This window comes from Candoia aspera, chromosome 3, assembly GCF_035149785.1.
Source record: "Candoia aspera isolate rCanAsp1 chromosome 3, rCanAsp1.hap2, whole genome shotgun sequence".
Classification (NCBI taxonomy): Eukaryota; Metazoa; Chordata; class Lepidosauria; order Squamata; family Boidae; genus Candoia; species Candoia aspera.
In genome coordinates, this window is record NC_086155.1 from 71,262,978 (window position 1) to 71,407,156 (window position 144,179).

General features: G+C 40.3%; 3 protein-coding genes and 1 pseudogene across 5 annotated transcripts; 2 read left to right on the forward strand and 2 right to left on the reverse strand.

The window, feature by feature from the left end:
• Positions 1-4,942: 4,942 nt before the first annotated feature.
• IL23R (interleukin 23 receptor) lies at positions 4,943-64,015 on the forward strand. The gene is made up of 18 exons (XM_063299859.1): positions 4,943-5,056; positions 8,696-8,864; positions 9,095-9,211; positions 11,504-11,592; positions 16,003-16,117; positions 17,441-17,725; positions 18,882-19,005; positions 30,395-30,558; positions 32,481-32,626; positions 33,863-34,022; positions 39,225-39,307; positions 42,006-42,222; positions 45,056-45,253; positions 46,036-46,119; positions 51,560-51,931; positions 59,918-60,023; positions 60,724-60,814; positions 63,377-64,015. The coding sequence occupies exons 1-18, from the start codon at positions 4,943-4,945 to the stop codon at positions 64,013-64,015; spliced, it is 3,273 nt and encodes a 1,090-aa protein (XP_063155929.1).
• On the reverse strand, positions 15,886-15,958 carry LOC134495073 (U2 spliceosomal RNA; annotated as a pseudogene).
• Positions 64,016-73,175: 9,160 nt separating the features above from the next.
• IL12RB2 (interleukin 12 receptor subunit beta 2) lies at positions 73,176-100,097 on the forward strand. Of its 2 annotated transcripts, XM_063298089.1 has the most exons (17): positions 73,176-73,281; positions 79,878-80,336; positions 81,416-81,455; positions 83,302-83,561; positions 84,654-84,768; positions 87,115-87,293; positions 88,231-88,373; positions 89,910-90,048; positions 91,958-92,037; positions 92,584-92,803; positions 93,269-93,466; positions 95,165-95,266; positions 95,343-95,501; positions 96,123-96,257; positions 97,748-97,850; positions 98,971-99,058; positions 99,441-100,097. In XM_063298089.1, the coding sequence occupies exons 2-17, from the start codon at positions 80,279-80,281 to the stop codon at positions 99,951-99,953; spliced, it is 2,532 nt and encodes an 843-aa protein (XP_063154159.1). In that variant the 5' UTR covers positions 73,176-73,281; positions 79,878-80,278; the 3' UTR covers positions 99,954-100,097. The 2 variants fall into 2 exon arrangements, with proteins under 2 accessions (XP_063154159.1, XP_063154160.1); XM_063298090.1 differs by lacking the exon at positions 81,416-81,455.
• An 11,962-nt stretch (positions 100,098-112,059) lies between these two features.
• Positions 112,060-132,897, reverse strand: SERBP1 (SERPINE1 mRNA binding protein 1). Of its 2 annotated transcripts, none has more exons than XM_063298104.1 (10): positions 132,378-132,897; positions 127,506-127,659; positions 127,100-127,246; positions 126,885-126,956; positions 126,361-126,435; positions 120,736-120,913; positions 119,403-119,450; positions 117,815-117,988; positions 117,398-117,436; positions 112,060-116,709 (listed from the first exon to the last, which is right to left on the reverse strand). In XM_063298104.1, exons 1-10 carry the CDS (start codon positions 132,772-132,774, stop codon positions 116,653-116,655), a joined length of 1,341 nt encoding a protein of 446 aa, XP_063154174.1. In that variant the 5' UTR covers positions 132,775-132,897; the 3' UTR covers positions 112,060-116,652. The 2 variants fall into 2 exon arrangements, with proteins under 2 accessions (XP_063154174.1, XP_063154173.1); XM_063298103.1 differs by having other exon boundaries at positions 126,885-126,980.
• Between the last annotated feature and the right edge of the window lie 11,282 nt (positions 132,898-144,179).

Sequence of the window (144,179 nt, forward strand, 5' to 3'; positions counted from 1 at the left end):
ATTTATGGCTTAGTGTGGGGGTTCTTAACCTGGGGTCCATGCAACTCCTGGGGGCCTATAGACAGATTTCAAGGGATCCATGTACTTAGATGGGGAAAAAATTGCAACTTTATTTTCACTAGTTTATTTTAAGCATTTAAATATGTTTTTCTGAGAAGGGGTCCGTAGGTTTTACCTGATTCTCAAAGGGTCCATGGCACAAAAAAGTTAAGAACCCTTGACTGAGTGGATTATGTGATCCCAGGCAACTGTGATTTATTGCATAAATCATGGTTAAGTAAACTATGGCTGAGAATGATTTGAAAAACCAACCATAGATTCCCAGTTGAAAACTTACTAAATAAATATAATTAATACATCTTTCAAATAATTTCTCTTACATTTAAGATAGTTTGAAGCACTAGATGGCCTCACATCAGATTTGCCAGAATAATTATTCCAAGTTAAGAGTGTTGATAACTCAGGCCTTGAAGTACTAGAAAGATCACAGCTGTAAAATACAAGATGGCCTAACATAAATGTTCTGCAGCAGTTCAAGAAAAGAACTTCAATAATTTGTGAACTTTTAGGACAGATTTATGCACACACATACGCACACGTGCATGGAATTACTTTCTGAAGTGCTTACATGTTTCTGTACATAAATATTTATTTATATTAGGAACTCAAGGCGCATAGATAGTGCTCCCTCCTCCTCTTTCCCCCCACAACTACAATCCTGTGAGGTAGGTTGGACAGAGAAAGTATGACTGGCCTAATGTCATCACGTGAGTTTCCATAGCTGAGGATAGACTGGAACTTGGATCTCTAACAGATTAACCAGTCTAACCTTTTAACCACTACATCACACTGTCAAATAAATTGTGCAGGAGATATAACTGTCTTATGTTAGGATTGGGCCTTCATTTGTAGGGGGTCAATTTTTCAGTGGCTATTCCTCTACCATACATAATAAGCCACTCTGCTGTGCAGCGAGCCTCTATGGTAAGAGAAACTCTGATATCAACTCTGCGAAGGGAAGAGCTGCACTCTTGGAAGCTACAGGTATTCCTCACTTAATGACCACAATTGGGACTGGCAACTCTGTTGCTAAGTGACATGGTTGTTAAGTGAGGCATCACATGACCACAACTTGTGATTTTACTACTGGCTTCTCCACTGACTCTGCTTGCTGGAAGCCAGCTGTGAAATGCGCAAATGGTGATCATGTGACTGCAGGACTCTGCAACAGTCATAAACCCCCGCCGGCTGTGAAGTGCCCAAATCTCGATCATATCACCACAGGATGCTGTGACAGTCGTAAACGCCTGCTGGTTGCGAAGCACCTGAATCTCAATCAAGTGACTGCAGGGTTGCTATGACAGTTGTAACTGTAAGGACTGGTTGTAGTTACTTTTTCAGTGCCATCATAACTTCACTAAACAGGGCAATCATTAGCGAGGACTACCTGTATTTCTTATTGGAAAGCATAGACAGGGTGCATTTGCTGAAAGACAAACAAGTGGAGGGAGCATAGAAAAAAGGGTCAGCTGAATTTTTCTCCTCGACATGTTAGTTTTGCAAAGAAGGGCGCTGGGGAGGAAGATACACAAACACTGGATTTTTCCTACAGCAGGAAACAATATTGCTCTTGGAAAAGTTATCACTAGCTCCTACTGCATGTATGAACTAACTTCCTATGCTCAGAGATCTATAGTATTCTGTTTTTCAAAGAAACTTGAGAAGGATGGGCAAGCCATGGTATGAAACAATCACTTTACATAACAGCATTCCTACATTGGCTCTGTTTTCATTCCCCAAACCCTCAGAAACAGTGTGAAGGCAATCCAAGTTTGTCTTCATTTCTCCTGAAATGCTGAGAATAAGGAACAAAACTGTTGCCCCACTGCAAGCTTTTCTAGGTCCTGCAGCAGCAGCAGTCATCACCACTTCACCTTAAAAGGAAAAAAAGTTTAAAAGAAAAAGAAAAGTTGAATAGTCTGGTGCTTTGAAAACCAGTCCATCCAGTGCTGAGGTGAAGGTGAAAACTCATAAACTTTTTTGTAGTGGTCCTTGCCTTTTCTGTCAGGAAGTTGGAAGTTGGTCCAGAGGTTGGTTTTGGGAGAATGCTGGTTAACACCAAGGTCTCTGACCTGTGGTGGTCCTCAGAGTTCTATCCTGTCTCCTGTACTGTTCAACATTTACATGAACTGCCTGAAGGAGGTCAGTCAGAGCTTTGGATTACAATGTCATCACAGCTGGGTGACATCCAGCTCTGATGCTCCTTAATTCTAAGGAAGCAACCAGTGTCCTTGAATGGAGCTTAACCTCAATAATGGAGTACGTGAAGTAAAACTAGCTGAAATTAAATCCCCACAAGGCAGGTGTGTTACTGGCAAGGAAAAAGTTGGGCTTTGGAATTATGGTGAGGCTTATTCAGTAGTTTTGCAGTTTGGGAGGGCTCCTTGACCTCAAGCTGTCACTAGATTTGCATGTTCATACAGTTATGGCCGGTGCACAAACTGCAATGCTTTCTGAGCTAGTCAGACTTAACAAGTTATCAGTGCTTTAGTTGCAATCCACCTTGACTATTGCAATGTGTTTTTTGTGGGGTTACCCTTGAGAAACACCTGGATACCACAGTTGGTGCGGTAGCTAGACTGCTGATTGATACAGGGCACAAGGTTCATAAGATGCCTGTAGTCTCTGAAACTCAGCGCTCTCACAGGAACACCAAACAATGTGAAGAAATAAGTAATGGTTGCAGATACAAGCAATAGTAATGGTGAAGAGTAGTTTCTCCAAAGGCTGAGAATCTGGTTCTGTATGGATGCATATCTCGAGGTTCTACTTTTGCAATGCACTGCTTGCATGCTTTTTACTATGTTAGTTGCTTGGTGAAACCTGGTCTGTCTTTACAAACACAACAAGCCTGTCAGCTTTCCTACCCTGCCAGCTCCAACCATCCCAAGTCCTGAAAGATCTGCACTGACTAGCAGTTAACTTCAGGGCACATTCAGAGTATTGATACTGTTTGAGACCTGGCTTACTACTATACAGAACCACCTCTCCCAACACTAGGAAATTGCCTGGCTACTTAGCTCAGTAGGGAAGGCTCTTCTGACTTCCTGGAAGACCAGAAGGGTCCTTTCATTGCTTAGCTCCCCAGCTGTGGGAATGCTCCTTGGGGAGATGTGCCTGGGGCCTTCTCCCAGAATTTAGGAAGATCATGAAAAACATCACTTCCTCCAAACTTTTAATTGCTAATTTACCTCTAACTGATTACAATTAAAATAATGTTATTTTGGTTTATATTTTGTATTTTTTTAATTACTGAAAGCTACCTTCATTGTTGAAGAAACAGGCAGGATTCAAATTTAATCAATTAATCAATCAATAACTTGTTGGTTTCACCCGGCTTTTGTTTGGGTTACTGAAGGAGAGCTGCCAAGCCATCAAGTTAGCATTTCCCTTACAAGAGCCAGGAAGAGGGCTAAAGCGTGAGTTCCCTCCAATGAGGAAACAGCCACAGAATGTTCTTTCCTCCACCAAAAAACTTCCTAGCTTCACAGATTGCAATTTTTTTTTTAATTTAGTAAATTTACATCCCACTTTTCTGCTCATGGAAGCACTGCATGAACAGTACATTGCAGCTGAGCCAAAAATATATCAGCTCAGCTCTCCAGTACTGCTGATATCCTGGAAATTTTGAACAGCAAATTGCTCTTTACAGCACTGTGGAATTCTTGTGTCATCTTTCCTCTCAGATCCCAGACTTTAGCATCTCTAGCAAGTCTCTCAAGGGGAAACAACTTTGCAGTTACCTTCATAAGAACCACTCAGATGTTGAGTTTTATTTGCATGTAACCAAAAACATGCACATAGTACGAGTGAATATGTGTATGGGATGTTTGTGTGCCTGCAGTTTAGTTTACATCACTTTTGCATGGAGTGGGAATGGAGGAATCTTTATTTCCCCAGGACCTTCAGCAGCTTTGAGTGAAGTGGTGATTGTTGGCCCCTTTTATTCAGCTTGGTGATGCTGATGGTAGTGAAGTTGACAGAATGGAAATAGTGGAGGTATGGAACTACCCTGAGTTGTGTATATATAGTATGTGTATAGGTTAGCAAAGTGGGTGCCTTGCAGAGGTTTAGGATGTCCCTTCCCCCCCCTTTAAACTCTGGAAAACTTTCCATAAAATGGGCTCCCCTACTTTTAAAATGTGGCTCTCGACAGAAGTTTGAAGTGGACAATACATGCCAAAACTGAAATACTTGTTCAGATCCGAGCAAAGTAGTCTCACCTTTTGGGTGGCAGAGCTGAACCCTGCTCTTTTTCTATAATGTGTTGGGTAGATGGAATTGCTGGAATATTTGTTTTCTTAGTTGTAGGTTCATAAAAGAATTTAAAATCAAATGTCAGTGGAGTTCTCCGATAGGGATTTAACTGTAGGTTCCCAAGACACCGATACTGGTTTTAAAAAAAAATCACACACAGATGGAATTCATTAGTATCTAGCTTTGTGAACTCTTCATTTTCTCTACTATGGAAAGCTCCAGGGTAGCATTTAAATTATTTACATTTATATAGATTGTGTGAGTAGTTAGCTATCATGTAAGTCCTTTTTTGACTAGCTCTATCAGGAAAGAGGCAGCCTGGTGTTCAAAAGGTTCATTGTGGGATGATATTTAAAGGCATAGACATATACAAATGAAGGTAACATTCCAGAGAACACACAGGTAAACAGCAAATTCAGACCATCCAGTGTTGAAATTGCATCCCAGTCAGAACAGGAAGGATTCCATCCTCTCTTGGGTGTTCCCCGATATTCCAGAAAAAGATTTTGTGGGGTGTATGAGGAATCACAAGGGATGAAGACAGGAGTGTCCACAGGGGGTGGTCAAAAAAGTCAAGATGGTGGCCAGGACAGTGTGACCAAAAGTCTGCCCATTTTTTGGTGCGATGCAATTTGGTGCTTCAGTTGCACAGTTGTGGCCACCATCTTGGCTTTTTCGACCTCACCCTGTGAACACCCCTGGAAGAGAAGAATCACTCTTTCCAATTCTGCTGATCGAGGTAATGCCATTGTTCAAATGGGAATCCACATATGGAACATCAGCTGTCTTCAGCAAAACTGAGAATTACTTTTATATTTCACTCCACATTTCATTTATACCCAGGGAGTGTGAATCAATCCTTAGAATCCTAATGAATCCAAGTTCCTGGGGTTTTCTTGAAGCTCAATGGAAAAAACATACATTCTAAAACTGAATCACAACCACTTCTACTGTATACTATCTCAAAAGTTACCTCAATCATATCATATTTTCTCAGTTTTTTCTTCTCATAATGCTTCAATACATCTAGTTTTACTACTATTCTTTGAGCCATATTTACTCTTCATTTTCTATAGAGAAGACTTTTTAATTCTGAAAGAAAAAAATCAGATGAAATTAAGAAAGAGTATTGCATAAGAATCTATCGTGCTAAGGAATAAAAAAACTTTCTCCTTTTAGGGATTATTTTATGAAGTTAAGTTGGTGTAGTTTATGTCCTATCCATGAAAAATAAATAATAAAGTTTAAGTTTCAATAACTGAAGATGCATATTTTGCCCCCATTCTCTTAACAGGCATCTCACTGAGACATTTTATCTATTTTAGCAGAAATTGCCCCACACATGGTATGGCTAGACCAATTCAAAACACAACTTCTTAAATCCTAAAATCTTCTGGCACTTAGAGAAGCCTAGAAGCAACTTGATCCAAAGGGATCCCAGGTTCTTTCTTTATAACAGACATCCTGGGAGTCCTTATTTTCAACATGTGATCCCAGGATCAACAGCTGTCTGTATCAGCTCTTGTTTACCTTTTCATTCTGTATACAGGTAGTCCTTGCCTAACTACCACAATTGGGACTGGAATTTCAGTTGTTAAGCGAAGCAGTCATTAAGTGAATCAACCCCATTTTATGTGGCGGTCATTAAGCAAAGCACTGAGGGGTTAAGCAAACCACATGATCGTTAAGCAAACCATGTGGTTCCCCATTGATTTTGCTTGCCAGAAGCTGGCTGGGAAGGTCGAAAATGGTGATCATGTGATCATGGGATGCTGTGATGGTCATAAATGTGAACTGGTTGCCAAGCATCCAAATTGTGATCACGTGACTGTGGAAATGCTGTGATGGTGGTAAGCATGACTACCAGTTGTAAGTCAGTTTTTTCAGCACTGTCCTAAGTCCAAACTGTCCCTAAACAAATGGTTGTTAAGTGAGAACTATCTGTATTTTCTTGCAATCTATCCATCATTTCATCAGCTCTGCTACAAGTGACAGGAGTTTCATCTGCATTCTAATGTATCTCTAAATTGAAAGCCTTCAGACTGTATGATATAAATAATAAATTTATTTTGGACTATAAGAAAATATCATGGAATGATACGTCAATGCTGTCTGAATTGTGAGATTCCAAATTTCAGAACTATATTCTCACAATATCAGAATAATAGCACTGTTGATATCCTGTGGGTCTGCCCATAAATTCTTAATCATGTGCTTACATCTTAATGATTGCAGAGATAATTTTGAAAAAAATGTGTAACTTTCTGTAACTGTTGCTAGGAACATCATGTACAATACATCCCAGATAATGATCTGGCACACTGCACACAGCATGTCACATATTTGCTTGATTATTGTGTGGTTTAGACAATTGCAGAATCCAGCATATATGAAGTTAGTATTGTACAGGAAAAACACAGTGTGCAGTTCATCAACACATTAATTATCACATTAGGCTAAGTAAAGATCACATTAGGATAAATAAAGAATGAATTTTTAATATTTGATTGTCTTAATTGTGAGAATATGGCAAAATGGCTCATTATAACAATAACACCGCCAACATTAATATTAAAGAAGCTAGAAATCAGGCTTCGTTTCAGTCCTGGTGGCAGCATTATTGCATGCCAATTTACCAACTGTAATAAACCAACGTTCTACACCATGAGTGGTCAATCTTCATCTTCCAGTGTTACACTGCATGTAATTGCTGTACCGTCTTACTCAAAGAGATTGGCAAGTACTGAATTTCAAGCCACAATAAGTAACATTGAGATTTCTTAATACTTACATCATTAAACAGTAGAAAGACTTCAAGCAAGATTTTTCTCCAGTCTGTTGTTCAGGGTTACAGGATTTGTAGTGCAGATAATCCACTGATTCCAGTTTTAGATATGCTTCTGAAAAGCAATGATTATTAAAATGTATTTGATCATACAATAAATGTGTGCCCTGTCAGGTGAAACAGCCCAGAAACAGCCTCCAGGAAACTCAAGCAGTGCTAATCTATGGGTTTAGGAAAGCTCAAATTTCAGGGACTTGCTCCTGAAAGCAAAGGATTGGAAAGAAAAGAGCTTTGAGCAAATTAGAGGACAAAGGTGTGACAGAATCACCAGAGAATCTTTAATCTGTAATTCCTCTGCTTCTGTGACATAACTCTAAGTGTTCTCTGAAGGTCACAGGCTGATAGAACCTCTTTACTTTTATTGTGTCATCATCATTGTCTAAAACTATGGTGACTAGCTTAAGTTGCTAGTCTTAAGACTCTCTTCCTAGACTCTTCCAACATTGTGAGGAAACCATGCATTAAGGGATCTTTGTGACATAGGCTGGGCATATGTCTGTGCAAGCGAGAGAGAGAAAAGGCGATGAGGTGAAATTTTAACTCCAATTTAATTTATTGAGGTATGGGCATACAATGTCAGGGAAGAAAAGGTTATTTAACATCAAGAGGTCACCATGTAGGGAAAGGTTGTGCTAAATCTCATTCCTATTTTATTCAATTCTCAGTGGAAAAAGAAATCAGCCTTAAGTTGCAATCCTGTACCAAGCAAGTTTGAGTATACATACGCACAGAATTATGCTAATATACCTCTTCAGAAGCAAATTTTGAAGAACACAGAAATATCTCTATATCTCATCACACACGACAAAAGTTCAAAGGCATATACTTCCAATCATACCACATTGGTACAATGTAGAAGTGCCCCTTGTTTTGTACCCCTTGTACTTTACATAAGCATTAAAGCTTCTGATAATCCAGCTTTTCTTATCTGCTCCCTACTTCACAATCACATGTATACCTTGTTAGCCCTTCAAGGTAGGCTAGATCAGGAAACTGATTCCACAGGTTTAGAGACTAGAACTATATTTAATTATATAAGCCAGAGTTCCTCAACCTTGGGAACTTTAAGATGTGTGGACTTCAACTCCCAGAATTCCTCAGCCAAAATGGCAGGCTGAGGAATTCTGGGAGTTGAAGTCCACGCATCTTAAAGTTGCCACGGTTGAGGAACACTGAATAAGCTATTGTAACAGAAAGTTGAAAGCCTGCCTGTGCTTCCCCTTCCCTCCCTCTTACAAACCAGGGAAGCCACTCTGACTTTCTTCCTAATGTTTTCTTTGTTTCCTGAGCTTAAAGCATGTTTTCGTACATGTTGCTGTAACTGTTTCTGCATAGTTTTCCAAGGTAATCTCTGAAACTCTGTAGAACATGGAATAGATTTTGTTGGACATGGAAAAACATTGGCCATATTTTCTAATAGGTCATATGCATTGCATAGAGATCAGGCCTACAGATGTGCACAACTGTTCCTGTGTGGATCAGCTAGTGCCAGTTGGTCCATGTCTAGACTGAAATGTGTGTGTTTGATTCCAGGCATGGACCACAACTTGCACGTTCCAAGCAGAACTGTTTCATGAAGGACCAGAAAAAATCCAAGGATGTTGGCAGTGGCAGTGGGTAAACAGAGACTGGGAAAGGAAAGTGCTAGGAAGATTTGAGAACAAGCTGGCAGACAGGCCATGCAGAGGAGAAGGGGAGAGAGGTAAGAAGTACACCAGCCTTGCCGACTCAACCAGTTAGCCCCCTCTAGATTTTTGTGGGCCAAAACCCAGAACAACCAAAATGTTCTAGAATTTGGTTCTGCTGAACTCTATCCCACCTGCATGGTAGAACTTCTAAAATGCAGTGTGTGTATTTTGGATTTGAAAGAAAATATATTTTCCATGTTGGGCACACCTTCTTCCTTCCATGTATATTCTGATTTTTCTCCAGGAGCTCAGGGCATTGGCCATAATACTTCCAAGTTTTCCCACAACAGCCCTGCAGGGAAGGTTGGGCTGAGAGAGCATGATTCACCCAAAGACATCCCACAAGTTTCAGTGGCTGAAGGTAATTTTAACCTGGGATTCCCAAGACTGAGTCCAACATTTTAAGAACGATACTTTGGTCTCATTTTTGTGCCACTGCAAATCCTCCCACCCCCCACCCCCAAACCTTAGAATCCCAAAAATGGGTTCATTAATTCCCTGGTGTGCTTAACAAACTTCTTTTAAGTAAAAGCAACCATCCAGCCTCAAAGAACAAATAAAACAAATAAAGTATGGACCCTCTATCACCAGGACACCCTATGATCTCTTGAGAAATTTGTACATAGCTCTGAAGTATATAAAACAGCTTCTTATATCCCTATAAAATGTTATACGGCCATGGCAATGCTTCCACACGAAACTTTTACTGTGAAATTGCTGCTCTTCATCTGTGTGCAAATTTGTCACATCTAGGATTTTTTCCTACCCTAATGTACCAACAGAACTGCACTGCAGTTAATGTTCCACACTCCATGGGATATACAGGGCTTTTTGTGTCTTTGCTGATCATCAAGATGCAGGAGAAATGTAATGAAATATCCTATGTAATGTAAAATGTGAATGTCAGTGTTGCTTATAGAGAAATATATACCTAGTTGTGCAAACAGCTGATCTTTCTTGTTGCTGTTGGAAATAGACTTGGCTAATGTAATTCTGGTCAAGCAAATTAACTAAGTCCTTGTTTTCAAGTCCTCAGAAATGAAGTTTTAAGTCAGCTCTGTAGTATAAATGGAGAACTAAATTTATTCAGATTGAATTGATAGTACAAAGGGCATGGGAAGGGTGGGGAGAAAGGCAGCAGAATTTTGAGAATTGTGGGTTTTCCCACACAATGACTCATAGAATAAACATTTCTTAAGCAAGAAGCACTGAACTCTTCACAGGTTCTTAGTCAAGTAGGTCATGACTAAGACACTGGTTTTTTTTCCCTCTCTTTCTGTTGGTGCCTCTAGCAATGCATTCTAAATGACATGCACTAAGAAATAAGATTTTCATTCTGCAGCTGTTAGTAGTGAAATCAAGTTCAAGCACAGAAATGAGACACGTGGCCTGATGAAGAAAAAGGTAAAAATCCACTGATATATTTAAACAATTGATACATTACAACCAAGAATTCTTCTTTTCCAGACAGGTTAAAATATACTGCCTTGATTAAACTATACATATTTGGGTCTGCATGCCTTCTACAGCAAATTATATGTGCTTATTATTTTTAAGATTTGAGAAAGAGCAGTAGAAAATGTGAAGGTTTAACTTACATTAGGGAAATTAGATAATTCCATAATTAATTCCATTTTCCCTATTTAACTGGTGTATTGCTTTTTAAAAATACAGGTTTGGTTTTGTTCCTTTGTTCTTTTGTGTTGAGAATGTCTTTATGAAGCATGTTGAGGAGATGCTGCCTGATTACAGCCTTTTCCTACCTAGTAAACTATGTCGCTTCTCTAGCCTTGATGTATGCAAATGTACATAGATAGATAGCCTGCTTTTCCAGACTGCAGATACTGCTGAATGTATTTGAATTGTGCCAGTTCTTAGACAATATAGTATGTTATTCTACTCAGTATAAATAAACTATATTTATTGTAAAATTGATTTTATATGTATACTAAGTACTATAAAAAATACAACCAGATCTAAACTGTTACGCTTATATATTCTATTAAAGCTTTATTTCAATAAAGGATATCTATTTGTTTCAGAAGAGAATTGTTATAATAGCATCATCTCTTCCTTTTATACTATTTTGCCCATTTATTATTTCTTGTTCCTCACTCCAGATGCTTTGTTAATGTAAGTTAATAGAATTGTGGTTTTTCGAGCTATGGTCCCTTAGTGAAGGTCTCTAGAAGTTAGATTTTCAAAAAAGTTCATATACAAGGATGATCCCAAGTGATATTTCTTCCCAGTAAACACAAGAACAATAAAGAAAAAATTAAATACACAGGCAATTAAAATACCTCTATATATTTAGCTATAGAAGAGAAGTCAATGTCTATAACAATCAATCCTTTTCTTTCTTTCTTTCTTTCTTCTTTCTTCTTCCTTCTTTCTTTCTTACCTTTGACTCCTGCTGACTGCCTGGACTAGTCCTTGCAGTTTTCCTGGCAAGGTTTTTCAGAAGTGGTTTGCCATTGCCTCCTTCCTAGGGCTGAGAGAGAGTGACTGGCCCAAGGTCACCCAGTGGGCTTTGTGCCTCAGGCAGAACTAGAACTCATGGTCTCCTGGTTTCTAGCCTGGCACCTTAATCACTACACCAAACTGGCTCTATCTTTTCTACCTATTGTTAGTATTTTGCTTAATTTCTTTTAAGGTGGACAAGCCCATTGCCATTACTATTACTACAACTGCTGTGATGAGGATGAGGATGATGATGATGATGATGATATGATTTTGCTGTTGGTACTATTGTAGTAATATAAAATGTTATGTCTTTGTCATAAAAAACAATCATGCCATAGAAAAATTTGCTAAGAAATCAACTAAAGAGAAGCGGCCCTTATCTAAACCCTAACTGCTATTCATCTTATAGCATGAAGTAAATGACACTGAGCCAGTTGCAAATAGTTATAAATGTGGAGGGGGGGCGGGTTGCATGTTATTTTTAACATGCAAAATTGCCAGTCATATTTGACTTCAAAAGAGGAAAGCTGGAAAAAAAAACCCTGAATACTGGTAAAAAGGAAGCTGCAAGGGGAAGTCAAAACATTTAGATCTTTCAAGAAATTATTAAACTAATAGATCTTCAGCAAGAGCCTAACCTACAGAAATAGAAAGGTATCAAGTTCAGGAATTCTTCAACATGATTTCCAAATCAAGTGAAGAAATGGATTAGAGAAATGGGTTCCTTCAGAAAATGGAAATCTTCTGAATCTTCAAAAGGGGAAAAAAAGAATTTAGAGCCTTTCCTCACTAGGAATTTACAATATAACTAGAGCAGCCTAGCAACTCCAAGTTTACTCCTTGTTCAAATGACATTGACCCTCTTATCTCTATTATTTAAATAATCTTGTCCCACTGTTTTGTGTATCCCAAAGCACCCAATCCTTCCTCCATAAATTGTAACAGTTCTACCATAACAGAACAAAAATTAAGTAATCTTCTCCTTTTGGGGGGAGCAGAAGTCATGTGATCAGCTCAGCTTTGTCTTTCATTAGAAAATTCCCCTTCCCAGATAAGTTAGCATGAAGGAGGTCCCTGTACTTTAGGATGCAGGGGATATCAAATACATGCTCTGTCCTGTATGGACAAAATGTGTAACACAGCAATGAGAGTCAAGACAATGTATGGCAGGGCATTATATTGTTATGGCAAGGATTGGGGTCCACAAAGATTGGCTAGCGAGCAAGTACACAAAATAAAAATGTTAAGAAGAAATGCAAAAACGATTTACTCAACCATGAAAGTTATTTAACCATCCAGCCATCAGCTGGAGAACAAGCTTATTAAACAAAAAAAGTATTAAAAGAGAATACGAACATTCCAAAGAAGCAGAATTCTCTGCATTGGTCTTCACTGCAGAAAATGTTGGGCAGTGTCTAAACTGACTGCCAAGAAGACAAGCTGATCATACTGACAGGAGATTAATTTCTAATCCTACATGATAAAGAGAAAAAAGAAACCAATCAGGTCCTGATGATATCAAGCCATAAACTCTTAATTAATTCAAATGTGGAAAGGCTAATTTTCTAATCAAAAGATGAAGCAGCTGCCAAACATTGGCTTCTGTACTAGCGGACTGTAAAGTAGCCATTGTAACAATACTTTTAAAAACTGATTATGTCAGTGGGGGGAGAGAATTCTGCAATTTACATTCTGATTAGCTTAATACCTTTTTAGAGTAAATTAAGAAAAAGCATAAAGAAAAAAATTATTGAGCATATATATATGGAGAAGCTTCGCTGAAGAGAAGCCCAGTGTCTGCTACTGCATCAGATTAGCACTGGGGACAACCCTCTAAACTTTGAAGCTTTGTGAGTAATTTTGGGCCAGTCACATTTTTTTTACCTAATGTACCTAAATATGTTACTGATACAAGATTAGAGGAGCAGAAGGAAAGCCGTGTTTTGCTTCTGGAGAGAAAAAGGTGAAGAAAAATGAAATACATAAGAAAAGAATCATCTTAGCTTCTATAAAATAAATGTCTCTCAGAAATCAGTAAACATGTCAGCAAGAGTAATTTGGTAAATTTGCTTTACTTGGACTATCAAAGAGATTCTGACAAAAATTCCTCACTAAGCAATCTTGAGTAAACTGTTATGGGGGGCATAGCCAGTTACCAGCTGGCTTGCAGTAGCTGTCCACTGAGCCCACAAATCTCTTATCCCACTAGGTCTCTGTCCCCCAGCCTCCTTTTCTCCACATACCTAAACTGCTTCTTCTAATTAGAGTGGAAGGAAACTATGAGCTGCTCACTGAAGGGATTATTAGATAAAAGTCCTAATGTTGATGAGCCCCTTCATGATCAAACAACAGATCATGACTAAGGATTTGCAATTGCATGAAATTTGATTGTATCTCCAAGCGTCATATGGATATAGAACTTCCATTTCAACACAGTTGCTCAAGAGCACCCATCCCCAAGCCAAGTAGTCTGTTGCTCTGTTAATAGCCAGTCTATTGCTAATGAACTTTGCTTCTCCTGGGAAGCTGCATAGGAGTTGCAAAGAAAAGAAGACAGAGAATAGAGCCACAGGCAAAACAAATGGAAATGATGAGAAATCGGGAGATAAAAGAGAGAGTTGTCTAGAAATGCACTAGGACTTCAGGGGAGGGTTGTTGTTGTTGTTTTTAATCTGTTGCAGGGTGGAGGCAATTTGGATGAGTTACTGCTGTGAATAGAAGGGCTATTGCCACCCATACCAAATGCTAGAACAGCCTCTCCAAAGAGTATCCTCCTTTCACAAGAAAGTTTTACATCTGTGTCCAGAATGTGGGAGAATGGGGTGAATGGAATATGATGCTGGTTTGCAGCTCCTGACCTGACACAGTTGTCTATAGCCAATTCGTTTTCACCTCATAATAGATCTCCCACTCCTGAGTTACTGGATAAAAGGAAGGATAAGTGGCGCTGCGGGTTAAACCACTGAGCTGTCGATCGGAAGGTCGGCGGTTCGAAACCACACGGCGGGGTGCGCGGCGGGGTGAGCTCCCATTGCTCGTCCCAGCTCCTGCTCACCTAGCAGTTCGAAAACATGCAAATGTGAGTAGATCAATAGGTACCGCTTCGGCGGGAAGGTAACGGCGTTCCGAGTCATCATGCTGGCCACATGACCCAGAAGTGTCTATGACAACGCCGGCTCCAAGGCTTAGAAACGGAGATGAGCACCGCCCCCTAGAGTCGGATTCGACTGGACTTTACGTCAAGGGAAACCTTTACCTTTACTAAGTAACTGATTAGAGAAGAGAAAGTGGAAAGTAGAGGGGAGGGAGTAATTCTCACAATGGGAAGATGTAAAAAGTGGAGTGCCCCAAGGATCTTCAGTGGGTCAGCCTTAAAATGACATGTGTGCTTCAGTGTCAGGAACTGTCAAGTGATATACATGGAACAATAACAACACACCCACATAGACACAAACCTAGGTTTGCATATATTCAAATCTGGGGGTTGGGGAGCAAAGGAAATTTTAAGGTGTCGTAAGATATCTCAGCAAAATGTTGCACTAGCGCATGGCTGCTGTGAAAAAAGCAAATTCTATTTTGGAGGGACTAAAACCATCTACAGATTATAATTGGAAACATGAGAAATGAAGTCCAGCACATTAGCCTGGTATCCTGCTAGGAATGGCTGTTATACTGTATGATATGCATAGTTTTCAGCTTAGCGTAATAGTGGGGAGAAGGAATTTGTGTGGTTACATGCTCAGATCAGCCATCTTTGTTTTGATGGTGGTCTTAGTAGTATCTAAATGTGGTGCTATTTTATGGACCAGGCCTTCCAGAACAAAACTGTGGCCATATTGGTTCAATATTGGTTCAAATAATCCAAATAATGAAAGCTGTCTGGGTGACTTTGGGCCAGTCACTCTCTCTCAGCCCAGCTCACCTGGGGAAAATAGGAAGAGAAAGGAGTATTAGGTACGTTCCCTGCCTTGAGTTATTTATAAAAATAATAAAGGTGGGATAAAAAAAATCTTTAAAAATTCAAATATTCTGATGCATGTAAGAGATTCTGATTCCGAAGAAATTTAACAGTTCACCTCTTAACTTTTTAAAGAATTTTGTTGCATCCTTTTATTTTTTTATCTTGATTTATTTTCTAATTTGTGTACATTCAAGAATGTCATTCTTCCATTTCTGTCTTTCTTTGGGTTGTTAGCATCTTAGTAAAATCTATAAATGAAGCTGGGAAATCGCACAATAATTGCAATTTCCTAGACATTGCCTAGAAACTCCTAATCTCAAAGCATCTTTGATATTTATCTTAAAAGAAAAATGTCAGCTTTTCTTAAAAGAGTAGCATCTTTCTACAGTCACTGATGAGCAGAATAAGATTATGCTTTACTGAACGATATTTGCTATATTTAAAAGTTGTTCAAAAATATCATAGCAGTTAACCAACACAGTGGTGTTGAGTTTTGTTATGGAAAAATATGGGAAACTAAATAGAGAGGTTAAACATGAATAAAAAAACTCATTTCCAAAGCCAAATTTGTCCTACAATTGTTTCATATTCCCCATTTAACATTCTGGTACATTGTGTTAGATGTTTTTTAAGAAATATTGATAGATACTACACTTGATCTTAGCCAAAAGGCCAAGAAGTGATAGAGAAAATCATGTTGTTTTTCTTTAGACAATGCCTTTTGACAGAGGTCCAACACTTTCCAGATCATGGCAATATCTAAAGTATTGTTGGTTTTATACTTGCTCTTCTGCAAGACCCTCCAAAGCCTTCTTTCTCATCACTGCTTAGCTAGAGGGCAAGGTAAGTATTATATCCTGTAAAAATTGGGAGAAACTGAATACTCTGATCAGGTTGCTGGGTGGGTGGGTGGGTGGGTAGGATTAGTAGGGAGTCCTAACACTCCATTTATACTCATGAGTATCATGTGGCTTGCAGACAGGTACAAGAGGATTTACCTTACAAGTAAATGAAATCAGCACCAAAGCAAATATAAATAAATATGAATATTGTACATTTAACTTTTAAATAATGATGCATTTGATTGAGTTCTGTAGCAAAATAGTAGATGGATAAGGATACGTTGGGGGTATACCCTTGTGTTATGCAAAGAAAAAATTATATCAAGGGGATGTGACTGAGCTAAAGATCCAATCCAGCCAGCAAGAATTCTTGATTGCAATCAACTTTCATTTTGGAAGTAGGCTTAATTTGACAATCAGAGGAATTCAAGTAGGCAGGGATTTAATTTTACAGAAACAATATGTCTTCTTGGCTAAATGTCAAGAGGCACCAATTTAGTAATATCAAAGCATCTTATTCTCACATGCTTTGACTAAGAGAAAATAAAAATTCCATATGAACTTGTTTGCCTAACCAGTTTTCAAAAAGTTGCTATTTATCAACTTGTATCTGAAACACACACACTCATACAACTCTCACACACAAACACACGCAGTGGAGAGATCAACTGGGAGAGTGTTCAGCCTTCTGAACAAATACACATTTATTCAGATAGAAGCAATCCAATATCCTTTAGATGTTTTGGCCTTCAATCCAAATCAGTATCTTCCATCATAGGCTGTGGAAGAACCCATAGTGATGTCAAACACATCAAGACATTATTGTGCAAATTATGTAATTTGCATCAGTCATGGCATGCAAATGATGTGCAGTATAATTGGTACTATGATATCATGCTGCGCATGACATTACTTGCCCTCCCTAGGTATAGCCATACCTCCCATGTTCCTAATCCCTGCCAATCAGTATTTTTACTAGCTAGCTTCTGCTACACTTGGATACTCAGCTTGGTCTCCAGGATGCAATGTAACCCACAAATCATTCCCTTCATGCTCACTGAGTTTCCTGTTCCATCTCATTCTTTGCATTTAAATACACATCATTTTTTAAAAAAATATTTGTTTGTTTGTTGAAAATGAAACCTGCCTTTTGTCAAGCAAAGGGCCAACCTCCACCATCATTTTAATCCCTAGAATGTCTCTGTGATTAGGTAAATACTACTGAAAGATTATGACACCAAAAACATGGGAGAATTTATCTCTAAAGAATTGCTAAGATATTCATAGTAATCCTCCCTCTTCCTCTTATTCTTCTTCTTTTCAGGTTCTATAAAGTGCTTGGGTACCGTATGGACAGAACCAGCCCCAGTCATTCAGATGGGCCAAAATTTTTCTATAAATTGTCACTGCAGGAAAAAAGACTGTCAAAATGGGAAACTATCTATGCGCTTAAATGACATTGATGTTGAGGACACTCTCTTGTCAGTTATAAACCAAACTACAGTTCAGCTCAACCTTCATGATTATAATGAGCCCTTTTCCAGAGTTTCATGCTTCCTTAAACGTTTCAAAGGCCTGCTGATATGTGGAACACAATTTTGCATGGGATGTAAGTATCATGGCTATGCAGCATTAATTTGGGATAGTCACTGATTTATAGGTAAGTTTTTAAGGTGGTACTTGATGTATATCTTTCATTTTTTAAAATACTCTCTTTTCAGGAGAGCTTGTAGCTTGGGCTGCAGTCTAAGCATTTTCTAAACTAAAGGAGTAAGCCGTGTGGAGGAAAATGAATGGGACTTAATTCTGAGTAAATATGCACATGTTGCACTCTTAATCACACTTACTTCGAAGTAAATGTCATTAAGATGTACATACCAATCCAAGGCATGCATATGTGCAATAGGACTTGCTCCCAGATAAACCAGCATTGCCAACAATAATTTTAGCCCATTCTGCTAATTATACAAAAGATACAAATGTTACAAACAGCAGTTTCACATTAATTGTGGCTAATCATATATCTCATCTAGATGTACTTTTGTTCTATATATAACCATTGGAGAAGTAGTGGAAAATCCTGGTCACTGATTAAAGAGAATTAAGATGAATAGTTAAGAGCTAGAAAAACAATTCTCAGCTTTTGTTTTAAACCAACCCCCCCACAAACTCCACAACTCAATGATGAAGCTTTTTGAAAGGTGAAAGACTGAGCTTATGGCCATTTCCTTGTGGATGATTTACAGCATCCTATTGCATCATCCAACTACCACTATCCCAATATTATAATAATGGGGACATACTTTATATTGTCAGAATGATAGTTGGGTGACACTTGATGCTGGAAACCAGTAATTAGGAAATGGTTTTTAGCATTCTTTTTGAAGAGACCTGTATTGATAAGATTTCAGAGACTAAATAAATGAAGAATGTTAGCCCCAAAGCAACTAAATGTTATTTTTAGGACAATGAATTGCCAGACAAGACAGGATTTTGTGACAAATACAAAGCACTGTAAAATTGTTTAACATGTCAACTATATTTACAGAGGAAAATTGCAAGTCTCTGAGTGAATCTTATTCAAATTGAAACAAATATGTTCATAGGCACATCTTAGGGGGAAAAGGGCCTTGTTGTTTTAAAAGTTAATTTTAAATGCTAAAGGAGACAGCGAAGAAATGTTTATTCAACAGAAAGCCATGATTACATATTTTTGCAGGTATGTGTTTAAATCAGCATAATCTTGTAAACTCTATGATTTGTAGATCTGCCTGACAAACCAGCCAATTTAACGTGTATTAAACCTGAGCAATCAGATAATATGGACTGCGCTTGGAACCCAGGAAGGGAAACACATTTAACCACTAAGTACATTCTATATGTGAAAAGGTAAGAAAAGTGTTTGAAGCTTTTATCCCAAGCCAGAAGTTTTATATCAGGTATCAGCAACCTTTAGAGGTGGCTGGCATGATCACACCATTTTGCACAATGTTGTGGGTGCCCCAAAATAAAAATAAAATGGCTGAAATCTCACTATAGCTCACATGTTCTTGCCTGAGATCTTATGAGATCTCAAGCACAGAACAGAGAACTTGCAAGATTTGGCAAACTTCAAGATTTTGGCCATGTTTAATTTCTTTTTAAAATATAGTTTAAAACTTTTTTACTTTTAAAGCAGACCCTTGATAAATCATAAAGACAACAAAGAATAAAATAATACCAGAAATTTGCTCAGACCCCTTCTTTCTGCTTTTAAGGGAAGAGTCAAGATCTTTTGCTTCAGTCATGTCTTTTTATTTTGAATTAGTTACTAGTGATTGTTAAAGTTCTTATCAAATCTTAAATGTTTTTATTTTCAATTGTCAGCTGCCTGAGTGTCCTTTGGATAAAAGGAATCAAATATATACAGTATATTTGAGTGAGATGGGTGGTGACTAAATTTGAAATATAACTAAATAATAAATAAAAAAATATCAAATACTAATAATAATTATCATCATTCTGAACACAATTTAGAATGCAAATCTAATTAAAAAATAAATAGTTGGGGGACTTTTCAAAGTGTGTGGTTTCATTTATCAATTCTTTTCACTCATTTATGGATGATTTGTTGAGACAGGTTTGAAAGGATTTTTTTTTTAAGCATTGGAGTTCAGTGGATATCATCCAGGGATACTCTGCACTTTGGAAATTAACATCAATAGCTGTTAAAGGAAGCAGCAGCAATACACAAATTTCATCAGTTCATTTCTCATTTACTGTGATCTAGGTTTTGAGCTGCTGCAATCTCTTTTGGACGTCTCACATTTCTCTTAATTAGGTGCCAAGCATTTTGAGCCAGTATTGTGACTTGAGAACCAGAAAATAACTTTACAGAGACAAATCCAAGGACATTTATTTTAATTATCCTTTTTAAAAAAAGATGTTTAGCAGCATCCCAGCTCAGTATTTTGTTTCCAAGAGCAGCTACTTAAAGGCCGCTGAGTAGCTTACAAAAACAGGAAGAAGGTACTAAAGTTCCTTTGAAGACTCTGGCATCCAGTCTTAAGAATTCTACTGTCTCTTCAAATGGAGGTAGCGTTTAGCTGTTCACAGTTGCTGAGGTGCTGTTTTAAGAGCTTGGTTGGAATGGAGCAGGAAAGAGAAGTGTTGAATTGTGGGAAGAGAGATTCCTAACCGTCCCATTCTGACTACAGTTACGCTTTAATGGATGATGACTGGAGCCCTCCTGGTTTGTAGTTCTCTCACTTTTTTGAGCCTCCAGTCAGCATTCATTTTAGGGCAACAATACTGAGGATGAGATGCTTAGTGACTTTTCTGAAAAGATAAACTCCAACATCTCCATAAGCTATCATTCGGACCAGCACAGCAACGGGAGGGAAGGGAGTTGCTTGATCATCAGCCATTTTACTAAAAACTCCCAGCCAGCTGGTTTCCTGGCGTAAACATATGTATAAACATAAATTTGTACCTGGAATCCTTGAGAAAAATGAATTGAGATTGAATTTTATGAGGAAACTCAATTGCAGAGATATCATTAAGTGTACTGTCACTCCTCTGCTGAAAACTGCAGCCACCAGAGTCCAGTTTTTATTAAAACAAGCAAACAGAACTCAACCAACAGCCTGGCTGGGACTTTGTGATATGCATTTGCCTGCCATGTCAAGTTTCCCCCTAAAACTAGGTTAGCTACAAATTCAACCAAACATTTAGATAAGATAGAATGGTAACTGTGGTTTGAGTGTATGGAACCACAAACCAAGCTCAAACATGCTAATGCCATACTTCTGATGAGTGAAAAAGAAAAAGGTGACCCACTTACATTTTCTGAAAAAAAGAGGTCACAAAGCTTGTCTTTATTCTAGTTTAAGGAAATAACAAGAGAAGTGCCTTTCACTTAATAAGTGCTTTTATGCAAGTCACAAGATACAGCACCTCCAAGTTTACGAGTTTGTTATTTATTTTATTTTATTTTCTATCCTGCCTTTATTACTTTTATAAATAACTCAAGGCAGGGAACAGACTTAATACTCCTTCCTCCTCCTCTTCTCCCCAAAACAACAACCCTGTGAGGTGAGTTGGGCTGAGAGAGAGGGACTGGCCCAAGGTCACCCAGCCGGCTTTCATGCCTAAGGTGGGACTAGAACTCTCAGACTCCTGGTTTCTAGCCCGTTGCCTTAACCACCAAACCAAACTGGCTCTTCCTGAGAACAAGGCAATATATAGCAGCAGCCTCTCCCAATCAGTTGTCTTCATATGTATTTGACTAGAGTTCCCATCATGGCTGCAATGTGGCCACTGCCCAGGGTAACTGGGGTAGTTGCTGTGTGCCATAGCCATGAGACTTGTTACAGGTTTTGGAGCTCTTCATGGACCTCCAACCACAGATCTAACCCCACTATTGGGCAGAGAAAGATAGCCACTGCAGAAACCTGATTTGGGGTGTCTTGAAAAAACAGCAACGCTGTGGAATTTTTCTCTCTCAGATGCCTAAATAATTTGACTGGGCTTGAATATAGTGTAAGTTGACCTTTTTTCTGCTTTTATTAACTGAATACAAAAAAGAATACCCAAAATTATAAAGAAAGAGGAAAAACTAAAAAAAAAAGGTATAGAGGAAATATATTCACAGACACACATACATGCATAAAAATTGTAAAATAAACATTTCAATGAATGGAAACCATCGTTCATTATAATCATCCATACCTAATCTATATGGATAAGTTATTGGTTCATATATTCCTAATGTCAGGCTCTGCCTGCTACCCAGTAAAAACGCAGACGCTAGTGTAGGCTTAGGTTCTGGTTTTATTTGAGTAACAGTATGCGTGCCCTTTAAGAAAAGCTGAGAGTGAGTGGAGCGCACCGGAACGGGATTTAAATAGCCTGCGCCGGTCAGCGCTCCACCCCTTCTTACTTCGGGTGCACCCTGAGCCCCGTCGGTTCCGTTGCTGGTAGGTGAGGGGTCGTGGAGCCCCTCCTGTGCTCCGGGCGTTTCCTTGACTGTTTTCCCGGCCGGTGATGGTTCATTGCCGGGCGATCAGGTTTGTAATCTCTTTGACAGCTCAGGCGCGCCTCGTGGTCTGGTCTTGTCAATTACCTTCTTTGCAACATTGTATCTCTCTCTTCCACGCCTCTGGCTAGAGTCAATACTTTGTTGCCAGCACCCGTTGCTCTCTTTTGTTAGCTAGTTGCCTTTTCCCTTAATCCGCCCGGTACCCATTTCCCTGCATTGTCATGCGAGCCGTTCCGATGTCACAAGCATCGCAACGGTGATCATGACATACTGCCCCCCTTTGAGAAGGTTAAGCCGTGGGTTTGGAGGGGTAGGTGGTATGGAAGGTGCGGATCAGGTCGGGGGCCTGGACGTCACGGGCAGCGACCCACTCAGGGTGTGGAAGGTGTTTCCACTTTACAAGGTATTGGAGGGAGCCCCGCCGCTTGTGGGAGTCAAGTACCTCCTTTACTTCGAAGTGTTGCTGCCCGTCTATCATCACTGGTGGAGGGGTGTGTGTGCGTGGGTGCCACCGGGAGGGATCGCTTGCCGGCTTGAGTAAGCTGCAGTGAAATACCGGGTGCAGTCTCTTTAAATTATGGGGCAGGTCCAAGCGCACCGTGACTGGGTTCACGATTTGTGTCACCTGGAATGGTCCAATGAACTTGGGGGCCAGCTTCTTCGACAGTTGCGGTGACTTTATGAATTTGGTGGATAGATAGACCATGTCCCCCACCTGAAATGTTGGTTGCTGGCGCCGGTGTTTGTCCGCTTGTAATTTGTATGCCATTTGTGCCTCTTTAAGCACGTCCTTGATGAACAGCCAGGAATCTGCGAGTTTCTCACCCCAATCACAGGCGGCCACTGTTAGGGATGGAGGCTGAGGTAGTTCAGGGATGGGGACGAACTCCCGACCCGACACTACCCCAAAGGGGGTTTTTCCCATGCTTTGGTGTATCATGTTGTTGTATGCGACCTCTGCAAACGGGAGGAGGTCCACCCAGTCATCTTGGTGATAGTTTATGTAGGAGCAGAGGAATTGCTCCAGTGTGGCATTAAGGATCTCTGTGGATCCATCCGTCTGGGGATGCCAGGAGGTTGACAGGGCTTGCTGGGTACCTATCAGTTTCAAAAAAGCCCGCCAAAACCTCGAGGTAAATTGTGTGCCCTTATCGGTCACCAAGCGGGAGGGGCAGCCGTGTAGGCGGTACACGTGGACTAGGAACAGTTTCACCAGCTGTTGGGCTGACGGGATCGAGGCGCAGGGGATAAAATGTGCTTGTTTTGAAAAGTAGTCTTTTACCACCCAAATGACCGTTTTCTTTTGGCTGGGCGGTAAGTCGACTATGAAGTCCATTGAGATCTCATCCCAAGGGTGGGAGGGTTCAGCCACGGGTTGCAGCAGCCCCTGGGGTTTGCCAGCCGGTCGCTTGGCCATAGCATACACTGGGCAGGACGCCACATATGTCTTGACATCCTTCCTCAGCGAGGGCCACCAAAACTGTCTCCGAGTCAGGTGTAGGGTTTTCAAGAACCCGAAGTGACCAGCCTGTTTGCTGTCATGCGATCTGTTGAGGATCGCCTGCCGTTGTGAGTCGGGTACATATAACCTTCCCTCCGCCCATGCTAGGTCCTGGTCCATAGTGACCTTGTTGGGGTTGGCAAGGAGCCAGGGGTCAGATTTTAATGCCATTATGAAATCTGCCTGTAGCCCACCTGGCATTTGAGGTTGCCTGCGTCTAGGGGCAGGTTGCGTCATAGTTGTTTGCAAGGGGGGGGCAGGCTGTCCCCGAGCATGACCCCGGGTGACCGCTGCCATACCCAGCTGGGAATCGGAAAGCACCGTCCCTACGATGTTGGAGATAGGCTCTGCATCCTGAGGCAGTCAGGAGAGTGCGTCTGCCAGGAAGTTCTTTTTGCCTGGTATGAACTTCAGCTGGAAGTTGAACCGGCTGAAGAACTGAGCCCAGCGTATTTGCTTGGGACTGAGGCGCCGGGGCGTACGGAGCGCCTCGAGGTTGCGGTGGTCTGTCCAGACCTCAAACGGGCAAGTCGTCCCTTCCAAAAGGTGACGCCAAGCCTCCAGCACTGCTTTAACTGCAAATGCTTCCTTTTCCCACACGTGCCAGTGCCTCTCTGTCTCCGAGAATTTCCTCGAGAGATAGGCGCATGGCTTCAGGATTCCAGCGGAATCCTTTTGCAGCAGGATGGCACCTATTGAGAAGTCAGAGGCATCCACCTGCACCACAAAAGGCCGTTCGGGGTCCGGGTGAGCTAGAATTGGCTCCGCTGTGAACAGCGCTTTTAGCCTGTCAAACGCAGTTTGACAGGCAGGAGTCCAATTAAGTATGGCCCCCGGGTTTTTTACCTTGCGCGTCTCCTCGACGCCTTTGGTCTTGAGCAAATCGGTTAAGGGTAGGGCGATTTCCGCGAACCCCCTCGCGAAGGACCTATAGAAATTCGTGAACCTGAGGAAGCTTTGAAGCTGGCGCCTGGTGCGTGGGCGTTCCCAGCTCAAGACTGCCTGAACCTTCGTGGGGTCCATCTCTACGCCTTTGTCAGAGATTCTGTACCCTAGGTAGTCCAAGCGCGACTTGTGGAATTCGCACTTGGACAGCTTAGCATAGAGTTTGGCTTTCCAGAGCTTAGTGAGGACTTGCCTCACTAACCTCTCGTGTTCCCTCTGCGTCCTCGTGTAGATGAGGACATCATCCAGGTAAACCAGTACGCCCTTGAATAGGTGTTCATGCAGTACCTCATTGATGAGTTGCATGAAGACCCCCGGGGCCCCCACAAGACCGAATGGCAGTACCTTGTATTGGAAGGAGCCCAAGGGGCAGTTGAATGCCGTTTTCCACTCGTCCCCCTCCCTGATGCGGATTCTGTAATACGCCTCGCGGAGGTCGAGTTTGGAAAACACCCTTCCCTTTGACAGGTGTGCTAGCATGTCCTTTACGAGGGGTAGGGGGTATTTGTTGGATAGGGAAGCGGAATTTAATCTGCAGTAATCGGTGCATAGTCTCAGGGTGCCGTCCTTCTTTTCCCGAAATAGGACAGGTGCTCCAACCAGCGAGTTCGCTGGTTCTATGAAGCCCCTGGAGAGGTTTTTGTCCAAGAATTCCCGCAGTGCTGCTAATTCTCTCTGGGTCATGGGGTAGATCTTGGGCTTGGGTAATGGGACGTCTGGGAGCAGTTCAATTGTGCAGTCCGTCTTGCAGTGGGGGGGGGGGGGGTAATTGGTCTGCCTCCTCTTCTCCGAAGACATCTGCAAAGTCTGCATATTGCTCTGGCAGTCCTTCTGGGGGCGGGGGGGTCGTGGGTATGGTCGACGATTTCTGCCCTCCCCACCGTCGGAGCAGATGGTTTGTCCGGTGTCAGTGCCTGGTAGACCCCGTCTTTGAACTTGATGGAGCGTGTCCTCCAGTCTATGTGTGGGTTGTGGCGTTAGCCAGGGGATCCCCAGCACTACTATGGGTTTCCCTATCTGGGTTTCCACAAAGTCTATGGATTCCTTGTGGGTGCCCATTGTCAGGGTGACCATTCCGGTCCTCTGGGTGGCCGCCTCCCCCCCGCTGTAGAGCCGTCTAATTGTTGGAACGCCAGCAGTTTAGGGAGGGGGGAACAGGGCAGTTTTAGTGCGGCGACAATGTCCGGGTGGATCAGATTTCTGGAGCACCCAGAATCCACCAGAGCTTCGACCATAATGGCTCTAGGGCCATAAGAGAGTTTAATTGTCCCTGCCAGGATGGAGCAATCGTCACTCACCCTGGGGTTGTTGCGCCCCTTCTTCACCACCTGCCCAGCGGCGCTGCTTAGAGCAGGTGGGGAACATTTTCCGCTGGCTGTTCTTGGGCGTCAATCGCATCCCCTGCGAGGTAGGCGTCTGCGTCCTCGTCCGGGGTTGCTAATGCTCCTGTCAGGCGTCTGGGGGGGTTGGATGGCTTGTGCGCCGTCTTCGGTGTGGGTCTGGGCGGGCGATCCGTTGTCCTGTTTTTGTAACAGTCTGCCGCTCGGTGGCCCGTCTTCCCACACCTGGTACACTGCCTGCAGGCAAGCCTCTGTTGTTGGTCCGCGTGCCAGGTCGGGTCCGACTGTGGGACTGGTCCTCTGGTGCTGGGAGGGATTTTGTCCTCTGCGGTTGCGAGCAGGAACGTGCGCTGAGCGTGCTCCACTTTTCCGGCTAGGCAAATCCACCCGTGAAGGGAGGCTGGGTCGTCCCTGTAGAGTGCCCATTGTAGCACCTCCTGGTTGAGGCCACGCTTGAACATGTCAATCAGGGTGGCCTCAGTCCATTCCGTGATTTTGCCTGCGAGGACCCTGAACTCAAGGGCGTAGTCGGCCACCATTTTTCTTCCCTGGTGCAGTGCTTGAAGTGTGCACTTGGCCCTTTCCTTTGCCAGGGGGTCCTCAAAGTAATGCTTCAGCTCGGCTAGGAAGTCGTGGAAATTGGCCAAGGCTGGGGCTCCAGACTCGGACATCAGTACGTACCAGTCCGCAGCCCTATCTTGGAGCTTGGTGGCCACTGCTGAGATTTTTGCGGCTTCTGTGCTGAAGCAATGGCCATATTGGGCCATGTAGTCCCTCGCATTTGTTAGGAAGAAGGACAGTTTTGTAGGGTTCCCGTCAAATTGTATGGGGAAGTCTTTGGCGAACCTCCCAATTTGTGGGACCCCTACCTGTGGGTGGTGAGGGATGGCTCCCACTGACCTGAGGCCATGAAGCCCTGTGACAGAGTCTCGTGCTTGGCCCCTTCCACTCGGGGTTGTTGGTGGGGTGGGTATGGTGCCTCGATCCCCTCTTGCCCCCTGTGCCGCCTCAGTCTTGGAGCGCTCGCCTATGATCGTTACCAGGGACTGGAGCATATGTTCCAGGTCTCGTACCTTGGCTTCCAGGGCCATGTCCTTGTCTGGCGTGCTCCGGTCTGCCGATGTCGGGGACAGGAGCAGGTGTTCAAGGTATCGTACCCTGGCTTCCAGGGCCGTGACCCTGTCTGGCGTGCCCTGGTCGTCCGACGTCGGTGCTGCCAGATGCTGTCCGGTCTGTAGTCTTGCGCCTTCCTGCTCAGGCGTTTGGGGGTACCGGAGCCTCCAGGTGGAGTAGGGTGTTCCCGTCCAGGGTCCTGCTCCGCCGGCCCATGTGAGGAGTTGCTGGTCCCTGACTTCATCTTCTGTCGAGGTTCTCCCGTCTGGGTTGGAGCTCCAGGTCTGGAACTGGGGTGCAGTGTGGGCAGGGAGGATGTCCGTGTCCCATTCCAGGTGCGCCGCCTCCAGCAGCTGTTGGGTTGCCTCTGCCTCTTGCAGGCTGTCCTTCACGCTTCTGGTGCGAAGTGCTGGCTCCATTGCTGTCCCCGGTTCCGTTTTCGCCAGTTGATCTCTCCTGTGGAAAATTTTCGTCCGGTGGAGCTTGGCGACTTTGGTTTGGTGACTCTCAGCTTTATGTCAGGCTCTGCCTGCTACCCAGTAAAAACGCAGACGCTAGTGTAGGCTTAGGTTCTGGTTTTATTTGAGTAACAGTATGCGTGCCCTTTAAGAAAAGCTGAGAGTGAGTGGAGCGCACCGGAACGGGATTTAAATAGCCCGCACCGGTCAGCGCTCCACCCCTTCTTACTTCGGGTGCACCCTGAGCCCCGTCGGTTCCGTTGCCGGTAGGTGAGGGGTCGTGGAGCCCCTCCTGTGCTCCGGGCGTTTCCTTGATTGCTTCCCTGGCTGGTGATGGTTCATTGCCGGGCGATCAGGTTCGTAATCTCTTTGACAGCTCGGGCGCGCCTTGTGGTCTGGTCTTGTCAATTACCTTCTTTGCGACATTGTATCTTTCTCTTCCGTGCCTCCGGCTAGAGTTGATACTTTGTTGCCAGCACCTGTTGCTCTCTTTTGTAGCTAGTTGCCTTTTCCCTTAATCCGCCCGGTACCCATTCCCTGCATTGTCATGCGAGCCGTTGCGATGTCACAAGCATCGCAACGGTGATCATGACACCTAATAACATCAATTCTGTAGTACACTGGGTAGTTGGGACTATATGTTTATCTTTCTAATGCTGAACAATAAGCTTTCTAGCTGTAAGTAGGGTACTGACAATCCACTTTATTTATCAACTTCCATGTGATAGGAATAAACTTCAAAAGAATATGAGATCTGAAAATATAGAATCTCAAAATTAAATTAATGTAATAACTCCTTTCCCAAATGGAACAATTGATGGACACTGTGGAAACATATGTTTAAATGAAGCATTCATTTTATTGTATCTCCAACAGCATAGCTATTCATATATAAATGAATCCAATAAATCTGAAATATTTTTGTTGTTGTTGAAAAAGATGTAATCTAAGATCTATTAAGGTTTTGGGACATTTTTAACATCTTTTTTTAAAATTAATTAATTAAGTAAAGCATAAAAAAGAAGCCAAAACAAAGGATATTGTGTAAATTGAATGAGATTTCTACTGTCTTCTTATGGATTAAGAAATATGGTGAGAATGAGAGAGAAAGAAGGAGCTGGCCTTTTATACTCAGTACTTGCTTACCTAGAAAGGACACACAAACAGGAAATAATTTCAAAAAGGAGCTGGCTATTCCATAAATAGACAGCCCTCTTCCTCATCAGTAAGATTTCCACTGATGCCAGTCCTTAATGCTGGCTGTACATGGCTAGGATGGAGAGAGGTTGTTATGCATGTCGGATATTCCCACTTTCCTTCCAGCAGCAAACTGTATCTCAGTATGTTCTTCCTACTGGTATCTTTGGAGGCAATCATGTGACTTTCAGATTGGAGAGCTCTATATATAGTAGAAACTGTAAAGTTGCTTGAGCAGTATCTTTTCAATTTAATAGTATTAATCCTTTTACCATTCAAAGATAGTTCCCCACCCTTTTTTTTTTTTCACATTCTCAGTAGCAGCTCCAAGCCTCTATGCATCATATCATCATAACATGTGTGTTGGGCAGCTAAGTTGGAGGGAGGGGGCAGGCTTTCTGTTGGCAGTGCTGAAAGTCAGTAGAGCTTCTGAGAAGTCTGTTTCTTTTTCATTGGTGGGAACTCTTTTGTCAGCCAGCTTCCCTAGCTGCCAACTGACATTACATCCTGTTCACAAGTCCTTTAAGGGGAAAGGTGGCATGATGACTTGAAGGTTCCCCTCAGAGCAACAACTTGGATCTTTCTGAACTATGACCAGACAAATGCACATTCTCTGGCAGAATCCACCCTAAAATGCAGATCCCAGTTCACACTGATTTGATTGTTCACAGGTCCTAGCAATTATTCTTTCATGCATAGTAACCTAGATATAGGGAGTTGAAATTAGCAAAGAAAAAAAATAGCAAGAATTCTATTTTCCCCTTCTCTTCCGAGTGCAGATTTTGCAAACAACCAGACAAATGCACACTTTATATACTCCAAATTTGGATGAAGGTGTTAATAATATCTATTTTCATGGAGTAGAGAGTAAGGGAGTTGTTTCACAGAAGTTTAAAAGATAGGACATTGGGAAAATTATATTTTTACAATCTCCTAGTGATCATTTGGAGTAAAAACATAGGTTGGAGAATTGTATTCTTTGACTGTTCTTTGGATTTCAAGGTTTACAGAAGTCAGAAAAATAGCAGGTCTTCCAAATGGTTTGTGAGGGATTGGGAGGTAGAAATAGTGATATATAGCAGTGCTCCAATATAAGCTGTGGAGAATGATTTCAACTCAAAAGAGAAAAAGTAAACAATCCTAATTTGGATAGTCAGCTCTCAGGAGTATCCTTAAAATAGGTTATTGGCCCCTCTCTACATTTATAATTCTACTTTGAATTTTAGCAGGAGAAATGAACGATTGTTTTAAGTTCCATGCACTTCAGCAGGAAAAAAAATCCTTAGTGGCCAAAGAAAGGAAATTCATGGAGAAACTATCTGGCAGGATAAGAATTAAGTATGTCTCTGTTATTGCTTCATTACAGATTGTTCCCTGTCTTTGAGGAATAACATTGCTTTGGACTTGATAAGTTTTGCCAGGCTGACATTTTATATGACTGTGTTGTAGTAAAAAGCTTGGCTGTCTCTCCCTTTGAAAGAAGTAGGACTTAAAAGAAGTTACTAGGGACTGGATTATGCTTAACGTGGGGAACGAAACAAAGCTTTACTATAACTTGCTGACCACTAATAACAATGATATTACTAGAACAATATTTACAGATTTTATTATAGTTATACATTCAAATATTTAAATAGTTTTATTTTTTATAAAGCTATTTAAATATTTAAACTTTTTAATTTAAACTCTTCTTTGATCTTTGTAGTTTATTCACAGAAGAGAATAAAGCATTTGACTCAAACAATACCTCAGTTATCCTTCCTGTGAATCAACTACAGAAAAACCAAACATTTTCCATCTCAGTCCATGCTGAAAATTACCTGGGTGGAGTTCGTTCAGAGGAACTTCATGTTGATCTCAACACTATAGGTAATGTATGATTCATATTTTTTAAAAAAGCTATTTTCCCCCCAGTGGGGGAATTTTTCATGGAATTTTTCATTAGTATTTTTACAGTAAGCACCTTTAAAGGAATTTTAGAAGTGGTATCTTAAAATCTGGAAGGTAGGTTTGCATCCTAGAGCAATCTACCTTCCAGCTATGCATGGTTGCTCTAGGATGCAAACTCTTCATGGTTCTGAGGAAGCTGTTTGTTGCCACTCCCACTTCCTCTCTTTCTCTTCCTCCTTCTTCCACCTACTAAAGAGGCAGCAAGCATGCTGCTCTCCTCTGTCTCCATCTTGGGCCTAAAGCCATGTGCCTAGCCCTTTCTTCCATGAAGCTCTTAGCAGCTGTAGGGCTAAGAGATCACTAAGTATAGGGAAAGAACAGAAGAAACAAGGAACATCATTTCCTTCCAACCAGAGATGGATGTAACGGAACCAAGAATAAAAGTCAGTAAGACTCCTTTTACTTTACTTTTAAACCTGCTATGTCTAAGTGTGTGATTCTCTATGCTTGGGAGGGCTGTTTAAGATCAATAACCTGTGTTTCTCTGACATGCTCATTTAAGCTATTTAAGATAATATTCTTTTTCTGTGCACAGCTTCCTCCACTGTGTTAAACTGCTCCATTATGTGGTCCTAGCTGGCTACTAATGGCTTCAATAATCATGGGCAGAACAGTCCAATTTGAGCTCCACCATGGAGAAAGGTGTCTCCCACTTACATTTTTGCATACCTGGCAAAACTCATGACAGGGTCATAATAAAGGAGTTCCTTGGGCTCAAATCCATGCTACAAGTTCCAGAGAGCAATGCTCTATCCACTTAGCTATAAACAGACATCTCATTGGGCATTTGGCCTTCCTCCCTCCCTACACAAACACATAGTCCCAAAAGCAGTCATAGATGTCAGACCGCATGATGTAAGTATTCATATTTCTTTTACTTTGGTAGTTGCAGCAGAAAACTTTTGGTGGGGGGTTAACAGCCTGTTTGCTCTGTGCAGCCATAGTGAAATCCTGCAGTAAAGCAAAAGGGCTCACAAGAATTGCCAACACTGGCAAGGACTGAAGTGGAGTGCCTAGCCTGCTTTTGTGAATTAGTGTCTCTAAGGGGAAGGAAACAATTTTCTTTGTTGTTGAGGGTTGGAAAGAGATTAGAACAACATGGTTCACCCAAGGCAAAATTAGGCATTTCCATATGGCAAAGAGGTGGAGGGGGAACAGGACACAGCAGTTAGACATCACAGCAAACAACACGTTTATTACAGCCCTAAGGCCAGATACAATACAATTATATAATAGCAACAATTTTACATTTACATCACACAATGTGCTCACCCTTACACGCTTATGGGTGTTCTGTAGGTTGTTGGAAGGGAATAGGGTTTTGGTGTTGGGCATTTGTATCTCAAATCCAAGAGAAATAGTGTTGTTAGGGTTCTCAACAACTAGTCATGTGCTGTAGTTGCTATGTATGATGTGAGCAGGGCCGCAACTAGGGGGGCAACCAGGGCATGTGCCCCGGGCGCCATGCTGGGGGGGCGCCAAAATGGGCGCGGAATCCATGTTTGCCCCGGGTGACACAGACCCTAGTTGCAGCCCTGGATGCGAGGCTGGGTTGATTTTTGAAAAGTATTAATGAAAAAAAAATCTATTTTTTTCTGTTTTTAAGCTCTATGTATGTTGAGGCTGGAGAAAGATAAGTTATTTCCCTACTAGTGATTTTCAGTGTTTTCTACAATCATTCAATCACTGTTCTGCTAAAATAACAGGAATGAAGACAGGCTTTGTATTACTTCAACAGTGGCTGTGTAATGGTATGAAAATGCTATAAATCGCAAAAAAGAGAGAGAGAGAGAGAATGTTATTGTCATAGGTTAGATTTACCATTCTTGTGTCTCTTTTAGTAACACCAGCTGTACCTGTTGTGGTTCAAAATAAAACAGTGGAGTCTCCAGCATTCAAGACTATAGTACAGTGGAAAAGGCAAACAGCAGTCAATGAGACGTATTGTGAAGAGCGATATAAGGAGACAATAAGTGAAACTTGGCATGTGAGACAATTGGTTTTTTTTCCTTCTTCTGTGTTTTAATTAATCTCAGCAATTTTTATAAATACGTAATTGAGGAATACATTTGTTACTACAATTGAAAGAATGCCACACCCATATATTCTTATATTTTCAGTATACAGCTGTTACATTGGTTTTGTTGAATGAATAGCTATTCTATGAATGAACAGGCTGATATAGCAACCTGATGGTGCTGGAATGCAGTAAACCTTCCTTTACCAAATCTGGGATGACTCTTCTTCTTCCTCCCCTGTATCATCTCCAGAGTAGCAATCAAGGAGTCACAAGAACACATGGGGGTCCATAGGAGGAAGTAAGGGGGCAAGTGACCAAACATGTATCATGATATCCTGACACAAAACCCACAACTAACATACTTACATCAGAACCTTGGGGCACATGTACAAAATAGAAGATTTTGCATGATGTTGTCATTTTGATGCCATCTCAGCTCGTTATAGATAAGTATGTCTTCTACCTCTCACCAGCATAAGAAAAATGTTGCTAACCACAGAGTAGGAAGGAGATAAGTTGTTATCTTCACCTTTGCTTTTTTAAAAATTATATAGATATACAGCTATAAATGGGATGGAAGGATTGTTTAATTTAACTTTAATTTAAATTGATGTTCTTTCTCAGATAATCCCAAAACAGTGAGTAAGCATTGCTGCTCCAATTAAATTCAGGTACATTCTCTTAAGAGAAATGCTGAGATATCCAATCATGAACATATAGCTTGGCATTGAGGGAGAACCAACTATCCCCTTCTGCGTTTTTGCTTCGTGGTATTGTCCAAACATGACTCAAGGCAAAAATACATGTCCTGTTAAGTACTATGAACAGGAATTCCCCCAAATGCAGCCAGAATAACTTTCATTGCCATCTAAGTCATATAAATCCAGAATTTAACATTATCACCTATATTGCTATTTTTGCTTTCCCTGTTTTGAGTATGCTAGCCCTGGGGATGCTCTATTTCTATTTGATTTATTCAGTTATATCTGATAAAAGAAGGAGAGGTTGACTGGAAGGAAAAGAAGCTATAATAGTAAATAATATTAAATACAGAATTAGTGTTCACTATAGATGGAGGCATTTGGGGCTCATGGAAAACATTATTTAAGAAACAGAACTTTCATAGCACACTGTTTAGGAACCAAAGATTTAGGCTGAGGTTAGAAGAATACAAAATTGGATTTTATTGTTTCTCCATTTTAGGTGAGAGACTGGGATGCTAATTTAAGAGATGAGCTTTACACGGAGTACAACTTAGATGCAAATACAAAGTATGAGTTTCAAATTAGATGCAAAGTAACTCACCCCAGAAGTTTGTGGAGCAGATGGAGTGAATCTGCAGTATATATTACTCCAGAGCAAGGTGAGTTTCACTACTTTTTCTTGAACATCTTTTTCAAGTCAAAAAACATTCCACAGAGAATGGTTAAAGATTTTAAGCTTCCATAAATCAACTAATTACAGCTTTCTGAATATTTTCAGCAAAAAGTCAGACTACAAAATAGATACAGCAAAAGGAAACTGTACTTTTGTCATCTCAGGAACTGAAATACTAGATTATATCTTTCTGCTCTTGTTTCCTGTATTGTTTTCATCAGTTTATATATAACCATAGCACTGTAGCCTACAGTTTTATGAATTTTAGTGGTCTATGGAAAATCCCTGTATGGAAGATTAGGTAAAGGTAAAGGTTTCCCTTGACATTAAGTCCAGTCATGTCCAACTCTAGGGGGCGGTGCTCATCTCCGTTTCAAAGCCGAAGAGCCGGCATTTGTCCGTAGACACTTCCGTGGTCATGTGGCCGGCATGACTAAACGGAACGCCATTACCTGCCCGCCGAAGCGGTACCTATTAATCTACTCACATTTGCATGTTTTCGAACTGCTAGGTTGGCAGGAGCTGGGACTGGCAACGGGAGCTCACCCCGTCATGCGGATTCAAACCACCGACCTTCTGATTGGCAAGCTCAGCAGCTCAGCGGTTTAACCCGCAGCACCCCCACGTCCCTTATGGAAGATTAAACCCTATCATTTTCCAGCCATATGAGCTAGAAATTCAGTAATACATTTGCAGTCAAAAGATTGGCCAGTTCTGCTCCTCAGGTAGTAGCAGATCTCTCAATAATACTTTTCTTTTGGGGGGGGGGTGTCTTCTCTCAGCTGTTATTTGCAAATAAATATCACTTAGGGCTCTTCCATGTGGAAGCCTTAAACTGCTTTTTCCCAAACTGAAACCAGCTGGAAATTAATCCCATTTAAGTAATACTGTCAATCTACTTTTCAGCACTGGCAACCATGCTGGCCAGGTATTTTCTCCAGATGGCAGTTACCACTTCTTCTTTACTCCTTATATTCTTGCTGGGGAAAGCAAGTAGCAATCACTTTCCTTTTCATGGGCAGTCTTTGAAGACATGAGGCTTCCATTGATAGTTCTCTTATATAAGCCTCCTTCTGTTGATCTCCCCCTTGATACTTTCCCATTTGCCCCATCCGCCAGGGGACAGGTGAGGGTCGTGGTAAAGACACAGTTCTACCCTGCTTTTTGCTACAGTACTTAAGGCAAGAGGAAATTGGCAGAACCTTCATCAATTTCATCTGGTTAAAAAAAAAATTAAAGGAAGGGCCATGATTAACTTGTAAAAAAACAAAGAGTCTACTCTTTCACCAGTCCTCCAGTGAACCTATTAAAAAAGGGGGGGGAGGGGGAGAGGGCAAAAATCCAGAGCTTCACTGGTCTACTGTGGGGGTATCCTTTCAGCAGTCCAAGATGAAAAGGCCATGGAAGATAGCAACCAATGACCAGAGTGAAGGGGTCTTCTTCCCACATTGTGCAATGGCCAACTGGAAGAAAGGCATTTGCTAAAGAACTGTGTTTCTCAGCCTTGGCAACTTCAAGATATGTGGACTTCAACTCCCAGAATTCCCCAGGCAGCATGGCTGGCTGGGGAATTCTGGGAGTTGAAGTCCACATATCTTGAAGTTGCCAAGGTTGAGAAACACTGGCTTAGAAAGAAAGGAAGCAAAACCTGAAAACCATACAGCATTTCTTGAGTTGGCTGGAGTTGTAAAGCATTATTTTTGACATGGAGCAAGAAAGGATGGGTGGAGGTTACCTTTATGTGGGCTGGGGACAGGTTGAGGGCAACATGTGCTCCTGTCCTCGAGCAATGGTTAATGGACAATCCTCATTGTAAGGGTTGGGTCTGACTCTGACTCTGAACAAGGGGAAATCGAAACCTATGCTGAGCCAGAAGGGGAAAACAAAACCTATCTGGAAGGAATTGGGGAAATCAAAACTAGCAGTGACTCAGCAGAGCTGGAAAATCCTGAGCAGCTGATTGGGCAGAAACTGGAGGTATGTTTGAATCCTCCAATCAGTGCCCATGAAAGGAGAGCTGAGAAGCGAGCCAAGCAAAAGGCAGCCTGATTGGCTCCAGAGGAGAAATGGCATGGAAAGAATTGGATAAAAAAGCACCAGTGCAAGGAGCAAGCCGCCAGAGACAACCAATCCATTGAGCTAATTGCTTCTTTAGGAGAGTCCTTGCCGGAACCTGGAGCCTTGCCTGTAGCTGACATGGAACCAGTGCCAGCTCCTTCCATCACCGCAGACTTACCTCCTTTGCATTCTTCTCCCGCCGAGTCCAGCCTTGCCTCCAGACCCAAGCCTTGTCCTGCCATTCCAGCCAAGTCCATCCTTGTCTTGAGATCCAAGCCTTGCCTTGCTGCTCCAGCTGAGTCCTGCCTTGCCTCCATAGTTGAGCCTTGTCTTGCCACTCCAGCTGAGTCCTGTCTTGCTGCCGTTGCCAAGTCTTGCCTCGCCTCCTTGCCATGTCCTTCAGTAGAACCTCATGCTTCATTCTTGCCACGCACTCTAGCCACACCCGGTCTTGCTGCTTCGTTGCAAGGATTAGCTGAGTTCTGCCTTGTGTGTTGCCACAAACTTCCTCTACTCCTGATCTTGCAGCCTTGCCTCCATTACCTGGGTGGACTTGATTTAACTGTATTGCCTAATAGTCTCTTATCTGGTGTAAATAGTTAATTGTAAATAAAGAATTCCTTCTAAAACCTGCCTGGCCACCTCATAGTCTGAACAGGACACTCGTACTGGGGAAAGCAAAACATGGGAATGAGCCCTCAGTCATTGATAGAAATAATATCTCTAGTATAATTCATATCAAATCACAGAAGTTCAATACAAGAAACGCTGATCTTTATTTTGTGCTTGCCAGTCCTGTAACTACTGTCAATATTAGAAATAACCCCCTCTGCCTTTTACTACCTCATTTCACCTAAGTAGCCTGGGAGTCAAAATAGCAGCAACTGAGGAGAGGAAACCCATTTTAAAAACTGAGTTGACATAGCCAGCCAAATTGTCTACAAAGGAAGGAGTAAAACCAGAGCAAGACCAATCATACATTGCCAGTGAAAACTCGCTGAGAAGCGGGACAGATTTGTAGGGTGAGCAGTAAAATATCACCAAACATTTTTTTCCTTTCCCTTTGATAGCTGCCACAAACCCCATGCTCTGAGGAGAAACATTGTAATCTCAGCAAGAAAGACAACAAATTGAGATACAACTGTTTCACTCTGTTTTGTCAACATGAGATAAAGGTTTAGCAGTTATATTACAGGAAGCTAAGTTATTGAAGGATTAGTGACCCCTGCTGACAGAACAAGGATCCAAGCAAAAAAATTATCATTTTGAGATACAAATTCAAGAGTCTCTTTTACCACATTTATTTTGGCAGGGCTCCTTTGCCTTTAGCAGCTACAAAATGATCTGAAATTCATCAGGTGAACCCTTTCCCATCGTTGCAGTTTACTACTAGAAGAATTGTCACTTCCTGACTGTATTAGCTATTAGAAGCACCTCTTATCTGGCAAAGTCAGGCAGCTATGTAATAATTTTGCATTGTTATGTTGTTTTTATTTAATTCTCATTGTCAGGGAGAAGGGAGAAATGGTGCAATGTCCAACTACTCAAAGAATTTAGTACTACAGTACTAACACAACATACTTATGTAAAGTTAACTTAGTTTACACCATAACCCCATTTTTCTCTGTATAACACATTGAACCAGAAACCGATAATAGCGGCTGAGTTAAAAAAACACACTAAACTCAAATGTGGTTGACTAGATTGTGATTCAGTACATTATGTCTTGTGAATAAGGCCAGTCATTTGTGTTTCAACTGAAAGTCTGAACTTGGGTTTATAGAATAACAACTAGTAGCTACTTACTGATCTATTACATAATGTATTACTAATACTAATGATTAGTAAAAAAAAAAAAAAGGTAAAGCTTCCCCTGCACAGTCGTGTTTGACTCTAGGGGACGGTGCTCATCTCCATTTCTTAGCCAAAGAGCCAGCACTGTCGGAAGACGCATCCGCAGTCATGTGGCTGGTGTGACAAGCACGGAACGCTGTTACCTTCCTGCCAAAGTGGTACCTATTTATCTACTCGCATTTTGCATGCTTTTGAATTGCTAGGTTGGCAAGAGCTGGGGCGAGTGCAGGAGCTCACTCTATCACACAGCGCTCAGGTCTCGAACCACCGAACTTGTGACCTTCTGATCAACAAGCCTGGTGTCTTAACCACTGAGCCATCGCACCCCTTATAATTAGTAGTTAGTAATAATTAGTAAGTTCTAATTAATAATTAGTAGTAGTACTGAAACTACTGGGCATAAGTAGTAAGTACTGTCTACTTATTATTGGCAGGTAGAAACCCAGTTACAGGTAGTTTTCTTCCCCAGTGAGCTGGCAGAGAAGCTGTCGCTCTCCATGTTATTGAACTACAACTCTGAGGCGATTCAGACAGCGTAGGCGACAGTGAGCGATGCTGCAACTTATGATTCAGCAACAGTTGGAACTACATTATGAGTTCCTGATTCCCAGAGAGGAATGCAGGAAGCATCAACCAATTCAACACTGGTTAAGAATGGAAAGCAGAATTGGCAGACCCTCACTGATGAGGAGCTGTGAATGTTGCTTTCCCATAGACTACTAATGTGAGGTAGAATGGTCATGTGGTTGGGTCTGTTGCAGTTCTTGCTGATATTCACGAAGTTAAAGCTATTTGCTACAGTACAGTAGCCTCCTGTGCTATCTCTGAAAGGTCAGTATACTCTCATTTTCCATGCTTGCATATTATCTTTTAATTTTTTTAAAAAAAAATAGTTCATTTGCTCCAGCTGTTATTATAGTTATCCTCAGTGTAACAGCAAATTTAATTTAATTTAATTTAATTATTTTTATCCCGCCTTTATTATTTTTTTATAAATAACTCAAGGTGGCAAACATACCTATTACTCCTTCCTCCTCCTGTTTTCCCCACAACAGCAGCCCTGTGAGGTGAGTTGGGCTGAGAGAGAGTGACTGGCCCAAGGTCACCCAGCCAGCTTTCATGCCTAAGGCGGGATTAGAACTCTCAGTCTCCTGGTTTGTAGCCCAGCGCCTTAACCACTAGACCAAACTGGCTATAATAGAAGAAGTCATATTATTATATATTTTTGTTATATGTTCTTGTTGTTATATGTTTTTCCCCCTCTTTTTAAATACAGAACCAGCTGCAGTTCTTGATGTATGGAGAAAATTCGGACCAACTTACCCCAATGCTACCCAAGAGATGACTATCTTAATCAAGGTGAGAATAAATGTTTTTTTTTTTTTAAAAATAACAGATTATCACTTTGATAGTTTAGAACTGAGAAAGATAATAAAAACCAGGTGCCTCTGTGGGGTGTTGGGTCAAAAAAGCCAATATGGTAGTTGTGACCACACAGTCAACCCCCCTCCTTTTTTATGTTTGTGGACTATGCAGTGCACATTAAAAATGGGTGAAGACTGCTTTGTGGGTTACACCTTGCAGCAAACCTGGTCTGTTTACATCAGTGGTTCCAAAGGACTGAGAGAAAAGGGCTGGACTAACAATCTAAACTGGCTGTGGGAAGGGGGACTGGGGAAGGTTATAATTGCTTCCCCTGCTTCTGTGAGAGACAGTGGGGAGCATATCTGGACCAACGGGCCAGGTGAGGGTATAGTTGGTTTTATTCCTGGTTCACCACCTGAGAGCAGGGTAGTTGGGGAATGATGTGTGTGGTGGAGTGGTGGTGTTGGATGTGGTTAAGGCAACGGACTAGAAACCAGGAGACTGAGAGTTCTAGTCCCGCCTTAGGCATGAAAGCTGGCTGGGTGACCTTGGGCCAGTCGCGCTGTCTCAGCCCAACTCACCTCACAGGGTGGTTGTTGTGGGGAAAATAGGAGGAGGAAGGAGTATTTGGTATGTTCGCCGCCTTGAGTTATATATAAAAATAATAAAGGCAGGATAGAAAACAAACAAACAAACAAGTAAGGACCCCAAGTAGTGGATGCTGAGTGCTAGGCAGAAGAACCAGAATGAGTGGGTGTGTTTGTCATATCCTGTATTGCACCATGTGTGCAAGGGTGATGATGATGTAACCCTTTCACCTGGGGGTGGGAGGGCAAGAGTTGTGCGGATTGGATGTGGTGTAGGAAGAGAGGGCAGGCAAAGATATCATAGTGGAAACAGGCATGGGGAGATATGGCAGGAGACAGGTGTGGACTGTTCTGGGGAAAGGCAGCTTAATCATGGATGAGAGGGCCTACCTATTCTGAACTATCAAAACCTGGTTGGGTCTGAAACTGGGAGGTTCCCCACTCAGAAATGTGCCCTCCTGGGTTTTGAGTGTGGCATCAAATGTGATTCTGGGGCAGAGAAGGAGGTATGGCTGTTGTCATCCAGGAATCTTTGGTGGTTTTCAAGGGTGCTGCACTGGATATAATGTGCTGTGAGACCCTGTTTGTGAAATTGGGGCAGAGGGATCAGTCGGGATTGCTGCTACTGTACCAGCTTCCCTGCTGTGTAGCAGCTTCCATGCCTGTGCTCCTCAACTCTATGGCTGAGGTGGGGTGTTGTTTCCCAGGCTTATGGTTCTGAAAGACTTCAACCTGCCTTCTCTGGGCCGAGAGTCAGAGGTGGCTTGGAAATTCATGGCAACCACAGACCTGATCCAGATTATTAAGGGCTCTGCTCAGTGGCAGGGGGAGGGGATGGCATAACTAGATCTGGTTTTTGCCTCAGAATAGTGGCATGATTTGGTGTTGGAGAATATTGACATCAGTTCCTTGTCATGGGCAGATCATTCCCTCCTAGCTAACCCCCACTGCAGGGAGGAAGGGCCTATTCAATTGGTCCACCCCAGACAACTGGGGACTTACGGACCCAGTTGGATTCCATAGGGAACTTAGGTTTGTTCCTAAGCATTGTTGCGTGGCTAGTCCGAGACCTTAGCCACAGCTTGGAATAAGCAGGCAATGACAGCCTTGAATCAAATCATGGCTGTGCCTACTCTCTTCATTTGTGGATCCTGGAGGCCCACCGATTGTCAGAGGAATTCCATGAGTTGAAACAATGCAAGGGATGCCTGAAGCACCATTGGAGGAAGACAAAGACTCAAGGCTAAGAACCTTTATTAAGGCTTATTTTGTGTCAATAAGAACAGTGAAACAGGCTTATTTCTCCACTCTTATTGTGCGCACAGATAGGTGGCCGGCAGCCTCGTTGGGAGTAACAGATCCCTCCTTGGGAAGGAGGGGCCAAGGGAACATTTGCAGGGCTACTATGAACACTATTCTAAGCATCTAATAGATAAAGTCTCTCAGATTTGGAGTTGGACTCTGACTGGGCGGGTTCTAGTGAATAGAGGAATATAAATATAAGTTTATAGAAATAGAATACGAGGCACAGTCTTGCTTAGTTATCTGGGGAAGGTTCCAAACTTTTGGTCCTGAGGAAGTGGACAGGGTCCTTTGGGTCTGAGCTCAGCCACCTGTGTTTTTGGTCCATGTCCCTCCTGGCAGGTAAAGGCAGGAGGTGAGGTTGGATCCCAGCCGTGATGGAGGCTTCTTTACGGGAGGGAAAGGTTCCACCTGCTTTGAGATTGGTGGTGGACTTATCCATATTAGGAAGCCTTTTTTCTCGCTTGGTTTTGAGAATATTGCAAATATTTCAAAATAAAGAAACCCAATTAAAAATATTGCTTGGGGAGACAATTTGGAGGGGTGAAATGACAGACAGTGAAATACTTAAATGGCTCCCTACGGTTCTTCCACTTCTGATTAATTCTCCATGAAGCCTTTAAAATGCTACTGTGCAGTGGATGACATTTCAGGTGTAATTTGGACTTCCTGAGCAGCTGTTGGTTCAATCACTTTGTTCCTTTAGACCCCACATTTCTGAAACTTTTTGAATATTATATGTACAAAATAATAAAAAAATTAGTTTTTGCTGCTCTCTAAAGGCAATTCTGCTATTTCTCTAGCCGCTGTCTCCAAAGGAAAGCAGAGGAAGAATTCTGAACTATAGAGTATTCTATGAAAACCAAGGAGGACAGGTGGATTTATGTAAAACAACAGAAACATTTTGCAAAGTGATGGTGCCCCCAGCAGTGACCACTATTTATGTGACAGCACACAATTCCAAAGGAAGTTCCAAACCTGCAAATATTATAGTGAAACAACCACTTCACAATTTCCAAGGTAAGAGATCATGCAGCAGGTTAACTTTTCAGAAGTTGGTACTGCATTATATGTACCGATATATATATATATATATATATATATATATATATATATACACACACACACACATACACACATGCATACACACACATGCATACATACATACACACATACATACACACACGCATACATACACATACATACATACATACACACATACACACACACATGCATACATGCATACACACACATACATACACATACATACACACACACATACACACACACACACATACACACACACACATACACACACACATACATAAACACACACACACATACATACACACACACATACACACACACACATACACACACACATACACACACACATACACACACATACACACACACACACATACACACACAAATATACATACACACACACACATATACATACACACACACATACATACATAAACACACACACATACACACACACACACACATTTGTAATGCATTATATGCATTATATATGTTAGCAAATCAGCCACCCAGAGTCCTCTGAAATGGGTGACCATAATAAATTTAAATAAATAAATAAGGGACTAAACTAAACCACTGGGGACTCCCTAGCCTTATTTCCACACTTATTTATGTCCCTATTGTAATATATTATTTAATACATTGAATAATTATACACTCTGAATTCCGCCATCTGCAGATTGTAGCATTGAACAAGCTAATGCAGCCCGATTACCTCCTTCCACTATCACGATATCCACAACCTACAACTCTAAATTTCAGAGTTAAAAAATATTCCATTCCACTGCAGGCATAAAAGCTATAGCAAGAAGTGGAAATCTAAAATTCTCATTTAAAGATTAGCTTCCTGTCATTGTGATTATTAAAACTTTCTGTACAAATAAAAGTGTGTCTGCTAAGTTTCAGGTTGCAAATAATAGTCACGATACTGCCCTCGAGATTATACCTTTACAACGCAGCCCATAGTCCATAGAATAATCAGACTAGTATTTTTATAATTTCCATGCTTTAAGAAGAAGGATTACAACTGCTTTGTGGGCTAGTTTTCCTACAATTTCCTTTACAGGTTGAATCTATCTTATACCATCCTTAGAAATATTTCAAAGAACAACTCTGTTGAAGAGTCCCCCTAACGGAAACAGCAATTTTATTCAAGTTCACTTCTTGATACGAGGGAACGTTCTTACAAAGTTCAGGCTCTTTACGGTTTATAGAAGTTAGGGATGCAAACTTTTCTAAAAAAAATGTACCCTTTTAACCTAATTATTCAGCACCCGCAGCTTCTGAAAATACAGTAAACTTGTAAAATGCCATCCTTTGGATGATTTGCATTGGAATGTATGGAGCTACTTGCCACACCTGGCTGTTTTAGGAAGAATGTGCAGAGACGTGTTGCCACTGAGCATGATACCGTGGGAAAGAGTTTCACAAGGCCTATTTCACCCTGTGCGTCACCGCTGAGAACGAGCAGGCCATCAAGCTAAGCCATAATTTCCCATAGCCATGGCTTGTTGAATACAGTCATTCACATGTATGTATACATACACGCACACATACAGTGTATGTATAGTACATGTGTACCCATCACGATATTTTCTTTCAGAGAAAGCTGTGTAGTGCAGAGCACAGAAAAGAAGAAATCTTAAGCCAAATAATTTAAAGGGACGGGATTAAAAAAAGAAAAAGAAACACAGTTAAAGCTACTTTGCAGCAGCAGCAGCAGCACTCCTTGTATTGCTCCACACCTTCCTAGCCTTGCAAACCATCCCTGATTCCACCACATCCATACACCACTTCCCACCCAAACTTTTGTCATGTCTCTTTTTTTGGAGAACTCTACTCCATCCAGGGACGCGGTGGCGCTGCGGGTTAAACCGCTGAGCTGTCGATCGGAAGGTCGGCGGTTCGAAACCAGTTCGAAAACATGCAAATGTGAGTAGATTAATTGGTACCGCTTCGGCGGGAAGGTAACGGCGTTCCGTGAGTCATGCTGGCCACATGACCCGGAAGTGTCTATGACAACGCCGGCTCCAAGGCTTAGAAACGGAGATGAGCACCGCCCCCTAGAGTCGGACACGACTGGACTTTACGTCGAGGAAACCTTTACCTTTACCTACTCCATCCAGCGACAACTGTCTCATATTTCCCTTCCCCCCCCCGGCCCATTCGCTCTTCCTTTAAATGGTTGTTTTGCGATTTGTTCCTCATTCTTTCTCTCTATATGGCTAACTCACCTAAAGCATTTCTTTTGTCCCAATCACTCACTTTGGTATTGCATCCACATTCACTCACGGCCTATTCCTTCTTAACTCTCTCTCTCCGTGGCCCTCTGCATTCTGTTTATTTTCATGTTTCTCCTGAAATACCCAGCTCTCACTTCCTTGTAACAAAGTAGGTAGAAACATGTCCTTATACCCAGCGCTTTTCACTTTTGTCAGCAAACATTCATTGCTAGCAACAGCTTACGTGTTGCCTTTCTACCAGTATTTGCACATCTTTAAATTTTTCCATTCATTTTTCCATTTTTGATTAAACATCCTACCAAGGTACGCCACGAATTAAGCCAAACTGAAATAAGCCTAGTTTTGGTTTAAAGCATTGTGTGTCAGTGCGTCATTTAGGCCTTTGCTTTAAGAGAGACATTGTTTCAATTCACCTTAGTCACAAGTGATATCTCAAGATGTACAAAGAAATACTATGGTAGCTACTGAAATGGGGAAATTCAGCAGTCTTCCATAATGTCTGAGAAATATAAAGTATCAACAATGACAAGCTGATGCATAATCCCATCTGTTTTTCCCCATAGATTTCCCACCACCTACCAATATGAAAATAATCACTGATAAACAGAACGGAATTTCTATTACATGGGAACCTCCTATAACCACTGGAAAAACACTTCTATGGTACATAGTAGAATGGATTTCTGCAGACTTCAGTCATTTTCATCATAGCATTGCATGGAAAAAAGTCCCTTTCCAAAATGCATCAACTTCTATTGAAGGTAAATTACAAGTCAAAATTTTTGGTGTCTTCATAATAAATATGGAAGATGAATACACATACTAAAAGCTAGAGTAAATGCACTCTCTGATAACACAAAATTACTTCTAGTAGAATATTTTTTTAATCCTTAGTAATCAGTAATCGAGAATGCTTTTTCAAGGCATGATCTACCTTGAACCCAAAAAAGCCCTGATCTAATACATTATTTATTTATTTGTTAAATTTATATACCACCCATCTCACTGTAAAAGTGACTCACTATAAAAGTGGCTCACAGTCAAAGTAAAATAATGATTAAAAGACTACTAAAGTCATAAGAATATCACCGAAGTTACACTGGGTGAGACTGAAAGTCATCGTTCATTTCTCACAGTGAGTAATCAAATGGAGGACATGTACAATAGTGCCTTTCCACTCAAGTCTGTCAGCAGCTGGTATTCATGGACATCTGGAGTTAACGGATGGCTGTCATAACTAGTATTGTCATTGATAGTCTTATCCTCCATGAATTTGTCTGCCTTTCTTTTAAAGCTACCAAGGAGTTCACATGGATGAATACAACTATTGTGAGAATATAGTGACAGAGACACATTTAGGTCCTCCCTTGGATGGGATGCAAATGTGATAATTAAAAACATTTTCAGAATGGATGTTCCTGTTATTGTTATGCTTGTTGCTATTATTGCTCATGTAAAACATATGATTTCCTTTTAAGAGTATGCATCATAAGAGTATGAAATTCCATAAAATTATGTGCTATTTTAAAATTCACCTTCACAGAAAGCATCAGAATGGAAAATAGCTCCACCATTTCAGTATATGCTGTATATCAGAAAGGCATCAGCCAAGCCAGCTCTGTCCAGAGTAAGTAGAACTCAAGCAGCCCATTGTAAAGGATTAATGTTAGTTACTGATGTATAAACTTCCAGCGAAGTGTCCTCTAAGGTATATGGCAGCTTTCTTTCATCTGGATGTGTACTCTACAGATTGTGTGTGCATATGAGTGCCTGAGTCACTCTTGAGTCCAGATGAGTGGACAAGTCCCTGCGGTTTTCTTGACAACATTGTTGGAAATGGTTTGCCACTGCCTTCTTCCTAGGGCTGAGAGTGACTGTCCCAAAGTCACCCAATTGGCTTGGTGCCTAAGGCAAGACTAGAACTCACAGTCTCCCAGTTTCTAGCCCGCCTTAAATAGTTACACCAAACTGGCCTCTACAGATGTAACTAAGAACTGTGCTCATCCAAAGTAGCATTTTATTTCTAAGAATTGTTTCAAAACTGAAATCAAACCAGTGTCTTACCCAAAACAGTATTTTGCATTCAAAACCTTATTGTTCCACTATTCCCAAAGAAGCAGTCATGAAAACATGTGAAACTACATTCAGTACCTCAGGTCAGGGAATTTTTTATGCCATCCAGAAAGCAGGTATTTTTTGTGAAATGTGTGTTTTCAACTTCTCAATATTTCATAGTGGATTCATGATGTAAAAGGGTATATAGGTATTGTCAAGTCTAGGGCAAATGTGGAAAGCCAAACGAGTTAAAAATCCCTGAGCACTGACGAGCATATGATCCAGTCGTGCAACCTAGTGAAATAAAAATCTGTGAACACTGGCCTCCTATTTCAGTTTCTTGCCTTTTTTCTTTCTGCAGTACATTTTGCTATTTGCTGCAGAAGGTGGCATGTAGGCAGCATGTTTCCAGACAACGAAATATTGAAGAAAAAATGCATGTGGATGTGCAAAATCCAATCACGTTAGCCACTGCATTAGTGAAGAGTACATAGGGGCCATTCATAAGCAATTATCACAGCTCTGGTGACGAAAAGAAAATGTTTTCTCTAAATAAAGTGGGCAGTTCTGATAAGGACGAACATTTACAGTGTATCAGTACTTGTTATCTTGAAGATTCTTCAGATTCAGCAAAGACTCATTCTCTAGCTATGCCCACAGAAAATCATACAGACACTGGAAACATTGCAGAAGCCAGTGAGAAAAGTATTATGATTCAGAACTCAGCCTTGAGAATTGTGTGGCTTTAGTGTGACAATATCTCTGTATTGGTTGACAATAGAGTTCTGAAGATTCAAAAGAAAAAAGGAACAGTGGGAAAACTGTTACAGTGTGGCTGAACATTCACTTAACACAACTAGCAGCAAAACATGGAGCTAAGACACCTTGCCTTGAGCCACCCATGATTTTCTGATGAGTTTTCATCACTATTATTACATAAAAAGGAGCCCAAGAAAAGAATTGTTCAGAGAAGACACTTCAGGTTGTAATGAAACAATGAAAAAAGATCTTCAAGCATGCTCAGTAGTCACACATGTCTCATATATTTCAAAGCAATCTAAACATTTCTTATAGCTTTAAATGTGATTTCGTATCTCATTATGGCAATGGGCCAATTTTACCAAAGCAGAATAAAACAGCATGAAAGATATGTCATCCAGAGGTAATATTCTAGCAAAAGTAGGCTTATGTATTCTGTTTCTGTTTCTGCATGCAATTCTTCTTCAATATGAAAATCTTAATAAGTTGCTTCAGCGTTGGGAACCTATAATCCACAGACTGTATCCTGCTGTAGTGAAGCTATATATTGACCTGTTAGGATACTTTATTAAATGTCTATTATACCTGAGAACTGGGAGGAGGTACTATCTGTTGATAGTAAAGAAAACATCCTGAAATCAGAGGAAGACTTCTTTACACACCTTGCTGCACCACAGCTGTTCAACAGACTGGATCTTGATAGATCCTCTGAAATTTCCAACTTCCGTGTTGAAGCAAAGATACTTTATCTGAATATCTATCTGAAACAAAAGTACCAATTCAATGATCCAGTGCTGAAGGAAGCAGTTGTGCTTGTTCCTCTACAGAAAATCTGAGCTATCATTGATAGAGACTCTTTTGGAACGATATCGTGAAGATTACCACAGAGTACACAGAATTATAGTTGTATAGAGTTCATGCAGGACAGAGATGTACCTCCAGTCAGTTGTAGCAAATTAACGAGTGATCAGTTTGGACAATAACTTTCCAAACTCTGAAATGCAGCTATCGGGCAACCATAATTTATAGCATCTTCTCAGTCTGAAGATTATGTGTTACTCATTCCACATAATAACACTTTCCATGAATGGCGTTTCCCAGCTTCATTAGGACAAAATGCAACTGCGGTCAGAGGATCCCTAGGGAAGTCTGCAGAAGATGTGCTGCAGAGTATGTGCACTATACACAGACATTAGCAATAGTCTCTATGTGGCCACAGCATTCTAAATCAGTACGTTCCAGAAATACAATTGTGCTGAATGGCCACCAACTATTGATCTAATCCATGGAGCAAAATCCACTATATGTAGAAACTTTTAGGCAAAGAAAGACGTTTCTGAAGAGTTTGGATGGACTGGTTGAAGATACGTTTTCCTTTAGCTCCAGCTGGTTATCGCTTGTTACTGGGAGATATTACTTTAGTAGGACTTAGGGGAAGACGGCTTCCTTGTGCCAAGCTTTGTCCCAGTTAATAATGTCTGATTTCATTGGATTAGGGCTTGCAAATGTATACTGGGGTGCAGGGCCGCAACTATTGGGGGCAACCGGGGCATGTGCCCCAGGAGCCGTGCTGGTGGGGCACCAAAATGAGCACTGGGGAGGTGCCAAAATAAGTGCTGGGGGGAGCGCCAAAATGGGTGCGGAATCCATGTTTGCCCCAGGTGACACAGACCCTAGTTGCGGCCCTGCTGGGGTGGGGGGAGGACAAAAAAAATGTATGTAGTGTACTACGCATGGTAGATTGTGGTATTACATATCTATTTCTGACTTTAACATGCTCTATGTAGAAGCCAAACTGGGTAATTTACCTAGTGAATGGAAATATATGTACTTTCAGAATAAAACATTTCCAGTGTCTGATGATATTTGTTTCTTTTCCTGTGGTATAGCATCCTGATTTGAATGGCTAAATTTTGTATACTTCAAAACATGCAACAGGCAAAGGACATTCAAAAATTAAAACAAACAAACAAAAAGCAACCCAATTAGAGATGGATTGCATGGCTGGAACAACAGTCTTCTCCCTCCCCCCCCCCTTTTTTTTTTCTTTTCCTTAACAATTCACTTATGAAGAGTTCTGGAGACTTTTTGACTATATTGTAATCTTAAATTAGTCTGATATATTGTCCCCAAATGAATTTTGGATGTATTTATTTATTTTACAATTAAAACAGTTACTTTTGCTTTTCATATTACTTAAAGAACACTGAGTTTGGCTATTGAGCAGCAGAAATCTACACTGGAAGATAAGTATTAGATTTTTCCTTAGCAAAGATTGAACTTTCCTTATACAAGTACAAATTATATGCCCTTAAATTCTCCTTTTGACAGGTTTTACTGATGAATGAAGGAATTCTTCCCCTGCCCTCTATCATGCTGGATTCTTGCATTATGATCTTATACTTGGACTTCTTAAGTTAAGCTCTTGTAGCAGGTTGAAAACTGATAGCAGAAATTTTTCCCAAAGTGGAAATATTGTATCTTCATAGGTCCTGTAAGACTAGCCAAGGATGGTGAATACTTTACATAAATAAAATCTTGCAAGAAATGTGTTGTTGATATTGTTTATGTATTCTTGTTAAGATTTTCTGTGATGTTTAAAGCCTGAAGGTGGCAGCATTTCATTTTTAAAAATCTAGCCATTTTATTTTTGTCACAAAAAAAAGATCTACTGTATTTTTTTTCAAAAATAGATTTGAACAAAACTTTATCTCAAACATAGAAGTACATTTTAGTCCATTCATGTGAAAATGGAGAGAGAATTTATTATGTTCTTTATAAGGAGCTGCTATTAGATTGTTAGAAGAAATGAAAAAAGTCAAAATGATACTCTCTGTTCTAGATAATGATTGCTGTTGTTATTATTCATACTGTGAAAGGTATTGAACCTCTTGGTGACAATGGTTGTGGAATAAGCCAACATTAATGCTACCTCTGAAGTCCTGTAGGCCTTCTCTAAAAACAAATGATCACTGGGAGTGTGATGGCTGGCTGGATCTTAGGGTGCTGCTGTAGGCCCTGCAAGGGAGAAACTATGATTTGGTGATTGAGTAGATGGTTTGCATGCAAAGACAATAGAACATTTGCCAGACAATTTGAAAGAGTTATACTTGTTATCACGTTGCAGTGGAATTCATTCTCACTTTCTTTTATTTTTCTCTCTTTCATTTTCTGGATAGCATTGATAAAAGAAAAGAAAGAACAACCTGACAGTCCCCAAGAAAGCAGGTCTGCAGTCATCAGGGGTAGGAAAGAACTCTAATAACTTTGGGAAGAAAAGAGGTTTTCTGTCTGACTAGAAATGTAAGGCGTGACTTACTATGACATCTCAAAGTGGTAGGAAATTATTAGTTTGGATTGCTTACACACATCAAAGATTTAAAGATCTAACCCATGATTATTCACAACTTGGAACCATCTAGGATTTCATACACACACAAATACACACACACTTTTAAATTGTCATTCATTGACTAAACACTTGTATAGAAAACACGTGCATCCAAACCAGCATTGAAATGAATACTTAGCTTGGTTTACTCAAGAGAAAATGAGAAAGCTTTTCCATTTTCCAATAATTCACAACATACTACAAAATCAGCACCCAAGTCCTCCACCTAGTGATCACAATCTAAAGCTCTCAAACCTTTTCAGCATATCATTATTTTGTACATCTGGAATTTAGAGAGAACCTCTTCAGCCAATCATTGCTTGCATTTTGTCATTCTGACGTAGTGTCATGTTCCCCGTTGCAAGGCATTTGTGCATCACAATGGGGAACATGCACATTAGATAAGAGGAAGGGATAAGCGTAATCCCTTAATCACTCACATATCCCCCAAGCACCCACATCCAGAAGGGGATCACAAACATAATAGAAAAGCCCCTAGACCAGAATGGGCACCCATCAAGAGATAGGGGGAACACCTTCCCATTTCCCCAGGGGATGCACTCACTTATCCCTCAAGCACCCATATCCATAGAGGAATCTCCAACACAAGGGGAGCGCCCCTCGGACCGGACTCAACACCCATCAGAGGATCGGGGGAACGCCATCCCATTTCCCCGGGCAAGGATTCCCGTCTTTTTCTTTGCACGCACTCCGTTCTAATAAAACCAGAAATCCTTAGACCCTCTAAGTGAGTCTGTGTTTTATTTAGAGCGTGGCTGCCCTGACATAAAGATGGGAATCCCCCCCCCAAATTTTCCTCGCTAGCACCTTTCCAGACTTTTTCTGTGAGGGAACAACGCAGCGATGAGGCGACACCCGGTGCAATGCGGCAGCGGCCCAGGGACCGGCGACAGCACCCCCAACCCCGTGGAAAGAGCCAACGGATGCCCAGCAGGAGAGGAACCGAGCCTCAACGTTACCTGGGTGACCACCGGTGAGTCGCTAGCGGAATGGGTCACCCTCGACGCAACGGGGGAATCCCTGCCCGTGATGGTCGGAGCGGCGTGGGAGCAATGGCACGCACCCACAGCGAGCGGCGGAGATCGCTGGCGGAGCGGGCAAGCTGCGGGAGGCGCCCCGGAGAACGCGTGCTGCGGAGCCACGGAAGCGCACCTGGCAAGGATCAAGTGGCTACTCGTGGAACTAGCGCTGGAGTGCGGAGGCAGCGACCGGGGTGAGTGTGAACAGAGCACCAGAAGCTCGTCCCCACCCCCGCTTGATCCCAAAGCATGGAGGCTGCAGCGGCAGGGCGCAGCACGGGAGGAGGGAGCCGACCACGCCGGAGCACACCGCACAGGGTTGCCTGGGAGAGGGTTTCCCCCCCCTCTTCCGCAGGGCTGGGGAGAGGCTGGAGACGAGTGGATGCGGAGCCGGCGCCACCCGGAGCCGGGTTGAGGGAATCCCTACATCGGGACTACAGCTTTCTACCGGAGGGGAGAACGGCCACGCGTCTGGAGGTGCCCTGGAGCCCACCCGCGATGGGAGTGAGAGACCTCGCGGCAAGTTTCAACGGTGACCCAACCACATTGTCGTTCTTCCTGATCAACACGAGGAACTACATGGCCGAATACGGACCCTGCTTCCGGACGGAACAGGGAAAGATCAACACTATTGCAAACAGACTCGGGGAGGGCAGCTGACTGGTACATCCACCTATGCCAGGCAGACGCCCCAGAGCTCAAGCACGTGGACGCGTTCCTCGGTGCTCTGGACTCCCATTTCCAAGACCCCCTCGAGACTGAAACGGCGAAGAGAGCACTACGGGAAATCAGGCAAGGACAGCGCTCCATGGCTGCCTACGCCAGTGAGTTCCAAGCGCTTGTGGGCAAAGTGTGGGACTGGTCACAATCCACCCTCACGGAAAAATTCAAGGAGGGGCTTAATTTAACCATCTTAAGATGGGCGCTAAACCGGGATGACCCCACCACCCTCCGAGAGTGGATTTGGCTCGCGGGAAAGGCAGAGAATGCGCAAGAAACCTTTTGGCACATCCAGAGGTCCCTACAACCCGCAGCAACAGCAAGAGGACCCCGATCCAGCGGCGCTCCAGCGACACCGGCGCCCTGACCCCGGGGGGAGGAACGAGAGCGCCGGTTTGCCCAGGGGCAGTGCTTCAAGTGTGGAGAGGTGAACCACAAGGCGGCGGCTTGCCCGAAAGCAAAAACAAGAGACAGCCCGGGAAAGGTTCCTAACAAACCAACCCCAATACCAAAGAAAAGGCCAGCCGTGAAGGGGGAAACCTCGGCAAGGGAATTCCCTGATGTCACCGATGACGAGGAAAGCGGAAGCGACAAACTGGCGGGAAACGCCAGCCACCTGCCTTAAAGAGCGCCAAAAGACAGGTGGAGCACAACAAAGGGTGCAATGACTTTGGGGTGAGTGAGAACTGTCCTACCCTATATGTGAGAGTCACCCTGGCCCACGGGGGGAAAACAGAGAAGGTTTGGGCGCTGATTGACTCAGGTTGCTCAAAATGCCTCATGCACCCGGACCTGGTGGCCGTGCTTAACCTCCGCTGCTATCCACTTCAGCACCATTTGGTGTTCACGCAGTTGGATGGATCAGCAGTGGGAGGGGGCCCGGTCACCCAATACATGGACAAAGTTGCGATGAGGCTTGGCGACCACGAGGAAAGCCTTCCCTTCATCGTGGCACCGGTGGGTCAACCTCTACTCATCTTAGGGATCCCGTGGCTTGTGCATCACAACCCCCAAATAAATTGGATGACCAGAGAGATCACCTTTTCGGACGGTCGTTACCGAGCACCCACAGGGGATCGGGTTCCCCGCGCTGCAATGGGAAGGGTGACAACGATCTCAATGCACCTGGAGGCAGCAACCCCGGAGGGCCTGCCAGCCAGATACGCAGACTTTGCCGACGTTTTCAGTGAAAAGGAGGCTGACAAACTCCCCCCCCACAGAAAAACAGACTGCACCATCGAACTGATCCCGGGGGCAACTTTACCAAAGCCTAAAATTTATGCTATGACGCAGAGGGAGTTGGCAGCTTTAAGGGACTTCATCGACAAGAATTTGGCGCGGGGGTTTATCGAGCCAGCTAACTCGCCAGTCGGGGCCCCAGTTCTCTTCCGGGAGAAGAATGACGGGTCCCTCCGGCTCTGTACAAATTACCGCGGGCTCAATGCCGCGTCAATTTCAAATAAATATCCCCTGCCAATAATAAAGGACATTCTGGCCCACCTTGCAAAGGGCAAAATATTCACAAAATTAGACCTCAGAGAAGCCTACTTCCGGATACGAATAAAAGAAGGGGACGAATGGAAGACGGCTTTCAACTGCCCGCTGGGGTCGTTCCAATACCGAGTTCTGCCTTTTGGGTTGGCTGGGGCACCGGGCATGTTCATGCAGCTAATTAATGAGGTCTTGCACGACCACTTGTTTAAGGGGGTGCTTGTTTACCTTGATGATGTCTTGATTTATTCTGAGAACGCAGCCGAGCACGAGTGCCTCGTAAAGACAGTGCTCATGAAACTCCGCAAGGCAGAGCTATACACCAAGCTCTCCAAGTGTGAGTTTCACAAGGAGCAAATCGACTACCTTGGCTATCGGATCTCGGCAAGGGGGATCGAAATGGACCCTAGCAAGGTCCAGGCCATACTGGCGTGGGAGCGCCCACGCATGAGGAGGCAACTTCAAAGTTTCCTTGGGTTCACTAACTTCTATAGGGATTTCATCCAGGGGCTAGCAGAAATTGTGCTGCCACTGACCAACCTACTCCGGACAAAGGGCCTGGGAGACACCCAAAAATCACGAAACCCGGGGGTGCTGGTAAACTGGACAGCTGATTGTCAAACGGCTTTCGAACACATCAAAAGCCTCTTCATGGCAGAGCCAGTACTGCAGCATCCCGACCCCACCAGACCCTTTGTCGTGCAAGTAGTTGCCTCAGATTTTTCTATAGGAGCGCTCCTCCTTCAGTGCGATTTTGACAATCAGCTGAAGCCCTGCACGTACCTCTCCCGCAAGTTCTCGGAAACAGAACGGAGATGGCACGTGTGGGAAAAGGAGGCGTTCGCGGTCAAGGCAGCCCTGGAAACATGGAGGCACCTCCTGGAAGGGGCCTCCTGCCCCTTTGAGGTCTGGACTGACCACAAAAACCTGGAGGCTTTCAGCACCTCAAAACGCCTCAGTCCAAAGCAAGTACGCTGGGCGCAATTCTTTAGCAGATTTAATTTCAAACTTAAGTTCATCCCGGGGAGAAAGAACTTCCTGGCGGATGCCCTTTCCCGACAACCTCAGGATGCTGGCCAGGCACCGGACATTGTGGGGACTGTGTGGACAGACACACAGCTGGGCTGCCCTGCTGTCACACACAGCCAGACTAAAACCCAACGCGCCTCAGCGCAACCACCGGCGAACGGAGGGAGACACAGGTCAATTTCACAGGACTGGCAACAAAGACTCGTTAAAACCCTCAAGAAAGATACATGGTTACAAAACAACCAACACCATGTATCTCTTACGAATGGGCTTGCCTGGAGACAAAAAACCCTATACGTGACAGAATCATTGAGAGCGGAGGTTTTAAACCGCTCCCATAATGATAAGATGGCTGGACATTTTGGGTTCGTTAAAACCTTACACTTAATTAGGAGCAATTCTGGTGGCCTACCCTAAGAAAAGACATTAAGGACTACGTCACGGCCTGCCCCACATGTGCACGGTCAAAACGGAAGGTGGGGAAACCCCAAGGACTGCTGCAGAAAGTAGCAAGCCCCTCCCGTCCCTGGGAGGAGATTTCCATGGACTTTATAGTCGACCTGCCACCCAGCCAAAGGAAAACCGTCATCTGGGTGGTAAAAGACTATTTTTCCAAACAAGCACACTTCATACCCTGCGCATCCATCCCCTCTGCGCGACAGCTGGCACACCTGTTCCTCACCCATATCTACAAAATCCACGGTGCCCCCTACCGTTTGGTGACAGATAGGGGCACACAATTTACCTCCAGGTTCTGGAAAGAATTCCTAAACCTCATTGGCACAAAGCAAGCACTGTCAGCGGCTTGGCACCCCCACATAGATGGCTCTACGGAGATCCTCAACTCCACCCTGGAGCAGTTCCTGTGGGCGTTCATTAATTACCAACAAGACAATTGGGTGGACCTGCTCCCTTTTGCAGAGGTGGCCTACAACAACGCGGTACACCAAAGCACAGGTCACACACCATTCAAGGTGGTTTATGGCAGAGATTTTGTGCCAATCCCGGAACTGCTCCAACCAGACACCCCACCCTGTTCTCCAGATGACTGGGCAGTGCAACTGGGCACGGTTTGGCCCATCATCCAACTAGTCCTGGCTGATGCGCAAGCAACATACAAGAAGTTTGCAGATAATCACAGGGCGGCGCAACCGAACTACAAAGTGGGAGATAGGGTCTACCTCTCCACTAAGTTCATCAAATCACCACAGCCCTCCAAGAAACTGGCACCCAAATTTATTGGTCCATTCCCCATCACAGAGATTATTAACCCAGTCACCTTCAAACTGGACTTACCCCACAATCTATGGCGCATACACCCAGTTTTCCACTGTGCCCTCCTGAAACCAGCCACCCTTTCAAAATGGCACACAGAAACCCCCCCGCCCCCACCCATAATGATAGATGGGCAACAACATTTTGAGATACAAGAAATACTCGACTCCAGGAGGCAAAGGGGCACAATACAATACCTTGTCAAATGGAGGCATTTCCCACACCCAGAGTGGGTCCAAGCTCAACATGTCTCAGCTAAACGGCTAGTAAGGAACTTCCATGAAGCATACCCATCTAAACCAGCACCTTAAGATTTTCTTTGGGGGGCAGCATGTCATGTTCCCCGTTGCAAGGCATTTGTGCATCACAACGGGGAACATGCACATTAGATAAGAGGAAGGGATAAGCGTAATCCCTTAATCACTCACATATCCCCTAAGCACCCATATCCAGAAGGGGATCACAAACATAATAGAAAAGCCCCTAGACCAGAATGGGCACCCATCAAGAGATAGGGGGAACGCCTTCCCATTTCCCCAGGGGATGCACTCACTTATCCCTCAAGCACCCATATCCATAGAGGAATCTCCAACACAAGGGGAGCGCCCTTCGGACCGGACTCAACACCCATCAGAGGATCGGGGGAACGCCATCCCATTTCCCCAGGGCACGCACCTGGTCCGGACGAAGGCAGGGAGACAAAGGAGATCGCCAGAATCGCCCATCAGCTGATGCATCACAGTCCCAAGCACCCATCCGGTCCTGGCTCGAGGGTGGAGAAGCACAACATCTGCCAACAAAGTATAAACAGGGCACCCTGTCAACACATAAGGATTCCCGTCTTTTTCTTTGCACGTACTCCGTTCTAATAAAGCCAGAAATCCTTAGACCCTCTAAGTGAGTCTGTGTTTTATTTAGAGCGTGGCTGCCCTGACACGTAGCCACTAACTGAGCTAAACAGTTCTCACTCTGTTTCAGGCTGGCCAATCACTATCCACACTAGTCTCCCCCCCCGCCCCCCAAGCTTATGGTGCTCTGTGAATTGGCAAGGGTCCCTTCACACACATACATACACATATATACATACACATACACACATTTGTGTGGCAATTTGCAAAATATTGCTTTTATATGAACTGTGGAGAAACCTTAATTAGTAAAAACTGGAAATGTGATGGTCAGCATACGTAGGGGCTATTAAGCTTATTAAGAGTAAGAAAACCCATGGGAAGGCACCTTCACCCATCTTTTTCTACTATATGGTTTCTCACTTGTGTTGGCTCAAGTGGTGTCATTTGCTTCATCTGTTGTGCCTCATTTAATTGTAGGCAAACTCCTCCACTCCAACTGGTTACTGTGCACTGTGGCAGGAATGCCTCCTCCCTTTTGGACACTGGTCATGATCCTCTGGGGCCATTTTTTTACAAGTTCAGCAGTGGATGGTGAAAATCTTGTTTTTTTTTACAAGTCCACTGATGAAACAGTGAAATGTGGCCCTCTTTTGTTTTACATTGATGGAACAGTGAAGCATGGGTCTGTCTTGTGTTTGTTTTTCATATGTTTAGCCAGATGAACTTGACAAGAGTTCCATCATTTTCCCCTTCTTGCCCAAGAAACAGGAGAAATGGTAAAATTGTGGAGAGAAAAAGATGACATCCATACAGAAAAGTTCTAAATAAAATACTAACTGGGAGATGGGAAGTAAGGATAGGAAATAGGCCAATCTGGCCATGGGGAAAACAGATGCCTACAACAGAGGATGAATTTGCTAGATTCCAAGTTTTATCCATTTCAGAAGTAAGGCAAGAACAATGCAAACATGTTTTAAGAGGGGAGTGAGGAATCAGAGATCTGGAAAAGTTACTTTGCAAGAGTACTTTTAAAGTGGCACAAGGAAAGATGGGTGAAGGCTGCCTTTGTAATAGACCAGAGTGGATTGAGGATGACATAATCCATTCATGTCCTTACATGGTTTGTGGGACATCTTTCCTCCAGGGCGAGCAGGACATCCAGAGGAGCCCTGGGTCTGTGATTTTTTGGTAACTGACAAGTCCAAGGGGATGTAAACTTTGTTAATGGCAAAAATGCAAAATACTAAGGTTCTTGTACCACCTGAAAAATTCCCAAAGATATTCAGGCAAAACATTCCATGGTTTTGAGTAGGACATGTTCACACCCTTGGGTGGAAAAAATTATAAAAAGCAAGAACTCCTACTACTGGATGTAATTTAACACGTAACTACTATAGTACAACCACTCTTGGAAATCAATTAATGGCCAAAGGAGGAGAACAAAGGAGAACAAGAAAACTTAATTTTAAAAAGCAGAAAAAAGGGAGCATAAATATAAATTATGCATAGCAGATTTTTTTTTAAAAATAATTAAAAGCATAAAGTCAATCAGAAGTATTAAGACTTTTTTTTAAAAAAAGATTTAAATACAGCAGAAGCAAGAAACCAAACAAGGAAGTGGTTAGATAACAAAGATGAAAAAAGACTAATTCCTGAAAGTTTGTGCCACAGTAGAATCCTTAGTCTTTATGGCCCTACAGTTGTGTTGATTTCATTGCAACACAAACATTAACCTCTTCATCCCAGCCTCATTGAGAAAGACTCCTCAAGGATTTTGCAGGTAAAAGTCCTGCCTCAGTAACTCTTTGGAATTCTTTGGCAGTGTCAACTGAAGTTCCATTGATTTCCCTCAGTTTGTTCCAAATCACTTTGTCTTGATCCTCTCCATGCAGAGATCACATTTGGAATAGTGTTCCATATCAGAAAATATTATTGCAAAATTTCAAAAAAGGGCAACCAAAACAACCAAGGAAAGTAAGATTTTTTTTTTAAATTTTAAAAAGTCCCTAGGATTGCAATTCTACACATGGCTACCTGGGAGTTAACTCCACTGAACTCCATAATGTTTACTTTTAACAATATTGTTTCAACTGATAGAAAACTTACATAGAACCATAGAAATAAATGGGATGTATTAATTTCAATGAGTCTGTCCTTAGGGCATTACCAGAAATGACAAATCCAACATGAGAAGCAATTTAAACTTCCTGCTGATCATTCGATAGCATTGCTGGGCACTTTCCCAGAAATTGTCACCATGATAGCAAAAGGAAGCCAGAATCTGGCATGGTAGAAAAAGTCCAGCAACTTGATCAACTGATCTGCAGGGGGCTCCAGTCATTGCCCAAGCATATTGGAAGCCACATCTAATAATGCCTTCTGTATAATTAATTCTGGCTACAACTTACTGAGTTTTATTCTTCATTCAGCTGAAAACATTAGCTTTTAATTAGAAATGCAAGCAGCGTTGCATTGAATGGTTTACTGTTTAAAATGCTGGAGCTACCGTAAACTTAACTCCATCAAAGAAAATGAAACATGTATCTAGCTGTTCTTTACTTATTTTCCTTATTCTCCTGTTTCTTATCTGCCAGAAACAGTAGTAAACCTGAAAGCCTTGCTTGAGTCTTATTTATCAGAGCAATCTGGCAATTACCTTCTTCTCCAGCAGATGATATCACTTATCCCATTGTGAAAAATATCCAGGAGTTGCACTTTCCTGCCCGCATTATTCTGAATTCATTCAGAATGCATGAATGTGGTGTAAAATCAGCATGCTGATCTCTCCTTTTTCCCTCTGTTTCTCTCTCTCAGGCAATTATGATTACGATACTGGGATTCTGTTGGGAACTGGTGTTGGCGTGGCCTTCTTATCAATTTCTGTTTTGGCTTTGATTACAATTAAATCATGCAGGAAAAGGTACAGATTGCTATTTTTCCCAGGTTTTAGTGAATGAATGTTTAATTCCTGGGAAGTACAGGCCCAGCATCTATCTTGTGCATATTTTCCCTTGTTAAAGCAGGAGAAGGATGATTTTTATAATAGATGTTCACACTTGATTTTAATGGGACCTCCTTCATCAGCAAATTGTTTAATATTGTTCATGAAAGTATTCGTACCTGAGTGCTATTAAGCTGCACTTGATCATAGACCGATGTCTCCAAATGTGAGTGACCACTGAGTGTCTTGAAAACAGCTTGCAAAAAAAGTAGATGTAGAAAAGTGATTGAGCAGGAGAATGATGCTGAACATTTTGCCTCCCAGCACTTCCTTGAACGGGTCTCTTCATTCCCTTCATATTCTTCCAGTCATCTTCATAGACAGAAAATAGGTGAATGGGGAGGTAGAAGTGAGTCAGGGGCATTCTAGGATAAAAGTTAGTAGCAGAAGAAGGATTGGTTTAATAGCTGCTCAGCAGCTCTTTCCTGCTAACTTTCCCAACCCCAGTTTAGATTTGTGTGATGGGGCGATCCATATCTGAAGACAAGAGTCTGCAGCCGTGATATGTAGCTTGTTCTTAGCCTTGTTGAAAGTTACATTGGTATTTTTCTCAGTTAAGAATCTGAATCCTAATCCATAATTTAAAAACACAAGTAATATGTTGTGCTTTTGTTCCAAGGGTTAACAAAATGGTTAGTTCAGTAACACCAAAATGGCTTTTTGAAGAATATCCTAAGATGCAAAACAGCAAAGTGATCAAATATCTCCAGGTAATTCTTCAGGTTAAGACTTTTTTATGTTTAAGGAAACTAGAGAGCAGGAAGTACTTAGATATCCATATAATGTTATCAATGTATGGCTTATTTAGATTTATGCTTGAATGCTTTTCTTTTATATCTTTAAAGAGCCTTTCCTCTCTAGCCAGACTTAGCAGAATCCAGCCCTTTCTGTAATAATAGGTTGTCATTGGCATCCTACAAGTTTTGTAGCTGGCTAACCAAATGTGTTGCCCATCTAGGTAACTGAGGATACAGTATATTTGTGGGGCATGATTGGTTGAAGAACTGACAATGACATATATTTCCTGCCCTTCTCCTTAAGAGATAGGCATCTACCTAATGTTAATGTCACCTGGGTATGAACCTTTAATAATTAAATGGTCACACAAACATGCCTTCTGGAAAATGGATGGGAGGAAGCTGTACACATTTTTTCCACCATGGAGCTGTGGCAGAACTGTGGCACCTTAAGAAATATGTTGGATAAGAACTGGATAAGACTATTATTTTAACCTAAGGATGGGACAGGATTGGTCTCATGTGAGGAAAAGGTAAAATTGGGGTTACCTTGCTGCCCCGGTGATGTTGTAAATGAGAAAAAACTCATAATCATAGGAGTCAGTCTATGATTCAGGCCTAACTGGTTATTTTTTTTCCTATCCTTATTTAGTGAAATAAGACTTTTCTACTCTTTCTCTCTCTGTATACAGCACAGGTACACACAGATGTACAGTGTAATTTCCAAACTTGGAAATTCTAGATTTATTTCAATATGGAATTGTCATCACTTTTTAAATACAGAACCTGGAAGGACCAAACATTTGCTTGATAGAATACAGTGTAGTACAGAATATCTGCGTAGTTTGTCATTTAGAGAACATAAAGGACCAAAATTATGCTTGGTCTTACTGTTCCAAGGGCAAAGAATTAGGGCATAAACTGATCTATACATAGCCACAGCGATGCTAAAATTATGAAATGTGAATTGTAACGTCATGGTACAAGCCCTCCCTTTTGGTGCTTGCATTATAACATAGCCCACAGTATGCAAGGGGTAGAGTTTGTATCATGACAGAAATTTTATCACTTCCCCAGCCTTATTTCGCACTTCCCCATGGATATCCATTTTCAGCACTTTCCATTGTTTATTTTAATTTTGTCATATTACATCTTTCTATTTTAAATCCCATAATGTCCATCAAGGCTTGAATCTCATTTACTTATCTGCTCATAAATTAATTCTTCTGTGATTTCGTTAATATGTCTGTTCATTTCTGGGTTAAAAAAAAGAGGTAAGATAAATAACAAACAGCAAAAAAGAATTAAAAACAAAAGAAAAATGTTGCAGAAATGCTTGCTTTCAGGAGCTGTTTCAGTAGTCTTAACTCTGTGCTGCAAAATTTTAAAAAAAGACTTCCACAACCACAGTAAATTTTCATCTGGGTGGAAACCATATCTCAATGGTGAGTGCCATGCACATTTAATTGCAAAGGGTCCAAGGCTCAGTGCATCATGTAGCAAGTAATGAGAAAATCTCTATTTGAAACCCTGCAGATCTGTGGCCTGTTGGTACGTTCTACTGGATTAGACATTAAAGACTATCAAATACTATCTTATGCCAATGTCAAATTTATTGTAATATAAACCAGACATTTCAGAACGGAGTGCATAAATCTCATTTGAAAAGTGAGGTTTGCATCCAGAAAAGCTCTTCTGCAAATAGGAGGGTTTCTCTCTTCATGAAAAGAGAGCAGCAACCCCAATTAATCCTTAGAACCCAATTTCACAAAGAAAGTCTAGTTATCTGCAGTGTAGTGCCTCTGAAGGCCAAAAGATTCTCCATAATAATGAAGTGGGATCCAGAAATATGGGGGATAATGAAGAATATAAAGAGTTGACCTGACTGCCTGACATATCTCATCACATACTGGGTTGAGGACACTGGCTGGAGATAGAAACTCTGCCATTTTAAGTGCTATCTTCAGTTCCTTCTCATGTGTTCCTTCTGCCCCATAGAATGTTTTGAGGGTGTACCAGGGAGCTTTTGGCCCAGAGCACCCTCAAATCTGACACCAATAGAAGCTTATACAGGAAAAATTACAAGCTCCAATAGAATCTCTGAGCTTTCTTTCTTCATGGTGGGGGAAAGAAAAGGCAGGAATGTAGTATTTCCTACAGTGCTTCCTTTAGGAACCAGGCTGAAAAGAAGTGTATAAGCATATCAGCCTTCCAATCAAAGAAAGCAAAGTAGAATGAAATGCGAAGAATAAGGAAAGTCTCTTGTTTGCTGTAAGTAGTCTTAATTCCCCTAGAGATCAGAAGGGTAAATAATGGAAGAGTCAGTGGTTCTGGAACCTAATCTCCAACATTACAAGCATTCTCCCCTTTCTTTTTTGAGTAGAGCCTTATGCAAATCCTGCTTTGCGCAGAATACTGTGGTTGTTGCTAGAAACAGAACAGGTGTTTGCTTCCTGTGTGTTCCTACCTTTGTTATGTGCCTACCACTGTGCTAGAATATACAACATTTTCTGTGTGGGTTTTTTTTCTCCTTAGGAAAAAAATGATGCTGTGACACACAATTTCTCCAGGCCATTTTTGGATTACGAGGATGTCGTGGTAACTGAAGTTGAAGAAATATTGGTTCAGAAACACTATGGGGTTGTGGGAGAGCAAAGGGGAAAAAGCGAAATGGTTTCTGAGAAAGTTGATATTGGAGAAGATGTGCCATTTGCCAGCGATTCAGGCGTGACTGAGAGAAATGGCTACAAACCTCAGACTTCTAATAAGGCACAATTAGGAACTAATTTCAGCACTACCAGTGAAATACATTTTCAGAGCTGGGAAACAAAAACAAACTCGCTAGCTCTGCCCGTAAGCAATTTAAGAAAAGATTATACCAGTCCTGTGGCCCCCGTATGGCCTATTGTTGACACCAATGAAAATACGTCTTTATTTGATAAAATCAACCTTGTTCTCAGGAATAGTGGAAGTGGTCAGAGCAGGGTCATCTCAACAGATAAAGATCCAGGTTCCCCTAGGACAAAGCAATGGACGTTTCTGCTTTCAGATGAAGATAGTCAAGAACGGACTTTAATACCAGATAGTCTACTCTCTTGCTTAAAAACTGTAAATGAAGACTCCCACAACATGATGTCTTATTTTCCTCAAAACACTGTTTACTATGAGGATTGAAGAAACAAAGGATACAAGTTTTGCCCAAAGAATACAAGTTTTGCATTTTCAAGCAGCATAACTTAAGGTTCTTTCTTATTGTTTGAACAAAATTGAAAAAGTAAGTTGCAGCCACGATCTCGGTTTTAATCGCTCAGGTTAATTCATGTTTATGTTATAATTAATTTGAACATTGAATGAGGGGAGATCAGAAAGTCATCTGAATAATCTTCTAAAAAGACAAAATGATTTATCATATTCAAGACTATAAACTGCAACTACAGTATATGAAGCCCAGAAGGTACTTGCACAATGAGAAAGGGTAAAAGCAAGCCATAGCAACAGGATGCATGTACAAGATACACCTCAGGGTCACAAGCAATATAACTGAAGAAAACATTTCCAGTCATGAGGATCAGCCAGAAGAGTACGACCAAATCCAGACATATTATTTCAGCAGTCTGACATACAGCACTTACTTGGCTCCAAAGTCATCAAACACCAAGCCAAATATCTACCAGGTTAAAAGGGTGGCGGGAAGGCTCCTCAGGTTTAAACCTCTGGGGGTAAAAGAAGTTATTTACAGCTATTCACTATGGAGTCCTTGGTGCTCTCTGAGCTTGGTTGTTTGCTTGCAGATGTTTCATTACCCAGCTAGGTAACAACATCAGAACTGCAAGCAAACAACCAAGCTCAGAGAGCACCAGGAACTCCACAGTTCAACCCCGAGCTACAGATATTCTCTTTTATTAGAACTATTCATAAGCAGTGGGAAATCAACTGTTAGGTATCCTTTTATTCTTTTTTCTTTTTAGATTTTTATCTCACTTTTATTATTTTTATAAATAACTCACAGCAGGGAACATACTCCTTTCTCTTCCTATTTTCCCCACAACAACAGCAACAACCCTGTGAGGTGGGTTGGACTGAGAGAGAATGACTGGCCCAAAGTCACCCAGCTGGCTTTCATGCCTAAGGCAGGAATAAAACTCTCAGTTTCCTGGTTTCTAGCCTGGTGCCTTAATTGCTAGACCAAACTTGCCTGCAATAAGGATTCCAATCCAGCTGTGCTGCATCTGTGAGTCTTGCTGAGGCAAACCAGGGAGTCATGCTTATCCTTGAAGTTCCAGGAGATCTGTCATTTACTGCTGAATTGTGGCAGTATTGCAACCGAAACTCTCCCCATGACCTGAGTTTGATCCCAGTGGAAGCTGGATTCTCCGGTAGCCGGCTCAGGTCGACTCAGCCTTCCATCCTTCCGAGGTCGGTAAAATGAGTACCCAGCTTGCTGGGGAAGGTGACGACTGGGAAGGCAATGGCAAACCACCCCGCTCTATAGTTTACCAAGAAAACGTCATGAAAGCGGTGTCCCCCCAAAGGGTCAGACATGACTCGGTGCTTGCACAGGGGACCTTTCACCTTTCAAGGTCAGGAAGCCTGAGAATATCTGCCTTTGGGAAAATGGGGAAAGGATTCTCTTTTCTATGGCTTATCTTTAAAAAAAATCAAACATATTGCTCCCCTGGGCCAATTTGTCCCTGCCTGAAAAGCTACTGAGGCCTGCTTAACTTATTAAGTGGATATTACTTCATTATGGATGAAAGAGTGAACTGCTCTCATTGTCAACATAGGAATGCTCCTGACCTCAGTGACATGGATTCCTTTCCTGCAAGCATCATTACACCCTTTCAGAGAATGAACAGATGCAAACTGTTTTTGATTACATAGGCACAGCCATCAGGAAGCATGTTTGCACCATGACATAGAAATCTATGGTATGACTATGCTTGGAACATTGCATATAGTTCTGGGTGCTCAACTGCAAAAATTGTACTGGACATCACAAAAAGATGCAGGAAAGGGTAATCAAAGGAGAATGGAAAAACTTTCTGGTGAGGAAAGAGCTATGCAAGTTAGAAAAAAATTAAGCAGATTCATGGAGGATATATTGGTGAATGGCTGCTAGACACAATGGCTATGTGCTATTTACAGAATTTAGGTTGTAAGCACTGAATACCAGTTCCTGGGTACAACAATGGGGAGCTGCTACTATGTGAAGGGTTCCCTTTGGAACTTAATCACTCAGTTGGGAAAACAACTTGCTGGATTAGATGGGCATTTGTCTGATCCAGGGGAGCTCTTTTATATACTTAGTGAAGTAGTATCTGACCCAGGCTTCATGGTCTTTGAAAAGAAAGACAGGTGTTGATGAAAAAGCTCATTCTGAGAACCCTAAAATGTGTAAAAGGCAGTTTTAACATTTGGTTGGGAGATAACATTCTCATCAGAACATGTCACCTCTGGAAATTCTCGAAAAGATGAATGGCTTCCTAGAAATTGAAAGGTGATACTGAACCTAAAAACATCTCTAGAATGCAGGTTTATCTAAAATTAGTAGTAGCTGCTGATGCAGGAAGGAAACAGTAAGAAAGAAACCACGCCAACTGGGAGTTAACAACATGAAATGGAAAGTAATGAGGCATTTTTTTTATCATTCTTTTCTTTCTGAAACTTTAAATCCATAAAATAAGAATGTATGTCAGTCTTCTTACAATCTGGGAATGATTCTGTCCTGTCAAAGGGAATTGTTAATGCTATTTATCTTTAGGGAATTTTTAAAAATCCTTATGTACCTGTCTCTGAGACTAAATTCATCTTATATTACGAGAAAAAGAGAATATTTTTATGACCCCATAATGACTTAAAGCACAAACCTTTGCATGTTTACTCAGAAGTAAGTCCCTTTAAGTCCCATTGCTTGGATTCACACATCATACTAAAGTACAGTTTTAACCATGTTTTGTAGAACAAACCATATTGGCTCACACATAATGCATAACCCTGTGTTAGAAACCACCATGACAGAGTTCACACGTCATGCTAAGCTGAAGACTAGCCCCAGGTTTAGCATGAAGTTTGAACCCTGTGTTCATTGATACTGTTCCATACTATGTGTATTTAGATACATACTGCTCACTGTGAAAGCTTTTGTGGATTAAACTCCATCTCTATGTTTCAATTTTATCCTCAACTTCAACTAAGACTCTGATAAAGACAGTCTGTTCCACAAAAAACTATGCTATGATCCATTAGTCTTTAACATTCCACAGAACTATCTTTTTATTTCTCTTGTATCAAACTAATATGGCTATACCTCTGGAATTTGTTAGGGCTACCTATCATATCTGGGCTGCAAAAATCCACACAATCAATAGATGTGGCAGCAGAAAGTTAGTGCTTTCTGTATCTCATCTCTTGATCATCCAGATTTGGCAGACCTAGAATTTGCTCTTCTATAGGCTCCTGGATGCTGACATGGTGAATACTGAATGGACTGGTTTATTCTTAAAACCAGGGAAATGCTTCTGTGAGTCAAATCTTATTGGCATCAAATATGGGAGAGTTTGTTAAGCTGCCCTTTAAGATACACAAAAGTTATTCAGAAAAATTGGCATGAATTAAATAAGAGCATCAAATTGCAGCAGAGAAGTGAACTATGGAATATGTTGGTAGTATTTCAATGAAGCACTGCTGATTATGTTTTCTGTCCAGTCTATCACTGTGACCCGGTAAGCTCCTGTTTATCATATTTAGGCATTGGATTATATTCATTTATAATTACATTTAATTATTGAAATCAGCAAGATTTCAGTTATCCATCTAGATTAAGCCTGAAAATACTCAGCATCTTGGTTCAACAAGAAATACAAATAACTCATGGATTAGGTTCCATCTACTGTATTTTCTAAATATCTTGGCCTAAAATTAGGTTGATCTTAGCAGATCAATTGTTTCAATGGTCAATTACATTATATCCATAACTATCAGCAGCAGATTTCATCAACTTATTACAACAATAGTTTCAAAGGACTAGGTATCCAAAGAATAATCAGGGCATTAAGGGGAAGAAAATCATGGTTACCAACTTCATACTGACAACAAGTTCATCTCACTGGCTTTAGGAAAGTAATTATAATATGGGATCACCTAATACTCTTTTTAAATAATAATTTTATTAAAGTTTATAAATACAAAGATAAAAAATGAATACAGACTAAGAAAAATATAGAAAGAAAGAAAAAATAAAAAATGCAAAGAAAAAATAATAAAGGAAAAATAAAAAGGATATATAAAGAAATGACTCCCCCCTCTCTACAGACAAGTACAAACAACTCAGTGACTTATCGCCTTCTCTGATATTTCAATAAAAGATCTCCCATATCCCATTCTCATCAATAAACAAATTATAAAATCTCATCATTCAGTCCTATTCAGCAAAAATCCATTGTTATCAGAAATAACATATATATTTTAACCTTAATCAAATAAATCAGTTTTATATTCCTCTCTTTTACTTTTAACACAGTAACTTATCATTTTCTCTAAAAATACAACAAAAAAATCTCTTCTTTCCATATCTTATCTGTTAAATATAAACAAATCTTTAAAGCCTCATCATTCAGTCCTAATCAGAAAAAAAATCCATTAAGAGCTACCAGAAACATACATACATACATACATATTTAACCTTGCTCAAATAAATCTACTTCGTATTCCTTCCATTTACTTTTAAGAAGCTTGATCTTTAATCCCTTCAAATAGTGTCCCACAAGTTGATTCCTTTTCATTTTCTCTTAGTCTCCTCTCAGAAACTCCTTCACAAGTTTAACACATCTCTTTTGTAAATCCAAGATAAGAAGGCTATCCAAGTTTCCATAACATTCTTGTAGCCTGACATTTTTAAATCCATTTTCAGATTCACATTCAAATCAGCCTCAGTCTGTTTTATCCAATAAAATCTTCTCCTCTTCCATAATTTATTTTGAATCCATTTTTATAATAGCAGATATTCTTAAGAATAATTTCTGAGTGCATTGTTCCCAAATATCCTTGAATTCTTCCACAGTCAAATAATATTGCTCCATTCTATATTAATGGGTCTCTTCTCCTTTAATTATAATCTTTAGTTCTCTCTGGTTCCCTCTAGTCAATCTTCAAAGTCCCCTCTTATCATGTTTTTTATTTCCTAATCAACACTTTCCCATGAGAAAATTTCTTACAGTTAGTTTTTAAATCTTTATATAGATTTTTTGTAAAATTTTAAATAACCCATAAGAAGTATTCTTGTAATTAATTTCAGAAACTTATTTCAAGTCCATCTGGCCCCTTAATCCATTTATAACATTCCAAAAACAATGTTCTAACCACCTTTTTGCTGTTTATTCAAAAGTTTTTTTTCTTTTTAAAGTCCTTAAACTTGCATGAAACTTCTTTCATCAAACATAGAAGGAAACTCACCTGGTGTAATGAAACTTGCCCTTCTGAAGGTTTTTAACATCCAAAAAGACATTAACAAGCAATTTCCCACTGTGGAAGTATGTGGACCCACGAGAGGAAGTATGTGAACCCAGTGTCCGTGTGAAGGTGCCGAACCGTGGCTTAGGCAAGATGACCTTCCCCAAGTTCCCAGAGCTCTGAAACCTGATGGAGACCACTGTCTTATGGTCTCATGAGAAGCCTCTATATGGAGCACTTGTGGGCGATCCTGGTCCTCTCTTTGCTCAGGAGAGGAATTCTGAAGAGCCGATCCATTCACTGGCTCCTCTTTCTGCCACAGCTGTCAGCTCCACTCTCCGCGAGCCGTCTTCAGTCCATCATTGCTTCCTGGGAAGTCTGGGATCATCTAATATTCTAACTGGGCCAAACAAGATATTTTCAAGATGGATAGCTGCTGTCAAAAACAGCAGACAGAGAAGCTCTTTAATTCTCTGGAACATCAAATAGAATTTATTATGCATCAAGACATTCTGTGTCTTCCTGCATCTGACCCCCATCATTAGCTACCAATGACAATAGTGGGAAAACACAGAACATTGTGATGCCATTCAATAAGAAAAGTTCTGGTAGATATCAAGCATGGGGGTGGTGGAACCAGATGCTGTTTTTGAGAATTTAGGGTAATATATTGTTTAGTTCATAAGTACATAAGACCCTAATTATGCTACAGGAAAGCAATAAAGAACGTGTAGTCTTCTGAGAATACCGATATAAATATTGTGGCATAGCAAAAAAATCATTGTGTGACCATATTTTATGGAAATAGATTAAGTTATTATTAGTGTCAGTTTTCAAGAAAATGAAACTGGCAAAGCAAAACCAAAGATTAAGAGAGTGGGGGGAAAAACCAAAAGGGAATGAATTAATGTATTAATGTAATCACACTTTCTTACAATGTGTACTACGTTTGTTAACACAGGCTGAAATCTTGACTGCTTTATCCTGAGGTCAATACCAACAAAACTTGGGAAATTGACATACCAGTGCTTAAGCAGGCTGCCTCTGTGTATTGTATATAAGTTGCTGTCTACATAGGATATCTGGGAAAAATTAATGAGAGACTATATGTTTTCAGTAACCTTTTTAAAAGAGAAGAAACGACATATAACAAACATTTTCCTTAGAAATGTAAGAAATCGAGTTTTATTCTTTCTTTCTCTCCATTTCCTGTCAAAATACACAGTACAGTTGTATTTAAAGGGGTTTTTTTTAATGGTGACTTCTTCCAAGGGAAAATATAAAAATATTGTTATATTAAAATAGAAATTTCCTAGATGTTTCTGTCTCTAGAGAGAAAAGGCAACATCCAATATTTGCACCATAGGATTTCCCATCCGGCTGCCTCTGAGGTGTCCTAAATTGGGGAGAGGTGTGTAGGGGAGGGTGAAAGAATTAAACTTCTTTTTTTTCTTGGTAAACAGCACCTATCAGGAAGAATTATATCATTTAAACAATCCAGAAAATCTGTAGTCAACAGACAAGAGATAATAGGGCAGGACATTTATTAGGAGCAAATAGCAATGGGGATGACTTCGTTTGGTTTGCACTTGAATGCAATGAGTATCAATTCCAGACTCTTAACCAATACATAAAGTGAAATTAAGTTATCCTTCAAAATTTGCAAAGCAAATTGTCAATCAAAAATAATAAAATTCTGCACCAAATATGTTATATTGTATTGCATCACATTGCATCTCATTTCATCGCATTGTATTAGTTATGGATGACTGCAAGCTATATTTACAGATTTGTGTACAGTATGCTTGGAAAAATGTGCACAAAAATACAAATTTTAGTCAATGTTAAGGAATTCTCAACAGTTAAAAAAACAGGAAAATTAAACTTAACAATACAAAAATGAAAAACTCATTTTTGATTATTTTACTCCCCCCTACAAGCAAAAACAGACCTGATAAAAATAAATGTGACATGATTAAAGTGTTGGACTAAGATCAAGGAGAGCCAAGTTCAGCTCCATCTTTGGCCATGGAAGATCACTGTGTGACCTTCAGGCAGTCATTTTCTCTCAGCCCAGAAGAGGAGGAAGTGCCTATATATGCCAGCTTTTGCTTCTAGAGAAAAGCCTGGGTGTAAATCTAAATAAATAACCGGGATGTCCACATAGTTTCTGAAGTTAAACAGCAAGAAAAAAGGGACAAAATTTCCTGGGTTGCAAACTTTTCAGAGGTATCTGGTTGGCTGTGGTTGTCAGCCCTTCCAGATAAACCAGACAGGAAGCGCAAAAGATGAGTGAATTCTACTTTATTGTAAGGCTACATTAACAGAATCTTGCAAGTCTGAAAGTACAAACCTCCCGCCTTCCCTATTTATCGCCAGAGTAGCTAGGGTGGACCCTTCCTAAGTTTCTTCCTCTGGCCGTTTCTCTGTTGCGGGCTCCTTTCTCTGTTATCTGTTTGTTCCCTAGGTGGCATCTCTTCCCCCGTCTTCTAAGGTCACCCTCACATTCCATCACAGTGGATGAGAAAGAGTTATGGATTAATTAAATCTTGATCTGCTTTAACAAGGAATTCCTTATATTGATTTAAAGTGTACTTTCCTCTTTAGCTTTTGGACTGTTTCATTAGCCACCCCTGCAGTGAGTTGCACATGGTCTCAGGCTCTTCCTGTTGCTGAAATGCATGAAAATATTCATATTTCAGTGCCTCAAGGTAAAATAGTATCTAGCTGACCTTATCCAGGCTTGGAATCATTGGAGGGTGTTTTATGGGAGATACCAGGGAATGCCAGAGCTGTAGACTAGATTGCAAAGTGGAAAACATCCTGAAGAGGTCAATGGCAAAAGACTTCTGTACTGTTGCCAAGAAAACTGTGTGGATGCACAATAACTAGAGTTATGGGAATCTTCATGTATTAAAATCCCTGGGCTGGAAAATTCACCATTCCCACTTTTCCTTGCGAGCCAAATAAGGGTTAAGTGTTAGTGTTAAGAGGATACACTTGGGAGTGTGTATATGTATGTGATTAACTGATGAAGCTGACAAATCATGTGACCTAGTTAATGTTACCTAAATTAAACATGGAGGCATCCAAACTCACAAAGCAGTTTTACTGCAGGTCATCCGATGAAGTGTCCGCCCTCCACAATATGCAGAGTATCGTTGATTCGACTGTGGCACAATTTCCCCCTCCTATTGCATCTATTATGAATGCCCTAAAAATCGATCTCTATGACAAACTCACAGCTGACATCACCTTTTCCCTAAGCGTTCTACCTCTTAACTTTTGTGTTGTGTTGTGTTCTGATTTGATTTGATTTGCTGAGCGCTGCATTCTCTTGAGAGTAGTTTGGGGAGGGGGGGGCTCTGTGTCAGAGGGTGGAAGAAGAACAAGCACCGAGCAGAGCCAGCCCACACTCACAGCTGGCCTAAAGTGAACGGATCTTCAGTGAAAAACAAGAAAGCAACCCGAACACACAGCTAGGAATGGAGAACCGTTAAATGGGTTGCTGCTTTCTAAATTCCTTTCTGGTCAGGGATTGTTCCTCGCTTCAGATCTGGGAAGGCAGTTGGGCAGTGGAGAAGGAGAAGGAGAAGGAGTCTAGGCGGGGGTAAAAGCAGCTAATCTTGGAGAGGCAACGGGGGAAGGGGAAATCGGGGATCCGCTCGGCAGGGAAATTCCAGTGGTCGAAGTTTCAACCACGATCCATCGCTCCGCGCAGAACCTCTCCCACCATTTCCCGACCTGGACCGTGTTCTCTTCTGCAGGCCGCAGCAGTAAAAATGGTGTGGTGTGGGCGGGGAGAAGAGTGCTTTGTGAGCACCTCCGCTGCTTGCCTGTCCTCGCCCCCTCCCCCGCCGCGGTCTTTTTCTCTCTCGCGCTCTCACGCGCAGAGACGCGCGCAGGCCCCTCTCCGCAGCTTGCCAGAGGCAGCACAGAAGATGCTGGTGGGGAGGTTAACTTAGAACTGCATCTGTTCTGTACTGGAGCGGGTGAGTTGCCCTACGTAGTTGGATAAGGAAGGACTTCGGGAGGACGGGATATTGGGCCCCCCACCGGGCAAAAGTACCTGGTCCTGCCCGCGAATCTTTCACAAGCAGAAAGATGCCACCTAGTCACTTCTGTTCCTTTCCTGGGAGTTGGCGTCGACAGGGTGTATTGTGTTAATCAGGGGGAAACCAATAATGTTAATTCGATAACTTCTAAAAAATTAACGAAGAGGGAAAAAAACCCTGAGTAAATGAGAGAGAAGAAATGGACAATCTTCTAAGATTTCTTTTGTAAGGAGCAAGAAATTACCCAACCACAGTAAGGCAGGACCAGGCTTTGCTATTTTTTTAGCCATTGTACAGAAAGTGTTACGGAAGGCTGCTATTCTGTTAAAAGAGGCAAAATGCTGAAGCTTTCTTATTATTAAATAAAATTTGTCAAACGGTCCCCAGTGAGAGAGGCTGAAGCATTTTGATAGGCATGCTACAATTAGCAGGAGCCAGCAAACGAACCATGCCAGGGTAACCTTCTCTCCTTTCTTACTAGCTTAGCATACCTGGATGTCAGCAAAACCTCTGACACAAGATTTCATGTTATTCTCCTTAATGAAATAGTAAAATACAGGCTAGGTGATACTCCTGTTAGATGGGCTTGCAACTGAACGAAGAACAAAGAGTTCTTGTTTAGACTTCACCCTGGAGAGATCTACAGTATGTGCTTTTAAATCAGTGACTTGGATTGGGGGGTTGAAGGGATGCTTATCAAGTTTCAGATGACACAAAACTGGGAGGGATAACTAATGATTTAAGAGGAGGGAGAAAAGGTTCTAAAATGTCTGGACAGCAAAGGGCTGAAATGAAGAGGACGGAAGTAAACAGGGAGAGATGTAAAGTTGTGCATCTGGGTATGAAAAAGTGAAAAGGACAAGGATAAGTTGGGGAGACCTAGCTTGGCAGTAGTACATGTGAAAGGGATCTGAGTGTCAAATTAAACATAAGCTAGCAGTGGTATATACAGCTGCTAAAAAGGCAAATGCTATCTTGAGGTGCATTCACTGGAATATAGAGTCCAGATCACTGGAAGGAATTGCTCCACTCCACTCTACCCTGGTCAGACCCCATTTGGAATACTGTATCCAGTATGGGGCATCATAGTTCTAAAAGGACAACAATGAAATAAAGCAAATTAATAACTACCAGGATGGTGAGAGATCCAGAAACCAAACTGTATAAAAATGATTAAGGATATACTTAACCTATGGAAGAGATGATTGAGGAGATATCTTAAAATACCTGAAAGGCTGTCACACAGAAGAATGAATGGATTTGATCTCTTTTGTGACAGAGGGCAGGACTAGGACCAGTGGATTAAAACTACCTGTAGGGTAACATCAGGAGGAATTTCCTGACTGTATGAGCTGTCAGCCAGTAGAACAGGCTGCTACATGATATGGTCAGTTCTCCTTCACTGGAGGTCTTCAGACCAAGGCTGGATAATCATCCGTTAGATTGCTCTAGTGGACTCTGCACTGAGCAGGGGTTGGACTTGATGGTCCTCAAGGTCCTTTCAACTCTTATATCTCACCACGATAGCACAGACTCCATCTAAAATGGTATCTTTCCCACATGTTCCACTCACCATTTAAGATTACAATGAATGTGTTTAGCTAGGAACAAACTGAAAAATTATCTGTGAAAAATATTGCAAGTTGAATCCTACAAAAGTGGGGTATCTTCATAGTGAAATCTGAACCTTGACCAAAGTCTGGATTCCATGGAACTGAGTGACAATTGCATAGATAAGGATAAAACTTATCTGCACCAAGAGTTTGGAGAAGTTGTTTTAGGCCCATGCATTATGGCAGAAAATATAAGTATGTGCGGATGAAAAAAAAAGATGCATGGGCTGCCTGGAGAAGCAAATCAGTATCACCAACAGCATGTAATGAAGCAGAAGATAAGATTAACAGGAGAGCAAGAGAGCTTTCAAGGGGGACTAAGTCCTTAAAACTCCACAAATAAATTAAGGAATGTGTATGAAAGACATAGTCTGAAATTAGTGTATTTGGAAGATTGCCAGAGAATTGATCCTTTCAAAATTACTGCTGTTTAAGTGTTCATACTCCAATTATACGGATCCCTATGGAGAACTTAGGTTCAGGATCTTAAGTGACAATTAAGGAACAAAAGAACTGAATATATTTGAGGAAAGGGTCTATTTCCTAATTCTATTTCTTTCTGCTTAATATTGCTGCTTCTTGCCTTTTTATTATTGCAAGTAAATGTGAGCTGGATTCTGATACAAAGCCTGTGGACAAAAGATTTTAGACTGCCCCCAGAACCCCAAGTCTTTGCAGTGATCTTGGAATGGAAAATTTTCCAGTGTCCTGGAAACATTTTTAATGTTTTTGCCCTGTAATGCTCTTTTATCCTTAGTCAATGCCTTCACCGATGTCATTCTACTACCCTTATAGAAAGAAATGCCATTTTTACCCGAGCACAATTGTCCAAACCAGTACTTTATTTTTCTTATATAAGCTATTCCACCAGACATTTACAGTTTGTTTTAGCAAAGTCTTTAGTGAGATTCATAGATTCTGTGATTCTTTCACAAGCCATTCCAGCTGGATTTGATTAGTTTGTAACAGCTGATCTAGCAGTTGCACAAAGACGTTTGGAATGACAGTTTCATAGTTTGTTGTTGTTAATATTACAATGGAAGCAATCCTAAATATCTGCTGCTATTTTCCTTTCTACAAGTGTTTTCCTGTTTATCATAGAATCATAGGGGTAGAAGGGGCCATTTAGGCCACTTACAATTATCTGCGTGGTGCAGAAATTCAAATTAAAGCATCCCAAGCAGATGGCTCTCCAGCCTCTGCTTGAATAGATTCAGTGAAGGTGAGTCAATCACCATCTCTCTGGGCAACTGATTCCACTGCCCGTAAATGATACAATATATGTATACCTCTTTGGTGTAGTCTTTCATTATTGAAATCAATATTCCTGGAAGTAATAAAGTTATTAGTACTCATGACGAATTCTTCCTTTCATAATCCCATTTATGAAGAATCTCTTTCCATGCAAGCAAATGTGTACTGAACATCTTACTTTAAATGCTGTAGGAAGAGGACCTTTATAACGTAGGATAACATAGCATAGGATAGCATAGCACTTAGCTAAGCAGTGACGGCAAGAGTTTTTGGGGCCCTGGAAGAGCATATCATTGGAGGCCCCCATGGAAGATTAATTTTTATAACCTATCAAGCTGATAAATCTGATTTTAGAATAAGATTGTTCAACCCAAGACAGGGTTGTGAAAATATAGTTATTCCAACTCATAAACAAAAGCAAACCAAAATAAATTAAAATTCTATGGTTCATTATACATGATGGAGATTTCACCTTACCTTTAGACAGGTTTCATTTTTTGATTACTAACATTATGTTAAAACTGGGCCCTCAAATACAGGGCCCTGGGCAATTCCCCATTTGACACTCCTAAAGCCACCATGGTAACTAGAGAGCCTTTATAAAATTTTGTTTATATATCTCTACAATTGAAATTCCTGGTTTCCCAGATTCAACCAAGCACAGAGCTTGCAGACACTATGGTATATGGGATATTGAGTGCTTTGCATTCACACTAAGGAAAATATTACAGCATATTAAGGTTATCCTGACCTATAAGCACTGTAGAAATCCCCTGACATAACACTGGCGTGTGTGTACATCTGCACACTGCCATAGGTAGGTGTATTTAATTCCTCTCTATTAACTGTAATACTGTGTGGAAAATAATTTTTGTAAAGGGCCTGGTTTTCTTGTAAATGTCCTGGACTGATCACTCATCCAGTCTGTGTGTTTGACAGATAAAGAAACTGAAATAAGACAGTTTTATGGTATTCTGTTTTGTCATACCTGAGAAATGAACTGAGGAAACCAGATATTCATTTACTGCTTCCAAAAGATGGCAAGGGAAATGATTTCATAGATAACATACGTTGTGTCATGAGCACTGATGGTGAGCATGAGGGGGCCCCTATCCAGGGGGGAAAATGCATGCGTAGTAGTGAGGAGTTGAGCAGCCATACAAAGAGACACAGAACAGACCCGCCTTGACTTTTGGGGTTTATCTGTCTGGGTTTTCCCACGCTTCTTCAGTTTGTTAGGATGTTCAGTCTAATGTAGCAGTAATAAAACACTAGAGACCTATTCCTCATCTCAGCGTGATTTCTGACTGTTAGGACACTTTGTCACTTAAGGCAATGAGCACTAACCAATATAATATTAATATCTAACATGTACCTATTTTAATGTTTGCTGCACTGTTTTCCACATTGACTAATGTATTTATTGTTATGCACAATAATTCCTGTGCATTTTTCCCCTAAAATAATAAAGACTTTAAGGTTAATTATAAATAAAGTGTAGTAACATATGGCTGCGAGAGCTGGACCATAAGGAAGGCTGAGCGAAGGAAGATCAATGCTTTTGAACTGTGGTGTTGGAGGAAAATTCTGAGAGTGCCTTGGACTGCAAGAAGATCAAACCAGTCCATCCTCCACCAAATAAAGCCAGACTGCTCACTTGAGGGAATGATATTAAAGGCAAAACTGAAATACTTTGGCCACATAATGAGAAGACAGGATACCCTGGAGAAGATGCTGATGCTAGGGAGAGTGGAGGGCAAAAGGAAGAGGGGCCGACCAAGGGCAAGATGGATGGATGATATTCTAGAGGTGACGGACTCGTCCCTGGGGGAGCTGACGACCGACAGGAAGCTCTGGCGTGTGCTGGTCCATGAAGTCACAAAGAGTCGGAAGCGACTAAACGAATAAACAACAACATAAATAAACTGATGTTCTGTCTAGGGTTTTCGGCGGCCAGAAGTGGCTACTGTGCAGCTGACTCTGTTTTTGAATGGCAACAGCAGAAGGAAAACTAATTCATAATTGAAATTATTTTACCACATATTTTAGGTGAGCATGGACAAATGTTTAGGGGTCCTTCAACTTCTAAGAAGCATTTTCATTGAATTAAAGCAAACTTTGAATTGTGATGATGGTTGCCATCTGTATAATTCCCACAAAATACCTCTACTAAGTCTACAGCAAGGCCTGGTAGAAGGAGGCAGATTTGGGACTTACCAACAAATTGCTAGGTGATTTCCCGGGGATCAATGTGGGTTTCCAGGCCCAAATACTTTAACAAAAACAGACACTTTCTACCTCTATCATAGCTAACTTTGCACTTCAGCCTTAAAGTTTCTTCCCTGTAAATTCGAACGACTCTGTCATTGTTAAGTTCTCCATGTTGACCTGTTCTGAAGCAGAATTTCTGATCTAGAGTAAGATATAGCTTGGGTTCACAGAAACAATACCTCAAGAGAGGGTCTGTTTGTGGCTTATTGTGTGGAGTCAATCCATCCCTTGCATTTTGTAATGCAGGTGTATGCTGTATGAACTAAGCCACTGGTTTCATAGGCACTCTGTGCAAACGTGATGGTGAAAAAATAACAAAATGTGTGTTGTGATGTTACTGTGCAAACACAAGCCTTTCATATTTGGATCCTGGCATTGAATGCAAGTCCTTGCCCACTCCCACACCTCCACAGACATCTATGACTGGTTCATACAAGTAAACTAAACTGTTTATGGCTAAGAAGGTACAGCAGATAATTGGCTGTTCCCAAACCAAGCCACCAGATTATAATCTGGCTCTGCTTCCCACTCTCTAGATCCCAACTCCCAAAGATGAACTTCATGTTTATAATTAAAAAATAGATATTCACAATCATGAAGTAGTCCATCCTCTGATTTATAGACTATGTCCACAAAACAACCATTTAAACCACCCAGTATTATAAGAAAGGAAAATAATGAGATCTAGGCATAAGTAGGCAACTTCTTTCTTAGTGTGGGACACAGACACTGGTAAGCAGGGCAGTGATTTTAAAAATGATGAGGGTTCATATCACATCCGTGTGGGACTGAGATTTTCTAGCTGAGTCAAGTTTTTATATATATAGTTTATTTCGTGCATTTCCTGCCTCAGACTGGCAGGAAACTGCACAATTTTCAGCAATAGGGCTGTTATGGGAGCTAAAAAAAGGACTTTAGGGACTAGTTGTGGCTTTGGGGCCATTGATTGCCCACCTTTGCTCTAGAGTTTGATCACAGGGTTGGATATTAGAGGCAACTCTTTTCCCATCCGGTTACAACTACATCTGCGGAATTGATACCCAAATTAGTTACTTGAAAACACTCAAAATAAGACATAGAAAGAGAAGAAGAAGAAAACCCCCTTCTACTATATTTTCACAATTTGGCATCCATAAATATAAAATCCACATCTTTTGTTTTTTTCCATTGAAATACTTATTCAAGAATTACAGGAATTAGGGGAATTACAAGAATTAGAGAACAGACTCTGAGTCTTCTTGTGTGACATCCTTTCAGGTATTTGAAGAATGCTTACTTACTCAACCTTCTGTTCTTGAGACTGCACCCTCCAATTCCTTCCATCATACTCCTTCCAAATTAATATGATTAACCTGATCAGCTTTTCATCTAATTCTCATCTCTGTTTCGTTTCAGTACTCATGAACCCAGAAACAAAACTTGGGAAACATTGCTCATCATTCAAAAAAGAAACCAAGGAAATAGAGTTCATGACAAGTCACATAAATCATAAAATATTGCTCATGGCCAGGGAGGAAAAAACAGCAAAGAAAATACAGCTTGGGAAAGGCAAGACTCTGAAAGAAAAGAAATACTCCACATCCAAACCATTTGGTTTCTCAGCATGAGCATCTGCTTCTAGAATGAAATCCATGCTTCATCATTCCTATATGATTGTTTCTGGTGAAATCAAGCTTTTCAGCACTGTGCCAAAAAGACTGAAGTGCCTTCTTCCCTAAAAATTATTTACTGACCATATGTACTGATTATTAGCTTTTTAAAAAATCAGGAGCAAATATTCAGCAGAATATATTAAGATGATCTTCATTGAAAGCTTGCCTTTAACAGTTTGGTTTTTAGTATTCTTGGGAATAGGTAAGTAGGTTCTGGAAATCTGGGAATCTTTAGCCTATGTATCATCATTAAGGCCAATGATCTAAAAGAGTCACGGGAGGAAAAATATCCATATCTGATCACAAAACATCTTAAGTCTTCTGCCAGGTGGGTAGGGTGACATATGAATAGATGGCTGCATTCGAACTATAGAGATACTGACCATTACTTCTTTGGAGTCCTTGCTGCTCTCTGAGCTTGATTTGCTTGCAGACATTCCACTACCTGACCAAGTAACATCATCAGTGCTAGTGAGTGTGGGGTTAATTAGCTCCGTTTATATACAGTAGCTTGCCCTGCCAGTGTTGGTGGGGATGTTGTTTTCTCCTTGGTAGTTCCTTGATTGGGGTATTGTTTTCTACTAGATTGTTTGTCTGGTGTTAATCTCTGCTTGAACAGGATTAAGCAGGGATTAAGCAGGGATTAAAACCAATCAAGCAGAAAACAGTACCCTAATCAAGGAACTACCAAGGAGAAAACCTCACCCCCACCAACACTGGCAGGGCAAGCTACTGTGCATAAACAGGGGGGAAACCCCACACTCGCTAGCACTGATGATGTCACCTGGTCAGGTAATGAAACAACTGCAAGCAAACAACCAAACTCAGAGAGCACTGAGGAGTCCCTGGTTCAACCCTGAGCTACAGATATTCTCTTCTATTCATTACCTCTTTAAGTAGAATATGCCTGGGATTAGATCTTGGTAATACAAATAATGGGTGATGTACATTTGATGTAGATATTGCACCATTAGCAGTAGTGCTACTGAATCAATATTTGGAAAGAGAACCAGAAATTCTGAACAGCAAATTTGGAAAAAGCTATCTTGGTATGAAGAGGATCTGGACCCTCATTTCTTGACTATGGGAGCTCTCAGTCAGTGTATTCAACTTTGCCATTTTTTCAGCTTTAGCATCTGCTGGAGCCAATGCTGACAAACAAGTCAGCATTTGCCATACTTTCTGCCTGCAATGAAATCTTTAAAAACAACACTTCTTCAGTTATATAATTGCTTAGGTTTTGAATTGTTTATTACAAAACATCTTTGTTTTTTTTTCTAGGAGTAAATGTTTTGGTATCAGAGGAATGCAAGGATAAAAGGTTGAGTAGCATTTTTTCTTAAAAAGAAAATATAATGTATCATCATCATCATCATCAACAACAACAACAACCTATCCTTCTCCCCATAGGGCATTCAAGGTGGCTAAAATTATTAACTAACATTATTTCCAGCCACCGTGCAGAATTCCTTTCATTATTGTTCTACAATTGGTTGTGACATCCACTGAGGCAGAGTCAGGCTATTTTTGTTGACGAAGGGCTATTACAGAAATAAGCTTCTTGCATATTTTTCAGAGCTGAAACACTGTTCCATTCCAAGGATTTCTACTCTAGTTGCATCTATTAAAGAATCTGGGTAGGGCCCTACAAACATGAATCTTATGGTTTGCCTTTTTTCTTTTCTGGCAGAGCTTCGTGTTCTAGCAAATACTCTAGAGGAGGGATTCAACATGTCCTGCCTTTTGTGACATGGAAATGCCATGATATGACATGCATCACCTTCCATTCAGTTGTCACACATAAAGGAACTCTCTTAGAGGGAAATGATGGCAGTTCTGCTATTTTTCATATATGACATACAACAATGGGATTTTCAATCAGGTTCAAGCTAAACTCATTGCATGAAAACCTTTTCCTAAAAATTCTGTATATAATTATCTATCTACTCCAATTTTTTTTCTAAATTAAAAGTGGGAGGAGACAAATAAGAATGGGTGGAGGTGACATCATTAGAGTTTTGCAGAACACTTTTTTCCTCTGCATCTCCATCTTTCTCTCTCAATGCCCGCAGCCAACTTTCTCATGGTGTAAATTATTCACCATTTCAGAGATCATACGACCCACATGTGATTTCCCTTCAATAACTATGAAAGAGAATACCTAGGAAATTGCAGTTCATTTACAAGGGAAGCCCATGGGCAAGTGAAGCCACTATTTTACCTTCCTTCACTGCATGCCTGCATGTTGGAAATCTTATTTGACATGAGAGGGCATTGGATAGGAGACAACTTTAAGGCAGGGCAATGGCAGGAGATTCCTTGCTTTGCCCAATAATATTATAATGGCTAACAAGCTGAGACAAAAGTAGATAGGAAATAGGTACTTCTGTGGAAGGATAAAAAAGACTTTGGAGCCCCTTTCTTCAATCTGGTGCTCTCTATGTCTTAGATTTCACTCCAGTAATCCCCAGCCAATGTAGCCAGCTTAGCACAAGAGGCACTGAAGCCCAACAAGGACGTTTTAATGATTCTGAGAGGCCCAGAGCAGAATGTTGATTTCACTTCCCCTCTGTCTGCTTCCTTTTACTGCATCTTATATTAATATATGTTCTCCAAATTGGTAGCCCAGAAAACAGAAGGGGGGAACCTAAAGTATCTATGTGAGATTTCAAATTCTAAACCATAGTTTATAAGAGGGATTGTTCATCAGGGAGAGGCGGCAGAATAATTGCCCTCTTGGTCGTGCCCTTAAAAAGACCCTGAATCCAACATTTTGGGGGGACACTAGCTGGAAACGACTATAAAGCAATATTGTGCTAATGATATGCTTTAAATATAGCTTCCAGGATCACAGAGTTTGGAATAAGAGAGAAATTGAGCATTTATGGAAGCCAAGACCATATATGGGAGTGGTGGGGTATTAAAAAAGTCAAGGTAGTTGACTATGGAGTTGTAGCCACCATCACGATTTTTTGTTTGTTTTACTTCTTCTGTGGACATCCTTGGCAAGAGGTATTTGTTTTACCATGCAGGGGGAGTTTGTACAAGCATTTTTACTGGCACAGGGCAAAACATATAGTCCCCAAAGCCAGTTTATTTCTATTGTGACTTCTTACAACAACTTTGCATCCTGTAATAATTTCATTGATTTGTTTTCTGTGTTACAGGGGAGGCATGCATGCAAGTGGCAGAGAGCTGTCATCAAAATCAACTGTGAATCTGTCCTGCTGGCTAAACAGGAGCTTCCATGGTTTGCATTATAATATAGTCCTTTTCCAAAACCACTCAATAATCAGTAGCAGCAGGTCTTCATATTCTTCAGTCAGGACACAGATTCTGCTGAATACTTTGGGGAGACAGACATTTGAATGCTATTACCAAGGAGTGAAGTCATGGCTCATATGTGGAATTTATGTTGATGTTGGAAGTAAGAAGATTTCTTTTTTTCTTTTTTTTTACTTTGGATAAATTAACTGAATATGTAGTGTAAAAATGGGAAGGGAATGTATGTATTTTTGGAAACATAGTTTTTCTTGGTTACAAATTTTCTTGGTTTTATGTATTCAGTGGGACATAATGAGATAGAGCCGTTAGGTGGGATACATTAATTCAGGAAAATTAATGTTAGAATAATAGAAGTAATTGGGGAAAGCCAAATTTTGCCTTTTGGTGAGATGGGTGCTTTGTTCAAGAAACTTGGTGTAAATGACTGCATTTATGTTCGTCTTCTCACCAATTTGCCTTTCTTGGAAATGCGTCTTTTATTGCACTAGTCGAGTGTGTGGTTGCTCACACTTCATATAATCCATCTGGGGCTACCTCTTCTCATGTCATGGTGCTCCGTCATCTTCTCGAGCATCCAAATATGTCAATCAGGCAAAAGAGAATTATTGTATTTGACCAAGTTAGAGCCCCATAAGAATGCTTATGTGTTATAATCATTCAAAATCCTGAATAGAGGAGTGTGATATTATCTCTCCCTCTGAGTTTTTGTATAACTCTTGTTCATCTCACTGCCAGTCCTATTCTTGCATTATCCAGCTAAAGTCAAACACTTTTTAAAGGATAGGAATGAAAAAACGAAAGGCAGTACCTTACTTTCTATTTGAAATTAATCACTTCCACCAAGACTTTGCCAGAGTTGGTCATGTCCCTGTTTACCAGCAGTTACCACCACTGCTTTGTGGCAGTGCCCAGGAATTCACTTCCTCTTGTCAGATCCATGTAAGAAAACCCCTGCAAAACTAAGCTATCCTTTGACAATGTTATGTACTCCAAATTAATGGGAAAATAGGATGAAATCATAGTAACTTAGGTCTTACGTCCATTGTGTAATATATTTATTTTTACTGTACACTTGGCAGGCCTTTCCTCAAAGAGGTTTTGATACAGGGATTTACACTGGAAGTTTTCAGATGCAAATATAAACTATCATAAAAGAGTTTTTACAAACACCATAGATTCAAACCAAAAGAGTGCTCTCTTCCTATCTCATCTGCTGATACTTTTCTTTTTGAAGTTGCTCCAGATCAACCAAAAAATGTATCCTGTGCTCAGTTTGGAAAACATGGACACACCATTTGTTCTTGGGATAAAGGACATTATACCTATCTGTATACTACCTATACATTACAGTAAGTTCTGTCTCCCTTATGGCTAAGTTTACATCTGGCCAATTCTGCCTTGTCACTTAGACTTTGTTTCCATTTTCCTGTGTACCACCTGGGATGGAAAGAGTGGAATTTGCACACCAAGCAGTTCGAAAACATGCAAATGTGAGTAGATTAATTGGTACCGCTTCGGCGGGAAGGTAACGGCGTTCCGTGAGTCATACTGGCCACATGACCCGGAAGTGTCTATGACAACGCCGGCTCCAAGGCTTTGAAACGGAGATGAGCACCGCCCCCTAGAGTCGGACACGACTGGACTTTACGTCAAGGGAAACCTTTACCTTTACCTTTTGATCAAAATATTGTCCCTGGTGGTCAAACATTAGGGCATAAATATCTCACACATCAATCTTTGCCCTGCAAGCCTTTTTTTTTTAAGGACTTGATCCCATTATTAGGACAACTCAAAATATCATACAGCCTGAGGCAAAGGAGAAGATGGCATTTTCCATCCATGGTTAATTGAACCTTACTTAACTCTACAGAAGGAATAACATCCTCAGTAGTTCTGAGGATAAAGTTAGGTTGGCTGTCCTTCAGTAAAGCAGATCCCCAGGAGCTGTCATTGTTGCTTCCTCTTTAACATCTGCTATCTGTAGCTGTCCCTCACAATGGCTTTGATCTTTAAATTGGTGAGTAGAAGGAAAGTCCAGGAATAAAAGTTCCCTGTCTCCTCCTTCCTTCTCCAACCACCTGTTCCCATCAAAAGATTTTCTTGATGGCTGGCAGGATCTAAATTGTGTCCAATTTTAAACAGACATCATGGCTTGTGATAACAGGCTTCTCCTTATTGGCCCTTTTACTGTATTGACTATCTCTGGGGGCTGTTATCATGGACTCAGGTTACTGTACTGTTCTAGCCTTTCTGTTCTGTGCACCTGCCCACCCCCTCACCACAATTTTTTGGTGGTGGTGGGGGGGGACCTTTCCAACACCCAGAGAACATTCTGTGTCCAATGAGCATTCTTACTCCTTCAGAGTTAAGTCTAGGGGTAAAATAAAAAGAAAGATACATCTCATTTCCCTATAGCTTAAACAATGAAACAATATCACATCACAGGCATTCCTCTACTCATTCTCTATAACAATAAGTCTTCAGTAAAGCAATTAAGCAGTTACTCTTTCTATCAAATGGATTTCTGGGAAAGGAGGGAGGGAATTTCTCTTTAGTCTGCTTTTCTAATATTCTACCTTGAATTAAAAGTACAGGCAATCTGAGTGATTTTAAGACCTATCTAGCCAAGTCTGGCTGATCTCAGAAAGATAAACTTCAGTGTTTGGATGGGACACTATCAGGAAATAGCTGAAGGCTAGAATGTAAATATATATATATATATATTAAAAAAAACAGAAGATGGCAAACCACTTCTACTGTACATAGTGACCAAGAACATTACCTGTGAAGAAGCCATTACCTTTATCTTTAACAAAACTATAAAAGGATATTTTGTAACAGAATCTTGCTTGTTTGCTGTTTTCTTGGGAAGTTTCAGTTTTTCAACCCAAGAATCTATGAAGTAATTGTTGAAAAACTCTTAAATAATTTATGTTGTGAGATCCTGAAACCCAGTGCTGGTACAAGAGCATTTGTTCAGTGCAAGCTAAGTAAGATAAACTTTTTTTTCCACCAAGAAAGGCAAAGTAACATGGCTAGCCTTATTTTTTTCCCTGTTGAGCTCCTGATTTTATATGAAGAATCTGTAAGGAGGAGGAGGAAGAAAGAAGGAGGAGGTAGAAGAGAACATTGGAATTTCCTGGTCATCCCAGAAAATACTGACTAATCCTGCTTAGCTTTTTGAAATCAGCCAAGATCATCTAGATGCTGCTACCTAGCTAGGCAATCATATTTCCCCTCGTAGTGCTTATATATAATTATATATTTAATGCATGATATATGTAATGCAGATTTCAAAATGTTATGTAGGATTTTCATTTTTCATGTTATCATCTTTCTGAGTTTATGATTCTATACTTGGGATTTGGCAGTAAGCCTCAGAGCAGGCATTGGAGTTTTGAGTTACCACTGGGAAATTAAACTGCATATTAGGGTAAGTGAAATTAACTGAATTCGAGTAACTGAAATATTAGAGTAAGTGATTAAACTGGATATGATAATAAAAAGTACCAGCTTCAAGTCATCTACAAAAAACCAAGTCCTTACTAATGAACTGAAAAATTAGGTGGTAATATAATTGCTGTCACTGTCATACAATGTTATATAGGTGTAAAATTAATCTAGGTAGGGATTCTTTAGAACAAAAAGAAAAAGGTCATTCATACTGTTCATCCCAGTTTCTTTTTCTGTTGCAGGCTAACAAATAAAATCCCTAATGGAACGATTTTGGAAGAAGAAATTAGCACTACAGATTACTCAGTAGATCTCAGGAAAAAGCTGCACTTTGAAACTACTTACACAGTTGTGGTCAAAGCCAGAAATAAACTAGGGAGCAATTCTTCTGAACCAATGCAGTTCACATTAATAGACATTGGTAATTATAAGGAATTCTGATCAATTATTGGAACAGAATATTGGCTTGAGTAATGATTCAATTTCTAATCAGTCAGGCAGTTCAATTAAATCAAATGACTCTTGTATTGAAGATTTTTGGCTTCCTTTGCTAAATAATATTTGCAACCATTGACAAATCAACTTTGGAGGGTGGCCATTGTGATGGTGGTTAAACCAAAGTGGCTTCTGATATACGTAGAAATACACACACATGCTGTATACAGAATATAGACTCAAGGAGGCCCATTGTGATATAGTGGCTAAATTGTTGGACTACAACCAGAGAAGATCCAGGTTCAACTCCCCACTTGATCATGGAGCTTTCTGTATGACATTGATTTATTCATTATCACTTAGGCCAACCTATCTCACATGGTGATGGCAATGAGGATAAAATGAGAGGAAATCCCTCATGAGTTCCTAGGATGGGATAAAACTAATAAAAAGTCAAGTTTATGTTACTATTTTTAAAATAAGAAAATATAAACCTGTATGCTTTCCACAGTCTGTTTTTGGAATTTTTGGACTTAGCCTTCCAAATGCATGCCCCTTAAAGACAAACAATATCAAGAATATATGATTTATTTGTAGAGTTGTAAAGTTGTAACAGAGGGATGATTGGAACAAGGAGATATATAACTACCATATAAATCAATGGAAATATATACGCCTTCCACAATTATAGGCAGTGAATATAATTTTCAGGGTGACAAGTAGGAGGTTGCCTCATCTCCCACTTATGATCTTCTCCGAAGCATTTAATATACCACTGCATGTAACAAGATACTGGACTAGATAGTTCTCCAGTCTGATCTTGAGGACTCATACAGTGTTATTATTATAGCTCAGAATTTTATTTCCAAAAATAATGCTGTGTTTTTGTTTACATTGATGCATCACTGATCATCACAACACAGTGAAGCCTCACCCTCCTGTGGATCTCTCAGTAAACTGTGATGCCTTTGCTCCCCAAAATTGCACCATTTTATGGCAAGATCAACAAGAAACACAATGCTTTAGACTGAGATACCAACCAATCCACAGTAATTCCTGGATTACGGTAGGAACATTGAAATTTGAAATGAAATGAAATGTCTTTATTATAGTCTTTGGCCAGCATTACAAATAAGAAAAAGAAGGTGGAAATATTTTATTTTGTATATTAGTAATTCCTTATTTATATATGTATATTACTAATGCGATTCCTTAGTCATACTCAGAAATAATTTCAATGTTTTCAGTCCCATAATAAGCATCCAATAGAAAAGAAATCAGCAGCATGTCATATGTATTTAAATTCTTTGGCAATATAATTTTGCTGTCATAGGAGTATATTGTTGATTGTCTGCTGATGCTTCCCATCTAAATCATGTCCCTGGAGGCAAGATTATGGCAGCATATTGAGTTAGCCTTGTCTTCTTACTCAGCCAGGTAGTGTAAATGCTACATCTTTAATACTGCAATCATCTCATTTTTAGTTCAGGATTCACAATCTAACATTAACTTAACCCATACTTCCAAATGCATACTTATTAATCAACATCAATGATCTCTATCTGTTCCTGAGATTCCTCTGCATGTTTGTTTATCATTTGGTGGATGCAAACACAAGATGGACAATATTTAGCCTGCCCAGAATGTTTCTTAGAACCAAAAGAAAGCAAATGGTTCTCCAGCTGGCCATGAGTGAATGGATACATCTTACTAAGCCATAATATAGTTGGGTGTTGGGTTTTGGCTTAGCATGTTTTGTGCATTGAGCAGTTGTGCTCTATAAACTATATAGAGTGTATAGAGACAGAGAGCTTAGTACAGAGGTGGGCAACCCCCAGGCAGGTTACAATCCTGCTCAATCCTCATGTTGTGGTCTCCAGAACTTTTCCAGATGATGCTGAACAATTTGGTGGCAAAACATGGTATGATTTTCTGAACTGTCTTTTTTATTAAGCCTCTGTAAGGGAAAATGCATTCATCTCTATCCTCAAAGTCCTCCAAACTGGGGGGAAAAAATCAACCTAACTTCTGATATCACTGCATCACCAGATTCATACCCTTGTGGTGCTTCACTGGGGCCAAAATACCAGTGAAGCTGGAAACAACTGCCTGTCTCTTTCTTGGCATGATATGATAATCCAATCAATGTGGCATCTTCAGCTAACAACAATTAAGGAAGCCATGATATAGCATGATGTGTGAATCTGACCTATGATAAAAAGGTTTACATTTCTGCATTGTCCCATCAGTGAGGTGCTAATGGACCTAATAATGTTCACTAGTGTCAGACACACTTTAATTCAGCCACACACTTCTGTACAGAGTAGAAACAAGATGGAGATTTGTGTTTACAAAATTATCATGCATTGGTCCCAACACATAATTAGGAACATAACTTGAATGCTTGTGCCAGGTCTGGCATTTAGTTTAGAAGACAATGTCTCTCTCTTGAGGTGCACAACTGGGGGTTCTTACAGCATTTACAGGATTGTTACCATGTTCTGTTGAGCACAAATAGAGATTTTCTTCTCAGAGGAATTGCAGTTAACAACGCAGCATTTTTAAAGTTGTATCTATGTGCTTTCATCTGTTTTCATGCTAGCTTGAAAATCTAAATGCTAGAAGGTATGATCTTCATGACCTGAAGCCCAAGGTAAAATACGAGTTCCAGGTTTCCTGCAGGTTCCTTCTGGATAGAGGTTTATGGAGTGACTGGAGCCAAGCATTTCAAACAGAAGCAGGTGATAAAATAACTCAATAATACTACATGTCTAACATTTATTTTGTTATTTATATAAAAACCAATTATGGATAACTAATTCGTGCCAGGCTATAATCTCATAGGATTTAGGGAGAAATGAAAAATTTATTAATATGTCCTGAACAACCAAGTATTGGGGGGGGGGGGCGTAAAGCACCTCCTCTAAATCATTTTTTTCAAGTGTGCACAGCCCTTTTCTAATCCCTTGTATTATCTTTCACTTTGTTACAAATGGAACCTTCAGACATTTTCTCAGTAAGAAGCACAGGGTTTGGCCACTGTTTATTAGGAGAGCACCAGAGTGTCCATCTTCTTTAGATCTTTGCTGCCGTCATCATGACAGAATAACCGGGTGCCTGGAACTCAGATGAAAAGGGTGTAAATGCCTCCTCTTCTGGAAAGCAGGACTGGAGAGATTTCTATTTGAAAGGGGATTTCATACATTAATGGAGAATTAAGCAATCTATGGCTACTAAGCTTGATGGCTGCATAATACTTTCCAGATCACAGGTGCTATTCTACTAAGTATCAATTGCTGAGAAACTGCACTTTGGAACCACCCAGGAGAGAGAGTTGTGGCTTTTATATTCTTGGGTACTTCCCACAGATGCATGAGTGGTCACTGCAGGAAATTGGGTGCAAAACCAGAAAACAGAGATACTCCCATCTATTCTGCATCAGTAACACACTTAGAAGTTGTGCAACATATCATAGGCACTCTCACAAAATAGTTGCCACAACACACTTGTTTATTCCCAAAATGGTGGGGATTGATTGTTGTAAAAGCTCCATTTTCTACAGCAAAAGAGGGAAAGTTGCTTTGCTCCAACCCCCTCTAGACATTTGTGGATGTTTTCTATCCCTTAAAGTTAATGTTAAATCTTTGTTTATTGGCAGATAGACACATTTCCAGCCAATCCCTGGCAGTCATCCATCTTTTTATTTTTTAAGAATGTCTCTGGGATCTTTTGGGCCTCAGCGATATATTTGGCAATGAAGATGATGCTTAAGTTGGAACTTTGCTATATAATAATTCCCTTCTCGTCCCTATGGGTGGTATGTGTCTTCCTCAACCCTGAGTCCTCTACCAGAGGCCTGGGAGTTTGAGGATTCTGCACAGTATCTAAGCTGTTCTTAGCATTGCACTCTTCTGGACAGAGAGCTCTGATGTTGTTCCTGAGATCTGTTGGAGCCACTCCCCCAGCTTAGGAATCACAGCCCCAAGTGTTCCTACCACCACTGGGACCATTTTGGCCTTCACTTTCCACATCCTCTCTAGTTCCTCCTTCAGGCCCTGGTACTTCAGTTTTTCATACTCCTCCTCCCTGATGTTGCTGTCACTTAGTACTGCTACATCTATCACCATCGCTGTCTTCTAGATAGATACACATATCTATTTATCACACCATGTGGCTTATGGTTTAGCTGGAATGGCACCCTGGAGATGAGCCTTCAGAGTCTCACCCATCATAGCTGCTCTTAATATAGGGGCATCTGTGACCAATTATCCTTTGTTGCAGATGGGATGCCAAATACAATTATCTGGAAAACAAATAAAAATTACCAAATAGATTTTGTGGGAGGACATGTTGATATCTCCCAGCCATTCCCCTTTTAAGGACTCCTTCATCAGTGATGAAGACACATTGACATGGTATTTGGAAGAATTTCACCTATCCATGGTCTGAGTTTTGGTAACTTCTAGGAAATTGCCTAGCTGCTAAGAGGCTAAATCATTACTTCTTTTGTTAGAATGAGCAAATCCTTGATTGCCACGTATTCACAGCATTCTTATATTTGTTTCCTACAAGCTGCCCAACACTTGACTAAGTCGCTCCCAAGTTGATATAAATATTACATACTAAAGCTCTTTTTCTTTTGGTTCCCAGTGCCATTCAAACCCATTAATGTCTGGTATTTAAAGAAGGAGATCTCTTCCAAAAGGCAGAACATTACTCTTTTCTGGAAGGTAAACATTGCTGTACAAATCTCATTTTATCCTGATGAAAAAAGGAGATGGGGAAAAAGTAATGCAAAACATTACTTGACATCTTATTGCTTTCAATGTGATTTATGCAGTCATTTTGCTGACAGTTCTCTTTCCAAATCTGTGATATGAGTTGAGTCATTCCATATACCATAATAGACAAAAAGGAGATGGGAAAAGGAAATACCTGCAATTCCTAATATAATTTTGAAAGAATGCAGCCATCACTACTGCATCGTCATGGTTTTTAGTGCAACGTTGAAGCCTTGATATATGGAATCAAAAAGCACAATCTTCATCTCTGCCAGAAAACTGCAGAAGACCACCCTTCTCTAGCTTAGGCCCCCAATGGCCAGCCAGAGAGAAAATCAAGCAGAGAAGGTACAACATCTGTGGTTACCCTGTAAGCTTTGTGACAGAGGGAATTGTTGAACCCAGTGCCTTACCAGTTCTAGTCCAGTCGTCCTGGACTGGAGTATGGCAGCACACAGTGAATTAAAGTGCAAAAAATGTCTTATTTGTTTACAGTCAATGAATGCATCAGAAACAATAAGCAAAAACTATCATTATCAAGTGATATTTCAGATCCTCAACCAGATGCCACCTAGAGCTGCAGAAATGAGTGTGACCACCCACACTGTTTTCTCACGAGTCTCCCCTAAGGCAGATTATAACATAACACTTAATTCTCAGAATTCACGGGGAATATCCCCATCTGTCTACATCACCACAAAACTAGGAATTACAGGTAAGGTAATTTTTTTTCTATGGAACTTGAACTCTCATTAAGATAACTAAATATTAGTTATTGGCCTCAGTAGTGGTAGTAGTAGTAGGTTAAAAGCACAAAAGAATTCCAGGAGTGCATTTTGCTTTGATTAGTGCTGAATAGGTTTAGATAGCAAATTCCTTCACCATCGTTCATCTAATGTAGTAGCAGCAACTAAACAGACAAGGGTTATTCAGTTTAATTTTCTTTTGCATTACTTATTAATGAAATTCTTGTAGTATGACTTTAGTTTAACCTAGTAGATATTATGGCACATTGATTACTTACAATTCCATTGCTTCCAAATCTTATTCCACCTAGAATTACTAACTTCTTTTTGAGGATTGTTTCCATTTCTAAACTTGAATGTCTCCATGACTAATGAAGTTGCACTCCAGTTGAGCTGATACAAGTACTTTTTTTTATTATTATTATTTTTCAAAGAACTGCCACCACCTAACCACGTCTCAGCCACATCAATGGACAATGACAGCATTACTGTTAAATGGGAAGCACCTTTAGCACCAAGATCTTTCATCAATGGATATGTAGTTGAATGGGTAGAGCACCATCAAGACTATCACATGAAAACCTTCCCAACATGGTTTAAAATTCCTGTTTCTAATTGTACAGTAATAAAAGGTAAGCTCATATCAGAGGATAACACATTGCTAATGAGAAAGTTTAGACAAGCAATTACAAACAAGAGTTACTTCTAAAATTCATGCATTAAGCCACAGTTCAGCACCACACTGTAATTCAGTACAATCTTCCCCAACTCAGTGTAGTAGACCATATGTTGAAATGGATTTTAGGAATTCCACTTGGGCTTATAGTCCTGAACACTGGTTGGGGAAGGTTGGCTTTGCTCATCCTTTTTTCTGGTTTTCCCAGATGACTCAGAATAATATCTTGGGTTGTAGCCACTGCAATCACTGTAATCAAACCGTAGCAGAGAGAAAAGAATGTGTGTACTTTACTTGTTCTAAGGAGCCAAGCTCACTTGAAGCAAAACATTACTTGACACCTTCTTGCTTTCAGTGTGGTTTATGCAGTCATTTTCCTGACAGTCCTCTTTCCAAATATGCAATATGGACTGAGTCATTCCATACACCATAACAAACAACACACAACATAACTGCAGGACTGTCAACAACCTTTCTCTTCTAGATTCATGAAAATAATATTATGATAACTCTGGCCTAACTCAGTCATGAAACATTCTCAATTCTCCTAAGTTAAACTTTCTGTTCTGTAAAAAAAATTGTGCAACTCAATCCTTTGGCAATGTTGGCCTGAAATAAATATTTTGGAATAGAAAAAGAATTACCCACCTCTTTTGGCAGTGATTGCAGCACAGGATAATTGTGAGATAGCTGTTCAGACCTACAGTAACTTACTGCTTATGTGGTTGCTGTTTTTAATCTAATAGTCCTCTGGTTTTGAAGAAAGACCCTAAAAATACACAGAAATGTCTATTAAAATCTATATTTCATTAATGGCTGAATGTGAGGGTGTTTTTTTTTACTCTGTCTTAAAGACTTTTCCTGAGGTTTTTCATCTACAGATTGATAATCTTACAAGAAGGCTTGTTGCATCTGATTTTATCATATTCCTTGGTTCTGCAGACTTCAGAAACAGGAGTTTTTGTAATGAACTCAGAAACAATATTTTTATTTATACTGAGTCCAGCAGCAGCAAGTTTACATGCGCTTTTACCCTCCAAGTCCTCATTTTTTCCTAATTTGTTCTGGCAGCCAGAGAACCTATCTGAAACATGTGGGCTTTAGGACAAAGGACCAAGAAGCAATGACTAGAAACTGGTTGAAGGCAGCCTTTATGAGAGGGACTTTTCTTTATAGCAGGTTGCATCTGACTGATTTTTAGAGATTCTGCTTCAGTTCCTCACACAATAGCCCAAAAGCTGCCCCTTTTTAGGGGAGTCCTGTTTCTCATTGTACAGTAATAAAAGGTAAGCTCATATCACAGGAGAACACGTTGCTAATGAGAAAGTTTAGACAAGCAATTACAAACAAGAGTTACTTCTAAAATTCACACATTAAGATGCAGTTCAGCACCACACCATAATTCAGTACAACCTTCCCCAACCCAATGTAGTAGACCATACATTGAGAAGCAATTAGGAAGACAGAAGAATTTGTTGGCTCCCAGCAGCATCATTAGATATGGTTGTCTGAATCGAGAAGTATGACTCTGTGTCTACAGCAGCAACAAACCGATGATTTGCAAACCTCAACTTGAAAAAAATAAAACCCCTCTCCTCCTAAATTGTGAAGCACTAAGTCAGGTGTGCCTGAAAGACCACTTTCTAATTTCTAGATAACTTAAAGCCTAATGTATGCTACCACATCCGCGTGTTTGCACTCTATCAGGACAGAGCAGGAAAAGCAGCTGTGACTACAGAAAATATGTCAGCAAAAGGTAAGAGTAACAGGTGGTTTGGTTTAAGATTTGAGATCATCTCAGTTCAGGTTTTTCATTAAGGTTTGTTTTGCAGCCCCACTGACAGGACCTCACATTATGAATGTCACTGTGAAGGATGGGAGCATTTTGGTCTGCTGGAAAGAAGTTCCAGAACATCAGCAAATGGGGTGTATCACTAGTTACAAGATTTATTTGCAGAAACAGTTCTTCTCTGTACTCCCAGAAGTCCATGGTAGGTACCTTTTAAAATTAAGAACCTGACTGCACAAAATGCATAGGGCACTAAAAAGTGTATGTGGGGGGGTCAACTTTCAGTCAGAAATTACAGGTTATCCCTCTATGCCCAAAGAAATGGACATTACCTCTCATCATTTATAGACTGAGGTAGGCTGAAGGGAGGGCCTGTGCTCAGAAATGTCAAGCAATGCCTGTGAATCATTTCAGTTTTCAGTCCAATAAAATTGCCACAGGCGAGCTCAGGACGACAGTCTCTGTGGCTAAGCCTGAGCCGGAAACCTCTCTCATGCAATATTTTGTCCTACCTGAAAGAAAATGTATATTTTCAGCAGAATCTCAAATTAGTAACAGTGAATGCACATGAAGATACTTTCCCATCATGTATTAGCAGGAGCAGTACTTTGATATGTGCTTGGAAAACAATGGGCAGCCAGTGCAGGTCTTTTAATATGGGCATAACATGCTTTTGGCATCATGTAACTTCAAATAACCTAAGAAATGGGGTTGTGCATTGAGGAAAGCTGCCTTAGATCACAAAGGCAAAGATACTGTATGTACCTTGACTTGATAATACTATGAGACAGTCATTCTTTGACCTTTCTGTTTTTCCAATCAGAGATCCCTAAAACAGCCCAACAACCATTCTCTATAGAAAGCCTAGAGGCTGGTGCTTCATATGTTATTTGGATGACTGCTTCCACAAATGCTGGAGAAAGCCCCAAAGGAAATGAAGAGCTGATCTACATAAAAAGTAATTATATCTCTCCCTCTTTCCGGGGGAGATGGGCGGTGATAAAATTTGAAGAATAAATGAAATTATATCCCACATCTAAAGCTTGTGTCTAGAAAACAAAACATAACATTGCTCTATAAACAGAGCTAATTTTCAGGTTTTAGGTGAGAATTGGACACAGCGATGTGTGAAGATTTAACAAAATTCAAAACACGTTCTTGGAAATGTTCAGAAATTAGCTCTTTATCTCCAGTAGCATGACTATAAATGTCACTACTAACCACGATGATGGAAAATCACAAAACACGCATGGTAACATCATAATGCAAACTGTACCTTTATATACTTGTGTCAGACACAGTATGTACATTATGAAGTTTGTGTCACAATGTGTGTTTCATCACCCTAGCTCCCTGATAGTCACTTATGGGTATATTTAGTTTTGCATTCAGAAAACTCCTTTAATAGCTGAACAGCGGAACAAAATTCCTTAAGTATTCTTGCATCTGATATGGCTAACTCATAGAGATATGAAAAAAAAAATGGGATTCTATGGAAAAGAATTTGCAACCAGACTTCTTATGGTACTCCTTTCTCTGGCCAAAAATCCACAGGGGAGATGTGAGATGAATCTAATAAGAATGTAAAATCAAGAAAAAGGGAAAGTTACGTAAAAGGAAGGGATTTACTTCACAGGGGAAAATACATCTAAAAGTTCTGCCTCAAGGAAATTTACATAGCAAAGGACTGTAAGGTAGAATCACTTTTCAAAAGGATTCTCAGGAAATATACTAGCTCTTCATCTCTCTGGCAAGTTATGTACAAAAGGTTCATATGTTAAGAAAAACTATGAAGGAAAACAGTCATGTTTTCCTAGCGGATTTTTCAACACATTCATTAAAATTAGAATCAAGTCCTGCCTTATCAAACACATACATTTAAAGGACTAAATTTATACTAATTTATAAAACACTGGTTTTGCCAGTATGTTGGCTAGGGAATTCTGGGAATTGAAGTCCATACATGTTAAAGTTGCTAAGGTTGAAAAACACTGATTTATACTGATCCACTCATTCCTAATAGCTGGGGGCATTCTTGGGAATCTGGGTTTCAGAGCTGTGCCCAATCAGTACCTGTACTGTATATTACCCATTATGAGTGATGGCTAAGGTTTTTTTTTTAACAAACAAATTCATGAAGGCACATCGTTATCTGTCAAAATGTTAGATGAAACTAACTGATTTTTAAATAATAGGCTGCAGAAGTTATTAAATCAATCTCCATCTACAGGGTTGGGAGACCTGTATAGGAAAGTATAAAGAATGGTTATTTTAATATAATGGCATATGTGTGTTACAGAGTACTGCATTGTGGATCTCATCCCAAAAATTGTAAGAGGCCAAATAAACAAACAAATGCTTTAAAAAAGAAAAAAGAAATCAGATTTCTAAATGTCTATGTTATATAAGTTTTCATTTTTTAACACATGTATTTTTGTCATAATGTAGCAACTGGATTTACAGCTGCCTCTGACTGCATTCCAGTTATAACCATTTCCATTATTACTGGTCTTTCAGTGTGCATCTGTTGTGTACCATTTGTTCGGCGAAAGTAAGTGATCATAATTTTTTTTTAATGATTAGTAATTGTTAGATGTACAGTGGCAAGAAATTAGAATATAATTTTAAAAAATGGCATTAAATAGGATAATTCTTATGGGAAAGTATTCTCTTGGTTGTAATAATGTCCAGAATGAAATGAGACATGTGTGGTGTGGTTCAGCAGGATGCCTTTATTTAACTTTGAAAGCTTAATACCAACAGGGATGTTACTAATGGCTGCATATGACCCATAGAAACATAAATTCCTCCACAGCAAACACAATCTGCATCTTGCCTTTCAACAGCTTCAGATCATTCCCTTCATCACAACATCCATTCTTCGTGGGTATTCTGCTCCATGTTCCACCTTAACTACACTTTGCCTTGTTGTTTTCCAATGTGCCCATACATTTTATCTCCTTATCTTTAGATATGCACTTGGATCCAGCAAGATAGCTTACAGTACAACTAGTAATCTTCAAGTATAAGATTCCATAGATATAATGCTTGATATAATGTAGGAGGCAGGTTACAAAAAGAAGCACTTTTAAACATGGATGCTCCAATATTATCTTTCTAGCTGCTAACTGCTTCTTCCTTCCTTTATTGTAGCAGCCCCTCTATTTTCTGGGGGAGCCAATACTGCTACTCCACTGGGAGCCCAAAAGCCAACCAGAGAGGACCTTAGGGGAACATGCATACACTGAAGATCTGTGGAGAAGGATGCCCACCAAATGTTTATATAAAGCTTCTACCGTCTCAACCTTGCTTTGTGGAGGGGAAGAGGGAGAAAAGAGAATACAAGTGAACGTTGTGGAACTTGTTCCCACTTTCACAAGACAGAAAAGTCAAATAGCAAATTCCTTATAGTAATAATAATTGGCAACTTTCTGCACCTTTATGATACATCCAAATCTGCTACCTTAAGCAGACCACATCAAACCTGCACAATTTATAGTGCAGAAACCTCCAAACATCTGAACAAGCAAACATATTGTACTTATGTCAGAAGAGTCTCATGTAGCTCTAATTTAATAATTCCAAGAGACATTTTTACACTCCACAGTTGTGGCATTATTAACACTTGAAGCTAAAGGTTGCATTGTTGTCATTGTTGTTTTCTCCACTAGGATTTTCTCCCTCCTTTCTGCTCTGTTATTTGGATGGTATCCAGATCCAGCCAACTCTTCATGGGCAAAAGAGTTCACATCTACAGAGGTAGGCCTACCTATTGATTGACTCCAACTCAGCTGATTGACAAGAGAAACAGTCTTCCTTAAATTAGCAGAGATACTTGAAGAGAGGATATAGATAATTCAGCTTCAGCTTTCTAGGATTTCCTCCTATCAAAAGTAGATTTTCTCAGATGAAATAATGTGCTAAAATTATTGATCGTGTAACATTCTCATAAAAACCTCACAGCCTGTTAAACATTGTGATGAAAAAAACCCACTTTATAAAAGAATTTACAAATTTAAAATCTTGTAGAGTAGTTATATAAAGCTGACTTTTATGCAAAAGAAGTTTGCTTTTAAAGAGAGAGATGTTCAGGTATTGTACTGTCATCAAACTCACATTTTCCCTTAATTTCTTCATTAAGGATGAATCAGGTTTAAATTGTACAGGTTTTTTAAGCAATCCAGCCAGATCTGAAGACCCTGAAACTCTGCAAATAAAGGAAGTCTTCATTAAAAGACAGCACCTAACTTTTATGGATGTGCACATATTCAAAGATACTGAGAAAGAACTATCCATGAGAACTATGAACTGTGATTCTTTGGCTACCAACATAATAGATAATACTGGGAAACATCAGCTGCCATCTTTGTACAAGAAAGTTGTACCTGAAGATCCAAACCAAGGCCCAGTATTTTCTGAGTACTTGGTTAATCCACTTGAGGATGCCACAGTAGATTACCTGCCAACCATCACACCTGCCATTATGAATACTGAGGAAGACAGCTCTGAATCTGAACTCAGTTCATTACCTATTTTTCCTATAACTGCTTTTCAAACAAATTCAGTTCCTTTTGGTGGAAAACTTACACTGGATGCTATAAGAATGGACTGTAATTCTTTCAAAGAAAACCCTTTTAAGAGTAGAGATGTATAGAATGTTGCTGTTCACCATTAAACACTTTTGATGGAGACTGTAGTAGAGTTCAGGTCAAGAGACAAAGCCATTTATTTAAGTTCATGCACAAATGCTAAGTGCAATCAATGTATTTCCAAATAAATGTTTACAGTACATGTTTTACCCTATTTTTCCAGTTAAAAATTAGTTGTTAAGATTCATAAAAACATGATACATGCAGAGAGAAAGAAACACACTCTAACAATTTACAAACAGTAGCAAAACCAAACCTATAAATAACTAAAAAGAAGTATAATGGTTGTGTAAAAAGAAAAGATTGCCTAACCAGTCCAGCTATTGTTATTTATTCGTTCAGTCACTTCCGACTCTTCGTGACTTCATGGACCAGCCCACGCCAGAGCTTCCTGTCGGTCGTCAACACCCCCAGCTCCCCCAGGGATGAGTCCATCACCTCTAGAATATCATCCATCCACCTTGCCCTTGGTCGGCCCCTCTTCCTTTTGCCCTCCACTCTCCCTAGCATCAACATCTTCTCCAGGGTGTCCTGTCTTCTCATTATGTGGCCAAAGCATTTCAGTTTTGCCTTTAATATCATTCCCTCAAGTGAGCAGTCTGGCTTTATTTCCTGGAGGATGGACTGGTTTGATCTTCTTGCAGTCCAAGGCACTCTCAGAATTTTCCTCCAACACCACAGTTCCAAAGCATCTATTTTCCTTCTCTGAGCCTTCCTTATGGTCCAGCTCTCACAGCCATATGTTACTACTGGGAATACCATTGCTTTAACAATGCGGACCTTTGTTGTCAGTGTGATGTCTCTGCTCTTGACTACTTTATCGAGATTTGTCATTGCTCTTCTCCCAAGGATGAAACGTCTTCTGATTTCCTGACTGCAGTCAGCATCTGCAGTAATCTTCACACCTAGAAATACAAAGTCTTTCACTGCTTCTACATTTTCTCCCTCTATTTGCTAGTTCTCAATCAAGCTGGTTGCCATAATCTTGGTTTTTTTGAGGTTTAGCTGCAAGCCAGCTTTTGCACTTTCTTCTTTCACCTTCATCATAAGGCTCCTCAGTTCCTCTTTGCTTTCAGCCATCAAAGTGGTATCATCTGCATATCTGAGATTGTTAATGTTTCCTCCAGCGATTTTAACTCCAGCCTTGGATTCCTCAAGCCCAGCATGTCGCATGATGTGTTCTGCGTACCAGTTGAATAGGTAGGATGAGAGTATACAGCACTGCCATACTCCTTTCCCAATCTTAAACCATTGTTCTGTGGTCTGTTCTTACTGTTGCTGCTTGGTCGTTATACAGATTCCTCATGAGGCATACAAGATGACTTGGTATCCCCATACCACTAAGAACTTGCCACAATTTGTTATGGTCCACACAGTCAAAGGCTTTAGAATAGTCAATAAAACAGAAATAGATGATTTTCTGAAACTCCCTGGCTTTTTCCATTATCCATCGGATATTGGCAATTTGGTCCCTAGTTCCTCTGCCTTTTCTAAACCCAGCTTGTACATCTGGCAATTCTCGCTCCATGAATTGCTGAAGTCTACCTTGCAGGATCTTGAGCATTACCTTACTGGCATGTGAAATGAGTGCCACTGTTCGATAGTTTGAACATTCTTTAGTGTTCCCCTTTTTTGGTATGGGGATATAAGTTGATTTTTTCCAATCGGATGGCCATTCTTGTGTTTTCCAAATTTGCTGGCATATAGCATGCATTACCTTGACAGCATCATCTTGCAAGATTTTGAACAGTTCAGCTGGGATGCCATTGTCTCCTGCTGCCTTGTTATTAGCAATGCTTCTTAAGGCCCATTCAACCTCACTCTTCAGGATGTCTGGCTCTAGCTCACTGACCACACCATCAAAGCTATCCCCGATATTGTTATCCTTCCTATACAGGTCTTCCGTATATTCTTGCCACCTTTTCTCATCTCTTCTTCTTCTGTTAGGTCCTTGCCATCTTTGTTTTTGATCATACCCATTTTTGCCTGGAATTTACCTCCAATGTTTCTAATTTTCTGGAAGAGGTCTCTTGTCCTTCCTATTCTATTGTCTTCTTCCACTTCTGTGCATTGGTTGTTTAAAAATAATTCCTTGTCTCTTCTGGCTAACCTCTGGAATTTTGCATTTAATTGGGCATATCTCCCCCTATCACTGTTGCCTCTTGCTTTCCTTCTTTCTTGGGCTACTTCTAGTGTCTCAGCAGATGGCCATTTTGCCTTCTTGGTTTTCTCTTTCTTTGGGATGTATTTTGTTGCCGCCTCCTGAACAATGTTGCAAACTTCTGTCCAGAGTTCTTCCGGGACCCTATCTACTAAGTCCAGTCCCTTAAATCGATTCTTCACCTCCACTGCATATTCCTTAGGAATATTAGTGAGCTCATATCTAGCTGATCTGTGGGTCTTCCCTAATCTCTTTAGTCTGATCCTAAATTGTGCAAGGAGAAGTTCGTGATCGGAACTACAGTCAGCTCCAGGTCTTCTTTTTACCGACTGTATAGATGTCCGCCACCTTTGGCTGCAAAGGATGTAGTCAATCTGATTTCGATGATGTCCATCTGAGGAAGTCCATGTATAAAGCCGTCTTAGGTTGTTGGAAGAGAGTGTTTGTTATGCAGAGTGAGTTGTCTTGGCAAAATTCTATCAGCCTATGTCCTGCTTCGTTTTCTTCTCCCAGGCCATGCTTACCTGTAATTCCAGGTGTCATTTGACTGCCCGCCTTAGCATTCCAGTCTCCTGTGGTGAAAATAACCTCTCTTTTAGGCATGTTGTCCAGTAGGTGCTGCAGATCCTCATAGAACTGCTCTACTTCATCTTCTTCAGCATCTGTGGTTGGGGCGTATATTTGGATCACTGTGATGTCAGATGGCTTGCCCTGAATTCGAACTGAGATCATTCTATTGTTTTTTGGATTGTATCCAAGCACTGCTTTAGCCACTTTACTATTAATTATGAAGGCTACTCCATTTCTTTTGTGGTTCTCTTGTCCACAGTAGTAGATCTGGTGGTCATTTGTTGTGAAGTGGCCCATTCCAGTCCATTTCAGTTCACTGTTGCCCAAAATGTCTATCTTTAATCTTGACATCTCACCAATAACCACATCCAATTTGCCCTGGCTCATAGATCTTACATTCCAGGTTCCAATGGTGTGTTGATCCTTAGAACATCAGATTGGCCGTTCACCACCAGCACCGTCGGCTGCTAGCCATCCTTTTGGCTTTGAGCTAGCTGCATCATCACGTCTGGGGCTAGTTGAACTCATCCTCTGTTCCTCCCCAGTAGCATTTTGACCATCTTCCGACCTGGGGGTCTCATCTTCTGATGGTATACCGACATATCTCTGGTTGTACTGATCCATTGAGTTTTCACGGCAAGAATACTGGGGTGGGTTGCCATTACCTTCCCCAGGGATCACATTTAGTCTGACCTCTCTGTCATGACCTTACCGTCTTGGGTGGCCCTTCATGGTTTAGCTCATGGCATCATTGAGGTGCTCAAGCTCCAGCACCACAAGGTAACGATCCTTTGCTGAAGAGTCCAGCTATACAACCAGTAAAAATGATCTAGCTCCAAGAACACATTTCAAAAGACATTTTTAAAAACCGTTTAGATACAAACTTCTTCATTTCAAAAGTAGTCTGCGATTTCTAGAATGTATCACACTCTTTAACAATCTTTTGTATATACTATATAGCCAAAAAACATACTTGCAGAAAGAAATTACTTTATCTTGTTTCTCTTTGCATTACAAACATTTCTTGCTCCCATGTCAATAGATGGGATATAAAAACAGGTCATAAATATTGGCAGGCTCAGAAGACTAGAGTTTCTAAGAGCCATTCTTTTTAAAATACTGTTTGCAAATCCAGAACTACTTGAAGATGCATCTTCTAAATCAATGTTTCTCAACCTTGGCAACTTGCTGGCTGGGGAATTCTCAAGTTGAAGTCCACATATCTTAAAGTTGCCAAGGTTGAGAAACACTGTTCTAGATCAACTCCAACAACAAGGTTGTGACCACTTACCAGCACAACAGATCACAGGTAACAGAATATCCTGCAGAAATATATGCCATGAAGCTACTGACTTTACTGATTGTCCCCAAACAGGGAAGTGGAAGGGCTTAAGTGCCAGCTTCAAGCAGAAATTAGTTATGACTTGCTTTAAGGACCGTTGAGATGAAAATAACTAGATGAAGCTTTGAAAGCACATAAAGAAATGAGAATCTTTGCAGAATTGTGGTCTACAGCCTAGATGAATGACAGGGATTATGTGACCTTGAGTTAGTGCATTATCCATGTCAGTGAAGAGGCCACTTTCAGAAAGAACATTGGCAGAATATGATCTCAGTATTTGATGGCAATGAACACAAATGTCAATGGCTTGAAAAGTTTCAAGGTCTAATCAAAGGTAGAGACTGCAGGAAGGTGTGGCATAAGTTTCTAGTGGAAAATCATTAAATAGTCAAAAGGAAGACATGTGGCACAGTACACCCCATGGTGAAGCAAGCACAGGAAACCTATGCCACTTATGTGTGTTTAATATAGAAGGCTTCTGGGCAGCAGCTAAAACTTAAATCACTCTTTTTACACCCACCTAACAATTTGTGAGTCTGTTTCAGAGTCTGAATGATGCTCTTCTCCTAGTGCCTAGTAAGAAATCTGGCTAGAAAGGAAGGCAAAGTTCTTAGGCTCAAAGGAGGAAAGATACAAACCAGAACTGGCAAGGATAAGGAAACAGTGTAAGTCATCACATGTGTTCTTGGCAAAGTTTCTTGACAGTAGTGGGAATGGTGTAAACAGATTTATAAAAATGTTGTAAGACTGGAAAGCATCCCTCCTGGATCTATAGCTTATGGATCCTTGCTTCAGTACAATTCAAAGACAATGCCTGAGATCTGCAAAAAGATCTGCCTTTGGCTAACTCCACCAATAGAAGATATTGGAAGTAATTGCTGGGGGCAACTTCCATTCATGTAGCTATGAACCTGAGTGAGACAAGAGCATCCACTAGTTCAGCCTTTCTCAACTTTCTGACCCTGGAGGAACCCTTGAAATATTTTTCAGACCTCAGGGAACCCCTGTCCGTTCAGGCTCAGATATAGGCCAGAAGTTATGCAATTATTGTATTCGTTTCATGTGTAGGCCTGCATATATGCATTAACAGTGTTCTTAAACTACAAATAAAGAATGGAACGTACCTCTTTAATGTGAAGTTGCCCAAATTTGAAATAATTTTTTAAATAAATCGTGCTCTCCCAGGGAACCCCTAGTGACCTCTCACAGAACCCTAGGATTCCGTGGAACTCTGGTTGAGAAACCCTGCACTGGGTCATTGCCCTAACCAGCTAACTGTATTGCCACTGAATGGATATGTCTGGCTATGTAACAATTCAATAAACATATGTAAGTTTGAGCAGGAAGAACAGATTTTGTTCCACCCTGCTTCTTCAAACATCAGATATCCAGTATCACATGTTAAGTCATCAGCCTAATCAAAGGCATAGAGTTGTAAATGGAGTTCTGGTTAGCAGGTTAGACTGTAATGTCCACTATTAGAATTAATTCTCCATGTCCTGGGATGACATGGCAGATGCTGGAGTAGTTTAATACCAAAAGAAGGCATCATGCTTGCAGTGGTTGAATCCGAAGTCTGGTGAAAAGGGATTACTCTCACGGCAGATGTCACATGTCCCTACAGATGGAGGATCAAATGGGATTGAATGGGACAACCTGGAGGGATAAATAAAATCAGCACAAAAAGACCCAGATTCAGCATGAAAACAAGACCAAAATCCAGATTTTATCATAGCTAGTGCCTCAAAAGATTTCTGAGTCAATCATTCAACTATATGTAAACAGAAATGCCCCAGGTTTTAAGTATACCAACATGACAGCTGTACATGTGGCACATATCCAGGGTACCATAGCCAACCTGAAGACTCTACATTACAATGGCATGTTGACTATAAAGCTCAGATATTGGCAATGGGAGGCTAGAATCCAGCCATGAAAGTACTGTAGATATTCTTTAAATCCATAGAGGAAAACCAGTGTTCTTTCTCCAGAAGACATCAGATCCAAATAAACAATCACCATCATCATCATCCTTCTTTGAAACAGTGAAATACTGAGAAAGTACATGGAACACATTTGAGATCCTTTTCTATAAGAAGGCCTGTACGTCATCTGGCCCTGGAAAGGAAAGACTGGGATGGAGCAACATGTTAGAAGCAAGGTAATACTCTAAACAACCCCAGGTTAGTGCCTGCTAGAGTGAGAGGAAAATAAGACAACAGCCAAAATGGAAATGATGAGTGCTACACTAATCAGACAGTGTGTGTTTCGCAGTAAGAGTGAGAACTTGGTTTTTAAGGTGAAGAGTGGCACTGTTGTGAGCTTTGCTGCTGGAAATATTAAGAGTAATGTCTTTATGATTTGGAAAATGGTATCACTGTCAAAGCCAGTTAAGCGGGAGGCTGGTATGGATTGAAATCCATCAATTTTGCTGTGAAATACCACCTCTAGCCTCTAACAAGAACATAGTTAGTTTTGAAACTGTAATGGTATGTGGGAACGATCTTGGGAGACAGGGCAAAAAAACACAACCAAGGAAATGGTCAGATAAAAGGTAGCTGAGTCTGCAGCAGGAATGTGGCCAGGGCAAGAGGCTCAGAAGAGACCATTCCTAGCTTCTTGGGCTGTAAAGGAGACGGGGGGGACAGAGATAATTTCAGACTTGCAAGATTCTGTTAATGTGGCTTTACAATAAAGTAGAATTCGCTCATCTGGTTATGTTTCCTGCCTGGTCTAACTTGTAAGGCTGCCAGAAACTCAATAAACTTTCACCACTGAAGAGCAATTTCTGTATTTGCTCAAGCTATCTTGATGAGCCATATACAGTGAAATCAGGCATGTTGGCAAAGGGCAGTGGAATCCATCCACTGTCATCTTTGAAATGCAATGTTTTGCATGTATTTGGTGGCACTGGTCTGAAAATTTTCCACAGTATCTCTTCCTGCGAATTGTTTTTATCCATAAAACTGATCTAATAATTTGACCAAATACAGTCCCTTATTTTTTAATATCCTCTGCTCTGAATGCTGATTGTTGGTAATGAGACTGAGAAGCTTCAGTAATATTAGCATTTGGAAGAGCATAATGAAAAATGGATGTGCATCTGTCTTCCTGAGCACAATAAAGATTATTGAACCTGTTTGACGTTAGAATGACTTTGGCCAAGCTCACCACCTTCAGTAGGACAGGCTACAGGCATTCTGGGGGAGGTATGGTGAACTGAAGACGGCTCTGCTTCTATGGATAGACTGTGTCCAAAAGATATTATTGAAGAAATGACAGATGTAGAACACATTTTATCTGACAAGATAGAGATGGTATCGAAAGTGGATTTCCACCTGACAGGCCAAGAGAATGACTTAGAAAAGAATGTTTCACTGGATCTACAAAAGAAACGGACTGAGGTTTTAAAAATTTAAAAGGGAAATACAAATGACAAACCAAGAGAGTGACCTAGATAATTTTTTCCTACTAGATTTACAAAACAGGCTTGTTAAAGCCTTGAAGAACTCTGTGTGCTGGGACAAGGAAGAAGAGAAGAGAAATCAAATCCTACGACAATATTTGAATGAACTAAAGATTAAGACTGTTAGAAGTAAAAGGAAGGAATATAAAGTTGATTTATTTAAGGTTAAAACAAGGTATGTTGTTACTTCTAACAACCCTTTATGGACTTTCTACTGACACCAGGACTGAAAAGATGATGCTCTATGGATTTATTTATAGATAAGAGATGGGATATGGGATGAAAACGTTTGTAACCTTAGAGGCGAAGAGTCACTAAATTTATTTATCCATGTGATGAAGGTTGGAAGTCACTTCTTTATACATTTTTCTCTTTATTATATTTTCTCTTTTTATTCTTGCACTTTTTACTCCTTTCTATCCTCTTTTCTTTCTTTCAGTTTACTTTGTATTAGATTTTACTATTATACAGTAATTAAAATTCTTAATAAAATTTAGCCCAGTAGGTCACCAGCAAAAATCCTGGTCTTGAGGGTATTAGCAAAATAGTGGGAATTGTGAGAACTACAGTGATCAGCTAGAGCAGTTGACTGTAAATCGCTTGAAGTTGTCAAAACCCTGGTAGGAAATGGAAAGTCTCCATGAGAAGCTTCCCCAAGCCATGACAAATTTAATACTCTGTAGGAGTGAGAGAGAGACATGGGCAGAATGGCCAAGAACTGAAGCGGCTGCAGCAAGGACTTGTTCACACAGAAACATGAGGAAAGATTTCAACAGGCCTTTAGGTAAATCGTAACCCATCTTTTCCCTAAACAAATTAAACTGGGTGGCCACGCAGCTGTCGAACTTTGCCGCAACAGCTGTGGCAGTTACAAAAGAAGCTCAAAACTCAGTGTAGACTGCACACTAGTCTCACATCTGACAATGCAGACTAATCACAGATTGAAATGCCTCTGAGGAGCTCCTATGATGTCATCACAGCAGCAGCCAACTCAGGAAAACAGCCAGAAGTACCGTCACTTAAGGGCACACCTTGGGATGAGTGGAATTGACACAAAAATAACCCTAAGCTTTGAAACATCCTAAATGGTTTTTGTGCAGGTTCAGAACTTCTATGTGCAAATCCCAGAAACTATGACATCTGTAGGTTGAGTCACGGCAGCTGGATCTTTCCTTTTTGGTAGAAACGTTTCGCTGCTTGTCCAAGCAGCTTCTTCAGTCTGGGCAAAGGTTGATGAGGGGACCCCCTATATGTCTTCCAGGGTGGCTGCATTGTCCCTACACCTGGATGGCTGTTAATTGTGCCATGGAGGTATGGATTGCCTTTGGGATGCCTTACTCCTAGATCCTTTGTTCATCCCCAAGGGGATCGTTAAGAGTGGCCTTCCTGGGGGTCTTAATCATCATACAGAAACTACGTTTTTATTATGTAACAGCAATTACAAAAGAGAAGTCAAAATACACCAAACAAGAAGCTGGAAAGAGCTACAGCGTTTGTCAGTTTTTGTTTCCATACTTACAATTACATTTTCAGTTTAGGAAATAGGAAACGCAGTCTCCAGTTTATTTTATGTTAGTGGCAAAACATGTTCCAAGATTTTCTGGGGAAGTGGAGCAGGGGAAGGGTGAAGAGAAATTATTCAAGCATTGAAAGACAAGAGTGTGCTTCTCACCTTATTTAAAGGTGTTTTGGAACGGAGTGCCTTTGGTGCTTTCATTTAAAAATCTCATTCACAATATGGTTAGCATCATGGGTATTACTGGTAACAAAAGACCAATTTCCCAGAAGTTAAACTGGCAAAATTAAAATTAAATACATTCAAGAGCCCAATACAAAACAGATGATGAATGAGCTGAGAAGTACCTCCCACACACTTTAACCCATGATTTTCTGCTTCAACCATTGTACTGATGAAGCTGAAATCAAATCTTAAATCACATCTTTGCCCCTTACAAAACACAATGTTCCTGGAAGATAAAGATTTTGGAGGCTGGCTTCTAGTTTTTCATCATGCCAGCTCATTAAAAAACTGAGAGGCTCTGACATTTTTCCTACAGCTGGAAGAGAATATTATTGCTGAATTATCCAAGCCCATCTCATTTCCAATGTAAGGTTCATTCACTAATCAGTGAATTTCAAGGTATGAATGTCATTCGCTGGAAATTGTAACCATTTTTTTTAAAATCCCCATTTGTGCTAGGAACTTATTGGGGTAGAGCTATTGCATTTCTTAGTCAACACTAAGAATGTGTGGATTCTTCTGGAACTCCTCCTGCCTCTGGCAAAATGGGATTTTGAGGAACGGTTTTAAAGTAATTCATTTCGTGGAAGGAAGGATTCAAAAGTTGGTGCTGGGGGAATTAGCATTCTTGATATCCTGGCACTCAATTTAGGGCAACTCTTAGGGGACATCGTGGTCTGTGAATCCCAAGCTTTCATCCAGATTTGGGGCACCATAAAGGCTAACAATTGTACTGTGATGTATTTCATAGATCACAGTCAACTTCACCAGATGGATGGAATACAAGCGCACGGACATTAAACATTCTTCTTTTCCACCGAAGCATGAGGCGGCAGTTTCAAATTCTGTTTCAGTATGCAGGATCAGAGCAAACTTGTGTAATTTAAGCAAGACAAAAGCATTCTTAATCATTTGAAAGGCAGATCAGCCAACAGGGGTTCACCCTATCTTGCTGCCCTGACTCCTGATTAGCCTTGTACCAACCTGGATTCAGTCTGGAGATCAAATGCTCAAGTTTCAGCAGTGGCAGAGGAGAGCACACTGTACCTGCTCCTTAACATGTTTCTGGATATAGCGATGCATACTGCTACTCTGCCTTCAAAGAATGTGTGGAACTTCAGCTGGTTTAGAATGTAGTTCTAAACTATAAATAAAGCCCCCGAGTTGAGCTCAACTTTTGGTGACTTCAAGGACTCCTGAAGTTTTCTTGGCAATAAAATGGTAGCAGCTTCCCTGCCTTTCCCCAGATGTGCTTTGTGCAACTTCCAAGTCTAGCCTATAGCACTAGTATTCGTTCAAGCCTCCCATGCAAGTACTAAGCAGGCCCAACTCCACGAGGCTTCCCAACCCAGACGTTGGCCAGCTGTTGCCACCTGCTGAGACATTAGTGGAGACAGAATCCTACACTAATTTAAATCAGTGTATCTTGAGAAATTGCCAGAATTTTCAGGTCTGTTCCTCCAACATCTGAACATCATTTGGTGAAATGGCACTGCATCTTTAACTGCTGCTTCCCAGAGTCCATGACCGTTAGCTCCACCTTTATCAGTTTTACTAGCAGGAAAATAACCTTTTCTGCAAACTTTTGGCCCATAAATTCATCTATGAGCCTGCTGAAATTCATTTTACTTGCCTTAATGTTATATGCATTTATTTTACTGTACTTGCAGTGCTTGTATTGCTACTGTAAACTGTCTTGATGACAGTATGGTGGTCACATTTAACAACTCAAACTGTGCTTCATCCTTTCAAGTCAACTCCTGGATTCCTATCCCAGAACTGCTCAGTTTTCCAACTCAAAAGATCTTTGATTGATTGCAAAGCATTGCTTAGGCTTGCTGTCTCCTGCTGCTTTTAGATAAAAAAAAACTCATTTAGGTTTAATCTAAATCTACTTTTAGATTTAGCAATAACCAGGAAGCAGGCCTGAATAGCAATGTTTTCTATATTTGAAAACATAGTAATTCTATGGAATTTGTACACAACTTCATAATGGTATGAAGCACTCTGACAATTGTTTTTATCAATGTAGTATTCCAGAAGTTACAATTGTCCAATGCAACAAAACAATGGTCTGATTTTTCCATGGTCATATTTACACACATTTTAATCACACCTCCTAATAGAAGTATGCTTTTTAAGCAGGTTATATTCTGCGCAATACAATACTTTGAAGTTTTTTCCCCCAGTAAGCTGGAAATCTGCAGGTTTCTGCATAACTGCCAAACAGAACCCATACTAATTATTCATTTAGCTAAGCCTACAAGCAATATTCAGGTTTTGAAACAGGCAAAACTGTTCACCTAAGGGATATAGTAAAATTATTTTATAAAACACTGCTTATGTACATGTAAGACTTCCCAGCACAATTTGTGGAAAATACATTTTGCTGCTCATCGTTGTCAAAGCTGCAAGCCTAAAGGTTTGGGAGGGTTCCATGCCATTATGCATCTGTACAGTCCACTTCGACATCAAGTCCTGCAAGACACAAGTGCTTCTGTTGCTTGACGTTCAATCTATTGTGATCTTATTCAATCTCGACTAGTTCCTTGTCCATCTATGTAACTGGAGAATACATTTTTGCGATGTGGATACTAGACAGGTTTTATATTTTTAAAAAAGCCCAGTTTATTCTAAGATAGCTATATTTGGGACAAGTAGAATAATGCTATAATTTGAATGGCTAACACAGGGCAGGTAAAAGTTGCCTTTTTTTTTTTTAAAGAAATGTGTGTTTTGTGCAATGTGGGTGTATGATTAAAGAAAATAAACATATGGCTAGCTTCTATTGTGATACATTCAGTCAAGGTAACTGAAATTTTGCGAGTATATCCTCTCCGTAAAACACAAATTTGTATTCATGATTTCTGAACAATTTGTTGAAGTACAATCCCAAATTGATCTGGGATTTACTGGTCCAGACAACATGCACATGTGGAATAAAACAGAATGGGAGAGAAGGCAACTGTACATGAAGGTCATTTACACAAATGTTGAAAATGTTAGCATTTTTTTCCTGGATGATCAAACCACAAAATCATGATTTTTCTGGAGTAAACCTGTGAATCTAGGGACAAGCTGGATGCAACTATCTATTACATTTTATGAGGCGTTAACAGGAATAATCTGTGCTTAAACTACTACTGATCTGCAATCCTAAGAATGCACCAGAAACTTGCAAAATGACTTCATTAAAATTAATTCTGTATATTTCAAATTATTAATTCCAGTTTGGCCACTGAGTGAAGGACAGACACTCTGAAGGCTGGAAACAGGGTGGTATTTTATACCAACCTGTAATTTAGCAGTAATCTGGATTAACTTCCTGCAGGAACAGAACTTTAGACCCCCGTTATATTTTTGCTACATCAGAAATAGACAAAGCCTTCTGTGTTTGTTGGGGCTTATTCTGTGTGTGTGATTGAAGCCTAGGTAATAAACCCACCCATTCAAAACAGCTGCAATTTTAAGCATTCAGTTAAGATCTCATTAAAATGAGAGCATGTACAGGATCAGATTGTAAATCTCATAAAATGCAGCCTGTTCCATTCTCTCAAAATATGGAAGGTAACATGACATTATCGAAGGACAGACTTGTATATAAGACTAAGTGCACTTCATACAATCAATTGTAATATACAGCACTGTACAACTGACAAGAAAACATGCACTAGTATTTGCTTTTCAAGATTAAGGCCACAAAATGTCCAGAAATTATTTCTGAAATACAGGAATAAGAACGACCCTTGTAAATATTTGCAAATATTGTGAACCAATTACAGGCCATATCTACACTCTTAAGAATTTAATTTGTGATTTGCACTACTGTTATCCTAGCTGCATTTTTTTTCCAACCAATCCAACTGGACTTGTGATTTCTCTCCTCCACTTCCAAAGCAACTTTTTTAAAAAATAGTTTTACTTGCACTCTGCCCAACTATTTTTTATCTTAAATTACTATATTGCATATGGAAAAGAGCCAAAAATATCTTTTAAAAAAGCTCTTCTCATTTATTTTGTCACTCACATAGCATTTCATCTTCAAAGAATGAAACAAGAGATGTTTATAAAAACAGCTTAACAATTAATCTGTAACCTCTTACTTTTCACTGTTTTTGTTTTATAATTCTATCACTACATTTATGCCATCCATCCTTTTTGCTTAAGGAATTGCAAAATAGAGGCAAGTGCTTATGAATATTACAAAGTAAACCCAGAGCTGATAACATCAACATCCTCTCACATTCAATGCACCTGAAGCCACAGACAGGCAGGAAGTCAATCTCCCCATCTTCAGATACTTCCTCTGATGCTTCCCATTGCTATTAACTACACAACCATTAGTAACTCTTTAAATCTTCTCCACGAGTACAGAGAAGGAAACAACTGTTCCCAATCTATCTCAACACATGTGTATTTGAAGAGTTTTAGCCCACATTTGCTAAAATATAATTTAAAAGATTACAGCATAGGATCTCACCATTTTAAAAGGAAGCATTACATCTCAAATCAAAATTGTGGGGAAAAAAAAAGTCTCTATCAGTCCCTAATGTTCTTACCAGTAGTCTCAGTTAGCATTTTAGCTATTTTTCATTTGAAGGTGAAGATGTATCTAAACGTTGAGCACCCAAGACAGCCATAAGCCTCAGTCCTGCTTTTATTAAGTCAACAGGATGGTATGCAAGTGACTTTCAGGGCAAAATGTAATCATCCAATCAGATGCAATATCTGTCCAACAAAATGTATATTCACAATAGACATATACTTTTTGATGTTTAGGGTTACCTTAGAAGGGCTTGTGCTCTTTTGTTTTAGTCATTTTAAGTTTTCTGCCAATAGCCTGGTACAAGATGAACTTTCACGCTCAAACATTTAAATAAATCAATCCTAATCAATATTATCGCATTTTAAGGGAGCCTCACTCTAAAAAAAATGGTGCAACAGCAAGATAAACAAGCAAGAGAGTTAAGAGATACAAAGACCAATTCATTTAATAGCTAATATTAAAATTAACTATGCAAGTGGTTATTTTGCTAAAGCTATGCCCACTGCTGCTAATGGATCCACCACAAGGGGACCATTCCCTGGAAAAGACATTTAGATGGTTTCAGCCAGAAAACAGGAAAGATGCCTGGCACTGAAAACATTCACAATGCCAATTTGATAACATTTTTTATAAAAGAGCATGAAAATAAACCTTTACTTTGCTAATATGCACCAATATTAATGAAAGCATTTTCACAGCTCAACACAAATTAAGTACACAGCTATTAAAAGGCCAGCAAATGGGCCATATTTAAACAACCTTTCTAAACTTGCTCTATATTACAAGTATACTAGAAGATGAAAAAGATGCATGTCAAGTACCAAACTGGCATTGCATGGGATATATGGCTGTCCAGAACACAAAGAATTAAAAGTCTGGAAGTCAAAAAAGTAAGATAGAGAACAGTAACATACTATTGAATAAGTATGACTTTGGAGACTAGAATATTTGTGCAGGAAATAGGAATTGTTTTTTAAGGATATAGACAACACAGTATCTTCCAACAAATTCTGTGCTATGAGATGCATTTAGACGGGAAACAAACAAAAGACCTGATAACATGCACCTGTTGACTTAAGGAACATGACTATCTCCATAATCAGTAATCAGAAAACTAAGTACCAATTAATTGGGGGCAGAGGCAGGGGCACGCTTAAAAAACTGTCCTAAAGGCAAAAGCTACTGGACACATTTAAAAATCTGCTTCTCCATCCCTACCTCCCAATCACAATGCTGAAATCTAAATATACCAAGAATCAGATTCAATACAGTAACCTTTGCTTATGTAAACAAATGTTCACAGAAATTATTCAGATAATGCACCATCTCGATACTGTTTATGCTTTAGCTCAATACTTTTTGCCCATCTTACATGGCTTTTTAAAAAATGGGGCATTACCATTAAGATTTCTAATCCTTAAGAAACCCACGAATTGTACAAGATGCTCAGTGTAAAAACCTTGAAATAAATGGATATTGCTGTTCTAACCTCCTAACAAGTGTTGTAGACAGAAAGGCAAAGTAGTCCTTTTTATTATTTGCTCAAGTCCTTTCATGTTTTGAAAGTGGTAACATTCTCGTTCACAGGGATTAAGTTAAAATATTAAGAAAATTCTACAGTGGAAAGGAGAACTTACAATCACCCCCCTGAAAATAAAACATTCACTTATCAGCTAGGCAATGCCAAAAGCTGAAGCAATAGAGCAAGATCCACATTTCAATTAGGTGGTGAGGTTTGGTTTATGTCCCACGGAGACCACGGCTGTCCCACTTTCATGCTCTTGGTTCTCCAATTTAAACAAGTCAAATAATCCTTTTCCAAAGAAGTATAGAGTGCCCTTTGGTTTCTTCTTCAGAATCATGGTTGCATGCTAGTGGAACAGTGTTTAAATGCATCCAATGAGGTGCATTTTTAATGTAGGTTTACAGCACTGCCACACAGTATCAACTGTAGTTTAAACCAACTGTATTAAGAAATAGGATGCCACTGTGTTCCCAACCTTCCATGTCTTGAAAAAAAGTTGCTCCACTCTACAGGTATTTTTGGTAGCAACAATATTAACAAGTTTACCAAACAGACAACTAGTTTTCTTGAAGAAAAAGGGTGAATATGAGAGGTGCAACATGGATTATTTTTTTAAAAAATGGCTTAGGCCAATTATCCAACCAGAGCTGCTGGATTCACAAGCAGGTATTGAGAATATAAACCAATGTGCTTTGACTATTTTTCAAGTATCTGGTATCAATTTTGTATAAAGATTTTGAATACACAAACTACCAAAGATAGAAGAAAATGGACTTTCCAAGTTTGACTTAAGTATTAAAAACTCAAAATACTCCAGAAGTTAGTATTCCACACAGTACTAACAATTTTCCAAATTATTTTTATACATATCCCAGCTGACCGTGGATTGAAAACAATCTGCTAAGCAGTTTTAAAAGAAATATAGTGTGCAAGAGTTAAAATTGTTTGTAGTCAAGGGAAAGCACATCTAACCCTAACATAAAAAAAATAAAATAAATGAAGTGAAAGCTTTAACTGGTACACACTGTTCACACCTATATTTCAAGTTTGGAAACGCATATTTTCAAGCAGCAATACAAAAAAGTATCCATGAAGAATGCATAATTTCTGAAAAAAATTATGAAAACATCCCTGCTACCATTACATTTCTAAATACAAAACTGACTACCATATTGTTGCTTCTGTGTAGCAAGAGAAGTTCATTTCAAAACAGGTAAAATTCAGTCTTCAGGTGTGAATGGCATGAATGAGAGTCCCCGTTTTAATATCTTAAGTTGTTCTTAGGATCCTTAAGCATGCAAGCCTTGTAGAGAAGGGCCCAACAAGAGGCAGGGTTGGCTTAGGGCATCCAGTTTAGGACAAAGCCGGGAAAGCTTCTGGATCATCAACATCAGGAGCAGAAGCACTTGACTGAAAGAAAACAGGATGTCCATCATTCTGATAGTCGATACAGCATTTTCATTAACTGTATTGTGTAAGACAGTGGACTATATATAACAAATAAACGTATAGAAAACAGTACACTGATGTTACAAAAATACTAGTCTTGCACATACTGCTGTATAAGTCAATAATTTATTAATACAGTGTCTTTTTGGTGGTGGTGTCTCCTCTGTAAAATATACTCTTTATGGGAGAATCATCCAGTGCCCATTTTGCTATCATGAAAGGTTGCAGTGGTTAGTGAACAAGATATCACAAATATGTATTAAAATGATCACAATGTGAAAGACATATATAAAGAAAAGCTTTTCTTTACCCTCAAAATAAAAGAAGCCACAATTAATGAATCAGAAGGGCAGATGATAGAAAGTACTTAGCACTTAACTAAAACCTCAGCACTTAATACAAGATGGAGTGACACATACTTCAACTCTGAAAGGAGATTAGTCACAATGGATAATAAAAGCAACACACAATACTTGGCAAAGTATTTCCAAGATCAGAGACAGCATAGCTCTCAAAACGATTTACTATTTACTACTGAAAAGCGAACACTGCACTCGATGCTATTACACAAATGAGGAAAGAAAATCTAGGAAGAGCAGTAACCCTAGTCTTAACTCGTAAGACATTAAAAAATTATCAAGTCACCAACCTGGTTGGGTGTGTGGATCACATCAAATTCTTTCACCAACTGAAAGAGAACAAGGACAAGTATTTATTAAATGTTCTTCTGTTAGTATATGTGCTGCTGAAGTGAGAACATTAAACATTTGTTGGTTGATAAATCAGGGCAATTGGCACTTTCTCATGCAGTGCCCATCTCCCACCCCAATTTTCAAACTACTGAGTAGCTAGTGTAAATTCTGGAGTAGAAAAAGAAACAAAGAGAAAATTGCATCAAATGTAACAACATTTCACCCCAAACAAATTAGCTTCTTACTCTTCCAGAAAGAACTTTGACAGTTGTGAGCCTAGGGTTGCAATGTTGTGCGCCATCTCTTAAAGCAGCCCAATTCCTGAAAAATGTTTGCCTTAGTAACCATTTCATTTGCATAAAATCAGTTATTACCTTGTCAGTTCTGCTTCCACGGTTAGCCCTTCCCCCACGCCCACGACCGCCTCTTCCACCTCTACCACCACGCCCAGGACGACCAAGATCCCCAAAGTTGATCTCCAGTTGGGATGTGATATCATTTGCTGGCTTGCGGAAATGATGATCCATTACAGAGTCCTCAGCATGAGACTGTAATGAAATCAAACCATTCAGGTTTAACTAGTATGACTTACAATTCTATTTTCATTCAGAAACAGCTCAGCTATGTAACAAGAAAATTAAAGCACTTTATCCATATTACTTGCTTGAGCAAGTAGGCTAACTGCAAACCAGACAAATCAACATTAGAATGGAACATGCACAACAGTGTGTGAAGTTTAACAGGTAAAGTTTGGAAACTTGTAATAATTATAGTCTTTCAAATATTACCCCACAAGTCCAGCTAAGAGCTCTGGATTTGCAGAGATGATTAAATTACATAAATATTAAGAAAGCAAATTGTAACACACAGAACCCTACACTTCAAATAAAATTGTCCTATCTCCTATGGATCACTCATAGTTAAAAGAAAATGCCAGATCTCAATTATCAACTGATAGCTAGTATGCATTATATTTAAAATAGTTAAATATAATGATTTAACTGTTTTAAATAAACTGCTTTTATAATTTACAGAAACCATCCTGTCCATACTTCTGGGCAAAATCCCACCCAGCCCACAGTGATGACACTGCCCCAGAGCATGTTTATAAATTGGGTTTGTATCATATTCCTATAAGAGCTATAAGAAGAGTTCCCAGAGACTGTTATCCTCAGCTACTATTGCACACGTTACCCCAAGGCTTTTTGCACAGCCCTCATTACCTGCCAAATAATTTGTCTTACTGCACCTGAACAACCAATTAAGATCAACTGAAAGATATGTAATATACAAGCAAACCATAACCAAAAAATTATACAGTCAAAATCCCAATAAAATGGGAGCTTTATAATCAGATGAGTGCAAAAACTGCTATTATCACTTGTCCAATAATATCATCTCTGAAATATGATTACCACAACTTGAAACATACTATCCTCTGAACAGGAGAACTGAGGTCCACAAAGCCTGCCAATATGAACAGGGTTGAAGCTGTTTCAGCTACACAAGCCACAGCAAACTACTTGAACAGGAGAAGCAGAGGGTATTCAATGTTGTAGTTTTATTCCTTAGCACTTGACACTGAATACTTGTAACAACGTAAAAAGAACACAAGAGCAATCTACTAATGGCTGAAATCAAATACTGAAATCCCTTAAGATCTTTTTCCTTCAGGAAAAAAAAACAGGTAATGAAAGTATTTCAATGGATGTATATAGTCATCATGATAAAAATATGCACTTGAGAAACTAAAACTGTTTAACCTGTTGACAAGCAAGCTGGAACAGAAAGGAACAACCCTGACTGGTCAACAGTCAGACTGGTTCCAAAAAAATTATTAACGAATTCATCAACAGCTTTATTAACACTGCCCATTTTCAATGGTTTCCTTTAAAAACATCCTCCAATTGAGCTTCTAGAGAAAGTTTCTTATTCACTAAGTAAATATAAACAGTTAAGTACCTCATTAGATTCCAGCTGACTCCCCTGCATTTCTGTCATCCCCTTTGTCTGAAGCAAGTTGTATGTCAATGTGCAGGAATAAAAACAAAAGTAAGACAGTGAGACTCCCAGCTGTGTATATGTATATACGCGAGTAACTTATTCTACAATTAAGTAGGCAAATCTGTAGAATGCAAGACATTTCAAAAACAGAGCAAGGATGAACCCAAAACCAGCAAGTAAGGAGGATGTTATGCAATTAGGGATTTAAGCCAATGTGTTTAGTACAATTAACACCGTAAGCATAAGAGTCAAGGTCACTTTTAGGGGGAAAAAAGCGAAGAACAAATCACTTCAGGACACAGTCCTATGTGTTAAAAGGAAATGTTGAACTCTAAAATATACTTTAGGCCACAATTCACACCACGCTCATCCAGAAATAATCCCCACTGAAAAGAATAGGGCTCACATTTTTTTAAAAAGAAGGAATCAACTTTGCTACTGAGAAACAGAGGAGCAAAAGAAGCAATAGCTTGTTTTTTGATATTTTCGAGACTGTCATTTTTAGCAACATCTCCATAATTATACCTTTCCATAAAAAGGACAGGCAAGAAAAGCAGATTCACAATGTTGCTTCAGACAGAAAGCTATCACAGTTGAGTAAGATGCAGTAGAGCAATTAAATGCTCTGTGCTTGACAGTGCTTACTTTTCATGGACATTTTAATATGATGGAATATTGCGTGTCTGAATTATCATCCAGTAAAGGACACTTTCTATAAATTGTGCTAGGATTCAAACTAATATGTGTGACTCACATCCCACTAGCAAACTTAATTTTAAAAACTGGAACGCATACTCCACGTCTACCAGGCACATATAACTTTTGGGGGCTGAGGGCTCCACTTGGCCTGCATATACAAAGAGCAGGTGCTGACACAAAAAAGTGAAACCTAGACAAAAACTAACACTGATTTCATTTACCTTTAATACATTATAGTTTATAAGATAGTTATCCAGTCATGTATTTAATCATTTCTTTCCTCCTGCCATACTGTAAGTTAAAACTAGGTGACCTTTTCTGGAAGGCCTATGAGGGCCACACACAAGGCTATAGACTGGAGTATCACGATCCAGGATTTTGCTGATCATATTTTTAAGCTTTTCTCTTTAATTGCAAAGGATAAAAAATTGTGTTTCAGTGTGAAAACTGGCAATGTTTAGCTAATGAAATATATATTAGTTCCTGAAATCTGATTCAGAAAAGATACAGTTATATTGTCTTAAGCCAATTATTCTTGTATGTATAAATATACAATAAATATGAAGATAAGAGAAAAGCAAGTTGTATCTACCTCCTCACTCTTTGACTTGTGCAGAACAAAGCCTTTTTTCCATTGTCCATCAGCACCTTCATTTGGTTTGCGGATATTGAATTCAACTTTTGCACGATCCTTATTCTGAATAGCTTTCCATTCATCGAGAGTCATTTCTTTAGGACCTTCTTCCTTAACTTCTTCTACTTCATTTTCTCTAAGATAAATATGAATGTCAAGTACTCAGTTAATACACACACACACTCATATCAAGTGATGAAATCTAAATACAAGAATAAAAAAAACAAGAAAGGAACCTAAAAAGTGCATACAGCCTAAATATATTCTTAACACAAAAAGTTTTAGTCTGATGATAAATGTCACTACCACAGACTTTCAATTTTACTGTCACTTCTACCTTTCAAGTTCAACACATCAAAAACAATGGTTGATACTGTGGAGTCCTTGGTGCTCTCTGAGCTTGGTTGTTTGCCTGCAGACATTTCATTACCTGACTAGGTAACCAAGCTCAGAGAGCACCAAGGTCTCCAACCTTGAGCTACATATATTCTCTGCTATTGGATGGTTGATACATATCATCCCGATAAACTGATCTACTCATTAAGAGTAAATACAATGCTGACCATTAGCTAGAAATTAAGAGAAGTTCCATGCTATTGAAGTAGAAATGGAACAACTGCCCACAATCACTATTTTCCATTTACATCCTCTGTAGTTGCAAGCCCAGAAATGATTATTCTTTTGAAAGAGGTATTTTTTATCTTTACTCTTTTTTCCCAAGTCCTTCCAATTGTATGTGTGCTAATTTCTGCTCTATGCCCTTGAAACAGAGTATTCATTAAATTACAGAAAGCAAAAGTATGGTAAATTACTAGTCTTTTGGCTGAAATAGTTGCAACACTGTATATCTACTATAAAAGATACTCAGAGTAGGTATATAATTTATTTATTTATCAAATTTTTAACACTGCCAATCTCCCCCTACAAGGAGGGACTCTGGGCGGTTATATGTATAAATATACAATAAATATGAAGAGAAGAGGAAAGCAAGTTGTATGTATAATGTATGCATAATGATTCTGACTCAGTAAATGAAAATAAATATTCTGGATTTTTAATACTTAACCCTTTGAATTAAGAAACTATTTTTATGCAAAATCATTCTTCCAAGCTGCCTTTTTAGCTGCAACTTTACCTCTGAGAAATAACTGAGATAATTCAAGCTATGAAAACAGGAAAAGGTTCCAGTCCAGGTGATTATCCTATCGAGTATTATAAGCCACAGACTGAGTTCCATAATAAAGGTGGTCCTCCGTTAACCACCATTCATTCAGCGCCCGTTCAAACCTGCGATGGCACCGAACAAGTGGTACTTATGACTGGCCTCATTCCAGCCACTGCAGGTCCCCACGGTCACATGCTTGCAATCTGGGTGCCCAGCTCATGATTACAACATCACAGCATCCCGAGATCACCTGGTTGCCATTTGCGACCTTCTTTGCTGTATTCCAGCAATCAACGTCAATGGGCAAGCCAGGAGGAGGTTGCAAATGGCAACCATGTTATTTCCTTGCTTAACAACTCATGGTGATTCACCTAACGACAGCAACTGGAAGTACCAGAATTGCCATCACTACGTGGTGCGGTCACATGACGTCATGCTTTACGACATCACTAAGCAACAGCAATGCCACCATCATTAATGAGGACTACCTGTAATGCCTTTTTAACCCAAGTTTTTCCAACCTCCTTCAGTAAGGCTTGCATAATTTGAAGACTTCAGACTTTGTACACCACAACAAACTGTGGATAGCCCTTGTAAAATATTGGTGCACTGGATCATGTCATTTGCCTATTGAAGAATTTATATGATGATCAAGACATTAGAACAGAGTATGAAATGTCCAAGTATTTCAACATTCAGAAACGAATGTGCCAAATGTTTATGCTATCATGGTATGTATTTAATGTATATACGGAACATATAATGGAATTCCTGGATTACAAAAAATAAAGATGGAATTAACATTGCTGGGAAAAACATCAACTTTCCTACCCCCACCACCCACCCCAATCATAGATGGGTGGCACTGTCTGTGAAATAGAATTGCCTGCTACTTTGGAGGAAGGCCATGACATATCAGGACAGAAGATTAAAGTTGAGAGGCATTGCACTAATAAAAGTATGTACTGTACTACATATAAGTATGAAACTGGACTATCAGAAAGACTGAATGAAGACAAATCATTCAATACCAGATAAAGTAAAACCAGACTGCTCACTGGAAACACTAATGAAGAAGCTGAAGCTTAAATATTTTAAACACTTAATCAGCAGGCAAGAGTCACTGGAGAAGACCTTGATATTTGGAAAAAATCGAAGGCAACCTTAAAAAAAGGCAACAGAGGACAAAATGGCTAGTTAATGTCACTGATGACACAAATGTGAGCTTACTAGAATTCAAAGAAGCCATTACTAAAATATAATTCTGGCAAAATGATATCCCATGACTTATGAGAATCAGAACTCACTGAACAAGAAAATCCTGCAGACTGTGGAAGCTGTGTTGATGCAAAAATATCAACAGTGAACCCAACAGTTGATGCAAAAATATCAACAGTGAACCCAACATGTACACTGCAAGCAATGTACCTTCAACTGTCCATCATGCACAATCTGATTTTATAAAAGGCTGCTAAGTATCTAATATTAGATTACTATTTTAAGATATTGTAAGAGCAATTTGGAATGCCTAAAACTGCTAAATGGCAGAAGAGTCAATTAAAACATCTCATTTCACAATTTGAATTAGATATATTAACAGCACATAAATTCCTACATTATTATCAATACTGAAACACATTTGGGTGATTTGAAATTGCAGTATTTTTTTCAAATAAACAGTTAAAGAGTATCAGTATGATAGACATTATTTGCAAGAATTATGGAATAAAGATCAGGAACACTTATTTTATTGTATTTTATCCCCCCTTTTTAACATATAATTCAAGGTGTCATTTTCCAAGAATAGTATGTATGTTTCTTATGATCTTATAATGATACTAATAAAATACTTTATTTTACATCGATTGTTTTAAAACGGCAGATGACACTTCCTCAAAGGATATCAGGTTGCTCAAATAATTTTCCGTTTTAGTTCAGTTATTTGTAAATCTATTAATGTGATACAAATATCAATATGGTTTAAAGATAAAATGTAATTTTGAATTATATACCAAAAATTGGGAATCAGTCACCATGTTTTAACAAGCTGGGGGGGGGGGGGGGGGGGAGACAAGACAAATATTTGGGAAGACAGTGTGACTATGTGTGTTTCCTTTCTGTTGATGAATTGGCTCCATGTCAATGTGCAGGAAAGACTCATTATTCTATTATTGTTGTTGTTGTTGCTGTTATTATCATCGTTGTTTGCGGTCAAGATTTCATGTGTTTAAAAATTAGCTGAATTATTTCCTTTATATATATGCTTTGTTTCTTTTTTAATTTGTTTCTTTTTTTTTGTTCTTTTTTCTATATATTAAAGTGATAAAAAAATTAAGGCACTGAAACTAATTTTTGTAGATCATCTTGTTATGTCTATCTATATTGGTAACAAAGATATTCTAGACAGCAAGATTATGCACAGTAGCAGCAAAGGCTAACTTTTTAGAGCATCTTAATTTCAACTACATACCAATCTCATAACCCTTTTTAAAACTGCTCATTTCTACTTTGGCAGAACTTAATAGGGGTTCATTCAAAACTACAGGTAGTCATTGACTTATGATGGCAAATGGGACCAGAATTTCCATCACTAAGTGATGTGGTCATAAAGCACAACCACATAACTTAGTGACGGCAATCCCTGCAGCCATCATTAACCAAATCCTATGGTCATTAGGTGAGGCACTTTCCTGCTGGCTTCCCACAACCAAAGTCAGTGGGGAAGCTAGCAGGAAGATGCTAGTCCCAGGCAAGCAGGCAGGTAAGTGGCTGCTGCTGGGTGGGGGAGGAGCGAAGGGATGCAGGGAAAGGTACGCAAGAGGCACGGGTCAGGGACGGTGCATGAGAGGCACAGGTTGGGGAGAAGGTGTACAAGAGGCATGGGTCAGGGACGGTGGCACAGCGTGAGTGCGGAGGGGCTGGGGGAGGGTGGCACAGATGGGGGAGACTTACCCCAGAGACGTGCAACCTTCCCTGCTGGCTTCCCCACTGCCTTTCCGGGAAAGCTGGCAGGGAAGACTGCAAATGGCAATCATGATTGCGGGGTGCTGCAGCCAACTGCCAAGCGCCCAGATCATTACCACGGGGGTGTTGGGACAGCCAGAACTCTGTTCTAGTCAGACTAGTCATACCACCATTTGTTCAGCACCGTTGTAACTTCAAACAGTCACTGAACGAATGGGTGTAGGTTGAGGACTACCTGCACATCAATAATGCTATGCAGAGAATATATTGGGAACTAGTTATAACATGCACAGCTGTAAATAAATATATCAGGGTGAACAACCCATTTAGGCTGGTGGCAACTCTTTTTTTTTCCACTCCAGCCACAAAGAGATGCATTTTCAGCCTCTTTTTCTTTGATTCTTCAGGTATTAAAAGAGTAATATAGATGCTTTAATACCAGAGGCTTAATGAACCTTTTATTGCTTGCTTAGAAGTGGAAAATTGTCATTTGGTGGTTTATTGCCATATGGGCTGCTCATTCCTGAAACAGATCCATGTCATAACTGAGATGTTCTATTTTTTTATGTTAGCATAAATGTCAAAAGCATTAGATATATAAGATCAACTTATATGACAGTTTAAATACAGGTAGTCCTTGTTCAAAAACTAGTTCAGCAACCATTTGAACTTAAAACAGCACTGAACGAGGGGGACTTACAACCGGTCCTCATAGTTGCAGCGGATGCAACTGGCTTACAACATCGCAGCATCTTGCAGTCACATGATCACCATTTGCAACCTTCACTGCTGACTTCCGACAAGCAAAGTCAATGGGGAAGCCAGCAGGAGGTTGCAAAAGGCAAACACTTCACCACAGGACGTTGTGACCACATGGGATTCACCTAACAATGGCAACTGCCAGAACTGCCATCATAAGTCAGCGCAGTCATGTGACACTGCACGTTACAACAGCATTGCTTAGCAACAGAATTCTCGGTCCTGCCAAAATAGCCTCCAAGTGCTTATGGGGCTCATCATACATTTTACATATGATTACATATGTGTTAAATGCATCTATCTACATACTACTAAAACTCTTCTGTCTGTAACCTTTAACTGGGCAAAACTGTGCATCATCGGCCAATTTTTAACCAAGGTACCTCAAATGGGCTAACTTACAGAATATGCCCAAAATCCAGGACCCGTAACTCCAGTGGAATAGAAATTTGGTAAAACATTTTATAACATAAAAATTACTGTAAAACATTTTATGACATAATACAAAATGTCATAAAACATTTCCTGTGTTCAACTCCTAATGTTTGACTGCTATACAGTTCAATGTAAGTGAAACGAGATATTTTCAAGGCAGATACATCTCTGAATATCTCCCTGAATTTTTTATCAACTTTTCCAGGGAAGTCAGTACATTAGAAGCTCTGCCATTGTTGAAGGCACTGAGGAATACTTACTTATTTTCTGAATCGGCAGGTGGATGCTCCTCTCCTTCTGGTGTTTCCTCTGTCACATGTGATTGATCCAAGTCACTGTAAAGTTTAAAACAAAGATTATTATTTCCAATTAGTACTTCTAATATATTTGCCAACACCAAGTTTAAAATTATGGAAAATTGTAGAGTAACTTCTCAAAGTTCCACTTCCCCAAATCCATATATTTCTTTGCTTTCTAAAAATACATGCCCTAATAAAGCACAGGTGGTTAAAATGCCTAATGAAATTTAACAGACACACATTTGGCACCAGAATTAAAATGCTATAAAGGCTGGAAAAGGTTTAATTTATATGCTATTGCACAATGTTATGTTTCCAAAAAGATTTCTGCTCCTTCCATCATCACCAGTGCTTTTAGTTTAGGGTGCTGAACATTAAACATAATTTCTGCATTTTCATCGTGTGATCTTGTAATTTTAAGACGTGTGTGGTTTTGCGAATAATTTATATTTACTCTAAATATAAGTTTAAAATAAAATACTAACGTCAGCTCATCTTTGACAGTTCCCCAGTTGTGTGATCCACTTCCACCACGCTTGTCTTCATGCTTTAGACCACTGAAATGTGAATGTGAAAGAGAACTAACAAAACTGAGTTAACACAATAGTGCTGGGATACAGAAATTCAAAGGCAAATTTGTAAATTATTCTAATAAGATGCAATATCTTTTGAAGCACAAGCTACTGAGTTTAAGACTTACGATCTGTCACTTCCACTATGCCTATCAAATTCACGTTTGCCTCTAGAGTCAAAGCCATCTCCTCTGCCCATTCCACGTCCTCGTCCACCACGGCCACCTCTTCCACCAAGACCACCACGACCACGCATAGGACGATCAATAATGGGTCTATTGTAAGCAGAAATAAAATAGATATATTAACCCTTTAAACCTGTTAATATGCTTTAAAAAGTATTGCCACACACCGCTGAGATTAAGTGATTCACAATATTTTAATTAAAATATATGAAGAAACATGCATTTGTAAAACAAATATTCTGCACTTCCTAATTAAGTTGCTTTGAATTATATTCACCAACAGGTCAATTGGACTTATCCTAGCACACAATCATCTCCTCTAAACATTCTTAAAATATACAATCCTTACTTATCAACAGAAAATTCTCCTCCTTCACCCTTTTCTTCAGCAGGTTTATCAAATCGACGTTCACGAGGAGGCCGTCTCTCCTGCCTCCTCTCAACAGGCTTGCCCTCTCCCTGAGGCTGTTGCTGATCAGGCCTTCTGCCAATTCGTCTTATCCCTAAAATAGAAGGCAATCTGCATCAGTAAATTATTTACTGACCTCCATCAAGTAACTGGTATTCTTTAACACACAGGTATTATCAACATGTAATAAACAATAGTTTTCTACTGACTAGAAGACCATATAGTACGACCGCCTTTGCTAGCATTTCTTACAGTTCTTATGTTATAAAATTTGTGGTCAAACTGGATCTACAAGTATTTGTAATGCTTGAAGCTACAAACTAGAAAAGCTAAAATTAAGCTCATACATATCTGAAACAATATTAAAATATTCATTCTCCTTTCTATTAAATAAAATCCCCAAGTAGTATTCTTTAGTGAAACAATCAAGTTACCCATAATTACAATCTTGCATACTGGAATAGTTTGCAAAAGATTTATTTTGGATAGAAAATACAGTCTAATATCTAAGCCATTCCAGAATACTTTCTCTTTATTTAAGAAAAAAGGTGAAATTCAATTAAGAAGCTGACCTGGTCAGTAATTTCTACTTCAGAATTATTAGGAAATTAGGAGAGCCACCATTTTCCTTGTTATGTTTGAACACTTATCAAATTAATTATAATAGAAATTAGATGTTCTGTTCCATAAGTAGAGTGGTAAGAAAGAAGCAGGAAATATGACTTCACAGAAATCATTATCTGTGAGGTAATATACTAAACTGCTGCAGTAATACCCTCCCCACATGCAACATTTCTGCAACTGAAAGCACTAGCTTTCAGCATGCGGTACACTCTATTTTCTGCCTGGGAGCTGTCTCAGTGCCAATAATTCCTGCACAATAGTTTGGCCACACTGTTTGAAATCAACTGGCTAACCAACAGTGCCAAAGTTTCCATTCAAACAGAGAAACAGAAATGATTTTCTGCATTAAAAATTGTTTTTTTCTCACCCAGAGAACAATGGTGGCTTCAAACAATATCGTATCATTGGCAAAAATTATGGGATATAAATCCACTCATATATTATGAATTGGATTCAAAAGTTCTGTTGAATGTTAAATCAATGTGTTCTAAAACTATCACATATATCATGATATAAAACAATTCTAAGTGCGCTAAAATAAGAACAAGGAATCTCAGTAAAAATATTACTGCTTATGAAAACTACTCACCATATTTAATACTCACAAACACAGCCTGAACAGTATGTGTTGAAACAGAAATGTCCAACAGTCCCAGAATCTCACAATAGGCTATCATTGGTGATTATATCTTTTAATATGGTGAGTATATCGGTCAAGTCCTGAGGCTACATGCTATAACTTCTGATTAAAACGAAAGGGGCTCCAGTGAATTGTTGACACTGAACTTCATACCTATCTAGGAACATATTGTTCCCATTATGTGGGAACATATTCCTTGGCTTTCCCATCACTTCTTTTCAGTTCTTAATCAGGTCGTTTACTCTTCTCCTGTCACTTTGAATCCACAGAAACTGAAAAGTGTTTCCTAGTTGCCTTCACCAGAATATACTAGCCCCTTCTGAAGGACAGTGCTTTTTTGCTTTACTTCCTGACCATCTTTTACTTAGACATATCTCTTTCATCTCAGTTGGACTGAAATGCAATTAATTTAGTCTGGATCCAAGCCATTAACTTTCACTGCTGTAGCTGTCATTCAAAATAAAAGAAAAATAGTAGTTTTGACTTTGCTATTATTAGTGGTGTTGCATATATTGCATATTTACTAGTAATATAAAGATATTCTATTGTATGGTATAAAGTCAGATGAAACCATTTACATGCAGCAGTTCAACTGAGCACATTTCACATTTCTTTAATGAAGAACACCTATTAGTCATTCAAAACTGCATAATGCATACCAAATCATATATAACAGCTACCTCAAAAGCTGGGATATACACTGAACTTTTCAACAGTGTTCAGAACAATCTCAATCGCTGATTTTAAGTGTGCAGGTAAAATAAATTTTATATAAACATTTCTCTTGTAAGTGCCTATCTTACAGTGGCATTATCTTTGATTCAGTTAGAATAGCTTGCCTACTGAACAATCATCACTGAGATTTTTTATGGATCCATATAAACATAACTGAACCATTATCAAATTAGCTAGATTTGATGTTTGTAAGCAGAACCTGCTAACAATATTACAACTAACACTATCTTTAGTATCCTACTGCATTCCACTATGGCCAGGAATTATGCTGCAATTTTCATTCTATAGAAATATATGCAAAGTATCTGTATATAACCTTAAAATGACAGTATTCAGCAAGGCAAATTTAGAAATTATTAGAAAAGTAAGTAGCTTCATGCATCCACTGCCACTACACTACCATCTTTAAAGCTACCATAAAATTCAGCAAATTTCTCCTTTGCCTTTTCTACCATTTGAAGAGATGACTGTATTATAAGGAAAAAGATTTATACAATCAAAAGAGAAACCAGAAATATACGAAAAGGCTTACTTTAATTTTTAAAAAACTTTTCTGAAATTATTTAGGAGCTATTTATATTTCATTCAACTGCACAAAATTGTCCCCATTATTTACTCTTGGCTAATAAAGGGAGCTTTTGTAACATTTTACTTTTATTATAGTAACTGTCAAAGTAAAAATGAATGGATTGCCTCAAAATGGGTTTCTATCAGATTCTCATATATGAAAATATATAGTTTATATAGACTGACCTGAAGTACTCCCAAAATGGACAAATGTTTCCATAAGTATATGGAGTTTTCATACAAAACTAATTTAGAAATAAAATATAATTTTATTTCTTAAAGTAAATTATATGCAGAAGCTTTAAGCAAGGTTAAATCAAGGCAATTACAGAAGTACTAATGTCTGAACTGCCTTATTATTGCAAAGAGTTATCAACTCGACTTTTCTAAATTAAAATAAATGTCCTACCCATGAAAATTTCCAAGTGATGGAATCAAGGATTTAAAAAGTATAGCTATCAGACATAGGCTGTAAAAATCCAGTCAGTCAGTAGATGGCAATAAAGGCATGCTAGAAACTAAACCTCTTGTAACTGTCTGTCTTGTAGCTTTTACCTTATAGCCCAAAAAACTGACATACAAATACTATCAAAAGGACTACAACAAACATTTGCTTCTGGCAATTTCTATAAGCAATGAAAACATCAATGCCCAGATCAAACTTTAAAACATCACAAGACTTGGTTTAATCCTTTAAAGACAAACACACCTGTCTTATTCAAGAAGAGGATTTTTACTATTTAAATATTCAAATATTCTCTAAAATATACAAAACTGTAAAATAAATTTAATAACAATTTCTGCCAATTGTTAATTCCATAATCGCCTCCAACTTCTATTGCTGTGCTACAATTGCCTGTACTAATTTAACTTTCTGCTCTCCAAATGTGCCAGTGCAGGTTGATTGGTGATTATGAGAATGGCAGCCCATCACACAGGACACTGGACTGATTAATTGCTAAATAATCTTTGGCATAAATTATAAGCAAATACATTTTTGTAAGCAAGTTACATTTAAAGCAATCAAGTTACACATCATAAATTTTCTTTTTCTTTCTTTCTAGCCTGGTACTATTAAAGAATATACCATACTTCACTATCCTTCTGCCTAAGTTCACAGAAAATAAGACTAAAATAAGTACCATTTGATCAGTATTCTCAAAGAGCACCTTTTATTTCCCTTAAAGAGAAGCAATGTTTTATTAAAAGAACAGTGAAGTTTAACACTTTTTAGCCCTCATTTTCTTTTATTTACACACTAAGTTGCAAAGTATTTAAGCAGTGGTCCACAGATCATAGCCTTTTGCCTTAGAATAAGCACCAATTGTATGACACACTCAAATCAAGAAAATAAAGCAAGAGACACACATATTCAAACTATTTGGATCAGCTTTCACTGGGGGAAAAAACCCACAACCTTGAAAATCTTTTTATAAGTTACAGTACAGAATCCAACCCAAACATTTCACCTCAAAAGCTCTATTTTGTCTATTCGTTCAGCCCTAGCAGGCGACACTAGACAACTGAAGCCCAACGACCAGCCAAGCAACAGGCGGGCTATGCACGTGGCCCAGGTACAAACTGACTAAACTTCATTACTACCAACCCGCGTCCAGCGTGCTGCTTCTGCTCGGAGACCAGGAGGTTTACCAAACCGAAACACGAGAATCACTGTCCATTTCTAAGCATTTAAACCTCAATTCTGAGATTGGAAAGTTCCCCCGACGAATTCCCTCTCGCCCTTGCAGGCTCTTTCCAGGGTCATCCCAACGCAAGGAGTAACCCAACCTCTGGTTGGCGCACGCCCTTCAGAAGCACTCCTGTACCCCACGCGATCAGAGAAGGTGGAGGGCTCGCCTAACGAGCTCTCTCAATTGCACCCCCCTCCCATGCGGCGCGCTTCCCACGGCGGCTGATCAACACGAGGTGGCCCACTCCGGACAGGGTGGAGCGACAGAGGTGCTCACACCGGGCAGGCTTGGCATTCCCCACACGTGAGGGAGACGGGCCCGTCTCTTCTGGAAAGCTGCCTTCGGCCAGACTAGCGGGAAAAGGGGGGAGGGGGTCCTTCTCCAGCACCACGTGCTATGCAGAAGGGGGGAGATCTGCTGCGGGCTCGACCCACTGACGGGGGAGGCCCAGCTGGCTCTCTCCGCCCGCCCAACAGACACTGACCTTGTGGGGAGCCTTACTTAGTCTACCACCGCCGCCTCCTCACGAAGAAGGGAAGAACGACCGCCACTCACCTTCCTTCCTGAGAGGCGCGGAACCAGGCTGCCCGCCTCCATCCTCTCTTCGGTCCCCAGCGCCTCCAGGCCCAGTCGAGGAGGCGAAGGGCGGCAGCGGGTTCTTGCGCTCCTTCTGAGATTCCCTGCGCAGCTGCTTTGCCGCGCTGCCGCTCCCTCCGCCGGAGCTGGCTTGGCCCGAGCCACCGCCTGAGAATGAATTGGCTTGGGCCGCCTGCCCGCCTCCACCTCCACGGCTACCTTGGTGGCCGCCACCGCCGCCACCTCCACCGGTGCTCTCTTTCTTGCGGCTCTCGGCCGCCTGTATCACCTCGAAGGGGTCGGATTCGTCGTCCAAGAGCTGGTCAAAGCGGTTGGTGACGACGCAACCGAAGCCTTCCTGCAGGTGTCCGGGCATGATGGACCCCTTTGGGTGGGATCCTCCTCCGATGCTGCCCAGGCCCCGGCCCACCCCCTACGTGCTCGTTTGCTGCCCACACAAGATGGCCGTCCCCCACAGAAACTCGCTTCTCTTCCGGCGAGAGCGACATCCGGGAAACAGAACCAGACGCCACTAGCTCCCGCAGAGAATCTTGGGAACTAGAGGCTGAACTCTCCGTCTGTAAGAATAACCGCTCCTTGGCGCAGAGAAAGACCACAATTCCCAGCAGGCACCAAGAAGCAGAGAAATAAGGAGGTGAAGGCTACCTCCCAAAGGAATCTCATCCCTCATAATAGGTTTCAGAGAAATAGTTGTTTTTAACTCGAGAAGACATGGCATTCAATTCCATTCTTTCCTCCTCCTTAAAGTGCATTGTTTTAAATGAAGCGAAGTGAGAGACACTGTTTCCTGAAAACCTGAAAGGTCAACAATACAAGGGTTGGGCTTACACAACACACTAATGCATGGCTGATTGAATTAACCCAATTATGTGGATTTGAGCAACCCTTTGAACCTAAAGAGACCGGCAATGGCTATATCTAATTTATAACCCTCAGTTGCAAACTAGCCAATTACATTTCAGTTTAACATGTTTTGTGAATTCTACCCAATTCATTTAACAGAATATTACACATGATTTTGCTATGGGTTCATACAACACATCTACACTCAGAGCTGTAAATACAGATATTGCCAATGTTTCAGGATGTATTTCTTATACAAGCAGTGAAGGAAAATGCTGCTTTCTCTGGCTCTGTACATACTGCCTTGGTCTTCTGTTTTCTGACTTACTGATACTGTAAAACTAGCATTTTGATGAAACAGCAAATTTGCCATAGGATTGTAAACATGCATAGGATTGCACTGTAGCTAACAGCTTCACATTATTAAATTACACTGCGTACTGACAAACAGGACAGTTGTAGTCTCTTACATAATTCTTTCAGTACACACTTGTCTCCAGAAGATTTTAGAGCTGCAACTGTATTTAAAGTTCCACAATTATACTTAGTAACATGATTAGAAAATACACATGACCTCTCAACATAGAACAAAATGGTTTATTTTATCCCACTTAAACTACAACTTGAGATTAACAATAATCCTTTACATGTTTCACAGCTTTAAACTATGTTGCCTTCTATAAGATATACAGCCCATTCAGAGAGCCACTGAACAGTCTTCCAACTTGTGAGGCAGTTCAAACTATGCCAGCATAAATTTGCTCTGCTTCAACTGCCAGGCTGTACTGTCTCCATATTCACTGCAGCCTAGTTAGAGAGCCAGTTTGGTGTAGCGGTTAAGGCAACAGGCTAGAAACTGGGAGATGGCGAGTTCTAGTCCCACCTCAGGCACAAAGCCAGCTGGGGGACCTTGGGCACTCTCTCATAGCCATAGGAAGCAGGCAGTGGCAAACTGCTTCCCAAAAACCTTGCCAAGAAAGCCACAGGGACTTGTCCAGGCAGTCACCAAGAGTCAAAAACTGACTTGAAGGCACACACACACAGTTAAAGTTCAGTGATTGTTGGGTCTCCCTGCTAGTGGGAAAAACATCAATCAGTAACTCTCCCTATTATGAATATCAAGGAGAGGAGAGGAGAGGAGAGGAGGCAAATTGTGCAGATTTAGCTATCTGTCAGAACCTGTCTAAGGGGCTCCTAGCAAAGCAGGAGAGGTGCATCCCCCCTGTTTACCCACAGAACCATATTTACTCCCTAGATCACCTGCAGCCTTGATCCCTGGGTGGGGTGATGGAGGCTGCACCCTCAGTCACCTCACATCCCTGGATCAGGTAGTGAGGGTGAAGGGTCCCCAGTACCTCAGGAGAGGTGCTCTACTCCTGCTTGAGTGGGAAGCCAAGCAGCCTCACTCTCTCCACAGTCTGAGCAATGACCCTGGTCCATTAGGAGGGATAACAGCTCTTAAAACCTGGCTTTGGTCCCAGGCCTGGGGTTAATGTTCTGCTGTATTTTTTAGAGCCTTGTTTTGTTTTGTTCGATTTGTGCTCTTTTTAGATCATTTTAGTCCAGGCTGGCTGTGTGGTTTTATGTGTTACCTGTTTTTATGGATTTCTTTTTTTGGTTTTATATGCTGCCCAAGGTCCATCAGAATTGAGCAGCTATAATAAATTTAAATTAAAAAAAAAACCCACCACCCAATGCCCTACCTCAGGGGCTGCAGGTGACCCATTAGGGGCATGTGCTGAAGCAAACAGCCAGCAGAAAGTGACCTGCTGAGTGTCCTGCCTGCCAGTCCCTACCCTACTATCCCAGATAGATAGGGATGGGTAGGCAGGACCTTTAGTGGAGCAGCTTATGCTGTAAAAAGCTTGGGTGGAAAGCAGGAAGGGTACTGAGTCTTGTCAGCAGCAAAAGCACCCTTTTCTGTGCCCTGCTAGTTAGCCCTGCCCATCTCCTATGGAGTGTGATGATTGAGAATGCAGATCTCGTCCCCTACCCATCACACAGGGGATGCTTGCTGAATGGAAATTTCTCTAGTTTCAGCCAACACAGTCTGCCAGCAGCCAGTCTCCCACCTCAGCCATCCACCAATGCACACAACCTGCCAACGCAGCTGCTGTCACACCAGCTAGGGGATCTCAGAGTGAAAAAGAAATATGACTTCAAGAGTTCTGCTGTCTCCACTGTGTAACCTGCCTGTTAACCATTCTCCACTGCAGGCAACCAGATAGGAGGGAGTGTGTCCACACCAGCCAAAAATGACAAAAAAAAAAAAAGACCTGGGCAGATCCTACCCCCTGTTGCATTATCAGCTCAAGTTTCTGCCGAAACACCACACAATTGTAGAAATAGAAAAGTTTGTATTGGGAGGACTTTGAACGCTCCACTTCATCTTGAGTTTAGAAAAACCCAAAGTCAGCTGGCCTTAGCTACAGTTTATGTTAAGGATGAGAAGAAGGCTGCATCTTGCAAGAACAGTTAGCCAACCATCCTCGAGCCAAACGTCAGGGGACTTGTGGATATGCCCATAATGGGCAGAGATGTCTGGTGCAATATCAAATAGGTCAGGGCAGGAGATCTATGCATCATGTAATTGATTAATTCTTAAAAGTTGGATTCTGCATGATCTTCCTTTAAAATGCATGCCAAAACACTAATCTAAATCCAGCCTAGGGAACAAGGGATAAGAAGCTGCTGCATATGAATCTAACAGACAGATGATCTCAGGCAAAGCTGAAAACTATGTAAAAATGGCCATAATGTAGCTCAAGGGTAGATAATCTTGGGCTTTCAAATATTTTGGATTACAACCTCCATCTGTCCCAGCCACATAGAAATCAGAAGAGATTTTGGAAACGATAATCCAAAATGTCTATAGGATATCAGTGTGTGATCTTGGTTTAGAGCGTGTTGGCTACCAAAAAGCAGAGCCAGACAGCCACACTGAAATGCTGGCACACCAGAATATGCTGGCATAAATGGTGGTGCCCTCACTGCTGATCCCTATTCTGCCATAATTGCAAGGTTGGTGAGAGGTGCTGTCTTGTTTTCATGTGGGACAGGAAAAAGAAGTTGATTGGTGGATTCCCAGGTTTCATTCCTCTCTCCCAAGTATCACCAACTGATCTTCTTAACTTGCGGTGAGGCAGGGCTGCTCAGGGATATAGGTGGGTGCTTAGAATGGCTGGTTTAGCCATCTCTCAAGTTCCCCAGTTAACAGGTCACAAGCATGCACCTTTAACCTGTCAGTGGGGTTATAACTGAATACAAGTCTAGCACTCTTCTGAAAGACTGCTAAACCCACAGCTAAATGACAGCTCACAAGCACAGAGGGGGGTGGGAGTGGGATGAAGCTGGAGGGAATGATCAATGAACAATATCTGTCAATGATTACTACTGCACAGGAATGGCAATAAGTAGCCGTGACACAAGCACCCAGAGGTAGCCTGTAGAGTCAGCAAAAATAGCACGACTCCCTCAATGTTTTTTTTTAAAGCAAAAAAAGTATAAGCCATGAGAACCCTCTTAACAGCAGAAGCATGGGGAAACCTGTAATGCACTTACTGGCGGCAGAAGCAGCCAGCTGAACCCATGTCTCTTTCCCAACCTGCTGTCAGGCACAGCTCTCTCTCAGGAGATTGGTAGTCCTGGTTTTGAAACACAGGTCTAGCTTTCTTTCAAAAGAGCAATAAAAGAGCACTGTGTATATAAGGAGTCCATATATTTTCAGAAGCATAAGATCTGAAAAGTCCTTCAGAGAGCACAAATTAGGCATTACACAAGCAGACGCCTCTGTAGAAGCCAGATGTTCAGTCTCTCCTGCATCCCAAGCCTGAATAGCCATGGAGGGCAAGCCTAACAACCTGAAAGGAAGAGGTGTGCCTATAGAGCCTAAAGAAGCCCATTGAAAATGGGCAAATCCAAGGTTCTTGATACATCATCAACTACAGCATCAGCGAAGGGAAAAAGATTCTCTCCATGGCAAAAATTGTGCTGGGGGAAGAGGGAAAACACCACTTGAAACTGGAGCAGTTAAACATGACTTTAAGCTGCTTTGGCTGTGGACTGGGGATGAGGTGATGGCAATGTTGTGAGGACGTGTCACATTAAAATGGTTACTGGGGAATGTTCATGGTGCAGTTAGTGGGACATGAACATGAGTCCAGAGCATTTCCCTAGTTAACATTAATATAAATACTTAATATAGATACTACTCTTTAGGTAGAACTATTTCATTTGGCAGAAAGGGATTTGCCACTATAATAATTTTTCCATTAGCTTACCACCAAATTTGTTCTCAAAAGTCAGAGCATTCCCCAGATACTGGCATGTATGGTGGGAGTTAAAAGAAGAGTGAAAATAAATTCTACTAAAGGAATAACATTTACAACATGGGATGCAGCTCATGGATATTAACTATAATCATAAATCTTCCCCCTGGCTATCTTGCTTAAATAACAGGTAGTCTTTGTTTAGTGACTGCTTCATTTAAGGACTGTTTTGCAGTTACAGCGGTGATAAAAAAGTAACTTTGTGACCAGTCCTTACATTTACAGGCCTGTAAAGCAAAGGAAAGCTGAAGTAAAATCAGAAGCACAGTTGTGGTTTCACTTAGCAACCACTTTGCTTAATGACCAAGTTGCTAGTCCCAATTGTGGTCACTGAATAAGGACTACATATATTGAGGATTTACATTTTTATTATATCATTTTAACTGGTTTTTAATCTAACTCTTCAAACAAATATATATTTTTTAAAAATGCATAGCATTTGTATTATTTATATTTTAAACACCTTTAAATGTTGAGTTTTGCTTTTCAATTGTAATTTAATTCACATTTTTAATTGCTAGCTTACATTGTTAGTTGTTACCTGGTTATCATAAAAAATAAATATAGAGCATTCACCTAGGTGAATACTTACTGTAGATTCATCTAGTAAGTCTTACAAAAAAAGGTATGATTTCATTATAGCCTTTCTTCACTCTGTTAAAGCAGTTTAAAATGTGATAATGTTTCTCTGTTTTTCTACTATCCAATCTATGGATTGGTATTGTTACATTTACAGTTGATGTTTTATTGCCCTGTTTATTATCCTATACTACTCTATATACTAAAGTTAATTGGAATTTAGACTCTGTTCTTCAGCAATTCTGTGGAAAAGTAGAAAACAAAATCTATCAAACCTCTGTTTTATTTCCAATTACTAATTTTTTCACTTTTATGCAGATGTTTGCCCAATTTTATTTTATAACAGGTAGCAATTCGTATTACTCTTACAGTTTTTTGCAGTATGGACCATCAGGTTTAGGAGCTGTGTAAAGTTTTTGCTACTTTTCCTGTCATATTAACCCCTCTTTCCATTAATTGCTTTGCCTCTTTTCCCAGCAGCTTTGGGTGTTCTTCATCAGTTTTTGGGTGCTTCCAGACAAGGTTTTTATTGTGCAATTACAAATGGTTCGTTCATGGAATGCTTTAAGGTTACCAGAGACACTGTGATTCATTTGTAACTAGTCTATACTGTCCCATCACATTTCTATCTTTTTTCTAGCCATTAAACATACCATAAGAAAAAAGCAGAACAATGCCACTTTTAAACATGTGGGTAAAGGAAATGTGAGACTGAGTCACTATGAAAGGAATTATTCCTGGAGAAGTGTCCAGAGGTAGTTGTGTTACTCTACTGTAGCATAAAGAATGAAGGCACTTCTGGCATCTTAAAAATTAACAAATTCATTATTGTATACATATGCATGACCTATAAGCCTCTTGTGAATCCCCTTACTTTCTCTAGCGCAGAGCAAATTTATATCCTACAGGACAATTTTTTCCCATTTTCCACAGCTTTTCTGCTCTCACAAAAAGGAAATATCCTATTGAATACAGCAGCACCCACCTCTGAGTAAGCACACATAGAACATGGCTGTAAGGAGGAGCAGAACAGAACTTAATTTTCAATCAAAAACACAAAGTGAAATTCACTACTGTTCTGAAATTGGCATATCTTCAATTTTTCCATTGAGTTCTTCAGTTAAAAATATGTATATTATTTTATTTGTATTATTGCACTTATTATATCATCAGTGACTGAAGTTCAAGTCTGCACAGAAGAGTGTATATTGATTAAAAATAATGTACAAAAATACATTAAATTCAGGAAAGTTTGTTTAAAGGTACATTAGGGAAATAATGCATATGTCTGGATAAATATTCAGAAATATACATTCGTATGAATTGGGGATTTCTTTAAAAAAATCACACTAAAATTTATGAAACATCTTGATGGAAAAGAAGGCTTGTGTCTGGAGAGCTTCCTGAGAAATCATGGGTTTCATCCACACATCCTGCTTGCTATGGCATGAAGGCTCCCCACTAATCATTTATAGAAGGCAATTCCTCTCAATATTACCTCCATGTCATTGTCAGTCTGCTGTTAAGGCAGACTCAAATTGACTTTAGGTGTTCTAATGTGGAAGTAGTGTTTTCCCACTTATCCTTCAAAAAGTTCATATGGACAGTCGTGATTGCTTGGAGAAGGAGCCCTGTGATGACCATATCCAAGTTGGCAACCTGCTCATCTCTAATTGGCCCAGCACATTTGTTGTAGGAATACCTCAATCATTCAGTTTCTGGGCAATGGACCTGATCTAGTTGTTTTGGCTGCAAGGGAGACTGCAGCAACTTTAATTGGTACATTTTAAAAGGCATATTGACCTATTAAACTACAGAGAGGTTGCTGCCTGAAAGAGAGAGCTGAAACACCCAAGAGAACCCCACAATTTAACACCTCTCTGACCCCCACCAAACTATGGCTCTTCAACATTTATCTAGTAGCTACATCTGAGCTGCACAAATCTGAATGACCACTAGATGGGAGCCAAAAGATACAAAACTCTCTGCTGTTTTCTAGTGGTTGACTGGTTGATACTCTTCGGATGCAAAATTAGAAAGGGACATTGAATGGAGCCACCAGAGCATACAAGTATTGTCCCAATGCAAAATGTATATTGTTGGAGGCTTGGGAGAATGACTGAGACTCAACTACTAATAACTAAAGGTGGCTTGGATTGCGTTTACTGACTGCACAACTCCTTTCTGGTATATAAGGTTTGCTTCTTGTTGAAGGCCTGGGGGAAGGACTGAGATTGTAAAACTGGTAACTGAAAGAGGACTGGTTTGTGTTTACCTGCTGCCTTACTCCTCTCTGCACCTAGTGGTGATTTCTTTTCCACAGTTAGTGAAGTTGGGCAAAGCTGCCATTTCAGCAAGTTCACAATAAATGCCAATGCTTGCTTTGCTATCACACAGTTCTGCTAATTATATTTAATTCATCTGCCACTTTCTGGATTAAAAGAAAACACTGGACACAGACATTCCAGCCTTGTGACCACAAGCAATGTGATCTGAAATTTGTAGGGAAAATGGACAAAACAAAGAAAGGCCTTATTTTTAAATTCAACCCCTTCCATCGTTAGGAAGAAATCAGGGGGGGGGGAAGGGGAGAATTGTCAGCTTTGTAATCCATCCCTGACTTTTGGAATCAGCTGCAGCAGAGAAAACCAGCTTTTATTTAGGCCCCTATTTTCTAGCTTTTCCTGCTATAACTACTTGTTTGTCTAAAAATGTTCCATATTTTCAGTGTGCCTTGGAACTCAAGGTATTACTCATAACTGAGATCAGATGCTGGTGGCATTACCCCAAGTATTGCACTTGACTCATGAATGGGCAACCAGCAGCCTCAGAGCCAAATGCATCTCGCAGCCTAAGTTCCAAAGTCAGTGCATATCACTGATATATCCCATCTGAGCATCATGCTGTGTGGAAAGAAAAAAAATCAGGTGTTAGAAACAGAAATGTCAGATTTTTTTTTAAGCAGCATCAGAAAGGCAGAATGAGTGGCCAATTCCATATTCAGCTCTGGCCATCACTAGTGCATGGTCTCCATCATGGTAGTCATCACACACAAAAGTTGATTTAATAGATTCATTGGACAGTGCAGTCTTCCCCAAAGTGCTGGTTTGATTTGGCCATGCTAGCTGGCAATCTTCAGCAAAGGATCGTTACCTTGTCATGGTGCTGGAGCTTGAGCACCTCAATGATGCCATGAGCTAAACTGTGAAGGGCCACCCAAGACGGGAAGGTCATGACAGAGAGGTCAGACTAAATGCGATCCCTGGGGAAGGTAATGGCAACCCACCCCAGTATTCTTGCCGTGAAAACTAAATGGATCAGTACAACCAGAGATATGTCGGTATACCATCAGAAGATGAGACCCCCAGGTCGGAAGATGGTCAAAATGCTACTGGGGAGGAACAGAGGATGAGTTCAACTAGCCCCAGACGTGATGATGCAGCTAACTCAAAGCCGAAAGGACAGCTAGCGGCCGACAGTGCTGGTGGTGAACGGCGAATCCGATGTTCTAAGGATCAACACACCATTGGAACCTGGAATGTAAGATCTATGAGCCAGGGCAAATTGGATGTGGTTATTGGGGAGATGTCAAGATTAAAGGTAGACATTTTGGGCGTCAGTGAACTGAAATGGACTAGAATGGGCCACTTCACATCAAATGACTACCAGATCTACTACTGTGGACAAGAGGACCACAGAAGAAATGGAGTAGCCTTCATAATTAATAGTAAAGTGGCTAAAGCAGTGCTTGGATACAATCCAAAAAACAATAGAATGATCTCAATTCAAATTCAGGGCAAGCCATCTAACATCACAGTGATCCAAATATACGCCCCAACCACAGGTGCTGAAGAAGCTGAAGTAGAGCAGTTCTATGAGGATCTGCAGCACCTACTGGACAACACGCCTAAAAGAGAGGTTATTTTCATCACAGGAGACTGGAATGCTAAGGTGGGCAGTCAAATGACACCTCGAATTACAGGTAAGTATGGCCTGGGAGAAGAAAATGAAGCAGGACATAGGCTGATAGAATTTTGCCAAGACAACTCACTCTGCATAACAAACACTCTCTTCCAACCACCTAAGAGACGGCTTTATACATGGACTTCACCAGATGGACAACACCAAAATCAGATTGACTACATCCTTTGCAGCCAAAGGTGGTGGACATCTATACAGTCGGTAAAAAGAAGACCTGGAGCTGACTGTAGTTCCGATCACGAACTTCTCCTTGCACAATTTAGGATCAGACTAAAGAGATTAGGGAAGACCCACAGATCAGCTAGATATGAGCTCACTAATATTCCTAAGGAATATGCAGTGGAGGTGAAGAATCGATTTAAGGGACTGGACTTAGTAGACAGGGTCCCGAAAGAACTATGGACAGAAGTTTGCAACATTGTTCAGGAGGCGGCAACAAAATACATCCCAAAGAAAGAGAAAACCAAGAAGGCAAAATGGCTGTCTGCTGAGACATTAGAAGTAGCCCAAGAAAGAAGGAAAGCAAAAGGCAACAGTGATAGGGGGAGATATGCCCAATTAAATGCAACATTCCAGAGGTTAGCCAGAAGAAATAAGGAATTATTTTTAAACAAGCAATGTGCGGAAGTGGAAGAAGACAATAGAATAGGAAGGACAAGAGACCTCTTCCAGAAAATTAGAAACATCGGGGGTAAATTCCAGGCAAAAATGGGTATGATCAAAAACAAAGATGGCAAGGACCTAACAGAAGAAGAAGAGATCAAGAAAAGGTGGCAAGAATATACAGAAGACCTGTATAGGAAGGATAACAATATCGGGGATAGCTTTGATGGTGTGGTCAGTGAGCTAGAGCCAGACATCCTGAAGAGTGAGGTTGAATGGGCCTTAAGAAGCATTGCTAATAACAAGGCAGCAGGAGACGATGGCATTGCAGCTGAACTGTTCAAAATCTTGCAAGATGATGCTGTCAAGGTAACGCATGCTATATGCCAGCAAATTTGGAAAACACAAGAATGGCCATCCGATTGGAAAAAATCAACTTATATCCCCATACCAAAAAAGGGAAACACTAAAGAATGTTCAAACTATCGAACAGTGGCACTCATTTCACATGCCAGTAAGGTAATGCTCAAGATCCTGCAAGGTAGACTTCAGCAGTTCATGGAGCGAGAATTGCCAGATGTACAAGCTGGGTTTAGAAAAGGCAGAGGAACTTGGGACCAAATTGCCAATATCCGATGGATAATGGAAAAAGCCAGGGAGTTTCAGAAAATCATCTATTTCTGTTTTATTGACTATTCTAAAGCCTTTGACTGTGTGGACCATCACAAATTGTGGCAAGTTCTTAGTGGTATGGGGATACCAAGTCATCTTGTATGCCTCCTGAAGAATCTGTATAACGCCCAAGTAGCAACGGTAAGAACAGACCACGGAACAACGGACTGGTTTAAGATTGGGAAAGGAGTACGGCAGGGCTGTATACTCTCACCCTACCTATTCAACTTGTACGCAGAACACATCATCGACATGCTGGGCTTGAGGAATCCAAGGCTGGAGTTAAAATCGCTGGAGGAAACATTAACAATCTCAGATATGCAGATGATACCACTTTGATGGCTGAAAGCAAAGAGGAACTGAGGAGCCTTATGATGAAGGTGAAAGAAGAAAGTGCAAAAGCTGGCTTGCAGCTAAACCTCAAAAAAACCAAGATTATGGCAACCGGCTTGATTGAGAACTGGCAAATAGAGGGAGAAAATGTAGAAGCAGTGGAAGACTTTGTATTTCTAGGTGCGAAGATTACTGCAGATGTTGACTGCATTCAGGAAATCAGAAGATGTTTAATCCTTGGGAGAAGAGCAATAATAAATCTCGATAAAATAGTTAAGAGCAGAGACATCACACTGACAACAAAGGTCCGCATAGTTAAAGCAATGGTGTTCCCCGTAGTAACATATGGCTGCGAGAGCTGGACCATAAGGAAGGCTGAGAGAAGGAAGATAGATGCTTTGGAACTGTGGTGTTGGAGGAA

Excerpts from the sequence above, each read along its gene's own strand:
- SERBP1 (XM_063298103.1), bottom strand. The coding sequence starts at position 132,774 with ATGCCCGGACACCTGCAGGAAGGCTTCGGTTGCGTCGTCACCAACCGC. Across the intron at positions 126,981-127,099 it reads CATAGTGGAAGTGACAGATC|TTCTCTTTCACATTCACATT; the intron begins GTAAGTCTTAAA and ends CAGTTTTGTTAG. Across the intron at positions 117,989-119,402 it reads GTCAGCTGGAATCTAATGAG|TCTCATGCTGAGGACTCTGT; the intron begins GTACTTAACTGT and ends ATTTCATTACAG.
- IL12RB2 (XM_063298089.1), top strand. The coding sequence starts at position 80,279 with ATGATCTTCATTGAAAGCTTGCCTTTAACAGTTTGGTTTTTAGTATTC. Across the intron at positions 84,769-87,114 it reads TATACTACCTATACATTACA|GCTAACAAATAAAATCCCTA; the intron begins GTAAGTTCTGTC and ends TTTCTGTTGCAG. Across the intron at positions 88,374-89,909 it reads ACAGTAATTCCTGGATTACG|CTTGAAAATCTAAATGCTAG; the intron begins GTAGGAACATTG and ends TTTTCATGCTAG.
- IL23R (XM_063299859.1), top strand. The coding sequence starts at position 4,943 with ATGCAATTTGGTGCTTCAGTTGCACAGTTGTGGCCACCATCTTGGCTT. Across the intron at positions 19,006-30,394 it reads TACATTCTATATGTGAAAAG|TTTATTCACAGAAGAGAATA; the intron begins GTAAGAAAAGTG and ends TGATCTTTGTAG. Across the intron at positions 42,223-45,055 it reads ACCACTTCACAATTTCCAAG|ATTTCCCACCACCTACCAAT; the intron begins GTAAGAGATCAT and ends TTTTCCCCATAG.